The following is a 141,578-nucleotide window of genomic DNA, read 5'->3' as shown; positions in this document are numbered from 1 at the left end:
CTTTCAGGGAAGAATTTTCTTCTAATGTCCAACCTAAACCTCCCCTGGTGTAACTCGAGGCCATTTCCACTTGTCCTACTGTTTGTTACCAGGGAGAAGGGACCAACCCCCACCTGGCTCCAGCCTCCTTTCATGGAGTTGTAAAGAGCCAGAAGATCTCCCCTCAGCCTCCTTTTCTCCAGACTCAACAACTCCAGGTCCTTCACTGCCTCTCACAAGACTTGTGCTCTAGACCCTCCACCGGCTGTGTTGCCCTTCTCTGGACCTGTTCCAGCACCTCCATGATCTGTCCAAACTCCAGATGTCTCAAGGAGAGCTACAAAACTTGCAGAGCACTTGCAGAGCACGTGGTGCTCCTGAGGGTCAGGTGGCTGCTGCTTCTACCCACTCCAGGGCCAGTTTGCACCACTGGAAGCTCTTTATTCACTCTACCTCCAAATCTCTTTTCACCCGTGGAATTCACACCAACCTGCCAGGAATTTTTCATGAGCTAATCAGGTCTGGGAGCACTGGGAGAGCTGCTACTGAAATGCAAAGGGGATTTTTAACAAGTGTGATTATTTTTATGAAGCCTTGTTCCTCCCCCTGCCTCTCCCTCCACCCGCTGCCCCTGGCCAGAAGGTAACTCTGCACCTTCTGAGCACATTACAGAATGAGTGCTTCCACAAATCTCCCCTCCAACTTTCCTCCTGAACAGCTACTTGGAGTTCTGATCCATCTGGAGATAACAGGAGCAATTTATCTTTTGTGGCAGCTCACCTTCTTGCCCAGACATCCTCAGCTCTGAAGCAGGGTGGAGGCACTTGGAGGGCAAGCAGGAGCCCTTGCCCTCAATGCCTCTGTTTCTGGTTGGCAGCAGGATTATTTGACCCTGGTGATGCCCAGTGTCCCTTCCCTAGATGAGGTGGCCACTGAATGCACACAGCCAGCACATGAGCTGGCTTTGCAGCTCTTCCTTCCATCCTAGCATCCCCTTGGAAGGGTTTCACCCTTGATACAGGGTTGGATTTCTAGGCTAAGGGTGATGGAGGTCCCCTTTGGCCCACCAGCTTTCCCATGGTTGCATACCAACCATAGTCACCAGGGCAGCTGAGCAAGGTTCCTCCACCTCTCTAAGCCTGAGCAGCAAACCTTGTCCCTCTTAGAAGGAGCATTCCCCAGGGCCATCACTGGACTCAGAGCCCTGACTGGCATTTTGTTTTGCCAGCATGCTGGAAGCATCACACAGTGCCCCACACAGTGGAGTTAATGATGCTCCTCACCTAGTTAAAGAGGTCCCTGCCCATGGCAGGAGGGTAGGACTAGATGACCTCTAAAGGTCCCTTCCAACCCAACCCATTCTGTGATTCCCTGATTCTCTTCCAGCCCCCACGACTCCACGGCTGTGGCACATTTACTCACAAGCACTGTGCAGGACAAAGCTCCATGGTGTCTTCCCCCCATACCAAGCAGTCCTTGCACAGCAACCCCTTTCTTCTTCAGTTCAAAGTGCTCTGGCACTTCATCTGGAAAATCCTTTAAATCTACATTACCTCTGCCTTATTTAATCTTTTTGGGAGCGCTGACATCCAGCGCATGAAAAAGAGATTTGGGGCTGAAAGGAAAGCTGCCCCTGACCACTTCTTGGGGTGAAGCTACAAAGTGAACTGGAAACTGGAAGGTGAAAAGAATATGTTGCCTTTTAAGTGTCACATTTTCCTCTGAAAACAAAAATGCCTTTTAACTGAGCTGCTGCTGCAGAAGGAAGAGAAACAGCATCAAGCCAGAGCCTTAGGTTTTGCACTGTGCTTTGGAGGGTCCCAAATAGGTGCCCTTGCTTCTGCAGGAGCAGGGATCACCTATTTGCTACCCCTCAGACTGGGCAGGGTTGGTATCTCAGTGCTGAAACACTGAAATGCAAGTGCCCAACACTTTCATAGCACAAACTGCCTTCATCCTCAGCATCAGCAGAAACAGCCCTGGGCACACTGCAAACATCAGGAAACAAAGCAGAGAGGCATCTGCAGGCAGCACCAGTGTAGAATCATGGAGTGGTGGTGTTGGAAATGACCCCCAAGATCATTGAGCCCAGCCATTCTCTAACTCTATCAAGGCTGGTGCTAAACCATGGCCCTCAGCACCACATCTCTGCCTCTTTGAAACACCTCCAGGGATGGTGGCTCCAACAGCTCCCCAGGGAGGCTGTTCTAGTGCCTGACCACTCCAGGAAAGAAATTGCTCCTAATATATGATCTAAACCTCCTCTGGTCTGACCAGAGGCCATCTCCTTTCATCCTGTCACTTGTAACCAGGGAGAAGGGACCAACCCTCACCACCCTCCAACCTCTTTCAGGGAGCTCATGGCGGTGCTGGGCCAATGGTTGGACTCAGTGATCTGGGGGTCTTTTCCAACCAGAACAATTCTCTGATTCTGTGACTGCACACTAGAGTTTGCCACTGCCTCTCATCTCCAGCAGTGCCTTCCTCTCCCAGGACACCCCTAATATGCAACTCCTACTTGGAGCTGCCTGAGGCAGGGGTCGGGCTTGGCTCTGACGCTGAGCAGACAGGTGAGCACTGCTGGTCCCGACCACAGCTCCCTCCAGGGCAATGACTACCTGATTTATCTCCAGCCAAATCCTCCCTGCTGTAAATGGTAGAAGCTCTCTTGGCAGGGAGCCCCATCCCCTTATATAAGCTGAAATATTGCCCTCTGAGGTTTATCCATCACCACCAGACTGCTGAGCATTCTGTCTCCAGCCAGGGCCCCAGAAAAGGAGGGGGTGGTTGTGTCTGCCCCATTTTCCTCAGTGCAAGGTAAATATTATTGTGTCTTACAGGATCACACAGTCATAGAATGCATCAGGTTGGAAGGGACCCATGAAGGTCACCTGTCCTACCCCCATCTTCTCTGTAGGCTTGAGTGTCTTCTCTCCTGCACTGCCTGGACAGAGATGCCTCCCACCCTGCTATGCTAAGACAATGATTTAAACACGAGGAATTTAATCTGACCCTCTAAAGATCTTTCTGTGCAGATAAATGTTTGATCTTGGGCTCTGTCAGGAGACTGAAATTTATGTCCAAGTCCAGAAAAAGAAAAGATTTCTCATGAAAAATTGAGAGCAGCAAATCACTGCACATATGGGAAATGGGCTCCCCAGCTCAAAAGGGACAGGGAAATACTGGAGAGAGTCCAATGGAGGGCCATGAAGATGCTGAGGGGCCTGGAGCATCTCTGTGAGGAGGAAAGGCTGAGAGTCCTTGGGCTGTTGAGCCTGGAGAAGAGCAGCCTGAGAGGGGATCTGGTCAATCCTCTGCAAGAGCTAAAGGATGGGGGACAAGAGGATGGGGCCAGACTCTTCTCAGTGATGGTCAGTGATAGGAGAAGGGGCAATGGGTACAAAGTGGAACCTAGGAGGTTTCACCTGAACTTAAGGAGAAACTTTTCTTTGCTGATGGAGCCCTGGCCCAGGCTGTCCAGAGAGGCTGTGGAGTCTCCTTTTCTGGAGAGATTCCAAAGCCACCTGGGCATTGTGATCCTGGGCAAGCTGCTGTGGGTGTCTCTGTTTTAGGAGGGTGGTTGGATCAATCTTCAGAGGTGCCTTTCAACCCCTCACCGTGCTGGGGTTCTCAGATTCTGTGAGCCAGCCAGATTTAGGTCTACTTGTGTTAGTGGGGTTTGGACTAGATGATCTCTGCTCTGTGATTCCATAACCCCATTTGCCTTCCATCCTTCCTCCTGGTTGCCATGGCACAAATCACTGCTCCTTCCCAGTGCTTCCCCTATTTGACCTCTTGTTTCAGACCCACCTAGCTGGAGGGGAGATCCTCACCTGAACCCCCAAAAGAGCAGAAGTGGAGTTTGAAGCATGAGGTACTGGACTTAAGACCCCAGATTACAGTGTGGCAGCTCCTCCATCCCTTTGAGCACACTGTCATGTTTCTCCAGGGCTGGAGACCATTGTGGGAGAACAATGCAGGATTTTTACAGCAGAGGAGAGCACAGTTAATAAGTTCACTAACAGAGAAAAAACAGCCTTTTAATATCTCCTCTTTGTGACTCCAGAGTGAGCGCCAGCTGTTCCTGCTGGAGTGAAATTCCTTGCTGATTAGTCTTTTAAAGGGCTTCCCAGATAATTAAATAATGATTTCTCTCCCCATTCATCCCAAGTGACAGGAGAGCCTGGCAAACCCACTAAGCATGGAAGGGCAGCATGTTTTTTTTCCCAAGCCTTATAGCAGCTTAGCTCTTCTGTGGCTAATCCGGTGCTTAAAGCCAGCCGCAGATCTCAGCACCGAGGCACAGCCTGTCCCTCCTGCCTGCTGCTGCAGGGCTGATGTGGCTTTCCCTGCCCAAAATGCAGCAGCAAGGATGGCCTCACCTGGGCAAAGAAAGGGGTTGTTTGTTTTTTTCTTTCCAGTGAAAGCAGCTTTGTCCTGGAGTGTCCACGAAGGGTAACAAAGCTGGGGAAGGGTCTGGAGAACAGACCCTGGTGAGGCCACACCTTGAGTACCAGGTTCAGTTTTGGGGTCCTCACTCCAAGGACATTGAGGTGCTGGAGCAGGTCCAGAGAAGGGCAATGAAGCTGGGGAGAAGGGTCTGGCAAACAGGGCTGGTGAGGAGCAGCTGAGGGAACTGGGGTTGTTTAGTGTGGAGAAGAGGAGGCTGAGGGGAGACCTCATTGCTCTCCACAACTCCCTGAAAGGAGGTTGCAGCCAGGTGGGGTTTGGTCTCTTCTCCCAAGTAAGAAGTGATAGGGTGAGAGGAAATGGCCTCAAGTTGCACCAGGGGAGGTTTAGGTTGGACATTAGAAGAAACTTTTCAATGAAAGGGTTCTCAAAGACTGGAACAGGCTGCCCAGGGAGGTGGTGGAGTCACCATCCCTGGAGGTGTGTCAGAGAGGCAGAGATGTGGTGCTGAGGGCCATGGTTTAGCACCAGCCTTGGTAGAGATAGATCATGGTTGGTCTGGATGATCTTAGAGGGCTTTTCCAACCAGAACAGTTCTGTTACTCTATGATCCTATGAGGTCAGCAATGCTGAAGATGGATTAATTCTGCTCTGTCCTCTCTGGGCTGTGTTCAGGACCACTTGGGGATCTTTCAGGAATAATCTGGTCTTCAGCACACCTGATGTTTCCACTCTATTTCCATGTCACAGCACAACTCACACCTATTTGCTCAGGCAAGTATTTCAACCATGCATCTGTGTGGCCTCTCAATACAGCTCTGTTGGTCTGATGGAGCTGTTCTGGATTTCCACCAAAGCATAAAAGCTGAAGGAGATACCCAGGGGTTCACTGGGTGTTGTGGTACAGCTGAGCATCAGGGTATAGCTGATCAGTGCAGGATTCAGAAGCAGGCATGCATACACTTGAGTAACTTCCCCCTCACTTAGTTTCACCTGTTTGGTTTTTAGAGGATCATCATGGAATAGAATAGAATAGAATAGAATAGAATAGAATAGACCAGACCAGACCAGACCAGACCAGGTTGGAAAAGACCTTTGAGATCATCAAGTCCAACCTATCACCCAACACCATCTAATCAACTCAACCATGGCACCAAGCACCCCATCCAGTCTCTTCCTAAACACCTCCAGGGATGGGGACTCCACCACCTTCCTGGGCAGCACACTCCAAAGGCCAATCTCTCTTTCTGGGAAGAATTTCTTCCTAACCTCCAGCCTAAACCTCCCCTGGCACAGCTTGAGACTGTGTCCTCTTGTTCTGGTGCTGGTTGCCTGGGAGAAGAGACCAACCCCCTCCTGGCTACAACCACCCTTCAGGTAGTTGTAGAGAGCACTAAGGTCTCCCCTGAGCCTCCTCTTCTCCAGGCTGAGCAACCCCAGCTCCCTCAGCCTCTCCTCACAGGGCTGTGCTCCAAACCCCTCCCCAGTTTTGTTGGCCTTCTCTGGACACCTTCCAGCAAGTCAACATCTTTTGCTAAATTGAGGGGCCCAGAACTGGACACAGGACTCAAGGTGTGGCCTAACCAGTGCTGAGTACAGAGGCAGAATGTGTGCACATGTAACATTAAAAAGCTAGATCTTCCACAGAATCATAGAATCAACAAGGCTGGAAAAGATGTCAGAGATCATCAAGTCCAACCTGTCACCCAACACCTCATGCCTACTAAACCATGGCACCAAGTGCCACATCCAATCCCCTCTTGAACACCTCCAGGGATGGTGCCTCCACCACCTCCCTGGGCAGCACATTTCAACAGCTAACAACCCTCTCTGTGAAGAACTTTCTCCTCACCTCCAGCCTAAACTTAACTCAGGAATCATCAGGAATCAGGAAAATCTCAGGAAATCATCAGGACATTTGAGGACTCAATGACCCCTGGGAGAACACAGATCAGAGATTTGACCACCAACAGAAAAGAAGTTGCCAGAGAGAGGCTGGGCCAATCTCTACCAAAGAGCAAGGCTGGCTTGTGGCTTCAGTTAGGCTGAAGCATTTTTTTTCCAGTGAGCAGATGCTTTTCTTTAATTGAAAACCAACCAGAAATATCATCTGAGACAGATAAACATTGACCAACCACCTAAACATGGGAAAGCGAAGCCCATTCCTAATTGAGAATCTGTTCCCATGCTTAATTGAGAATCTGTTTAGGGCCAGGACAAGGGTAGGGTAGAGACAAGGGAGGGAACATTTCAGCTTTATCAGCAACATGCTGGAATGAGTCAAGCTACAGAAAAAAATAATGCATGAATTCTGATTATTATTTTTTTTTAACTAAGAGCCATCTGGCCATCTTGGCAAGATGAAAAGATGCACCATGAGCAAAAGAGTCTTTCTCAAGAAGCTGTTCCAATCTAAGTGCAACCCACGGGGAGCATTGAGGTGCTGGGAAATGTGATGGATGTGTGAGGTCCCTCCAGCACCAGCACCGATTAACCACGGGATCCATAGGTCAGCTGAGGCAGAAGGTGGTTCGCCGGCACTAGTGGAGGACAAAACCTTTGGTAGGAGCAGAAGTGCTTCTCCTCTCCTGGCACAGAATCATACAATTGTTTTAGTTGGAAAAGACCTCCAAGATCATCCAGTCCAACCATCAAGCCATGGCCATTAAACCATGGCCCATAGTGCCATGCTCACTCACTTCTGGAACACCTCCAGGGATGGTGACTCCACCACCTCCCTGGGCAGCCTGTTCCAACACCTGACCACTCTTCCAGGAAAGAAATTGTTGCTAATCTCCAACACAAACCTGGCTGGTGCTAAACCATGGCCCTCAGCACCACATCTCTGCCTCTCCTAAACACCTCCAGGGATGGTGACTCCATCAGAGAATCACAGACTCACCAAGGTTGGAAGAGACCTCAAAGATCATCAAGTCCAACCTGTCACCACAGACCTCAGGACTGAACCAAGAGGTGCCCCGTCACCACCCTGGGGAGCTTGTTCCAGCCTTTGAGAACCCTTTCATTGAAAAGTTTATTCTAATGTCCAACCTAAACCTCCCCTGGCACCACTTGAGGCCATTTCCTCTCATTCTTTCACCTGATACTCAGGAGAAGAGACCAACCCCCACCTGGCTCCAACCCCTCTTCAGGGAGTTGTAGGGAACAATGAGGTCTCCCCTCAGGCTTCTCTTTTCCAGATTAAATTCTTCCAATGCTGAAGGAAGCATCGCCCAACTATCATGCAGCCTGGAGGTGGAGTGAGTTTCCTGATGGTAGGAGATTTGGGATGAACTGTCCCCAAACCTGCAGCCAGGAAAGTGATGGACACTGCAAAATTTTCCATGGCAGGCTGGCTGGGGGAGGATTCTCCTGTGGAAAAGTTGCATTTAAATAGCAGTGAGCACTTAGCCTGACAAAAGGCAGGAAATTCAAAGCAAAGGGCAACACTCTGCCTTTAACTTCCATTTTTGTGCCTTTTATCCCTTTCCTTCCCACAGTGCAAATCAAGGACAGGGGGTCAAACTGATCCCCTTTGGAACTCCCTGCTCTTCACTGCTGTTCCACCAGAACCAGATGTGTTTGGTGGCCAAGACTAAGCAACTTTCCCTGGGACTAGGAAGATTAGGCACAATTTTCTGACTCAGTGCAGACGACTTCTATGGCCACCCTCGTCCTGGGGGCAGCAGTGCTGCTTAGCAGTGTGAGTGCCAGTCCCTTGCCCCTGTGGAAAAAGTGAGTGAGACAGAAGTTCTGGGAGACAGGATGAAAAGGGAGATGCTTTGCAAGCAGATAATGTCCCCTTTGATCTGAGAAGTGTGAGGGAAGGCAGAACCTTTTTCAGATAACCCATGGAAAGAGCAGTCCAGAGCATGAAAGCTGAGCTTCAGCAGAGACTGGAAGAAAGGGGGACCTCTTGCTAGAAGATAAATGCTTCAGAACCCCAGAGCTGAGCTTTCTGGCCAGCAGAAAGCTTCTCCACTGGCATTTTGTTATTTAACAGCATGGCTTTTTTACATCTGTTGAAACTCTCTTCAAACAATGCTACAAACAAACAAAAAACCCCACAGCAAAGCCAGGCTGATTTCAGGGAATGGCAGGGCTCTGCCTGGAGTCCCAAGGGTTGGGAAGAAGTTCAAACTTAAGGTCAAAATGCTACCACCTCTAATTCCTTTTTATTAGCTGTGTCTTTAGGGAGGGAAAAAAAAACCCCTTTTAAGTATTACTACATCATCTGCCCCGTGAAAGGTCTCTGTTGATCTGTCTCTGTGGTTTCTAAGGGAGCACAGAACTGGGGCATGACAAAAGACTCTCCTGCTCATCTCATCAGAGCAGTGGGGATGCTCTTGCCCTCAGCTTCTTGCCCTTGGCAGCACAGCCCTGACCCCAGCGAGCTAAAGGGAAGAGGCAATGTGAGCAATCCATGGTTTGCTAGCCACAGCTTGCTCCTGTGCAAAGGCAGCTGCAGATCACATTCCCTGATGGATCAGGAGGCAACTGAACCTTACTGGCAGGTTTGCTAGGTGCAGAACCAGCAGCAGATGCACTAACCAAAACCTGGGGTTTAAGGTTGGCTCTGTGGGCAGGCTTCAAAACCAGTTTGAGATGAGCCACTGCTGAAATCACAGATGCAGAGAATGGTTTGGGTTGGATAGGACCTTCAAGGTCATCCAGTTCCAGCCCCCTGCCATGGGCAGGGACACCTTCCACTAGCCCAGGCTGCTCAAGGCCTCATCCAGCCTGGCCTTGAACACCTCCAGGGAGGAGGCATCCACAGCCTCCCTGGGTAACCTGTTCCAGTGTCTCCCCACCCTCACTGGAAAGAATTTCTTCCTAATCTCCAGTCTAAATCTTCACTCTTCCAGCTTCAATCCACTCCCCCTCATCCTATCACTACAAGCCCTTGGGATCTGGGGTGGGTTGGGCTTTATTTTTGTCTTCTTTTTTTTTTTTAACCACAAGGGGAAAAAAAGATCATCAAATCTCTCTGCCACTCTTAATTAGCAAAGGGCAAAAGCAGTGCAAGAAATAATTAGCAGAGGCAAGTTTCTTTTAGAAAGAGACCCAGCCAGCCAGCCAGCCACCCTGGGTGATCCGAGCACATCTGATCCTTCAGGGGCATTCAAAGTCAGCTCCCAAAGCAAAGGAACTCCACATCCAAATGTTCCTGCCCTCCTTATATTGCACTATAAAACCGGGGGCGTGGAAAAGGCTAGAGATTTTACACTTGGTGTCAGTGGTTTATAGTCATTAGACTAATTATGTTGGTGTTTTTACCACCTTTATTCTACTAATTGGCCTAAAAGCCAAACAGGGACATCATTACTTTACACAAACAAGCAATTATTGGGCTATAAACACACCCCGGTTTGTGTTCCCTGGGTGCGGAGGGAGCTCCTAAAGCTCTCTCTGTGGTGTCTGCCACAATAAGAGGCATTGCAGATGCACTTGACTCTAGCTCTGCTTACAAAGGGGCCTCAAAGCTGCTGATCCCCGGGGGAAACAGGACGTTTTTTACCTCCCTGCGAAGAGATTAAGGGCAATGGCTCAGCTCCAGGTCCAGCCCATGCGTTGCTCTCGGTGCCAGGGGAGCCTGGCGTCATTTTGGGTGAAGATTCGTTGCAGATTTGCTTTCCTAGAAAGGGACAGCTCGGTGCAGGCAGCCAGAAGGATTTCTTTACGAGCCATCCATGAGAAATGGTTTCATTCCAAGAAACTGGGTCTCCTTGCAGGCTACTGGGTGAAACGTTAGCTACAGCTTTCCAAGGCTTGTCATTGCCTGGAGCCCCACAAAAATCATCTGCTTGGTCCCAAAGGGCAGCATCATTCCAGGTTGCACTCCCTGGCAGTTCCTCACCAGCTATTGGATCATAGAATGGCTTGAGTTAGAAGGGACCTTAAAGAGCATTGCACTCCCAGCTTGGTTGTCTCATATTTATTGTCATGTCTCACATTTAATGCAATGATTAATGAATTTAATCTGTTTCAGATTGTGCTGAAGCTTCCAAAAAACCAGTGACTGCACTTCATTCCTCTTTGCATTCCTGGGAAGGCCACATCTGCTGGCTACAGTGGTTTGCTCTAAGGCTTCATGCAATCACAAAATCATTAAGGTTGGAAAAGACCTCTCAGGTCATGGAATCCAGCCATCAACCCAACACCATCCTGCCCACTGAGCCATGTCCTGCAGTGCCATGTCCACACATTTTTGGGACACTTTCATGAATGATGACTCCACCACCTCCCTGGTCAGCTTGTTCCAATGCCTGACCACTCTTGCAGCAAAGAAATTGCTCTCAATATCCAACCTAAACCTCCCCTGGTCCAACTTGAGGCCATTTCCCGTTGTTGATACTAGGGAGAACCAGCCCCCACCACACTCATGTATGTGTTTGAGATGAGAGTTTCTGGAGAGCAAACATTTGTTTGGGGTTAAAAGATCTGGGTTGTGTGTCACCTGGCAGCAGGACTGCCAGGGCTCAGAGACCTGGGATCTTCATCACCCAGAGCAAAGCTTCTTGGTGCTGTAACTCCTCACAGAAACCCTATTACACCTAATTCAAGTGACCATGTGTGCAAGGGGTGCTTCAGAGATGGAAAAGCCCGGTGTGAAATCCACCTCAGTATTACCACACTGGCAATAGCAGTGGTGTTGTGATCTAATATTTTATTTTACCACCATGGACATAGCTACTCTTCAGATCAAGGAATCATAGAACCATAGAATTGTTTGGGTTGGAAAAGCCCTTTAAGAGCATCCAGTCCAGCCATTCCCTAACTCTACCAAGGCTGGTGCTAAACCATGATGCCCTCAGCACCACAGCTCTGCCTCTTTGAAACACCTCCAGGGATGGGGATTCAACCACCTCCCTGGGCAGCCTGTTCTAAACTTGAATTTCTCTTGGAGTAGTCCAAATGCTGCCCATTCATTGTCTTAAAGAGACCATGGTGCTTCTCTGTAAGCACTGGGTTACCAGGGCAGTTTGGAAGGGGGAGGTTTATCTCTGGCAGAGCAGGGAATGGCCTCACACCTCCTGAAAGTCCCTCCCCAGTCGTGTGATAGCTGCCGATTCTGAAATGAAATGGAAATGCAACATTTTTATGAACAACAAAACAAGAGATGTGCTTCCTGGGAGGGAGATCGGCTTTGTAACGGCAGCTGAAACAACCCTGGGTGATTACTTTGAGTCCTGACGCTGAACACCCACCACCACCACCTTGTTTTGCCTAAATAAAGTTCTCGGGGGCTGAGACCTTTCTACATTGCTGAAGGGCTTTGAAATCCTTCTGTCCTTACCACGTCACTGCCTTTTATTTTTTTCCTAAGTCCTTTCCCTGAAGACTTCATCGAGGACTCTCACTTCAAAACTGATGACACAAAATGCTCCATTGGAGTTAAATTAGACATGAAGTTGAAGTCAGATGCTTAGTGATTCCCAAGTGTTTTCTGCAGCACGACTCCAGCTGCTGCTGCCTTTACTGAGCTCAACAGATCTTTGGCTCTACACGTTCTTAAACACACCAGGTTTTGGTTGTGTTGTGCTCATGCTCCATAAATCTACTTAAACTGGGCTGTAATGGTTATTCTCGAGCTATCCCTCAAATGGTGTTGAGGAACTTCTGTAATATCCGACTGAGCTGGCTCCTCTCTTTAGGTAATAAGACACTGCAGCTTCGGGGAGAAACACAATCCGAGCAATTTCTTCTTGAAGCAGCCCCCCAGAAGCTCTGCATTTCCAGCTCTAAAGGGAATTTGCATCTGCTTCACCACCAAAGGCTGATAGGACCCAAGCCTGATAGGAGCCAATCACCCAGGGACTGTCACGTTATCTGAGCGCCTGCATATCAGCAGCAGGATAACATTGTGTGGCCGCCAGCTGCTGCAGAAAGGACATCTTTTCTGAGTTAACCTGGCCTCAGATTAATATAAACTATCCCTGATAACATCTGCCCAGGACCCTCTGAAAATATGCAGAGATTTCCACCCAGGCTGGCTTGCTTCTGCGGAATAAAACCCACACCCAAACACCTCTCCCCTCGGAAAAGCCACGCTGGCTTTTGCGATGCCCACCCCAGGAACCACTGCACAAACCTTTTGAGCCATGAAGGTAGAACAATGAAGACGTCAAGCAGCTTCTTGAGAGCGGAGCTGCTGTGTCTTGTCATGCTTGGACATGAACGGGGACAAAAATGTCTTTATTACCCCCGATGGTAACCTTGAAGTGCAGCGGCTGCCTGATCCTAGAACTTTCCCATTAGGAGAGGGCACCCGCAATCCTAACGAGGCACAATAAGCAGATTAGGAGACTCCTTTTGTTTTGCTAAACAGCAGCTATTGCTGCCGGGATTGTCACAAAGGTGTGCGGGGCCCTGGTGCGTGGGGGCCGCTGTGACTGATACGGAGATTTGTTGGGTCAGGGCTGGAGAGAAGAATCGAAGAAGACAACACCAACGGGCAGTAAGAACCATGGAGGGGGAGGAGGGTGGTGGAGCTGCCTAAATTAGACTCACCAGTATAGAAGCTCTGCCCATTGTATCAGGGCTATAAAGCTGTCAGAGAGGAGCCTGTTTGAATGTTCCCTCATTCCTGCCCCGGCTCTTCCTCTCCTCTCTAAGCCCCAGGCTCTTTTGTTTGCATGAGAAACCGCTGGCATCTTACATTTATCAGGACGTTTTAAAGCCTCTCCGCTATGAAAAATAACTTTGTCTCGAAAAAAAAAAATCCAGGGGATTTGGTTGCTGCCGTTGCTGTTGTTGTTGTTGTTGTTGGGTTCCATTTAATTGCATGCAAAGCAGTTAGTGAATGGGTGGGCTCCTCTGAGAAGTTATTTTTGCAGAGATTAGTGGTCACTTGAAATGCAAAGGAGAGGACAGCTTTTGACCAAGCTGCAATCTTTCAGCCTTGCATATTCATTTCGGTGCCTATAGGAGGAGACAGCTCCAGGGGAGAAAGAAAAAATAGCAGGGATGGATTGCTGCTTCTGTGAAAGGGCTGGATCTGGTGAGGAGATAAGAGGGCAAAGCAAGTGGGACCACCAGCTCTGAAATGGGCTTTTGAGCAATCACAGGATCCTAGAATGGTTTGGGTTGGAAGGGACCTTCAAGGTCAGCTAGTTCCAAACCCCACACCATGGGCAGGGACACCATCTACTAGCTCAAGTTGCTCAAGGCCCCATCCAGCCTGGCCTTGAACACCTCCAGGGAGAGGACATCCAGTCTCCCTGGGCAGCTTGCTGTTTCAATGTCTCCCCACCCTCACTGTAAAGAATTTCTTCCTAATCTCCAGTCTGAATCTCCCCTCTTCCGTCTTTGACCACCCCCCAACCCCTCCCCCTCATCCCATCCTATCACTCCAAGCCCTTGTACAAAGTCTCTCTCCAGCTCCCTTCAGGTACTGCAAGGCTGCTCTAAGGTCTTCCTGGAGCCTTTTCTCCATTATCCCTGTAGCCATTGCCGTGCTGGGTGGAGGTGGAGAAGGAATTAGGAGCAGTCAAGCCAACTTGCAGGGTGAGGTGCAGTGTGCAAAGCTGCATTCTGCACTTCTGTTGCTCTTGTGTTTTAATTAGGCTGCCCAACCTTTGTGGACTGGGGCTGTGAAGTTGTGAGTCAAATGAGGACCCTTCAGCATGGCTGTTGATGTGAAAGGAGAAAGACTGCACAGCCAGGCAGGAAGTTTCATCACAGCTCACTCAGATGTTAGTTGGCTGCTTGTCATCACTCTGATTGAGCTGGAGATATATGGAGTAGTCTCTCCTATCCTACTTTGGCCTCTCTATGTGAATCTGGCAACAGATAGAAAAATCTGAATCTTGGGCAAACCAGCAAAAGCAGCTGAGGGTTTGGAGCCCTGGGAAGCTCTGCTTTGTGTTCCTGATGTACTCCTGGTGCACCTTCAAGTCGACAAGGTTATCCTGGCCTCTGGCCCTACCTATCCGTGAGACATCTCTGCGGATCCTCTCACCAGCAACATACCTGAGTGTCTGGGCACAAGGCATGTGCATGGATTTTCTCAAGCTAGAAGACCCTCATGCCTTCACTGCTTTGATGGATCAGGAATTATCTACTGGGGACTTTCCCTGCCAGTCCATGGCCTGGAACACAGATGCAGTCTGGCATACTATTTTCCTGTGGATTCAGCATGAGTGATGCCACTTGTGCCACCCCAGTCTCGGGGCTGTACATCCCACACAAACCACCCCTGAGAGCCCACCCTGCACCCCTTGGGGACAGCCACAGCTCTTGGGAAGTAGCTGGGGATGTTGCAGCACCAGCATCTTCCAATATACAAAATGCAGCCTTAGGCTGCCCGGTCACACCCTGGATTTCTCCATGGAGCATCTCGGGGTGTGCTTAGATAAAAGATATTGTTGCTTCAGAGCCGATTCTTGGCAACGGGTGGGCCACTGGAGAAGGCGCTGTCAGAAAACAAATCTGATCCTCTACTGCTGGCCAAGGCAGAAAAGCATTGTCCAAAATAAAAGCATAAAACATGCTAACCAGCAAAGGGCAACCATCACACAATCACACAATCAGGGAGCCGTTCTGGTTGGGAAAAAACTGTCAAATCCTCCAGGCCAGCTGTTCTCTGGCTCTGCCCAGTCTGGGGCTAAACCATGGCCCTCAGCACCACAGCTCTGCCTCTTCGAAACACCTCCAGGGATGGGGATTCAACCACCTCCCCGGGCAGCCTGTTGCAGTCTTTGAGAGCCCTTTCAGAGAAGAAGATTCTTCTAATGTCCAACCTAAAGCTGCCCTGCAGCGTGAGGCCATTTGCTTTCCTCAGATTCAGCAGCAACAGGAGGAGCTGCACGTGTATGAAAGTCCTCAGACTGCAGCCCTTGGGAACCAGCCCCTTAGCACAGATGCTGGTTTATTTCTTGTTTCTTTTTATACTTTTCTTTTCTCTTTCTTTTCTTCTTTTTCTTTTGTCTTTTCTTTTCTTCTTCCTCTTCTTTTCTTTTTTCTTTTTCTTTTTCTTTTTCTTTTTCTTTTCTTTTCTCTTTCTTCATTTTCTTTTCTTATTCTTTTTTCTTTTTCTTTTTCCTCTTTTTCTTTTTCTCTTTCTTTTTCCTTTTCATTTCTTTCCATTGTCTCTTTTTCTTTCTCATTTTCACGTATTTTCCCTTTGCTTTTTCTTTCTCTTTTCCTTTTTCTTTCTCATTTTCATTTCCTTTTTATCTTTATTTTCCTTTTTCTTTCCCTTTTTCTTTCTTTTTAGTTCTCCTTTTCTTCCTCATTTTCATTTCCTCTTCCCCCCTTTATTTTCCTTTTTATTTTCCTTTTTCTTTCTCTTTTTATTTTTCTTTTTCATTTTAATTTCCTTTTTTTGACTTTTTCTTTTCCTTTTTCTTTCTTTTTCTTTCTTTCTCATGTTCATTTCCTTTTTAGCTTTACTTTCCTCTTTCTTTTCCTTTTTCTCTTTTTCTTTCTCACTTTCATTTCCTTTTTATCTTTATTTTCCTTTTTATTTTCCTTTTTCTCTTTTTCTTTATTTTTTCTATTTTTGTTTCTTTCACTTTTTCTTTTTTCTTCCTTTCTCTTTTTATTTCTTTTTCTTTTTCTTTCTCTTTTTCTTTTTTCTTTTTCTTTTTCTGTTTTCTTTTTCTTTTTCTTTTTCTTTTCTTTTCTTTTTTTTTGTATTTTTTCTTTTTCTTTGCATTTTTCCTTTTTGTTCTTCTTTTTTTCTTTTCTTTTCCTTTCCTTTTTTTCTTTTTCCCCAAGTTTTGTTCTATTTTTAGAAGCAATACTGGTTTGGGTGTTTTTTTTCCTGTTATTTTTCCTGTAAATAATAACAATTGGGTCCTTTGTGGCAGCGTTTCCACACTGGCAGTGGTGGGTAGTGCTTTCTTGGAGGTGGCAAGGAAGAGAAAAAAACCTAAAGAGAAGAGGGAGTGATTGGTTTCAATGGGTTATTGTTGGGTGAATGCAAATATCTGCAGCCACCAGAGCAAATAGGAGCAGGGATTAGGCGCAGGAAGCTGGCTGAGTGGCACAGGCCATCTGTCCTGGGCCTGAGAAAAGAGGAATCTCGTTTGCAGTGTATGTTAATTAGTTGGCTGATTGGCTCAGCTGTCACCTTTGCAGAGGGAAAACTGCACGGGAACAATTAAACTCATGTCCATGTATGTTTATCAAAGCACATGTTTTCAGACCGCCTCGAGTTTTAGGTGTCATTTTTGTCTTCTTAGGGGCTGGGAGGATTTTGGGCTATTGTGTCCACAAATGGAGGTGGGGGGGCGGGTGGAAAAAAGGAAGAAAGAAGCAAAACAAAAAAACAAAACAAAAAAAAAGGAGAGAGAGAGAGAAAGAAAGAAGAAGAAAGAAAATACCTTAATTAAACCATGATCTGGATTGTTTGCTGAAGCCTCTCTGGCCACATTCTTTAACGCACTCGAAATTGCCCATTTGCATCACTGGGTGTTAGCTGAATTTATTCCCATTCAAATGGATTCCCTTGATGTTGCTACAGAAGGTGGTAGGGTTGGAAATACATGTATGGCAAGTTTGGGCTCCTAGGGTGCCCCCATTCAAACCCAACGCCAAGATCCTACACTTAAAAGGGACCCCTTAGCTAAAGGAAAACACTCCCTGCTTTGGGGTGGGTGGGTTTGGGTTTTGTTTTCATTGCACTGACATCTCCAAGGCAGCATCCCCAGTAACTTTCCTTGGGAAGAAGTTGTCTGCTTGCAAGCTCTGGGCAGTTATTTCCCATGGTGTCATTTCAATTAATTTAGATTTATTTGTTTACTGTCTTCCAGTCCTTGTCAGTGCACAATGGGCCACGTCTCACCCCTCCATGGGCACGCAGGAGGGGTGCCTGCAGGGTTTGTGGGATGCTGCAGAGCTCTGTAGGAGCCTCCAACATCTGCCTGGCCACTCTCACACTTGAAGGGCTTGTGCAGACGGAGCAGGCAAGGGGAGAGGGCAGGTCGGGGGTGAGACATTCTCCTTAGTCGGGGACACCAGTGTTGACCTTCACACAGAGACATGAAAGAGCTGCAGAGGCTCCTGGTCCTGGCTGGAGGAGCAGCTGTGGAGCTGCTCTCCTGAGGCTTTGCAGCAAAGAAGATTTTTTTCCCCTGGCTGGTCTCAGAGGAGAAACCTGTCACTCACCCCAATTGGCTCAGGCAAGTCCCGGGGAGAGGAGTGCCTCAAAAGGCTCCCAGTGCCATCAGGCTGCCTTCGCAGCCCCAGCTCCCTGGAGAAAAACCAGTTCTGCCCTTCCCATGCTCTGGCAGAGTCTGGCCATGGCTCCCTCAGGCTACAAAACCAGCCAAGGGCCCTTTCTTCATGCCCTGGGGAGATGCTGTGCCCTGTGCCTGCCTGTGTCTGCCTGTAGGGACTCCCCAGAAGCCAACAAGTTGATTCACAAGGCATGGGGTGGAGGAACCAAAATGCCAGAAACTCTATTGCAAAGAAACCCCCAAACAAAACTGACTGAAAAATAAACCTAAACAAGAGCAAATGCATTCAAAGCTCCAATGGCCAGGAGCAGAGGGGGAGATGTTCATGCCCAACAAATTTCAGCTCCTAGTCATGAGACCTGTGGAAGGAACACACATCTCTGTCTAAAATGGATAACAACCCTCCCTCCCTCCCTTCCTCCTGTCCTTCCTTCCTTCCTTCCTTCCTTCCTTCCTTCCTTCCTTCCTTCCTTCCTTCCTTCCTTCCTTCCTTCCTTCCTTCCTTCCTTCCTTCCTTCCTTCCTTCCTTCCTTCCTTCCTTCCTTCCTTCCTTCCTTCCTTCCTTCCTTCCTTCTTTCTTTCCTTCCTTCCCCCTCCCTCCCTTCCTTCCCCCCCTTCTTTTCCTCTTTCTTTTCCTTCTTTCTTTCGCTGCCCTCCCTCCCCCCACCCTGTTTTTTACCTCTACTGAGCTGGTCAGAGAAGGGCAGCAAGCTCCAGTGTATCATGAAATGCAGGAGGTTCTGCTTGGCTCACAATGGAAAGCCAAGTTCTTTCTCTTCCCTCCTCCCTTTCTTTTCTTCCTTTCTTTCCCATTTATTTTTTGCCCACACTTCCTGCCACCTGGCACCTCCCTGCTGGGTGAAATCACTGCCAGAGGTGCTGCATCCCACTCAGAGAGACATCTCAGCACTGTCACCAGCACGGAGGGTGAACATGGGCTGTCCTGGCAGCATGGTCAGCCCCTGGCAGAGTGAATCCCACACAGCCCCCTCTGCAGCCATCATACTGTTCTACATGCTTCATGGGTCCTGGCCTGCCATGATATGTCCCAGCACCTTTCACTGCCGTCGCTCTCAGGGGTCGTGTGTGTAGATGTGTCTTCTGCCTTTTCAAGACAAAGCCCTCCATCATCTATATTTATAGAGGATCAGCAGATGGCCAGCAAGCTGTGAAAACAAACCCATAAAAATTGTATTTGCCAGGCTTATCATTCTGCAAGGGGACTTCAAGCATCGTTTGGTGCAATTCATTTCTGCAGTGGGCTCTGCGACTTTATCCCAGATTGTCACTACAGAGGGTGAAAGGAAGGGCATGGGGGCCATAACAGCAGCAGTCTAAGTGCTCCTGTGGTCAGCTCTCAGTCCCCATGGGAGGCATGGCATTGCTGTCCTCATGGAGCAGAGGAGGAAGAACTCCTACTCAAGGATCCCACAGCAAAGAGGGGAACAGAACATGGGCCAGAATTTAGGTTCCTCAAAAGAGGATCAGAGGGCTGGAGCAGCTCTGCTGTGAAGACAGGCTGAGAGAGTTGGGGTTGTTCAGCCTGGAGAAGAGAAGGCTCCAGGAGACCACAGAGCAGCCTTGCAGAATTTGAAGGGGGGCTACAGGAGAGCTGGAGAGGGACTTTGTACAAAGGCATGGACTTACAGGACAAGTGGTGATGGCTTCGGACTGGAAGAAGCTGGACTTAGATGAGACATGAGGAAGAATTTCTTCCCCAGGAGGGTGGTGAGGCACTGGAAGAAGTTGCCCAGAGAAGTTGTGGAGGCTCCAAGCCTGGCAGTGTTCAAGGCCAGATTGGATGGAGCCTTGAGCAAGCTGCTCTAGCAGGAGGTGTCCCTTCCCATGGGAGGGGACTGGAACTAGATGATCTTGAAGATCTGTTCCAACCCAAACCACTCCAGGATTCTATGATTTGAACACAGCAGGTGCAAAAATAGAACTTGTCCTCTCCAGGGGAGCCTTCAGGATGCATTAGATGCAATGTTTTGAAGATACACCTTTCCTTCTGATTTAAAGCAGTTTGCTGCAGCAAATTGCTGTGGAGTCAGAATTTTTGGAGTTAGAATTTTTACAGCCAGAGGGTCCAAGATGCTGTTTCAAGAAGGGATTTAACTCACAGCAGAGCATAGGATCAGGAACCTGTGACTGTTGGAAGTGGGAGAGCACCACTGTGCCAGGGGGATGCACCCATTGCTCCTGCTCTGCAATAACTCCCTTTCCACTGAGGAAGAAGAGTAAATGCGTGGCCAAACCCCTCTAGTTGTTGCAGGTCATTACTCTTAATTAGACTATTCCTTGAGTCAAGGCTACCACAAAATGATGCTGGTTTGTCACTGCCTTCCACTGACTTTCAAGCCCCATGTGGACGTGTTCCTGTGTGACCTGCCTTAGGTGATGCTGCTTTGGCAGCGGGGTTGGACTCAATGACCTCCAGAGGTCCCTTCCAACCCCCACCATGCTGGGGGATTCTGTGAGTCCCTTGAGGTTTCTACCAGCACAAACTGAGTGCTAAGTGGGTTGTTAAATCAACACCAGCCCCCTGAGCATCTTTCTGGTGTGGAAGCATTCTACATTGACCTTCTGTAGCTGTACAGGATTCCCCCTACCAAAGTGGAAACCATCTCCTCCTTCATTTTACCTGCAAGACCTCTAAGATGGGGGGCAGCCCCCACTTGCCAGACCATTCCCAGCAGTGACCCTCATATCCCCACTGCCACTTTTCCACACAGATCCTTGCTACTCCACTTCTTTTTCATCCTCAGCCCTCACATTACCACCAGTGACAGCTCTGCATCTCCCAGGTCGTTTGGCTCCCACAGGCATTGGCAACACTCCCTGCTTCACTGAAGAGCCTTCTTGCAACAGCCAGAGTTTTCCTCTGAATAAATAAATACAGCTCCTGCCCCCCAGCCCTTGGAGAAAACCCCTCCCCAAACCCGGGGAGAATCAAAGCTGAACTGCCCAAGAAAGCTTCATCCTTAAAAAAAGGAGCAGTGAAGTTATTTTGGAAGACAACTGCCAGAGGTACTGTGAGAACATTGATATCCAAAGCTGTCATAATATTTGACCCTCAGAAAATAGGCATGTCCATCCCTTGGGTAAACTGGGATAACATTAAGGGAGGCAGAGGGGAAGAAAACACTTGTTGACTTTCGGAAGAGGGCTGCAGGGCTGCAGCAGAGCTCCTTGGCCAAGCATGCAGCCAACACGGAGATCAAAAGCTGAGCTTCAAGTGCTTCCAGTCAGGAGCCTTTCATCTGCAGCTCTGCAAGCCTTTAGAGATGAAAGTCCTGGAGTTTCACTGGGAGTGACAGAAAACATTCCTTAGGACCTCGCTTGAAAGCATGGCTGTCTGCAGAAGGGATTTTACATCTGGGCTTTCTGCTCTTTTGCTTTTTCGTTCCCCATCTCTACAACTCAAATAATTTTATCCACATTGGGCCAAGTGAAAGAGTCACAGAAAACAAGAATCACAAGAATCATAGATTCATGGAATCCTAGGATCACAGAGTCATGGAATCATTTGGTTGGAAAAGACCTTGAAGATCATCCAGGCCAACCACGATCTATCCCTACCAAGGCTGGGGCTAAACCATGGCCCTCAGCACCACAGCTCTGCCTCTTTGAAACACCTCCAGGGATGGGGACTCCAACAGTCCAACTCTGCACACCCAGTTTACCTGAGCTTACAAGATGAACTCTAAAGGAGTGTATGGAAATAACCAGCAAAGAATCACAGAATAGAAACATTTCAGTTGGAAAAGACCTTGAAAGTCATCCAGTCCAATCATTCTCTACCTCTACCAAGCCTGGTGCTGAATCATAGCCCTCAGTTTCTTTGAAACACCTCAAGGGATGTGGATTCAACCACTTCTCTGGGCAGCCTGCTCCAGTCTTTGAGAACCCTTTCAGTGAAGAAGTTTCTCCTAATGTCCAACCTAAACCTGCCCTGGTGTGACTTGAGGACTTCCTGTCCTAAAGAGGTAGACCATCTGCAGACAAAGGAGATGGTGGTGGGATGCAAGGCAATCTCAGCTCCTTCAACCAGACATGTGCAGGTAGAGTGCTCCTATTTCCCTCAGAGAGATGGTCTTGGATTTAATCTTCTCCTTTCACTGCCGTTCTACGGAGACACGTGGCTGTCTCCGGGAAAACAGCTGGGGAAGGAGGTGACCAAACCACAGAAAGCATCAGGTATGCAACTATGCAGCCAATTCTGGCAAACCAGGGCTGTGTTCTCAGAACTCAGGATCACTCAGCATATGCTTCACAAACAGGGGAGGGGGGGAGGCTGGAAAAAAGGCAGGAGGGGGATAAATTCATGGGATAATTTATTCACGATGAATAATTCAACCCGCAGAAGTGACTACTCCAAAGATGGGGTCAAAAGTTGAGCACTTGAATAAATGAATTGCCCTTTCACAAATATATATTAAATAAAGAGAAAAAAAAAACCAAGGGGGGCAGGGGGAAGGGGCAGAAATCTCAATATTTATCATTTGCAGGCACACAAATACTCCCAGAACAACATTTTCTAATGAAGAGGGGAAAGGGTGTTAACAATAAATTCTATTGATAAGGGGAGTTAGAAAAGCAAATTATAACTGCCTGGGAGATGTTTATGTATGAAAAGTCACTTTTCAAACAAACTGTCAACAGTGGGCTGCATTTTAAGGCCATTAGGAAATAGGAACCCTGTGAAGAACTTGCCTACCCCAGCAACTACTGAACCTACTGCCAGTAAATAAGCCTTACCTTGGAGCACCAACCAAGCTGTTGCAAGCTCAGAGCCATATGGGGAAAGCAAAGAGGCTGGAGATCTACAGCCCAGCCCAGACATGCAGTCAGCCAAGGGGAAAAATGGAAACCTTGCCTGCTGTTGCAGCCCTAAAGGACTCAAATCCTCTCCATGGTGTTCCAACAGGCTGCCTAGGGAAGTGGTGGAGCCACCATCCCTGGAAGCGTTCAAGGAAAGTGTAGATATGGCACTTTGGGACACAGTTTAATGGGCATGGTGGGGTTGGGTTGGTGGGTGGACTTGATGATGTTAAAGTACTCTTGCAACCAAGAGGATTCTATGCTTCTCTGAGTGTGAAGCTTTGCTTGCTGTGATGAGTCGTGGGCCACGCAGCAACTTGCTGATCATTGTAGGATTCCCATCCCACTGCTTTGAAGTCCCAATCCTCTCACTGCAACACAAGTCCAGCCTCTCCATCCATCATAGAATCACAGAACTGTTGAGGTTGGAAGAGACCTTTGAGATCATCAAGTCCAACTGCTTGTCCAGAGCTCACAATCCCACCACTACTGCTCCACTAAACCCCATCCCTCAGCACCACATCCGTGCTTCTCTTAAACACCTCCATGGATGGTGACTCCACCACCTCCCTGGGCAGGCTGTTCCAAAGCCTGAAAACCCTTTCTGTGAAGAGATTGTCCTTAATATCCCACCTGAAGCTCCCCTGGTAGACAACCTGAGGCCTTTTCCTCTTGTCCTGTCACTTAACTTTGGCTTCACTGGGGCTTTTCCCCCCCAATTTTTATTTTATTTCTGAAGGGGGAAAAATAATAAAAAGAAAGAAAGGAAGCAAAAGCTGCTTTCAACTTGGCAAAGAGGAACACCAATCACACAAGCACGAGAGCTGACAGCCTCAATTTGTGGGCTACATTTCCACAGCTTCATCTCCACAAAGATTCTAGATGCAGGGGAGGCCAACCCTGCTCCTACCCTATAAAAGAGGTACAGGGGGGAGGAATGTGGTGGAGCAATTACAGCGCTGGTCTGCAGTCAGAGGGACTCCACTACCAGCCATTAAAAGGCAAATTAAACATAAGAAAAGTTTTCTTTGGGTTTTATAGCTAAAGCCACAAAGAGAAGAAACGCTGCTCAGCTGAGCTGCCCCCCCGCCCCCCCCAAACAAGCAGGCCTGCTTTAATGAGCCAAGGGAAAGGCTTGCTTTATGGCATATGAAATAGAATAGTCCCATGGGAAGGGAGCCCATTTCTCCACTGCTCTGGACCTCAGGCAGCCACGCCAAGTGCTGCAAAGTGGGTGTAAAATGCTACTGAAACTGAATTTCCTCCTTGTGTCCTCCCCTCAGTCTACAACTCTCTCCAGCTCCCTGAGAGGAGGCTGGAGTGAAGTGAGGGTTGGTGTCTTTTCCCTAGCAGCAAATGATGGAATGAGATGAAATGGTCCAAGTTGTACCAGGGTAGATTTAGGTTGGATATTAGAAGAATCTTCTTCCCTGAAAGGGTTCTCAAAGACTGCCCAGGGGCATGGTGGGGTCACCATCTCTGGAGGTGTCTGACAGAAGTGGATATGGCACTTTGGGACATGGTTTCATGGCAAAGGCTGACAGCTGGACTCAATGATCTTAGAAGACTTTTCCAAGCAAAACAGTTCTGAGATTCTGTGACTGCACACTACCCTTTCATTGAAGAAGTTTTTCCTAATGTCCAAGCTAAACCTCCCCTGGCACAATTTCAGGCCATTGCCTCTCATTCTAGCACCTGATCGTAGGCAGAAGAGACCAACCCCCATCTCACCCCAACCTCCTTTCAGGGAGTTGTAGAGGGCCAGAAGGTCTCTCCTCAGCCTCCTCTTCTCCAGAATAAACAACCCCAGTTCCCTCAGCTGCTCCTCACCAGCCCTGTTCTCCACACCCTTCACCAGCTTCGTTGTCCTTCTCTCCAGCACCTCAATGTCCTTTTTGGAGTGAAAAGGAACACAGTATTTGAAGTGAAGCCTCTGGACCTGCTCTAGCACATCAATGTCCTTCTTGGAGTGAGTGACCCAAAACTGAACCCAGTACTCAAGGTCTGACCAGCACTGACTCCAGGGGGACAGTACCTTCCCTGGTCCTGCTGGCCACACTTCTGATCCACAGCCAGGATGCTGGTAGCCTTCTTGGCCACCTGGGCACTCTGCTAGCTCCTATTCAGCTGTGTCAAACAACACCCCCAGGTAATTTTCTGCTGGGCAGTTGCCAGCCACTCTGCCACAAGCCAGGAGCCTTCATGGGGTTGTGGTGAGCCACCAGCAGGTCCATCTCAGAGCTACCCAGCTGCTGTTCCATCCTTACATAGAATAAACCAGGTTGGAAGAAACCTTCAAGATCATCGCGTCCAACCCATCAACCAATCCAACCCACCCAAACAACTGACCCATGGCACCAAGCACCCCAGCAAGTCTCCTCCTGAACACCTCCAGTGCTTTCATCCACACCACAGCAGCATCCAGAACTGGTTCTCACAGAGCCACAGGGCACTTCTTAATTGGGGTTTTATTGACTAAGAGCAAGCACTGCAGAAATCAAACATTCTGGAAGCTGCAAATTCAGGGTGATCTGAGCTAATAACTGCAGCCAGAGGGGAGGAAGGGGTGGGGGGTGGGGGCGAGGAGTAAAAAAAGGCAAGAAAGAGCAAAGAGTGGGAGGGCAATTCTGAGGAACATGTTGAAACACATTGTTTCAACATCATCTAAACAAAATGGGTTGGGTTTGGGGGTTTGGATTGTTTGATTTGGGTTTGTTTCTTTTCCCTTTAAAGACCAAAATGTTTCATTTCAACATTTTCACATTTGTGCCTCCAAACAGCCTCTTTTTTTTGAGGGGGGTGTGTGTGTTTGTAACAAACAAATGTACATGAAAAGAAAACAAAGTCAAATGAAAAGGTTAATAAATGAAAGAAACTGGTTTGGGTTTGGAGTGGGGGAAAAAAATAATCCCACAGGAATCCTTTCCTTTTTTTTTTTGTTTATCTTCCCTCCCCCTCCCCCCCCTCATTTTGCCAAGAAAATGCAAATACTTCGTTTTGGTTTGACCTGAAGCAATTTATTTACGGTTCTCAGAGCTGGAAAAGTCATTGTTTACCTAGATCGACTCATCAGCTCCCTGGCACCCTTTTGTGGGGGGAATTAGGAAGATCAAGGGGATTAAGAGAGACCACATCGGTTTGGCTTCCAGGAGGGTTGCTGTGGGATCCGGGCTTTTTTAATCCCAGGCAGGGTGCTGGGGTGCTGGGGTAGCCACCAGCACCCTCAGAACATCAATCAGAAGGGAGTGAGAACTTTTCTTAGACCAAAATGAAAGAGCTAATGACACCATAGAATCCTGGAATGGTTTGGGTTGGAAGAGATCATCTGCTTCCAACCTGTCTCCGTAAGACTTACCTTGCCTGGAAGATGAGGCTCGATCAGTGCTTTTGTCCTGAACAAAGCACAGCTCTGTCCCAAAAGCCACTTATAGCATCTGGGCTGATAGGATTTAGGGGATTGGGGAAGAAAATCCGGAGGGTTAGGTGTCGTGGTTTGGTTCTGTTTGGGACAAAAAGCAGCAACCACCACCTTTGTGCATACCCATGAGAGAGGTCAGGCAGCTACAGTGGGGGCTGGAACTGGATGATCTTTAAGGTCCCTTCCAGTCAAGCTATTCTGTGATTGATTCTATGATTCCATGATGCAAAGGCCCCAGCAATGGGACTGGCCCCAGGTTGTCCTCCTCACTGTGCCATGCCTGGGGCTGCCGCACACAAGCTGTTGGTGTCAGTTGCGTAATGCTGGGCCGCAAGACCTCCTCAGCTGCTACTCATTACACAGGCACAGCCCTTCTTGAATAGAAACCATGGTAGAAAATAGATCTGGGGATGTAAAAGCTGACATCTTGAATTCATAACTCCAGCGACAGCATTCTTGTTCAGAGTCTGAGGGTGGCCTGTTCTGAACTCGCCTTCTTTCATACCAGATGAGTCTAACCTCAGAGTCTGGATGACTCCACCAAGTATGATTACCCCAAAGCTAAGCACAGAACATGACTCAAGTCTAGCAGTGCTAGAGTCACTGCAAAGCACCCAAGCAAGGCACACCAAGTCTGCTCCTACCATCTCTCCAGACCCATTCATTCTGAGGATCTCCTCAGTCCTAGCAACAGCAGCAACAAAGGTGCTGCTCTGGGCTGCAGTCACAATCCTTTATAACTGGTGATTGCCTAAGTGGGAAAGTGTCTTGGGGTATCCCCCCCACCAGAAAGAGACAGAAGGTAAACCAAGAAACCACCCTCCTTCAACTACCCCAATACAGAACTAGTTTCACTTCTGAAAGCAGAAAGGAACTTGTCCCATGTGGATGTTCTCCTCTCTGTTAACATCAGGCTAAAGCAAGGCATGGTCTGAAGTGGTTTTCATCCAAAGGGCCAGCCTAAAGATGTAAGAGCTCTTGAAGCACCAGTATCTCTCAGTGAGGCTGTGACAAAACACCAGCTCCACCGCAGGAGACCTCACCTGGAGTTCTGTGTCCAGCTTTGGAGCTCCCAGTACAATAAGGACATGGGATTGTCAGAGCTAGAGAAGGCCACAAAGATGGTCACAGGGCTGGAGCAGCTCTGCTGTGAAGACAGGCTGAGAGAGCTCAGGTTGCTGGAAAAGAGAAGGCTCCAGGGACACCTTACAGCATCCTTTCAGAATTTGAAGGAGGCTACAAGAGAGCTGGGAAGGGACTTTGTGCAAAGGCATGGAGTGACAGGAACAGGGGTGATGGCTTCACACTGGAAGAAGCTGGATTTAAAGGAGACATTAGGAAGAAATTCTTCCTCATGAGGGGAGTGAGGCACTGGAAGAAGTTGTCCAGAGAAGCTGTGGAGGCTGCAAGCCTGGCAGTGTTCAAAGGCAGGTTGGTTTGGTCCTTGCTGTCATGTCAGGCAGCCATGGTGCTGAATCCAGGCTCTTCTTGGCTGCAGCTCCAGGGGGTTTCACCGGATAGCTGCCTTTGTTTCAATTAAGTACATCAGGATGTTTCCTAAACACCAGAAGGACAGAAGTTTAGACTTCTGCTGAAGCAACTTTTTTACTTAAAGCCAGCAATGTTTCACTCAAGGACATTCCAGAATGTATCCAAGGAATCTGAAAATCCCCTTCTCCAGATCCCAGGAGGTTCTGCAGCTCACCCCATGGGGACACCACTCCTGCTCCCTTTGGACCCCTATAAAGTGACTACTAGAAGATAAACTTGTAGTTACTCAAAACTGAGCAAGATAGGTTCCACCAAATGTTAGTAAGCCACAGCTGACATGCTCAGAGACACAGAGGCATAAACTGAGAGACCTGCACATCTTAGCCTGGAGAAGAGCAGTCTGGAGGGGGGTGTCTCATTGATGGTCATCAGCATCCAAAGGATGAGTGTCAGAAGGATGGAACTAGACTCTTCTCAGTGGTGTCCAGTGACAGCACAAGAGGCACAGGGCACAAACTGGAACACAGGAGGTTCCACACAAACACAAAGAAAAAAATCTTCACTTTGAGGGTGCCAGCACTGGAGAGGTTGTGAAGTCTTCTCTGGAGGCATTGCAATCCCAGCTGGACAAGATCCTGGGTGATTTACTCCAGGCGATCCTGAACTAGCAGGAGTGTTGAGCTAGATGATCTCCAGAGGCCCTTCCAACCTCTCCCATTCTGTGACCCTGTGAACTGAGCTTTGAGGTGCTTAATTCAGGTGCTTCCATGGGAAAGGGATTCACAGAATCATAGAATCCTGGAATGGGTTGGGTTGGATGGGACCTTGAAGATCATCTAGTTCCAACCTGCTGTCATGGGCAGGGACACCTTCCACCACCCCAGGTTGCTCAAGGCCTCATCCAACCTGGTCTTGAGCACCTTCAGGGAGGGGACATCCACAACCTCCCAGAGCAACCTGTTCCAGTGTCTCCCCACCCTCCCTGGAAAGAATGTCTTCCTAATCTCCAGTCTGCATCTTTCCCCTTGCAGCTTAAAGCCTTCAAAGCATCACCTTGGCTTTAGTCTTGCAGCATCTTTCCCCAATGTAAGGTCTATTTAAGGAAAGAGACACTTCTCTGTGTGCATGATGCTAGTAAAACATGACCTGTCAGAAGACTGTGGCACATCTACAGAGGTCACTGGCATTGAGGGCCTCATTAAATGCTCTTTATTTGTCTCAGCTCATGTCACAGTGGTGATTCACCCTGCTTCTCCATGCCAGCACAATGAATGAGCACCACTAATGTTTTACAGCAAGGTGCAGAGCTCCTAGTTAAATGCCTTCACACAGTCACTGACGTCACACGAGGATGTTTTCTTTCACCTCTCCTCCTTGGCACTGCCCAGGACTTCAGCAAGAGAAAAAGCAGATGGAGAGACAAGCCAGACCTGATGTGGCTCAGCAGCAGTGCCCTGCATCCCTGAGCTTTTACTGGCAGTGCAGTTTTCTAGATGAAAGCTGTCCTGACATAGAAGCAGAGTTGAAAATGTTGTCCAGATCAGGAAGTAGGGGGGGGGGGGAGGGAAGAAGATAAATAATTACATTTAAAAAAGGGAAAAAACTTAAAGCAAACTTAAGAAGCAGCCAGGTACCTGACCTGATGTGATACTAGAAAGCAAAGGAATCTAAGTGAGGCAATTTACATATCTTGGCAGCAAAGTGCAGCTCAGTAGGAATGTCTGGAAGGAAATCACATCCACAGTCAGCACAGCAGTGCTAACCAACAGCTGAGCCCCAGAAATCCACAGCTTCAAGTCCCACCACTCTGGCTCCAGCTCATTTATTATTCCATGTTAACAAATGGGTAGAAAACCAGAAAAACCTTCTGAAGGTCCAGTGAGCCAGCCAAACAGCCTTGGATGCAAACTCCTTGGGAAGAATAATGCAGCAGATTAAATGAATTTGCTGCAGACAGTGCAGAACCTGGTCCAAGGCTCCTCTGTGGTGGGGATAACCTGCTGACATACTTTGAACTGTTGGAGCAGGCCCAGAGAGGGTCACAAAGATGATCAGAGGGCTAGAGGGCTGGAGCACCTTCCCTATGGGGACAGCCTGAGGCAGTTGGAGCTGTTCAGCCAGGAGAAGAGAAGGCTCCAGGGAGACCTTAGAGCTGACTTGCAGTGTTTGAAGGAGGCCTACAAGAAAGATGGGGAGGAACTTTGTAAAAGGGCTTGTAGTGATGGGACAAGGGGTGATGGCTTTGAGCTTGAGAAGGGGAGACTTAGACTGGAGATTAGGAAGAAATTCTTGACAGTGAGACTGGGGAGAGACTGGAACAGGTTGCCCAGGGAGGTCAGGGATGCCTCCTCCATGGAGGTGTTGAAGGACAGGTGCGATGATGCCTTGAGCAACCTGCTCTAGTGCAAGGTTCCATGACAGGGGGTTGGAACTGGATGATCTTCAAGGTCCCTTCCAGCCCAAACCATTTTAGGATCCTATGATTCTGTGAAGCAGCTTTCAATGTTGTATCAGCAGCAGTTCAACCCAGCAGCACCCTGGAGTAACTACTCACTACGTACCCTCTTCTTTGGGTGGGTTTTGCCACTGTGTTGGACTCCCACCTGCTCCTAAAAATACAGCATTTGGATCCATCTGCTCTGTGATGGAAAAGGGGACTCCGGAAGTTCAGCAGGTCTGAGTCTCCAGCACCATCACCAAGGGAGAGGCACACAGCAGATACGTGCTAAAAATGAAAGCAGAGCATCTGCAGAGGCTGCTCTGCCACCAGACAGCTGGGAGAAAACACAGAAGGGGATGGCTACAAGCCACTCATCAAGGAAAGCTGGGAGGGGACATTCATGGGCTTTAAGAAACTCAGAGGAGGTGCAAAAAGCAGCTCAAGCTAGACAGGCATGACCAAGCAGTTGCTTTAAGTTCCTGCTGGGGAGGGAAAGATCCAAATTCAGATTCTTCAAACTCTTGTATGTGGGAGAGCAGAAGTGCTGAAGACAAAAGGAAATAATTCATTTTTCAGTTTGCTTCCTTCAGTGCCTTCAGAGCTGCAACTGACTTCAGCTTGGCTGGGCAAACACAAACCAACCCAAAACCCCAGCCTGCTTTCTGGAAATGCCACCACCAGCTGCTCAGTTACAACTAGTCTGATGCCTCAGCCAACTTTCTAAGAGTTTAAAACCTACTGGAGTACCCAAGGACATGTCTGCATGGATGCAGCCATGCTCCCAGCTGCTCCACCAACCTTCCTGGTCCTGCTCACCACAACCTTTAAGGTAGACACAGCAGCCCAGGGGCAGAATTGGGAGCAAAGGGCTTCCCCAGCTCCATGTGGCTTGAGCAAACTGCTTTCAAGGGCAAATGCCCTATCTTTTCTTTCACCTCTTTAATCTTATCAGGACTGCCTCAACCTGGTCTAACAGGCCATCCAAGGGACACCGATTGCCTCAGGGGTGGACATGCAACTGGAGAGAGGCTGCCAAGTATGCAGATGGTTGTTATCTGCAACAGCATTGCAGTGCAACAGGCTGAGCCAGGACTCTCCAGCCATCTCCTAAAGAAGAGCAGAGCATGGCCCAAGAGCGTGGTGCTTCCATCCTTCAGCAGTTTGAATCTGGCTTCCTCAGAGGCTGACTTTGATCTGAGCATCACCAAGACCTCGCCAGATTCAATTCCAGCAAGCAGATCCTCAGCTGTGGTAAATCAGCCCGGATCCCCGGGGGTGGATGGAGCTATGGCGCAACCCTCCTGCAGAGCATCCAGCCCTGTCCTTCATCCAGCTCCAGCCCCAGTGATAAATGCAGCTCGCTTCGAATGCCTTTGTCTGCCTTTGCTGGAAGAATGCTGATTGTGAAATGTGAATTTGCAATGCTAACAAAATCCTGAGGAAGGGCTGCACAGAAAAATAACTGCAAAGAAGGAGGACCAAACCTTCTCCTCGCTTAGAAGACTCACAGCATCCCAAGGAAGTCATAGCAGGGGGGTAGAGAATGACAGGTTTGGAGACTCCCCTCCATTGGCTCAGGGGAGACCCTATTGCTCTCTACAACTACCTGAAGGGAGGTTGTAGCCAGGAGGGGATTGGTCTTTTCTCCCAGGTGACCAGCACCAGAACAAGAGGACACAGTCTCAAGCTGTGCCAGGGGAGGTTTAGGCTGGCGGTGAGGAGAAAGTTCTTCACAGAGAGAGTTGTTAGCTGTTGGAATGTGCTGGCCAGGGAGGTGGTGGAGTCACCATCCCTGGAGGTGTTCAAGAGGGAGTTGGACGTGGCACTTGGAGCCATGGTCTAGTAGGCATGAAGTGTTGGGTGACAGGTTGGACTTGATGATCTCTGAGGTCTCTTCCAACCTTATTGATTCTATGATTCTATGATTGGAGCATCTCTTGTGAGGAAAGGCTGAGAGACCTGGGTCTCTTTGGACTGGAAAACAGCAGACTGAGATGGGATCTTCTCAGTGCTGACCAACAGCTGAAAGGTATGAGGATGCACTTCATGAGGATGTACTTCATATAATTACAGCAGCTGCCCACACAGGTTCAGTTCTCAGAGCAGGGTGGCCTCAGGCCAGCAGCCAGCTTCCAGATGCACCCACACACAGGGACAAACCCCCACAGGTGGAGATGACGCTCCAGGATTTCAGCATCCCTGGGTGAAACATGATTCTCTGTGGGTATAGCCTGTGTGTTCAGTTGCAGAGAGGCTTCTCTTCTGCTCTCAGCTGAGCAGTTCATTGTGATAAGCCCCACCACTTTTGTTTACATTGTCTTTGTTACCAATTCGACACGTTGCCCTGATACTTATTTTCCAAACCCCTCCGTGGAACACTTCACTGATACAATTCAAACTGATATTAACTTAGCGTTTCTTAAACCTGTCCAAGAGTGTCTTACCAAAGGAGCATTTTCTCAGAGCTGCAGGATGAAGAACTAAAGATATTTCATACACTGGAAGAGACTGAGAGAACTCAAATTCGGAGTTAGCATGAGGCCATTGCATAGAATCACTGAATGTTAGGGGTTGGAAGGGACCTCTGAAGATCAACCTCCCTGCCCAAGCAGGATCACCTAGAGCAGGTCACACAGAAATGCATCCAGATGGGCCCTGAAAGTCTCCAGAGAAGGAGACACCACAACCTCTCTGGGCAGCCTGCTCCAGGGCTCCTTCATCCTTACAGTAAGGAACACATTTGCTAACACCAAACCCACAGACGCTCTGTAACACCTAACCCACAGATGCTCTGTCTTCTCTCCAAACACAATATTCCTCCTGCAAAATGATCCATAGCCAACCATTTGTCTGACTTCAGACCTTCCAGTTATGCTCACCAGTTCCTGAAAAGTCAAAAAATGTTTTGCAAGTGGCTGAGTCAAGCCACAGGTGATTTATTGGCTGCAACCAAACTACCAAGTGAGGCATTTTGGAAGCTCAGTGGGTAACATGGCTTATGAGGAACAACTGAGGGAACTGAGGTTGTTTAGCCTTCAGTAAGAGGAGGCTGAAAGGAGATCATCCTCTACAGCTCCCTGAATGGAGATTGGAGCCAGTGGGGTTTGGTCTCACATGGAACAAGTGACAGGACAAGAGGAAACGTCCTCAAGTTGTGCCAGGGGAGGTTCAGGTCAGATATCAGAAAAACTTTATTCACAGGAAGGATTCTCAGGCACTGGAACAGGCTGCCCAAGTAGGTGGTGGAGGCAGTATACCTGAAGGTGTCTAAAAGATGTGTGGATGTGGTAGTGAGGGACATGGTTTAGCAACAGTGGCTTAGCAGCAGTGGGATTGTGAGCTCCATGACTTGATTATCTCCAAGGTCTCTTCCAGCCTCAACAGTTCTATGATTCTAGGATTCTGTTCTAATGCTGCATGAAATCCATACTGCCATGATGTGGTTTGAGGAGACCTTATTGCTGTGTACAACTACAACTAGCCTTGGGAATGTTCTGCCCAGGGAGGTGGTGGAGTAGCTGTCCCTGGAGGTGTTCTAGAGGGGACTGGACATGGCACTTGGAGCCATGGTCTAATAGGCATGAGGTGTTGGGTGACAGGTCGGACTTGATGATCTCTGAGGTCTTTTCCAACCTTGTTGATTCTACGATTCCATACCTGAAGGGAGTTTGTAGCCAGGTGAGGGTTGGTCTCTTCTCCCAGGCAACTAGCACCAGAACAAGAGGACACAGTCTCAAGCTGTGCCAGGGGAGGTTTAGGCTGGATGTTAGGAAGAAGTTCTTCATAGAAAGAGAGACTGGACATTACAATGTGCTGCCCAGGCAGGTGGTGGAGTCACCATCACTGGAGGTGTTTAAGAGGAGGGTGGATGAGGCACTTGGTGCCATGGTTTAGTTGATTAGATGATGTTGGGTGATAGGTTGGACTCGATGATCTCAAAGGTTCTCTTCCAATCTGGCTAATTCTATTCTATTCTATTCTATTCTATTCTATTCTATTCTATTCTATTCTATTCTATTCTATTCTATTCTATTCTATTCTATTCTATTCTACTCCATGCTATTCCATTTCTATTTCTATTCTAGATAGCAGCAATATTGAGGACTACCGACAGTCATCACTTGTGTCTGTGCCACAATTGCAGTTATGTGACACAGTCCTGTGTTTTCATTTTGGAATCACCTCACAGCATGCCACCAAAAATAATTTAAAAAAGAAGAGAAATGTATGAAATAGAAGTAGCATACCTGAGTCATTCAGCATGTCACTCCAGCAGCCCTTATCTTTCTTATCTTTAAAGAAAACTATAATTGGATAATCTTTACTTAATGTAAACTTCTGAAAGCTGGAAGCCATTTGAAGATTACACAGATTAAGTGGGGCTACCTGTGAGAACATGCTCCAGCATTTCAATGAATTCAGCTGGATAAAATCAAGTGTCTCCAGTATTTATGCAACTATTTTGGCAAAAGAAGTGACTGGGAATTTGTCACACAGCCTCCAAGAAAGGGAAAGAAATAAATAAAAGGAACGTTAAATTTCTGTAGCCTCCTTTTCTTTCTCCTCACCCTCGGAATAGAATAGAATAGAATAGAATAGAATAGAATAGAATAGAATAGAATAGAATAGAATAGAATAGAATAGAATAGAATAGAATAGAATAGAATTAACCAGGTTGGAAAAGACCTTTGAGATCATCGAGTCCAACCTATCACCCAACACCATCTAATCAATTAAACCATGGCACCAAGCACCCCACCCAGTCTCTTCCTAAACATGGTGACTCCACCACCTCCCTGGGCAGCACATTCCAATGGCCAATCTCTCTTTATATGAAGAACTTCTTCCTAACATCCAGCATAAACCTCCCCTGGTGCAGCTTGAGACTATGTCCTCTTGTTCTGGTGCTGGTTGCCTGGGAAAAGAGAGCAACCCCCACCTGGCTACAGCCTCCCTTCAGGTAGTTGTGGACAGCAATAAGGTCTCCTCTGAGCCTCCTCTTCTCCAGGCTAAGCAACCCCAGCTCCCTCAGCCTCTCCTCATAGGGCTTGTGTTCCCAAGCCCTCCCCAGCTTTGTTGCCCTTCTCTGGACACCTTCCAGCAACTCAACATCTTTCCTAAACTGAGGGACCCAGGCCAGTCAGAGCTGGGAGCACATAGTGGGTTTGACTTTCCCTTGGGTTGCAGGTTTCCCTTGGTTGCAGGCTCCCAGGGCTGTCACCTGCAGAAAGGAGCAGCTCTTCAGACTGAAACCCTTTGATCTGGGGCTATTTTTCACACCTACAGCTACTCCTTGCTGCCTAGCTGCTCAGCTGCCTGCGGAGCACCCGGCCTGACAGTGGATTATCCCCTTTCCACCCTGTAGTAAGATACAAACTACTACAAATATTTTCATATTTCTATGGTTTGAGGCATCAACAGCCACAGAGAAAAATATGCCCTTTTCAACCAAGTTCCTACTTGTGTTCTCAATTGAAAGAGGAGCTAATAGATTCCTGGCAACGGGCGAGCCCTTTGTCTCCCCACGGCGTACGATGAATACTACGCCTCAAGTCTGGAGAAGGACACAAATTTGCTGCCACAATCAAGTGAGCCAGAGTGGATACTGCAGCTGCCTCCTTCTTGTTGTTTCTGAAGCACCCAGCTTCTTACAGAGTGACAGGCACCATCAGAAGCAAGGGCTGGAGGCATCTAGCTCCCTCTCCATTGACCACCGGTACAGCCCAGGTCCATCAGGCTCCTCTCTCAGGTGATTCCCTAACTTCCCTGGAAGTTATATAAGCTTTTCAGCCTAAACAGACAGGGGTGATGAGAGACAGGCACCATCAGAAACAATTTAAGGTCAAAAGTTCCAATTTTGGAGGCATCTAACTCTCTCTTTGTTGACCACAGGCACAGCCCAGGTCCATCAGGTTCCTCCCTCAGGTGCTTCCCTAACTTCACTTGAAGATATGCAGGCCTACAACCTAAACAGACACGGGTGACAAAGCACTGCAGAGGCAGGAGATGCTGAGAGAGGGTGGGGAGTTTCTGGAATCACACAGTTAATGGCAAATCTGGGGGTAAACCTTGGGTCCTCTCCATAAATAAAAACCTTTGACCAGTGGGTGAATCTTTTACAAGGTGCTCCAAACCAGCAGTACCTGGCATCCAGAGTTTCCAAATGCTTATTAATGATTCATCTGATCTGTTGACCTAGAGCAAAATTAGCTGTGAAAAGAATGGCAAAGCCATGCAGGAACTGCAGAGCTGACCCTCAACAATGCATCCATCCCCCAGCACGTTTCTGGTCACGTTTTGGACGACTCAGGGATTCTTTTCAGAACAGATAAAGCTGACCTGGGTTAAAAGTATATCCAAAAAAACTCTGTGCTGAAATGCAACAGGGGGAGGGCAGACATCACCAAGTCCTGGGAAAATGCTTTGTGAGCAATTGCTTCACATAGAAGGATAATGAAGAAGGCAATTTCTGTCCCAGGAAGAGCTTCCAGCATTGAATTGACTTCTCTTCTAAGAAGCCTGTGGGAGAAGTCTCTAAGGAGAACTTAAAGCAGCCTTCCAGGATTTGAAGGGGGCTACAGGAAAGCTGGAGAGGGACTTTTGACAAAGGCATGGAGTGACAGGACTGAGAGGTGGTGGCTTCAAACCAGAAGAAGCTTGATTTAGGTGAGACATGAGGAAGAAATTCTTCCCCAGGAGGGTGGTGAGGCACTGGAACAGGTTGTTCAGAGAAGCTGTGGAGGCTCCAAGCCTGGCAGTGTTCAAAGGCAGGTTGAATGGGGCCTTGAGCAAGCTGGTCTGGTAGGAGGTGTCCCTGCATATGGCAGAACAGTTGAAACTAGATGACCTTGAAGGTCCCTTCCAACCAAAACCATTCAAGGTTTCTGTGTTGCCCAATTTAGGAAGAAAGCACTCTTGTTTATCCAAGATACTCCTTTGCCCATCACCACCAGTGCTGCCAGGACCACCTCCCACCCCTGCCCACCACAGCATCCCGGTTTGCCAGGCACCAGCAAGGCTGCTGGGACATTACAAACTGTGCTGTAACTGGAATGATCAATCTCCTTCCTGGGAAGGAGGCTGCTGGAGCATCACAATGTTCCTGGAATGTTTGGAAGTGCCTGTCAAAACATGACTCTGGTTTCATCGTTAGCTCCATTAACATTCAGACCTTTCCCTTGTTGATTAAAGGCTTTGGCTCCATGCAACGTCTCACAGTCAGCATCTACCTGCCTCCCATCCAGTTCCTTATGCAACTCTTGCTCTCCACACCACAAACCTTTTTTCTCTTAATGATGGGTGAGATGATTTGCACCACAATTACTACACTGAGAACTCTCAGGGCTGATGGAGGCCAGCCAAATCTCCCTGACCACGGGTTGCATTCTTTGTGATGTTTGATCTGGACATCCAGCAGGCTGCAAGAGGGGAATCACTTTCCTGCAAAAGCCCAAGATCCCTCAGGTGGTTATCACTTCAGCATGACAGTGCTGGTCCCACAAGCCAAGCTGCAGACCAGAAGTTGGCAGTTGGGAAGGCAAACCTTCTTGGGCTTTGGAGTGACCAATTGTATTGTGGGGATAGTAATACTTAACAATCCCCATAGTGAATGTCCTGTGTGGTGAATGTCCTCTATGGGAAAGCTTCTAGGTGGCAAATGTCCTACATGGTGAATGTCCTGCTTGGCAAATCATAGAATCATAGAATCAATAATGTTGGAAGAGACCTCAAAGATCATTGAGTCCAACCTGTCACCCAACACCTCATGCCTACTAGACCATGGCTCCAAGTGCCACGTCCAGTCCCCTCTTGAACACCTCCAGGGATGGTGATTCCACCACCTCCCTGGGCAGCACATTCCAATGGCTAACAACTCTCTCTGGGAAGAACTTTCTCCTCACCTCCAGCCTAAACTTCCCCTGGCACAGCTTGAGACTGTGTCGTCTTTGGACTCAATGATCTTTGAGGTCTCTTCCAACCTTAGTGATACTGTGATACTGTCTTGTTCTGGTGCTGGCTGCCTGGGAGAAGAGACCAATCCCCTCCTGGCTACAACCTCCCTTCAGGTAGTTATAGACAGTGATAAGGTCTCCCCTGAGCCTCCTCTTCTCCAGGCTAAGCAACCCCAGCTCCCTCAGCCTGTCCTCATAGGGCTTGTGCTCGAGGCCTCTCACCAGCCTCGTTGCCCTTCTTGTATGTCCTATGTGGTGGATGTCCTACTTGGCAGATGTCCTACTTGGCAAATGTCCTACATGAAGAATGTCCTATGTGGTGAACATCCTGCATGGAGAATGTCCTACACGGTGAATGTGCTACATGCTGGCAGCATGTGTAGGTCTGGCAGTCCGAAGTGACCTCTGTCTCCTCTCCAGGCGCCAGAGCATTGTCTTAGTTTACTCCAAGCCTGGGGAACCCCTGGACTGCACTGACGGTCAATGACACCTCCCAGAGCCAGCCATGACCCCTCTGGCTGTGCACACAGCTGCTGAGCTGAGCCAGCTTTATTTCAAGGTCTGATGTTAAACCCTTGCTTCTCACAGCCTCCTCAGAGTCCCTCCATTCCCCCCCCCCCCCCCGCTTTCTCCAGTCATTTGCTTTGCTCTCCAGGCTGCCAGATTATTTCACCTCTGCCAGCATCTCCCTGTACACAGCTCCAGCAGAAGACATTTAGTGTGTCCCTCCAGCTCACTTATTTCTCTTTATTTCACCTCAGAACAAACAAATCCTGCAGAGCCTTCTGTTCCTCATCTCAATGGGAAACATCCTTTGGGATGAGGTGTGTCACAACCAGCTCGAAGAGGCTGTAGGCACTGGGAGAGCCTTCACAGGGTCACTTAACCGCTTGTGGTGTTTGCTCTGACAAGCATCTGGAGCCTTCATCTTGGCAGGAGGGCTCTTGGGTCAAATTCAGTAAAGCTACCCAGAATTATCATCCTTTGGGCTGGCTAGCTCCAAAAAAATGTGTTAGCCACCCCAGTGTGCTTCATAGATATAAATGGATAGTGACATGGAAGGGCTCTGAGGAGACCTTAGAGCAGCCTTCCAGGACTCAAAGGGTGCTAAGGGAGAGCTGCAGAGGGACTTTTTACAAGGGCTTGTACTGATAGGATGAGAGGGAATGGATTGAAGCTGGAAGAGGGGAGCTTCGGACTGGAGATTAGGAAGAAATTCTTTACAGCAAGGGTGGGGAGACACTGGCACAGGTTGCCCAGGGAGGTGGTGGATGCCCCCTTCCTGGAGGTGTTTAAGGCCAGGTGGGATGAGGCATTGAGCAACATGATCTAGTGGGGGGTGTCATTGCCTATGGCAGGGGGATTAGAACTAGCTGATCTTCAAGGTCCTTTCCAACCCAAACCATTCTGTGATTCTATGATTTTGATGCTGCTTAAACCCCTGGATGCTAAGGGTGGGCAACTTGGGCTTCCACCTCACACACCCTGACTGATCTCTGAACCAATATTTCGGTTCACTCTCAGATGAGCTCATAGTGGTTGTTTGGGCTGCAGAAATGCTCAGGATTTGGCCCTGCTGCTGCAAGAAATCGTCTTCAAAATGATGACGCCAGCAATTCACATGGTGTTATAATTGTGCTGCCTGTGCTGCTGTTGTTTTTATTTTAATTGATTTTCTGGCACCTCCAGCGCAGCAGCTGTGGGAGCAAACACCAGGCAAGTCATCTTGGTGATGGTGACACAACCACATTTTATTCCTCCGCCTGCTTGCCCCCCTCATTGTTGTCGCCGGCACCGGTGGTGTCACAGGCGAGGGGCTCGGCTGACATGCAGGATTTCCTGCCCGCAGCCCTGTCTCAATGCTTCCCCACACAATGCCACACTATTGAGATGTCAGAGGCTCTGTGCCTGATGAAGGTGTCAAGGCAGATCCTGGTCACAGCCACAACAGCGTCGGCTCCGAGCCCTCTGCGCCAGCCAGGAGCGATCCCCACCATACACTCTCGCTGGGAGCTAACCCCCCGTGCTGGCTTCTTCCATGTTTCTCCTCATCTTACAGGGTCACAGAATTGTTTTGATTTGAAAAGACCTCTAAGATCATTGGGTCCAAATAGCAAGCACAACACCACCGTGGCCATTAAATGATGGCCCCAAGTGCTATGTCCACACCTTTCTTGAACACCTCCAGGGATGGTGACTCCACCACCTCCCTGGGCAGCCTGTTCCAATCCCTGACCACTCTTGCAGCAAAGAAATTTTTCTTAGTATCCAACCTAAACCTCATCTACAACTCCCCAGGAGGAAGCTGGAGCCAGGGTGGGGTTGGTGTCCTCTTCTTAGCAAGAAAGGATACGACCAGAGGAAAGGATAGGACCAGAGGAAAGGACAGGACCAGAGAAAGCTGCATGAAGTTGCGCCAGGGGAGGTTCAGGCTGGACAGGAGAAGAATCTTCTTCCCTGAAAAACTGCCCAGGGAGGTGGTTGAATCCCCACGCCTGGAGCTCTTGGAAAGAGACAAGAGATGTGGTGCTGAGGGACGTGGTTTAGCACCAGCCTTGGTAGAATTAGAGCATGGTTGGACTCGCTGATCTTGGAGGGCTCTTCCACGCCGTTCCACGCTTCTCTGATTCTCTCCGAGGGAACGGTGCCCGCCTCCCCGCGGGACACTCCGGCAGCGCCCAGCCACAGCCCCGCCTCTCCTCCCCCCAACCTCTCCTCCCCCCAACCTCCCAGCCGAGCCCCTTCAGTCCCAACTCCCACCCTTCCCCATCCCCCCAACCCCGGGGGCCGGGCGCGGAGCAGCCGCGGGGGCGGTGGCAGCAGAGGCAGCGGGGAGGGGACAGCGCGGCGGGGCGGGCTTAGCGCGGCCGCCCCGTTCTGCTCCCGGAGCCGTGCCGAGCAGACGCAGGACAAGCGGCGGACGCGGCGGCTGGAAGAACGAACGGCGGCGGCTCCGCGGGCGCTCTCGCTGCCTCCCTCCATGCGCGGTGCGCGCCCGGCCGCGGGGCTTGCGCAGGTACGGGCACCGCCGCCGTGCTGCCTACCCTCCGGCTGCTTTCTGACTCCCCGCAGCACTTTTCCACCCCCCTTTTTTGCTCCTTTCCTCCTCCTTTTCAGTATTGTTATTGCTTAATTTTTTTTCTTTTTCGGATTTTAGTATTTAATTTTTTAAAAACATTTTAGTGATTTAACTTCAGGCTTTATTTTTATTCCTATTTTAATTTTTTTTCCTTCTTTTTTATTTTCATTTTTAGTCTTATTTTTACTTTTTAAAAATTCTTTTTTTTTTTAACTCTTATTTTCATTCTTATTTTTGATCTTCTTGTTTTCATTCTTGTTTTTACTTTTACCCTTATTTTTATTACTATTTTTCCTTCCCCCTGCCCCATCTCGGCGCCCAGGGCTGAGAGGAGGGAGGATTCCCCCTCCACACGTTTCTCCCCCCACCCCCCCAGACTGAGCTCCTCTCTCCCTCTCCCGGCAGCAGCGCGGCGGAGCGGAGCCGGAGCGGTGAGCGGAGATCGGCGGCAGGATGCGGCCGAGGGATGTCTGAGGCGGGCGGTGCGGCGGCGGCAGCCGGGCTGCCCCGGTGCCGTACCGGAGGAATTATGCGGGCGGCCTGGGGCTCCGTTTGGTGGTGCCTATGGCTGGCGGCGGCCGTCGGCGGGCTGCCGGCGGGGCGACGGGGCGGCGGGACGGCGGAGAGGAGCGGCGGACAGCCGGCAGGTAAGGGCTGAGCGACCGCGCACATGGTGCTCCGCGGGTCGTGACGGCGGTTCGGTTAGAGAGGTTGGTGGGGAACGGTATGAACCCTCACGCCCAGACCCTCTCGGAGGGTTGAAAGGGGGAGGATGGAGGCTGCTGGAATCGTCCGCGGGGCGGGAGATACAAACGCGGCACCGGGAAGGTTGCTCCGGGACTGGGGGGATGCGGCGTCCCTGCGGCTGGGGCGAGGCGCTGAGGCACCCAGCAGGGGGAAAAAAAAAAGGAGTTTAAAAGTGATCCCTATCTCCCAGAAGGCAAAAAGGGTTTTTAAGGATCGCGGTCTCTCAGGAGGGAAAAAGAAGTTTTAAGGTGGTTTCGGTCTCGCGGGAGAGGAGTGAAAAAGGGGTTTGAAGGAGTTGCCGGTTTCCCAGGGGAGGAAAAAAAAAAGGGGGGGGGGGGGGGGGGGGTGTTAAGGTGATCTTGCCCTCCCAGGAGGGGAAAAAAAAAAAAAAAGAAGAAAAAAGAGTTTAAGGTGATCTAGGTTTCCCAAGAGGGAAGAAAAAAAAAGGGGGGTTTAAGGGGATCCCGGTTTCCCCGGAGGAAAAGAAGGTTTTAAGGAGATCCCAGTCTTACAGGAGACAAAAAGGGGTTTAAGGGCTCCCGGGCTCCTGTAGCTCTCTCCCCGCCGGGGCCGAACAGGCAGCTCCCGGGGTTGAGCCGTGGCTGCCTCTCGGTCTGCGACTGGGAGCAGGAACGGTGTCTCTCAACGCCTGCAGCCGCCTTTGGAGCTGCCTGGGGCAACAGCCGCATCTCCAGCGCAGGGCTGAGGGCTCCGCGTGTGTGTGTTGGGCTGGGAAAAGTCAGAAAGGTCGCTGACAGCCGCATTTTGGGAGCAGAGCTGGAGCTGCTACAGCTCGGGATAGGCACAGGCTGGATCGGGGCTCAGGAGCCGTGGCTGTGCAGGAGCATCAGAGTTTGGTCTAGTGACAGGGTGGGTTTGGGTTGGAAAAGACCTTTCAGATCAAGTCTAACGAGCCTGGTGCTGAGCATGTCCCTCAGCACCACACCTCTGCCTCTTTGAAACACCTCCAGGGATGGGGATTCAACCACCTCCCTGAGCAGCCTGTGCCAGTCTTTGAGGACCCTTTTATAGAATGATAAAAATATTTTGGTCGTTAGAGACCTCTAAGCTCATCAAGTCCAACCATCAACCTAAGACCACCGTGGCCATTAAACCAGGTCCCCAAGTGCCATGTCCACACCTTTCTTGATCACCTCCAGGGATGATGACTCCACCACCTCCCTGGGCAGCCTGTTCCAATCCCTGACCACTCTTGCAGCAATTTTTTTTTTCTTAATATCCATCCTAAACCTCCCCTGGTGCACTTTTGGGCCATTCCTCTCTGCTTCAGCCCATTGCTCCAGCCTGTCCAGATCCCTCTCCAGAGCCTTCCTACCCTCCAGCAGGTCAACGTTCTCACCCAATTTAGTCTCCTCTACAAACTTATAGACAGTGCCCTCAGCCCCCTCACCCAGATCACTGAGAAAGATATTAAAGACAACTGCCCCCAGTGCTGAGCCCTGGGGGACACCACCTCAGGGAGCAAGTTTTCTAATGTCCAGCCTAACCCTTCCCATGTGCAACTTTCGGGGTGAGGCAGCGAAGAGTGGCAGCACTCCTGTTAGAAGTGAGGGGGGGGGAAAAAGTTAATAGGTCAGACAAAAGCTGCTGGCTTTGGAGTTTTCTTGTTATTTTTTTATATCAAACCCAGTGGGTTTGGAACTTGCTGTCTGTCCCCCTGTCCCCCCTGACACGCCTCAGCTGCTACCTGAGTCCCTGTTTATTTTGCAAAGCTCTTTAATGGAAGGGACGACCCCTCCACCACCACCACCCCCCCCCCACACACGCAACTCTCAGTCTTTTAGGTTTGCCATGCACCCAGCAGAAAGTTTCCATTGTTCAGGAAAGGGTTTGAAGCCTGTTTGCCAAAAAAAAAGTGACAGGGGAATAAATGGGCTTGGTGGAGGCTGGGGGTAAGGAGGGGGGGCAGGGGGGGCATTACTTTCATACCCCTTTTGGTTAAAGCTATAAATCACTCCTGGGCTTGGGTTTGTTTTCAAGAAAGTCCTAATAAAACACCAGATTCTCAGTGTAGCTCGTTTGGCTCATTTTTCACAGCCAAAAGAATTGATTTATGGGGCCAACATCTCGGCGACTTGGTCGGAGCAGATGAGGTCGGTGTGCGGGAGGAAGCGAGCAGCCCGTGCTGGGCTCAGGGGTGGGAAGTGGCAGAAGCAAAGTGTCCCCAAATCTACCCAGTTGCAGCCTCAGCCTGGATTATGTTTTGGTGCTGTCACTCAGTCGGTGGTGGTGAGCAGCCTCGGTGGCTGCCCTCGGCAGTCCTCCGGGTTTCCACCCACCCCTTCAAGCCTGGAGCTTGGTGGTGTGGTCAAGTGGTGTTTTGGGTGCTCCAAGACACCTTTACAAGTGCAGGCTTAAGGATGCTGTTTGCACTGTAACAAGTGGCATCCTTAGAGGTCACACTGAGGGAAGTGGTGATGTCCCTGAGCTGAGCATGGGGTTGGGATTTCCAGGGGCTCCAGTGGAGATCCTCAAGACACAATTCTCCTGCTGCTCTGTCAGCTCCCTGCAAAGCAAATCTGTGAGCTGAGCGTTGGGCTGGAATTTCAAGGGGCTCTGGTGGAAATCATAGAATCAGACTCATAGAATCACCTGGTTGCAAAAGACCTTGAGATTGAGTCCAACCCAGTATGGATGAATAGGACAGAATTAACCATAACCTAAAATCTTCCTGTACACAACTGTTAGACCATGTCCCTGAGCTCCTCATCCAAGCTGCTTTTAAACACCTCCAGGTTTAAGTGTGCCTGTCCATCTCATGGGCATCCAGTTTGTCCAAGAGAATCCTCAGGACAGGCTCTTCTGCTGCTTGGTCAGCTTGCTCCAAAGCAAAGCTGTCACTGTCAAACCTCCTTGGTACTCCCTGGGAGCACAATTCAGCCCCAAGTGGAGAGCTGCTCGTAAACCCAGTGCCCAGGGATGTCTCCTGGGGTTGCCTCATCACGGGGAGCTGCTGGAGGCTCCTGTGGGCAGGGGGCTGTGAGGACAAGGAGCTTTGTGATGCCAGTGGCTCTTCCACCAGCAGCCACGTGTGTGGGGAAGAATGAAGCCAGTGCTGCTCGCCCAGCTCCACACCAAAGCCAGGAGCCCCACCAGCACAAGGACACCCATCCAACCTGGGAGAGGGGAGGGGGGAAAAAAGGTGGTGCAAAAGAAACAGTAAAGAATCTAAACCTTTGGAGACGAGTTAAACACATTTTTACTTTTTCAGTCTTTTTTGGAGTGGAAGGGTCAAAAGCAAATTCTTTCTCCTCATCAAATGGACCATGGGGTATTGGCTCATTACTGAGGGTTGTTGTTCGCTGGGCTTTGCGTTTACAGTCCAAGGTCTTATTTTCCATAAAGGGGCTTGGAAGGATTTTTCCCCAGTGATCTAATTCTCCACACGGGGCTGTGAAGGCTGTAACAGCTACTGCTTTGTGCCTGCGCTCAGCTACATAAAACACACATTGAGGGCAGGCGTGCTGGAGGTATGTGTGTGTTTGCTAATATCAATACTCGCTATTAGCAGAGGTTTGGGGGGGTGGGGGGAGATGCAGGTTTTAACATCTCCGCAGGGAGGTGTTGGGCTGTTGGCAGGAAGGAGGCAGATGGTGGGGCTGGTGCTGAATAGAAGCTAAAACTCAAAACACCAGGGGCCTCATCTGGGCTGAGTTTCGCTCCTCTCCCTTTCTCAGGGCCGCTGCAGGAAGAACAATGTCAAATTTCTTTCCTTCCTCCCCCTCTACCCTTCTTCTTTTTTTCACCCCCCCCCCTCCTTTTTATTTTTTTTTTATGAATGAATGAAAGTAGAGAGGCGAGGCAGGATTGAATGTGTTTGTCATTCAGGGGCTATGACAGAGATGATTAGGGAGGTCAGTGAACTCCTTTGCAGCCCTGAGCATGCGGTCACTCTATTCAGCAGGCACAGAATAGACAGCGATATAAAAAAGCCCGTCCAATTTGCATTAGTATGCAGATAAAGATATTACTTGGTACGATTGGTGAATGTCAAGTAACACTGCCTGTTTTCTTAGGGAGCAGACTGACTGAAACACCAGCATTTTGCTTTTCAAAACTCCTGATAACCAGCCTGACTCCTCCTGTGGCTGCTCTCCCTGTGTCTGGCCGCTGCCGGCATACGTGAGAAAGGGGAACTGCAGAGCTTCCTAGGGTTGCTGTTGGCACTGGTTGGCTGCTGAAGCTGTCTCTGGGTGTTGAAGGAGTTGTATAGAATCAGAGAACTGTTGAGGTTGACATGATCAAGTCCAACGGCTCACCTTGAGCTCACAATCTCACCACTTCTACTAAACCATGTCCCTCAGCACCGTAGCCACACATCTTTTAAATACCTCCAGGGATGGTGACTCCAACACCTCCCTGGGCAGCCTGTTCCAGTGCCTGAGAATCCTTTCTGCGAAGAAACTCTTCCAAATACCCAGCTTGAATCTTCCTTTGCACAACTTGAGGCCATTTCATCTTGTCCTATCAAGCTGGGTCAGATGGAACCTCCTGGGTTCCAGCTGGTGCCCCAAGACAGCTATTAAGGTTTGAGCCGGTTTGTGTGGGAAGGGGAGAGCTCCCCCAGTCTGTCAGGAGCAGGAAACCAAAGTTGCCTGGTATGACACTGCAGTCCAATTGTCACCCAGAGTTGTTGCACAAGTTTTCCAGCCAAAGGAATGGAAAAGGGGCCATTTCAGGAATTTTCTTAAGTTATATGAGAGGCCATATCCCAATTGCTGTGAGGGAACTGGTGATAAGCTGGCTGAGATGTTTTTCTTCATACCTGAAAGGAGGTTGGAGTGAGGTGGAGATTGATCTCTTCTCCTTAGTAGTGACAGAGTGAGAGGCAATGGCCTGAAATTGTGCCAGGGAGGTTTAGATTGGAGATTGGGAAAAACTTTGCTGCAAGAGAGGTCAGGGATTGGAACAGGCTGCCCAGGGAGGTGGTGGAGTCCCCATCCCTGGAGGTGTTTGAGAAACCTGTGGATGTGGCACCTGGGGACATGGTTTAATGGCCACGGTGGTGGTGGGCTAATGGTTGGACTTGGTGATCTTGGAGCTGTATTCCAGATGAAACAATTCTATGATTCTGTGTAGCTGGTGGCAGCTGGGCTCTGAGAATCTTTCAGCCTGCCCCAGTGAGGGGTCCAAGGTGCAGGGCAGGGCGGTCTGCGTCGCTCCGCTTTGTGTGTCTGAGCGTTTCAAGGTTCACCCTGAAATTCTATGATTCTATGATAAATTAGAAGGGTATTGAAGTGAGTGTCAAATGACACCAACCATCCCCGGAGCTGACCTCAGGGTTTACCCCTTCAAACCCTCTCAAAAGATTCTCTTAGATAGTGATGGTTGCTTCCTACTTTGTGCTTGAGACCAGAAATGCTTGAGATTCAGTTTGAAAGTTTTGAGCTTCGAAGCTGATCCATTTGTTCTCATTAGCAGCACGCAGCTAAAAAAAACCCCAACACCCCCCCCCCAAAAAAAAGCTAAATAAGACTTTAACATTGAGACTAGTGTCTTTTACTGAGCAATAAAAGAAGAGGACACATGTGTAGGATGATGAAATGTGGCTTCTTTTCCTTTTTTAAAATCTTAGTTACTTAGCTGGCAAATAGCAAACTCCAAAGTCTGTCGCAGCGCAGAGATGGACTCATTAATGAATTTGATGCTAGCTGTGTGGCTTCATGTCTTCTAGGCATATTGACAAGGGTCACTCCAATTAAATCTGAGGGGGTTTTGCAGGATTTTTTGTTGTTGTTGTTGTTGTTGTTCCTTCCCTTTTCCTTTAATTAAGACTTTATTAACAACCACTGAGTAGGGAACGTGATGAAAGTAAATCTCCAAACCGTGCGGCCAAGTGTTGATCTGCTAATTAAATCAGGCAGTTAAATTAAGCCACTCTGACCAGCATGGTAACGTTTATGACTGCTTCCAGCAAATCTTCAGAGCTGGTTGGGAAAAGTCTACCTGTCCCAGGACCTGCCTAAGCCTGGCTTTCCAAGTCACTTACTAAAGAAGCCTTGATTGTTGCACCCCTGCTGCATCAGGACCGTTTCCATCCAGTGGAGCCCAGGCTGCTGTCTGGACAAAGCTGAATTGTTTTCTTCAAAGATGGAAACTTTTCCCCATGAGAGGAGTCAGACATTGGAACATCTCTTGGACATCTCCCAAGGGAAGCAGTGGATTCCTCTGCATGGGACAGTTTGAAGACTCAGCTTGACAGGGTGCTGGGCCAGCTCATTTCAACTACTCCATCACCTAGAAGGGTTGGACCAGGTGATCCTTGAGATCCCTTCCAACCTGGCCCTCTGTGGTTCTGTGACATTTCACATGAAGCTGGAACAGGACTTTTTTCCCCCCTCTTCTTTATAAGGCTGGGAAACCGAATTTTTCCTCTTAAAATATGGTCAATAAAAGCAAACTTGGATATCCAACAAACTGCTTAGAAAGCTGCCTTCCCTGAAGACTTGGTGCAGGCATCTGCTGCATCACTTAGAGACCCTAAAAGATGGGGAATCAGCCCATTTTCTGAGTGCTTAATAAAATCTCCAGTGCATGAAAGTGGTTGACCAAGATGTGCTTGCTCTGTCAGCTGGCACACAGAGCTTTAGCTGAACCTCAGTTTCAGCTGAGGTTAGGGCATGCAGGGCTTTTTTTGGCTGGTCATTGAGGTGTGTGGGGTCCTAGGCAAGAGCCCTGAGGCTTCTGAATAGTTGGAGAGGTGCCTGTGTTCCTCTCACAGCTTAGGGATTTTTCCCCCCCCGCAGTTTTCAGTGGATGTGGAGTAAAGCTTCACAGGAGTGTCACAGATTGGGGAATTTCTACTAAAAATGAAGGTGAAATTCCCTCCCCAGCTGGGTGACTTTTACCCAAGCAAGGCTGTGCCCGGTGGAGACAATCAATCAAACCAACTGTATTCAAACAAGGAAATGGAATAAAATGAGACTCATCTCTTTCTCCTAGTGTGCTACATTGAATGCTTTGGGTTGGAAGGGACCTTTAAGATGATCTAGTATCAACCCCACTGCCCTGGGCAGGGACACCACCTACTAGCCCAGCTTGCTCAAGGCATGCCACCTGTCATTAAATACCTCCAGGGAGGGACCATTCATAACCTCCCCAGGCAACCTGTTCCAGTGTCTCACCACCCTCACTGTAATCCTTATAATTTCTGTGTCTTGGGAGTTTGCCTGGCTCTGCATACCCATTTTCTTTCTTTCTTTCTTTTTTTTTTGCCTCCTCCCTGACCCTTAAAAAAAAAACCCCAAAATACCCCCAAAAAACCCCAAACCAGCTCAAAATTGCCTGCTGACTCAGCCCCCTCCGAGCCATCCAACAGTGTGGTTTGATGGAGCTGTTTCAGTGGGTGCCATTTCATCTCTTTTCATCCTAGTTAGTTAATAAACTTTTTATTCTCCTCCACGTAGCAGGCTGGATGCCAGGGTGGATGATGGCTTGGTAAAGAGTTGCTTTACAGCTTCTGGGTTGTGTTGGCTTTTTTTTTTCTTCAGCAGATGGGCCTGTGGTTGAGCAAAGCCATCCATGGTATGAAAGCAGCCACTTCTGGCTGGGAGGAGTAAATCTGATAGCAGCACCTATGCAAACTTGGGCTTAAACCCATGTCTAAAGACACATACAGTGCTGAAAGTGCCTTAAAATACCTTGTTGTACCCTGACTTTTTTTTTTCCCCCCCTTGGCTTCCTGCATTTATCATTTTAATGTTTTGCCCCTTTTTTGGCCATTTTAGTGGTGACCTTGAGCAGTTTGACTCAATGATCTTAAAAGGTCTCTTTGAATGAAAGCACTTCTGTGATTTTTAAACACTCACAGCAACTGTTTTCAGCTGCTAGCCCCCTCTTTCCAGTAGTTATGACTGCAGCCTACTAAATCAAGCATTGGAACAGGCTGCCCAGGGAGGTGGTGGAGTCACCATCCCTGGAGGTGTTCAAAAAATCTGTGGACATAGCCCCTGGGGGCATGGTTTAGTGGCCATGGTGGTGTTAGAGTGCCAGTTCCACTTGCTCTTAGAGGTCTTTTCTAACCTTAATGATTCTATGATTCTGTCTGAAAACACCTACAATGCTGAAAAATGCCTTAAAATACCTTGTTGAGCCCTGACTTTACTTTCCCTGGCTTCCTACACTTGCCAATGTACTGGTTTGCCCCTTCCTGTGGCCATTTGGCTGGCGATCTTACTTACAGAAAAAAAGCAGCCTTTTCTGTGAAGTGGAGCTGGCTGCCCACTGCCCCCTTTCCACAGCTCCCAGCTTGGGTTGTCAAGTGCCCTGGGCATGATGTGAAGCCCTGGATATGTGAGGAAGAGCTTTATTCCTGCAGTGAAGGCAGGAATCCCTGGTGTGCTTACACCTACAGTGTCTTGCTCCTTGGCTTGCCTGACCAGGAAGTTTCTGTAATATCAAAAGCAAACAAAACCTGTGAGATATGAGCTGAGTAAAACCTTTGGTAAACTTAGTAGTTAAAATGTGAAAGGTAATCAGATGTAAACCTGCCCTATTACTCTGATAGACTATCTGGGGTGGGGGTGGGGGTTGCCTCCTTCAGGTCAGCAGGGACTAGCCAGGTTGTGAAATGAGTTGTGGGTTTCCTTTTTGCTCTGGCAGTCAGGTTACACGACAGAGCAAAGCTTTTTTCTCGGAAGAACAGCAGCCCAATCCAGTAAGAAAACATTTCTCCAGCAACTGCTTGGGTTTCAGATGGATTCATCTAAAAAAGGTGTGGTATTTCTGGTGGAGTGGGGGGTAGAGCTTGTGTGCTGGCCTGGCGCTCTCACATCCAGCGAGCAGGGGAGGAGAAAGAGTTGGTTAAACAAAACAAACAACAGCAAAAAAAAGGTTAGGTTAAAACTTGGAAGGAGGCTTCCTTATCTCAGGGAACTGTATGCAAAACAGTCCCCATGTGCTCACACGTTCAGCATCTGTGAGAGTCTGGGGCTGTGCCATCTCTGCCGGTTGCGAGGGGTTAAACGTCTTGAATGACTCAGAAGCCAGAGAGGCTTCCAAGCTTTCGGGTGAGGAAAGGACGCAGTCTAGAGCTGCGCTCTGCCAGCAAGCAAAGCTGGCACCCAGGGACTGCAACTGTGAGCAGGGCAGCTACCTGCAGATGTGCAGCTACCTGCAGATAGAATGGAATGGAATGGAATGGAATGGAATGGAATGGAATGGAATGGAATGGAATGGAATAGAATAGAATAGAATAGAATAGAATAGAATAGAATAGAATAGAATAGAATAGAATAGAATAGACCAGGTTGGAAGAGACCTTTGAGATCATCGAGTCCAACCTATCACCCAACACTATCTAATCAACCAAACCATGGCACCAAGCACCCCATCCAGTCTCTTCCTAAACACCTCCAATGATGGTGACTCCACCACCTCCCTGGGCAGCACATTCCAATGGCCAATCTCTCTTTCTATGAAGAACTTCTTCCTAGCATCCAGCCTAAACCTCCCCTGGCACAGCTTGAGACTCTGTGCTCTTGTTCTGGTGCTGGTTGCCTGGGAGAAGAGACCAACCCCCACCTGGCTACAACCTTCCTTCAGGTAGCTGAAGACAGCAATAAGGTCTCCCCTGAGTCTCCTCTTCTCTAGGCTAAGCAACCCCAGCTCCCTCAGCCTCTCCTCATAGGGATTGTGCTCCAAACCCCTCCCCAGCTGTGTTGCCCTGCAGATGTGCAGCTACCTGACTCTTGGTAGCCTGTTGTCTGGGTTGTTTTCTTCCCTCCCTTTTTTCGCCCAAGGAGCCAAGCCATCACTGCATCCCTTTGTTTGAGTATAAGGTTGTTAGGGAAAGGAAGCAACAGATGATCATGGAATTGGTTTGGTTGGAAAATACTTCAAAGATTGTCCAGCCCTTCAACCCAACACCACCCCTGCCATTAAACCATGTCCCAAAATGCCATGTCCACACATTTCTTGAACACCTCCAGGGATGGGGACTCTACCACCTCCCTTGGCAGCCTCTCCCAATCCCTGACCACTCTGTCAGGAGAGAAGTTTTTCCTAACCTCCAACCTAAACCTCCCCTGACACAATTTCAGGCCATTTCCTCTTATTCTATCACTTGGTACTAGGGAGAAGAGACCCACCTGGCTCCAAGCTCCTTTCAGAGAGGTGTAGAGATAAATAAAATCTCCTCTCAGCCTCCTTTCCTCCAGGTTGACAACCCCAGGTCCCAGGTCTGTTCTCCAGACCCTTCACCCATCATGGTGCACCATGAAATGGCAGAGACCTGCCAGTGTGACAGCCCTGGTCAGTTTACCTTGGTTTAAGGCTTTTGTCTTGGAGTGTTTTGTAGTTCTGCTTTTATTGCCCTGGACTACCTGGTGCTGCTGCTCAGAAGGAATCTCCTGGTGTGTTTCAGCTGATGGAGTTAAATCAGTAAGGTTTTGGAGACCAAACCTCTTCTAGGCTCTAAGGACTGGGCTAGTACCCAGAAGTAATGGAGTGGAAGCAGTTCACCTGGGGAGTCGGCAAAATAGCTGGGTAATGCTTAGGGGGCAAAGGGTGGTGGTTCTGTGGTGTGTAGGTGAGCTCTCACTGGTGCCAAGAGAGAGGAGCAATGCAAAGTAATAGGCAAGAAGCTGAGAACTTGACTCTGAGAGAAAGCTCCTAAGGATGAGAGCATCCAGAGGCCCTTGCCATAAAAAGCAGGTGGCCCCTGGCCTCGGTGGAGGCGGATGCAGACATGGTCCCCACAGCAGGACCCCAGTCCCAGGAGATAGAATAGAATAGAATAGAATTAACCAGGTTGGAAGAGACCTTCGAGATCATCGTGTCCAACCTATCATCCGACACCACCTAATCAACTAAATCATACAACCAAGCATCCTGTCAAGCCTCGCCCTGAACACCCCCAGCGTCGGCGACCCCACCACCTCCTCAGGCAGCCCATTCCATGGTCTCCATGCCTGGTCTCCTGTGATGCTAGTGGTGACTGAGGGACTTACTTTGGAGGCACTCATCATGGTGTGGGGCAGAGGAGGTTATGTGAAGCCCTGAAGCTCTTTCTGCTCTGTGCTCCATGGGGTATCCCTGGGCTGACAACTCCTCCTCCCTTATTCGCTCCCCCCGGAGAAGGCAAAATACTCGTCTGGGAAGGTTTTGATTTTGAGGACAAGGAAGCTGTGGGAGATGTTCCTGGGTGCAAAATGACAAGACCAGCCTTTATCAGCTTCACACTTTCCCTGTCAAAAAGCTGAAAAGCTCCTAAGGATTGGATTTTTAATTTTCCTTGGATGCTTGGCAGAGCTTGTAAAGATCCTTCGTGGCGAGTTTGGCTCCCGGGCTGGAGGCTTGTTGCTCTTTGTTTGGGGGGTTTTGCTGTCTCTGCTGCTTGTGGTCCTGTAAAAATAATAATGAGGTCCTGATCTTGTGCCTATTGAATCCCAAGCTAAAAAGCCCCCATTGATTTCCAAGGGAGCAGGCTGAAGCCCTTCACAGATCGTGGTGGGAGCAGCTATTTAGCATAAGCAGGGATTGTTTGGGAAGTTCTCTAATGACCCAAACATTTTAACAAGCAGAGGAAACTCCAGTGAGTAAAAGGGGCTCCCTGGTTTGGGGGGGGGATGGGGAGATGCCCAGTGCTGCTTCATGGGGGAGATCCCTGGAGCTGGCTCTCTGTGGCCTCCTGTTCTTTTCAACCTGCTCTAACACAGAGACCTTCACTTCCCATCTTGGTTTTTATACTCTGTGGTCTCCTGGTCCTCTCACCCTGCTGTAACATGGACCTTTTGCTTCCCATCTTGGGTTTTATACTCTCTGTAGTCTTCTGGTCCTCTCACCCTGCTGGAACATGGACCTTTTGTTTCCCATCTTGGGTTTTATACTCTCTGTAGTCTTCTGGTCCTCTCACCCTGCTGGAACATGGACCTTTTGCTTCCCATCTTGGGTTTTATACTCTCTGTAGTCTTCTGGTCCTCTCACCCTGCTGGAACATGGACCTTTTGCTTCCCATCTTGGGTTTATACTCTCTGTGGTCTCCTATTCCTCTCAGTCTGCTGTTACACAGACCTTCACCTTCATGGAATCCCAGCATTGTGGAGGTTGGACAGGACCTCTGGAGATCATCTGCTCCAATCCCCTTGCTAGAGTAGGTTCTCCTGGATCTGGATGAGATTGCACAGGAATGCATCCAGGCAGGATTTGAGTCTCCAGAGGAGGAGACTCCACAACCTCTCTTTGCTTCCCATCTTGGTTTTTGTATCTCCAGCTTTGATACAAGCAGGCAGCAGCATCACAGCCAGAAGTCACAGGCTTCCTGTGACTCTGGTGCGAGTCCTGTGTGGATCCTGTGGGAGAAATTCCCTCCCAGCAAAATATTGCAGTGGCCAGTTCAGAGACCCTAGGTCTGGAACTAACTGGTGGTTTGATTCGGGCTCAGAATTGTTTAACTTCTCATTATAGGGGGTCTACAGGCAGGCTGGGGCTCAGGCCACAGGGAGGCTGGGGCCACCAAGATCCAGGTTCACTTCTGTGGGGCCAAGATCCCACAGAAGAGCTTTCCCAGCACTGCATGGGCAGGCAGAGCAGGAGAGGAGTTTGCTTAGAGGACTGGGATGTTGTTTTTTTCCCCTCCATCTCTCTCTCTCTTTCATGTGCAAGACTCTAACAAATTCCCTCCCAGCCAAATATTTCAGCAGGCACAAAAAATTCCCTCCCAGCAAAGTATTTCAGTGGCCTGTCTTGAGACCCTAGGTCTTGAGCTAGCTTGTGATTTCATTTTGGTTTAAAATGCTTTAACTTCTCTAGGCAATTCCTCCTAGGCAAGTGCTGGCTGTGGGGTTTTCTTTATGGGTTTGGTTTTGTGTGTGTGTGTGTGTGTGTGTCTAGCTGGTGGCAGGATCTGTGCCAGATGACCATGCTGGTGGCCATGGCCAGATGACCATACTGATTGCCCAAGGTGTGCTTTGGGAGATGGGGGGTATCAGAGCTGCAAGTGAAGAGGAAGAAGCAGTTGCAATGGGAAGATTAGGGGGTTAGGTGCATGTGCAACCAGAGATAAATCCTCTGTGAGCCTGTCTTTAATTGCAAGAATGATTGGAATTAGGCATCGTAGCATCTCTCCCGATCTGTATCATCTGCATCTCTACAAGTAAAGCATTTCTGGGGTGGGAGAAGAGGAAACCCCCCTAGATTTTAATCTGCTTTTGGTAGCCAATGTGTCTGCTTTTTGAAAGGGCATATTTCTCCCTGTCTCAGAGTACCCAGCCTTGTTGACAGTAAACAACTGTCACTTGGCAGCTTATGAAAGCAGGAGAATGTTTAAGAAAACATGTCCAGTTTAAATAGTTATGTTAATAAGCTGGGGATTGATGGAGAAGCTGGGGAAGGGGAGGGGTGCTGCTAAAGGGAGGTGCATAAATTATGGGATTTGGTGCACTGAGAAGGGGAACTGGGAGGGAATGCAGCTGGAGAAGCAGCTAAAACAAATGCTGGAGTGGTTTGTAGAGCTGGTGTGTTATGCATGATTTCACAGCTTTCTGTGAAGGCATTGGGATTATTTGGACAGGCATTGGAACAGGCTGCCCATGGAGGTGATGGAGTCCCCATCCCTGGAGGTGTTCAAGAAACCTGTGGCCATGGCACTTCAGGACGTGGGTTAGTGGTGGTGGTGTGTTGATGGTTGGACTGAATGATCTCAGAGGGCTTCTCCATCCTTCATGAGTCTATGATTTTGTTGTTCTAGAGAAAGCTCAGAAAGCCTCCTCCTTGAATTGTGAGGTGGGTTGAGTCCCAAGGGTGGGGTAAGCCTGAGGACTGGGAGCACAGTATGGCCACTGACCAGCCCTAATGGTGCTTCATGCCCTGCAGGCAGCACTTAGCCTTTGCAGCCGCCCTGCTGCATCCTCAGCCTTCACAGGGGTGATGGGAAAAGGTGGCTGCAAGTTGGACTCAACGATCTTGGAGGCCTTCTCCAACCAAAACTATTCTATGATTCCAGGAAATTCAAGGAGTGCTGGGCGCAGTTCTGGGTGCCCCAGCACAAGAAGGACAGAATACTGCAGTGAGTCCAGCACAGGGCCATGAAGATGCTGAGGGGACTGGAACATCTCTCATATGGGGAAAGGCTGAGAGAGCTGGGGCTGTTTAGCCTGGAGAGGAGGAGGCTGAGGGGATGGTCTCATTAATGCTTGCAAATATCTAAGGGTGGCAGAGCCTTGGAGCAGGCTGGCCAGAGAGGTTGTGGAGTCTCCATCTCTGGAGACTTCAGGGCCCACCTGGATGTGTTCCTGTGTGATCCTGCTCTGGCAGGGGGGTGGACTTGATGATCTTCAGTGGTCCCTTCCATCCCCTACCTTTCTCTGATTCTATGATTCAAGGAAACTCTGCCTCCCAGTTTGAGAGCTGATTAACTACAGGGCAGGGGGGGTGGAAGAAGGAAAGTTTGAAGCAGCAGATGGTGGCCTCTCTGCATCCCTGCCCAAAGTTGCTACAAATCCATCATCCAGCTCCTTCTGAGTTAAAGACTCATGAGCCTAGTGAGTGATGAGCAAGAGCAAAGCATTTATTCCAGCTCGGGCCAAAGGCATCAGTGTTGAGAGCAGAATGAGGGAGGTCCTGGTGTCAGGCACTTCAAATCTCTAATTAGGCAGAAAAACGTGTTTCAGGCTGTCCAGGCTGCTGGGCTCTTGGCTCAGGGACAGGAGTGTATGGTGCTGTTGTGGCATGCCGGTGTTAGCCCGGGAGATTCTGGGTCAAGCCGCCTTCCCGCACGCCCAGCTCCGTCCCAGCTGGGATACAGTGTAAATGCAGTCAATACTCTCCAGAGCTGTAGTAAATGCAGTGTAGATACTATGTCACACATCCTCACCCTTCAGCCTGGCTTGTCTCAGAGGGGGCACTTTGACAGCAGAGCCTTTAGAAGGATACAGTTGTCTGATTGGAAAAGACCTAAAGGTAATTGAGTCCAACCATAACCTATCATTAACCTCAGTGCCTGACTTTCAGACAAGCTCAGCCCCTGGGTGGCTGCTGGCCTGAATTTGTATCATCCTCATTTTCCATCTGCCTAAGAGAAGTGGCTGTTTTCTTTCTCCCTTGGCTTGCCTGTCACCATGACCATCCCTACGGTCACTACCATGTCCACCTCCCTTGGATGCTTGTTCACAGACAGAAGGAGGTTTTAGAAGTGTTTGTGGTGGGGGAAGGAAAGGAAAAGCCGGGGAAATCAGATTTTAGGGGATGAGGCAGGTGTCCAAAAGTGCTGTGGAAGTTCCTCGGCTTGTAGGTAGGAGCAGCCACGTCCTGCTGCTGGTCACTGGAAGCAGCCCTCTGTAGAGGGTCTGCATTGCCTTCTGGCAGCATTAAAATACCTGTGTGGAGAGGTGTCCAACCTGCTTCTACCAGAGCCTAACAGAGTTGGTAGAAGATGATGGTTCTGGGAGCACTAAAACTGCTTGGAGGGAGTGGGAACCAAGACACGCATGACTTCCCTGAACTCTCCCTTAATTTGTGACATGCAGTCCCAAACCTGCTGTAATAGATATGGTTGAGGAGACCATTAAAAGGTCTGCTGTGGTGAACCTGATGCCCTGCTGTTGCTGCTGGAAATGATAACCCACCCCGTTTGGGTCGGGTGCTGTGATGCCCTCGGTGTGTGTGTGCATGGAAGCCACTAAGTCCTGCTCATTTAGGGCTTGTTTTCCAAGTCTGTTTCCTATCACTCTGTAGACCTAATCCAAATAAAGAATGGCCCAAGTTTCCTGTGAGGAGCACAGGACCCAGCGCTGAGCGTGGGAGCTGAACGCAGAAAGGTGGAAACACAAAGCTAGGGAGAAGCAGCAAGTCAAACAAGCTGAAAAAATATTGTGAGGTTGATTGAACCAGAGCAGTGAACTCAAAGCTGTCTAATCCCTTTAGCAGCCTCCTTGAAAGAGGAGAAATGGAAGAATTTTTGACATCTCCCTTTTCTTTTGCCATCTCTCCCAACTCTGGTCATGCTGGAGGATAAGAGGTGAGCTTAGCACGAGGGCAGGGTGTTACAGCTTTAGTTAGAGCTGCTTTCTGCAGAACAAGATCTCCATTTGTCATTCCCAACCTGAGATTAAAGCAGATCAGCCTTCCCAAAGGAGATTACTGTTCAACTTCTCTTGCTTGGGTACCTGGCACATAGATCTGGCTGGAGGCGCTGAAATTGCAGCCTCTCTTTTGAAAGATGTGGAGCCAGCTTGGGCTGTGCTTTGGAATCACTTAAGCACTCTCAGAATCTGGCTATGTGCATTTTGATGCCCAGATATGGATTTCTAGCCTTAGTCATGGAATTGGTTTGGCTGGAAAAGCCCTCTAAGACCATTGTCCAACCAGCAATCGAATATCACCGTGGCCATTAAGCTATGTCCCAAAGTGCCATGGCCACGCATTTCTTCAACACCTCTAGGGATGGTGCCTCCACCACCTCCCTGGGCAGCCTCTTCCCATCCCTGACCACTCTTGCAGCAAAGAAATTTTTCCTAATCTCCAATCTGAAGCTTTCCTGGCACTGACCTTTAAATTTCAAGGCTGCACCTCAAATACTGGGTTCCCTTTTGGGCTCCTCACTCCAAAAAGGACATTGAGGTGCTGGAGTGGGTACAGAGGAGGCCAATGAAGCTGGGGAAGGGTGTGGAGAAGCTGGGGTGGTGAGGAGCAGCTGAGGGAACTGGAGTTGTTTATTCTGGAGAAGAGGAGGCTGAGGAGAGACCTTCTGGCCTTCTACAACTCCCTGAAAGGAGGTTGAAGTGAGGTGAGGATTGGTCTCCTTCCCATAGTATCCAGGTGATAGAATGAGAGGAAATGGCCTGAAATTGTGTCAGAGGAGGTTTGGGTTGGAGATAAGGAAAAATTTCTTTGCTGCAAGAGTGGTCAGGGATTGGAACAGGCTGCCCAGGGAGGTGGTGGAGTCCCCATCCCTGGAGATGTTCAAGAAACCTGTGGCCGTGGCACTTTGGGACCTGGTTTAATGGCCATGGTGGTGGTGGTGGGTTGATGGTTGGCCTGGATGATCTTAGAGGTGTCTTCCAACCAAAACAATTCTGTGATTCACTGATTGGATTTCACATGCTTGACCTTTGTTTTCTCCCCTAAGCCTGCAGACAGAGTGGCCCCTCAATTACTGCTTGCTCTTAGTTTTTTGTTCCTTTTACCCATCTGAGAACAGCTGGCAGGGAAGAGCTGAGGTTCTGTCTCTTTATTACTGAGGGAAAAAAATGCCATTTTGTATAACTCCAGGGGAACTTTCAAACAGGGGATTATTTACTTGTTTGCCTTCACATGAACATGATCTCTCATCTCTCTAAACCCCACAATCAGATGGAAGAACACCCCCCCACACCCACCCACCCAAACTATCCTAAACCTTTGCCCTTTCTTAATCCATGTACAAGAGGTTTGGGTGGGGTGTTTTTTTTTCCCTCCTTTTTAGATGTGTTTTCCCCCCTTCCTAAAATAGAAGCAATTGATAGGCTCATAAACAAATACCAAACATTAAGTCCTAATCTCCATCTAGAGGAGCCCTGACCCCCTTTTTATGGGGCGAGAGGGTGGAGGGAGGAAGCAGGGCTGGGAGTTGGAGGTTTAATGCTTATTAAAGTTTTAGTGGGTGGGAAAATGCAATCAATAAATTTTGTTTAATGCCTGGAAACTGGTGTTGGTTTTCACTGGCTGCACTGGAGAGGAGTTTTCATTTGGAAACTAGGACACTCGTAGTTGGAATGACAATTAACGGGGAGTGAATATGGTCCCAGTTGGAAGCTGGGTTGTTGGTTTGGGGGGTTTTTGTTGAATAGAATGAAAGTTCTCCCCCTCCTTACCCTCCCCAACCTCCCCACCCTGGCTCCAGACTGGGGGAGCTTCCGTTTTTAATTAGCAAAGCAGGCAAAATTTAGCTCATTGTGTCTTTCTGCTCCTTTGGCCCAGTGGATGGCTTGGATTGCTCCAGCGAGCTGTCATGAGGCTGTGCTTTTCATTTGTTTGCTTCACTTTTTTTTTTGGTGGGGGGGAGGAAGGTGGGGGGTGGAATTCAGGATACTTAGGATTAAAGTCATTGTTCAGGGGTATTTGCAGCCAGCTGCCTGCATTAAGTGAAGATTAGAGGAGCGCACACCAAAAGTGCAAGGGAAATGCACAGGAGCTGGGATTTGGGAGCTGCATAGCTGTGAACCCAAGGGGAAAGGCTGAAGCTCCATGGCAAATTTTTTTCTGGTGCCATGTGATCTCAAAGCCCACAGGATGAGGGCTGATGCCTTCCTTTAGATGAGACCTTGGGAAGCAATTCTTCCCCACGAGGGTGGTGAGGCACTTTGGACTTCCTCAGGCCTGAGGAGCAGAGATGTAAAACCTCAGCTGTTTTGTGGTGGGATCTGGCTGTTGAGATGAAGCTGGGATGCCCCTGCTGTGCTATGCAAAAGCTGGGGCCAAGCTGGCCACTGTTCTTCAGAGGCAACAAGAAGATGACACATCAGCAGAGCCTTGTGTTTCACCTCAGATCAGCCCCATGGGTGTCCCATCACACTGCCTTGAGTAGGGAGCAGTCTGGGTTGACCACATTTGCCCATCACAATGAGGCGAGGTGGGCAAAGCAGCTGCAGGGCTGCACTCACCCATGTGCCAGCCTGGCAGTGGTGTCATCCCCAGCTGGAGTGTAGGCTGCTGAGATCTGATACAGCTTATTGCTGCCCTCCTCTTGAGTAAAGGTTTCTGTGTCTGAGAGAGCAGGAACCATTGGCACAGGCATCCTAGAGGTGCTTCAGCAGGAGCCAGGAGCTCTCAGAGGAGATGGAGCATCATAGAATCTCCTGGAGGTGGAGACACCATCCCTGGAGGTGTTCAAGAGGGGATTGGATGTGGCACTTGGTGCCATGATTTAGTAGTCATGAGGTCTTGGGTGACAAGTTGGACTTGATGATCTTTGAGGTCTCTTCCAAACTTGGTGATTCTGTGGTTGGAAATAGACCTTAAGATCATCAAGTGCAACCGTAACCTAGTAGCTCCTGATCCACAACTGTTAGACCATGTCCCTAAGCTCCTCATCTAAACATCTTCTGATGCTGTCAGGCCTCCATTCCACTGCTCCCTGTCTTTAGGGACCATTGATGAAGTAGAGGACCTTTCATATGAGTCTTGTGCTTCTACTGAAAAAACAACAGTGCAGAAGTGTGAGGTGGTCAGATATGGGTGGTGGTTGCTTCCCTCTTGGGTGTTTTGAGCTGGGGGGAGCCAGGGAAGGTATTATGATGGCATGATTTTAAGGACACACTCCCCATCATTGCCTGTTCTTTTCAGCCAGCAAAGCCCCAGCTGAATGCTGTCCTTGGGACAAGTTCTGGGCTCTCAGCAGCAACCAGAGCTTTGTGTCTCTTGGGGTTTACATTCCCAGGCTTTTTTAGGTGTAGCCAGGACACCCCTTGGATTTGTTCTCTTTTCCCCCCCCCCCCCCCCTTCTAGTCAGAGCTTTCCAAGTGCTACAGGGAAATCCTCCTGGCCAGAGTGTGTGGGGGGTTTTTTTTGTAGCTATTTGAGCTTTGTGACAATTTAGTTCTCCTAACTCTCAGCAGCTGAATTGGGTGATCTGAGAAAGAGAGTCCATTAAAAGGAGGATACTGTAGAGCCCTGATGAATCCTGTTTTCTACTTGGCCGGTGGAACAGAAAGCTAATTGCCAGTAGTAAATCCATTCAAAGGAGGGCTGGAGGGAGGGAGAAAAGCTAATATTCCTCCTTGAATGCCATTTAATCTCTGAAACCTTTCATGCAGATGTAAATTAGGATTTGCACAACAGAGTCAACAGTTGCTCCCTAGATAAGGCAGATTTGCAACATCTGCTTTTCCATTCCAGAGGCTCTTCCAAAGTCACACTGCTGGGGAGAGCCAAGCTAAACACTGGAGATTTCCCTCCCCCCTGCTTTTCCCTAATCTCTTGTTTATGAAGAAAGCTGCATCTGACAGAACTGAACCTTGTGATTGTTCTGATAATTCTCTAGGAAAAGTTTGCTCCCCCCAAACCACCCCCCACTGAGTGTATGAGCTTTAACAAAGCCAAGGGCTGGGTGCTGCACTTGGGCCACAGCCACCCCATGAATGCTTCAGGCTTGGGGCAGAGTGACTGGAAACTGCCCAGCAGAGAAGGATCTGGGGGGAGGGTGGGGGTTGACAGCCAGGTGAAGACGAGCCAGTGTATGTGCCCAGGGGGCCAAGGCCAACAGCATCCTGCCCTGGTGTGGCCAGGAGAGAAGGGATTGTCTCCCTGCACTGGGCACTGATGAGGCCACACCTTGAACAGTGGGTTCAGTTTTGTGCCCCTTGCTACCAAGAAGACACTGAGGTGCTGGAGTGGGTCCAGAGAAGGGCAATGATTCCATAACTGCATGTCCTCCTGCAGTTCTTGAGGGCTGCCTGCATCAAACCCAAAATAAAACATTTCCAGGCTCAGCCAGAAAGCAGAGTTGATGTGCAAGAGGAGCAGACATCTGATGGAAATAGTGACACAGTTCAGCTCTTGGAGCTGTGAACCACCCAGAAAGTGAGTTATTGCTGGGATGAGCCAAGCAGCTCTGGAGATGAAGTATCTTATCCTTATAAGTGAATGCATACAAGAGCATTTTGGCATTGCTGGGCCAGCTGCTCCTTGTTGTGGAAGGTGCTTCCCAGCTAGTTGCTGCTTTTTTCACTCCTCTGAACAGCTCAGAAATTGTCTCTCTCTCTGGAGTATTTGCTATGAGCAGCAGTGATAGTGCTGCAAATGTTGATCTCCATCAGAAGTGTCTGTCTCTTGGTGATTCTTGGCTCAACTAATGAATGGTTGAGTTTTTAGCCCTGCCTTGGGAGCTCACCACCTAGATTGCCTCCTCCTCTCTTCAGAGCCCATCAAAGCTGAGGCACATTGATCCCAGCTCTGCAGGTGATGGAGTGGGCTGCTATAACCCTATCAGGAGTCAAGTCCCCAGTAACTTAGACCTGTGTCTGCTGTGGATTTGAAGAGGTGCTGCTGATATCAGTTGGATCCTATCTGAGAGTTTCCTTTGGGAGCAGGGGTCCTTTGGAGCCTGACTGGGCAATAGAACCACCACCTCCCTGGGCAGCCTTTTCTAATGCTTGACCACTCTTTCAGGGATGAAGTTTTCCCTACTATCCAGTCTAGGTCCAGAGACTAAACTGAACTCTTCAGCACATGCTTATTTCTGCCAGATCACCTCCTCACACAGCACTGGTGACCCTGCATAGAAGTCTATGCTGTTTGTGGTGATCTAGCTGGTGGGGATGGTCATGTTGAAGCCATCCTTGTGGATCAGCCAGAGACTTGGCTTCAGTGTGTGCAGCCTTTTTCCTGCTTTACTGCCTGTGCCTGGGTCAGGCAAGGCTGAACTCTGGGCCCATGGAAGCCTCAGCAGAGCAACTGTAAGATACACTTCCTTTTGAAGTGCTCTTACTTACTCATTGCCATTTCTTTCCTCCCTTTGCAGAATACTTGAGGAGCGAGACCGCCTTTCTGGAAGAGTTGGTGTTTGGAAGTGGAGATACCATTGAACTTTCCTGCAACACCCAAGGCTCTTCTGTGTCTGTTTTCTGGTTTAAAGATGGTATTGGGATTGCACCTACCAACAGAACTCACATTGGACAAAAACTGTTGAGGATAATCAATGTGTCATACGATGACTCGGGGCTGTACAGCTGCAAGCCACGGCATTCCAGCGAGGTCCTGGGAAACTTCACAGTCAGAGTCACAGGTGGGTGACATCATGGGGCTGGGGTTCTTTGTTTTGCTTTTTTCACATGTTCAGCACAGCTGGTGCTCTGTGTTGGTCATCTCTGCTTGGTAGGGCTTCACCTGCCTGCTAACTCCTGGCAGTCGTTAGGCTAACAGAGGAAGAGCTCTTGTGTCTGTACACCAACTGGTAAAGCTTGATGCAAGTACTGAGAGAGACTCAGAAATGGTGTTAGTCAGATTCAGCCCCAGATATCCCTTTCCACTCAAATTACATGTGCCTTTGGTGTCTTTGCTGAGGGAGCAAGCTGTGGCTCAGGGAGGCTAAATGACTTTTGCCACTTTGTGATGAACCAGTGGCAAAACTGCAAGGAAAACCTAGAGGATCCTGAAAAGTGTTTCCTTCTTGTGACTGATGAATCTCTTCCCTTTGCTCTGCTTATCACAAGTTTGTTTCTTAGAATCCTAGAATGGTTTGGGTTGGAAGGGGCCTGAAAGATCATCCAGTTCCTCTGCCATGGGCAGGGACACCTCCCACTAGCCCAGATTACTCAAGGCTTCATCCAACCTGACCTTGAGCACCTCCAGGGAGGGCACATCCACAACCTCCCTGGGCAGCTTGTTCCAGTGTTCCACTACTCTCATGGTTAAAAAAAATGTGTTCCTTACATTTAATCTAAATCTACTCTTCAAGCATCCCCAAACAGCAGGTTCTTGCTTCCAGAACTTGAGTTCCCTCGAAAAAGTAAAGGGTTCTGCTTGAAAACCAAGCTCAGAGATGTTTGTGATTGTAAATCACATCCACCCTTTAAAGGGCTTTCTGGTGCCAGAAATGAGTTCCCTACCTGTTTTGGGATATCTTGGAAGTTCCCATTCAGAAGCACAGGACAGATTTGTTTTCTCCCACCTGCTGTTTTCTTGGGTCACTCTGTAAGTTCAAACAGAATAAGCCTTAAGCATGAGAGAGTGGCTGTGGTGGAGGGGGTTGGAAAGGCCCCAGACTATGTGCACAGGAGTCCAAATGCTTTGAGTCATAGACCATGAATCTGTAATAAGTAGGAGGAATAATTGTGTTAGGTAGGTGTGACTTTGTAAGAGCTTCTGCTTAAGTTACCAGAAATACTTTGCCCCAGGGCCCGTGGGACTTCTGGGAACAAGCCCCCATGTGCCTTACTCAGCGCTAAAGAAATGGAAGTGCTGCTGCTTGTTTAAAGCAAAAGAAGCAATAATTCTATAAACAGCTCCTGCTCCAAACCACCGCTTTTGCACCCATCCCAGAGCTGGGGGCAAGACCCTCACCAGCCAAGATACCACCCAGAGGAGCTCAGCCCCAGTGAGGAGCCCCAGCCAGCACCTGTGGGTGAGATTGGAGTGGTCAGCAATTTTGGCCCTAACAACCGGGGGGCCACCAGGCCCCCCGGCCTTTGTTGTCACCACCACCATCACCCAGTGTGCACCAGGGGCACTCACCAGCAATGAGAGGAGGATCCTCCAGCCCAGATGGGCTCAGCTTGGGGGTGCTGCCTTCCCTGGCGGGAATAAATAGGGGAGCGGGTGGGGAGGGGCAAGTGACCACACCTGGGGTGGGAGGAGACCACAATAGAGCCCAGGTGCTCTGGGATTTGAGGGGAAAATGGGGTGGAAAGGAGGCAGAGTGTGAGAGCAGTGTTCTTGAGAAAGGATGGAGATTGAGATAGTATTCACACATGAATTGTTGACTTCTAGTGATTGCTAGGTGCTTGACGTGGCCAGTTTCAGGATGCTCCACTCCTCTTGGGTATTGGACAATGTATTGGCAAACCCAAACATGATTTTGACAGGCCAATATGAAGCTCCATAAACAATAAAAAAGCCCCCACAGCTTCTGCTAAGGTAATTGTATAGCTATCATCTCAGTGAACTCTTGATCTCAAGCCAGAGGTTTTTCTTTTGGGGTTGTTTTCCTGCCCATCTGTGTGTGGGGGAGGGGGCTTGCTTCTGAGAGCAGGCTGTGTGAAGCCAGGACCCTCCTGGGCTGAAGAGGAGCCAATGGGTTTAGCTGGCAGAGCTGAACTCTCCTACAGCTAAACAGAACCAGTCCATGCCACAGTGAGCCCCGCGGTCTCTCCTGTGTGAGTATGGAGACCATGAGTGCAAGATGGACTTTTTATGCTCAGGCACAAGTGCAGGAGTTGCAAAGGAAAGTAGAGGAGAGAGAATTCTTCCAGCAGGAGAGCTGTACAAGTCCACCACGAGCAGTTCTCTGCTCCTAGTACATGGGTATCAGATCCAAACTTGAGTAGGGGAAGAACTCAAGAACTGACTGTATTGGAGGCTCTGGTGAGGCCACACCTTGAGTATTGTGTCCAGTTTTGGGCACCTCAATACAAGAGAGGTGCTGGAGCCAGTGCAGAGGAGCACAACGAAGCTGTGAAGGGCCTGGAGAATAAATCTTATGAAGACCAACCAAAGGAGCTGGGGATGGTTAGTGTGAAAAAGAGGCGGCTGAGGGGAGACCTCATGGCTCTCTACAGCTACCTGAAAGGACATTGTGGAGAGGCTGGTGCTGGTCTCATCTTACAGGTAATTAGAGATAGAACAAGAGGGAATGGCCTCAAGCCAGGTTTAAGATGGACAGTAGGAAACATTTTTCACAGCAAGAGTGGTCAGGCATTGGGATGTGCTGCCCAGGGAGGTGGTGGACTTACCCACCCTGGATGTGCTTAAAGATGGTTTGGATGTGGTGCTTGGGGATACGGTTTAGGGGTGAGCCTTGTAGAGCAGGGTTCTGGGTTGGACTTGGTGATGCTGGGGGTCTTTTCCAACCTGAATGCTTCTGTGGAATAGGATTTTGTGTGAGTGAGAGAATCAAGCCATCCTGAGAATAAAAGCTCGTTTCAGGGAGTTCACCAACATCTGCTTTTCATTCAGCAGTACTGGAGATTGCTGTGAATGCTTCAAGGTCAGAGCAATTAAATGGTTAAAGGAGTATTTGGCCCTTGAAAAACTTTCTTTAACTAGGTAGGATGATTGGAACTATCTAAGGTTGTTAGGAACCTTTCTCTCTCCCCCTCTTTATTTTTTTCCTTTATTTTTTTTCCTTCCCTTTTTTTTTTTTTTAAGTGACATTAAAATGCTTTTGAGTTCAAGGGGCAGCAGGGAAGCAGAAGAGGGCAGCTGGTGACACGCTCAAATGAAACAGCTGCCAGCCCCCAAAAGTTTGGAAAGTGAGAAATTGTTTTTAATGGTGGAAAGGGCTGATAATCCCCCACTTTTGAAAAGTTCAAGCCCCTGTGTTTTTCTTCTCCTGCACTAATAATAGCTAATAACAGCTTAGGAACCAGCGAGTAACCTGAACCTGCTCTCTGACAGCATTATGAGGCTTTGATTCTATTAGCCCAAAGTGCTGGTAATGGGGGAGGCTCCGTTTTAGCTGTCAGCAGCACTTGTTTTCCAGCTTTGAAGCCCTGCTTTAGGTGGCAAGAAGGGGTGCTCAGATAGCTCTTTGTGGTGAGTCCTGATCACTGGGCATGGCACTGCCAAGGTGAGCTTGTTGTCAGAGGTTGGGGGGTTGTGTTCCCACGTCTTAAAGGGAGCACCACGGTTAGAGTCAGAGAATCAGACAATGCATTGGCTTGCAAGGGACTTTTAAAGGTCATCTAGTCCAATCCCCCTGCAGTAAACAGGGACAGGAGGTTGAAGTGAGGCTGGTGTTGGTCTGTTCTCCCAAGAAACTACTGACAGGACAAGAGCAGATAGCCTCAAACTGCACCAGGGGAGGTTTAGGGCAGATATTAGGAAGAATTTCTTTGCTGCAAGAGTGGTCAGGGATTGGAAGAGGCTGCCCAGGGAGGTGGTGGAGTCACCATCCCTGGAGGTATTCAAGAAACCAGCAGATGTGGCATGGTCTAGTGGTCATGGAGGTGTTGGGCTTGACCTTAGAGGTCTTTTCCAACCTTAATGACTATGATTCCACGACTCATAAAACTGAAGCTGTGTCTCTTGCCTGAAATGCATGCACAAGGGCAAAGACCATTCCCTCAGACTTGTGGAGCTGGTTTGAATTGGTTTTAAAATGGATTCTGCCTTTCTGGTTGTGATCAGTTCGTTAGAAACCCAAAGTAAACTCTAATCAGATGTTAATATATGGGTAACCAAACCTGAGCATGCAGGGCTGAGAATGTGTTGGCTTCTCCATTGATGCTGGTGGGCATTTGGCTCAGGTTCTGCCTTTGCCAGGACTTGAGTGAACTTGCTGGTTCAGCCAAAACACCTAAACACCCCCCTCACTTGGAGCAAGCCCCATGGCATTTCCCTAGCTCTGCTGCCAGCAGGACCTCAGCTGTGGATTTGCAGTTAGATACATGGCTTGGAGTCTTACTTGAGACTGTGCCAAAGAGAAGGTGCAAAGCACAATATGCCACTGTGCTGGAAAGCAGGGAGAAGGTTCCTTTGTTCCTTATTCCTGCAGATGGTGGAAAGTCCTTCCAGGTTCTGCAGAGTTCTATTTGTTGTTCCTCTCCCTTTTCCTTCTCCTTGTCTTTCTTTGCCTTTGCCTTCTTCCCCCATGCTAAGAGAAACAGTGAAGCTGTTTGGGGGAGATACAGATGGAAAATTCACACCTGGAGCCTGTATTCAGTGACAGCCTGGAGGTGCCTCTGGAGGAGGAATGTAAAGGAGGGAATTGGTTCATGGAGCAGCCATGCTGATGGTCTGATTGCAAGGAGGAGTTTGAAAGCATTGGTCTGGGTGGTTGAGCAAGGAGTTCCTGGGGACAGATGGGGCTGGGGGATGTGGAGTTAAAAGGAAAACAGAGGGAAGTGAGTTAGAAAAGCTGAGCTGTCCTGGGGCTTGGTGAAGGAAAAAGTCTTCAGAGGGAATGCTAGAGGAGAAAAAATAATCAGAGGTGAGCTTGTTCTGCAAAGAGACCCTTCCCTTGGGGAATTCTGTTGTGTTTATGAGAAGAGCACTTCACACAGGGAGAATCGTTTGGCAGTGGGGCCCACGTTCTGGTGGCAGAGCACTGCCAAACTCATGACACCTCCCACTCAGTTCAGCAAGCTCCTGGGCCATTGTCCTTGACACAGCAGCATGGGAGGGTTGGGCTGATGGAGCTGCATGTCCTCCCTCACTGACACATCTTCATACCATGGCGCCCAACAGCCTTGTCCAGCCTGGTATCCTCATGTGCCATCCTCTTCCTTTCCTAATCTTTCTCCTCCTTCTCCTAGATTCGCCTTCATCAGGTGATGATGAAGATGATGATGATGAGTCAGAAGATACAGGTAATTTGCTTTTTGGGGATAGAGGGGGATTTGCTTTCAAAGAGATGTGGCTCCCAAGTGGAGCAGCTCATTGTCAGGATGAGGGGCAATGGTTTGAAACTGGAGCAGGGTAGGTTTAGGTTGGACATTAGGAGGAAATTCTTTACTATGAGAGTGGTGGAACACTGGAACAGGTTGCCCAGGGACGTGGTTATGGCCCCATTCTTGGAGGCATTCCAGGTCAGACTTGATTTTGCCCTGGGCAGCCTGATCTAGTTGGAGGTGTCTCTGCTGGCTGCAGGGGGGTTGGACGAGATGGCCTTGGAGGGTCCCTTCCAGCCTGATGCACTCTGTGAATCCAGATGCTCACCTGATCGGACAGCAGCTCTTTCTCTGTGTTGAAGTTGGTGACCTTAGGATGGTCCTGTGGTGATGCTGATCTAACTTAGAAATAGCTGCCAGAGTGGTCTTGCTCCTACAGGAGCAGGAGTGGAATTTTTCCTCTTGGAGACTTCATTCTGCAGATCTGGCTTGATGAGTTAGGGTTAGAAATTCTCTTGCACTTAACTCCAGCCAAACTCACCATACTGGGGGGTTTTATGACTGCACTGATGCCACACCAGCTTTCCACCACTGCAAACCTTGACCTGCTTTATTTCCAGCTGGTCTGATTCTGGTCCTTATCTCAGCTGGAGTCAGAGCATAACATTTTCATTCATTGATGGCCAAACTTACTGATGCCATAAGCAGCAGCAGCCAGTGGTGGTCTTAGGTTTATGGCTGGATTTGGTGACCCTAGAGGTCTTTTCCAACCCAAACAATTCTGTGAGTCTAACCTCTTTGGCTTTACTTTTTTCATTTGCTCATGTGGGGATGGGAGCTCCAGGACAGACCTTCTGGGTGCTTTTACTCTGAACCTCTTTCAATCCCAGTCCTTGTTTCCTTAGAATCATAGAATAAATAAGGTTGGAAAAGACCTCAGAGATCATCAAGTCCAACCTGTCACCCAACACCTCATGACTAAACCATGGCACCAAGTGCCACATCCAGTCCCCTCTTGAACACCTCCAGGAATGGTGACTCCACCACCTCCCTGGGCAGCACATTCCAATGGCTAACAACTCTCTCTGGGAAGAACTTTCTCCTCACCTCCAGCCTAAACTTCCCCTGGTGCAGCTTGAGACTCTGTCCTCTTGTTCCGGTGCTGGTTGCCTGGGAGAAGAGACCACCCCCCCTCCTGGCTACAACTTCCCTTCAGGTAGTTGTAGAGAGCAAGAAGGTCTTCCCTGAGCCTCCTCTTAAGTGCAGTAGTGCTGATCAAGATCATGATGTGCTTTGGAGGCAGCAGTGTTGGCTTTTATTGTCCTCTTTCTCTTTTTGCAAAGCAAGCTGCCTGTGCCTAGGTGCTTTTAATAAATAAACACCTTGCATTTGAGCTCCCAGTCAGTCAGCTCTGCACCTTGGCACCGGTTCAGCGTGGCTGGAAAATGCCTCCTGCCCATAGCATCGAACATGCAGGACTCTTTAAGCAAGGTCTGTAGTAAGTTCATGCAGCTGTGCTGTGCAGTGTGTGGACAGGAATGGTCAATCACAGTGCCAGGAGATCCAACAGCAGCAGTTAGTGGTTTTCTGATGGCTTCTAATTCCAGTACCTGAAGGGAGCCTAAAGGAAAACTGGGGAAGGACTTTTTACAAGGGCTTGCAGTGGTAGGATGAGGGGGGATGGATTGAAGCTTGAGGAGGACAGATTTAGACTGGAGATTAGGAAGAAATTCTTTCCCAGTGAGGGTGGTGAGACACTGGAACAGGTTGCCCAGGGAAGTTTTGGTTACCCCCTCCCTGAATGTGTTCAAGGCCAGGTTGGGTGAGACCTTGAGCAGCCTGGTCTAGGTGTCCCTTCCCATGGCAGAGTTTGGAACTGGATGATCTTGAAGGTCCTTTCCAAGCCAAGCCATTCTGTGGCTCTGTGAATTAAAGGCCAGATGCTGTGAAATGGCACGGACCTTTGCAGAGGTGCTGAGGGCTCCTGATGCTTGCTGAGGCCTGAGTAAGGTCTGGTTTGGCCAGGATTTGTTCCTGCTGCAGTGCAGTTTCTGATGAGCACTGTTAACATGATTCTGTATTTTGCTTTGTAGTGTGGTTTGTAGTAAACTCCATCTCTTAGCAACAGGTATCCCAAAACATCAGCTGGGTTGTGGGACAGGACACGTTTGCCTTCACTGAAAAGGCAAACAGAGGTTTCACTGAGTGTATTTATTTATAGCCTGCACTCTGAGTCTTCTTGACTTCAAGGCTGCCTCTTTTTTTAGCCCTGGAGGTAATGAGTGGCTTTGCTGAAAGGTCTCCTTAGAAAAAGCTTTAAAGCTTCTGCTTTAAAGTGGTTGATTAGCTTCACGTGGAACCTCATGGTGTGGTGTGACATGGGTGTGCCTTATGTTGCTTTGTTTGATGCCAAACCCTCCACTTCACCTTCTCTTCAGCTTGAGGAGCTGTGTTGTTCACTCCAGCACCACCACCACAGCTGGGACATTCCACCAGGGACAGGGGCTGCAGGACCATCCTGGGCAGGTGGACACACGGGTGTAGCCAGTCCTGTGGAGAGCCTGAAGAGCTTTGTCCTCCATCTCTTGTGGCAAAAAAGAATCACAGAATGGTATGGGTTGAAAGGGACCTCTGAAGATCATTGTCACCCTCTCTGGAGGGATTTAAAAGACTTGTGGATGTGGTGCTTAGGGACATGGTTTAGAGGCAGAGTTTTAGCAGCAGTGGTGGAATTGTGAGCCCGAGGGAGTAGTTGGATTTGATGATGTCAAAGGTCTCTTCCAGCCTCGACGGTTCCATGATACTATGATCTAGTCCAACCCCCTTGCTGGAGCAGGATCACCTAGAGTAAAACTTCCAGGCAGGTTTTGAATGCCTTGAGACTCCACAACCCCTTTGAGCAGCCTGGAGGTGTTCAAAAATGATGTGGATGTGGCACCTGGGGACATGGTGGTGCTGGGTTGGTGGTTGGACCTGATGATCTTAGAGGGCTTTTCCAACCTTAATGATTCAATGATTCTCTCCCAAGGGCAGCACAGAAGCAGGGCAGCAGAAAAGATGAAAGAGGAGCTAGAGGCCCTTCGGATCGTTGCCCTTGTCACAAACCATGATCCTCCTTTGCAGAAAGAGGCTTTCCAGTCCCTCTGCTCCCCACAGCTGGTTTTCTTGGCCCTGAAACAAACCCCAAGCTCCCTTTTCTTCACAGAGGGCTCTTCTGCCCCGGCTCTCCCCACCCCTGGAGATGTGTTTGTTTGGAGCCCCCGCCGGGCAGCCCCAGCCCCTTCAAAGAGCCCCTGTAATCTCCAATTAAAGCTGGCTCTGTGCTGGGAGGTGTCAGCTGGGGAAATGACACAATTAGGGTTGATTCTGTCTGCTGCAGAATTTGGGGGCAGCTCCTAATTGCCAAATGAGTGCTTGGCTGTATTAATTATTCCAAGTCTCACCCCCTCGTTCGGGTTTTAATTGGCCCTTCCAGTTGGATGGGTGGCCGGTGTCTTTGAGGAGCAAAATGAACTGCTGGGTTAAGTGTTTGCTGGTGGGAAAGAGTGGGTGATAGGTTTAGTGTTTGCTGATGGGAAAGGGTGGGTGATAATGGTCCTGGGTCCCTTGGTTTGTTGTTTGTGGGCTTTTTTTCCACACTTGCAAATGCAAAACCAGGGCTCAGAATTCATTTAGAGAGAGGAGCTCCAGAAATTGTTCCTCTTTTCTGCCTTCTTCCTATCTTGTTCCTGAAACTCTCTGGAGCTATGCTTGAGACAAAGTCAGCAAGGTATTCCCCCCAGCTCTTAAAAAGAGGGAATGGAAGGAACCTGGGGGGCACAGCAGCCCAAAAGCAGGGGGGAGGTTGTTCACTGCTGCTGAGAGTGGGAGCAGAGGCACCGTTTGCAGCGTGGAGACACTTTCTTCCAGTTCCAGTTTGATTGAATCTTGGCATGCTAATCCAGAGGTGCCTAGTACTGGTGAGCCCCAAATCTGCTGGGAGAGACCTACCCAAGATGAGGGAGGGCACTTGAGGATGAAGCTATTTCTAATTGAAGGTGGGAGGAGTGGATCCTACCTGCGTGCAGGAGGTAGGAATAGAGTTCAGTTTTGGGCCCCTCACGACAAGAAGGACATTGAAATGCTGGAGCTGGTCCAGAGAAGAGCAACAAAGCTGGTGAAGGGCCTTGAACACAAGTCTTATGAACTACCTGAGGGATCTGGGGTTGTTTGGTCTGGAGAATAGGAGACTGAGGGGAGACCTCATTGCTCTCTACAACTCCCTGAATGGAGTTTGGAGCCAGGTGGGAGTTGGACTCTTCTCACATGCAGCAAGAGACAGGATGAGAGGAAATGGCCTCAAGTTGTGCCAGGAGAGGTTTAGGTTGGGTATTAGGAAAAAATGCTTTGCAGAAAGGATTCTCAGGCATTGGAACAGGCTGCCCAGGGAGGTGGTGGTGTCACCATCCCTGGAGGTGTTTAAAAGATGCGTGGATGTGGCACTGAGGGACATGGTTTAGTGGCAGCGGCTTAGCAGCAGTGGTGGGATTGTGAGCTTAAGGTGAGTGGTTGGACTTGATCTCAAAGGTCTCTTCCAGTCTCAACAGTTCTGTGATTCTGTGAAACCTTTGCTCCATACCAAAAATATTCCCAGCAGGAAACTTTCCTGAGCCCCATCTTGCTCCTCTCTGATGCCTGAAGTCTTTAAGACCAGGTCGGATGAGGTCTTGAGCAACCTGGTCTAGTGGAAGCTGTCCCTGCCCATGGCAGAGGGGTTGGAGCTGGATGTTCTTTAGAACTAGGTGTTCTTTAAAGTCCCTTCCAACTACAGCTGTTCTGTGAATCTTTGAAGGCAATGAGATGAGATCTATTGTAGGGAGATCTGTTAATCAAACACAAACAGAGGTTATTCTGCCCTTCTTAGCAGCAGTGAAGGGGACTTCTCCATTCCTGTCTGCCCTTTCCCTGAACTCTCCCCTGCAGCCCTGTTAACCTCCTGGACAGTCCCTGGGAAATCAGAGTGCATTGCCAAAAGGAAATGTTCAACCAGGAAATATCCCCATGCTGCAGAAACCAAGGACCAGATGTCTCCCAACGTGATCTCTGCAGCTCCCTCCTCTAAGGCCTTCCCAAACTCACCCTCCTGCTGCTCCCTGCCCAGCCTTTGCTTGGCTTCTGCCTTCCCAAGACAGAGAATCACAGAATTGTTTTGGTTGGAAAAGATCTCTGAGGTCATGGAGTCCAACCATTGACACATGATAGCAGCACCTTCATTTACCATGAAGACCTCATTTACATTGAGGGCTTGCAGCCACTCTTAAAGCAGTTCCCTTTTTAGTGTAGATCTAGCAGTTTTCTGAGTTCAGGTGTTAGAAGGTAGATGGTTACCCTGGTTCTGCCCACATTTAGCCTCTTGAGCAAACTGGTCTAGCAGGAGGTGTCCCTGCCCGTGGCAGGGGGTTAGAACTGGGTGATCCTGAAGGTCCCTTCCAGTCCAAACCATTGATTTTCATGTAGTATTTGAGGCCTCTCCCTGGATGAGCCCTGAGTTTACAGCAGAGTTCTGTAGCCAGGATTTTGCAAGAGCAGGGGAGTTGCAGGGATTCCTCCTGCTGCTTTTGTTTGTGCCAGCCTTGCTCCTGGTGCCATCCTGGCAAGTAAAAGCCCTTCAGCAGTTTCGTTGTGTGAAAGGTGAGGTTCATGGGTGAGCACCAGATCCCTCTGAGAGGTGGAGCTAACTCTGATAGGCATCACAGCACCTTGTGCAAGGCAGCTTGAGGGCAGATGAAAGTCCTCTCGGTACTGGATTTCCCTCCCCGGGATGGCATCACTGAGGCAGCTACATCCAACCATCTGGCTGCAGAAGTGTAAAGGCAGCTGAGGGCCACAAAGATGCTGAGGGGCCTGGAGCATCTCTGTGAGGAGGAAAGGCTGAGAGCCCTGGGGCTGTTGAAGCTGGAGAAGAGCAGCCTGAGAGGGGATCTGATGAGTGCTCAGCAAAAGCTAAAGGATGGGGGGCAAGAGCATGGGGTCAAACTCTTCTCAGTGGTGCCCAGTGACAGGACGAGGGGCAATGGGCACAAAGTAGAGCAGGAGGTTTCACATCAACTTAAGGAAGAACTTGTAAAGCCTACCTGGCCATGAGGAACTGCATATCAGCAGCTACACCTCAGAGGCTCTTCATTTGCTGGGAATGGTCCCACTGGGCACACTGCTCTCTTGTCTCACAGTATCTCAGCATGCTGGGGGTTGGAAAGGACCTCTGGAGATCAGTCAGTCCAACACCCCTGCTACAGCAGGGGCACCCATAGCTGGTTGCCCAGGATCACAATGTCCAGGTGGGTTTGGAAGGAGACTCCACAACCTCTCTGGGCAGACTGCTCCAGGGCTCCAACACCCACACAGCAAAAAACCTGTTTCCTCATGTTGAGGTAGAACCTCCTGGGTTCCACTTTGTGTCCACTGCCCCTTGTCCTGTCATAGGACACCACTGAAAAGAATTTCATGTTCTCCAAGGCAGTTCTTGCAGGAGCAGCACCTTACGTTTGTCTTGACCAGAAGCCCACAGGTCTCTGTGATGGGTGGGTATGGGTACTCTGTGTCTGTGGCTGCTTCCTTCCCACCTGGAAGAGATGCTGGTTCCACTCCTTGGTCCTCTTGGCTATTTTGCAGCCCAAATGCTTTGTGCCTCAATGTTCCTTTGGAGCGTGGGGCTGGTGGGGCTGGATGCGATCCCCGGCATGGCAGGAGAAACGCTCCATGTGCAGCTCTGCAGTTTCCTTAAGCAGAAAATGAAAGCTGAGGAGCCTTTTTTTTTTTTTTTTCAACTTTCTCTTTCTTCCCAGCATAATGAGTTTGCTGCTGCTGCTGCTGCCTTAATTTGGAGTTAATCTGTAATGGTTGTCAGGCAGCCAAGAGGCTTCGCTGTCCTCCAGGCAGAGGAGAAAAAAAATATCTCATGCTAGCACTGGTGTTTTCAAACTGAGGCCTGTTCAAAGGCAACATGAATCTTTCAAACTAAAATCACTTGTACTTAAAGAACATAAACATGATAAACCAGTTTGGCACTGGGGTTTGGCTTTTTTTTTTTCCTGTTTCCTTTCCCTTAAGGAGGCCACACTATGTCTGTGCTCACCAAGAAGGAAACCTCCCAGTGCACTCCCAGCTCACACTTTTGCTTTGCTCCCTTGCTGGCCCATCAATATGGTTTTTTTTTGCAGTTCCAACATCTTTCTGCTGTTGATGCTTCTTGGCTGCTCTTGTTCCAAAGGTACATCTGTGTCTTCTCACAGGCTGAGGCCAGATTCTCAGCCAGATCTGGAAGAAATTCTTTACAGTGAAGAATTAGGAAGAAATTCTTTACTGTGAGGGTGGAGAGGCACTGGAGCAGGTTGCTCAGGGAGGTTGTGAATGAACCCTCTCTGGAGGTGTTCAGGGCCAGGCTGGATGAAACCCTGAGCAAGTCGGTCTAGTGGAAGGTATCCCTGCCCATGGCATGGGGGTTGAAACTACAATAGATTCATAGACCCTGTGGTTTGGGTCAGAAGGAGCCTTCAAGATCATCTAGTTCCATCCCCCTGCCATGGGCAGGGACAGCTCCCAGTAGCCCAGGTTGCTCAAAGCCTCATCCAGCCTGGCAAGAAGGTCTCCCCTGAGCCTCCTCTTCTCCAGGCTAAGCAACCCCAGCTCCCTCAGCCTCTCCTCACAGGGCTGTGCTCCAAACCCCTCCCCAGCTTTGTTGCCCTTCTCTGGACACATTCCAGCAACTCAACATCTTTCCTAAACTGAGGGCCCCAGAACTAGACACAGGACTCACAGTACTCCATGCCAGGAACGGGTCTGATCAGCTTGGCCTTTTCTTTCCCAGGTGTCCCCTTCTGGACCCGGCCAGATAAGATGGAGAAGAAGCTGCTGGCAGTTCCTGCTGCCAACACCGTGCGCTTCCGCTGCCCGGCAGGTGGGAACCCAACTCCTTCCATCTACTGGCTGAAAAACGGCAAGGAGTTCAAGGGGGAGCATAGGATTGGGGGCATCAAGGTAAGGCTTGGCTTTGGAGCTCTGTTTTTAGCAGGGGTTTGCTACTGACTGTACAGAGTTGTGTTTGGCGGTGACTGCCATGGGGACGTGTAACGGCGCAGTCCTGACTGCCTGGCAATCAGGCAGAGAATGGTGGGGGTTGGAAAGGAACTTCTGGAGGTCTGGTCCAACCCTGCTGCTAGCAAACGTTCTACTACATCAGATTGCACAGGGACACATCCAAGCAGGCTTTGAAACTCTCCAGAGAAGGAGACTCCACAACCTCTCTGGGCAGCCTGCTCCTGCAGCTTCAAAGTAAAGAAGCTTTTTCTTTACATTTAAGTGAAACCTCCTGGGTTCCACTTTGTGCCCATTGCCCCTTGTCTTAACTCTGACCACTAATGAAAAGAGCCTGGCTCCATCCTCTTGCCTCTCCCCCACCTTTCAGCTCTTGCTGAGCATTGATCAGATCCCCTCTCAGGCTGCTCTTCACAAGGCTAAACAGCCCCAGGGCTCTCAGCACTTTCCTCCTCACAGAGATGCTCCAGGCCCCTCAGCATGTTTGCAGCCTCCATTGGACTCTTTCCAGTAGTTCTGAGCTGGAGACCCCAGAATTGGACACAATACTCCAGCTGTGGCCTCACCAGGGCAGAGTAGAGGGGGGAGGAGAACCTCCTTCAACCTGCAGTGTGGGTGTTTCTTGCAGCCTTAGCAATTATCAACACCAAAAGTGTTTAAAATTGCTGCTGTCCCTTGGGATCGAGGGCCAGTGCCCTCTGGGTTTGCCTGCAGAGGTCTTCAGGTGAAAATGAGACTGCCTTTATGGTTGTGTTATGGATGGTGATGAGAAAGCAGGAGCAGAAAGTTGTGTCCTAATTTCTGGAGATCAGCCCAGTGTGTTGAGATGTGTTAGACTGAGCTGTAGCTGCTCCCAGCATTCAAGGAAAACTGACTCAGCATCCTTTGAAGGTGTGGGAAGGGCCTCACCAGAGAGCTGGGCCGTGGTGCTGGTGTCCATTAACATTCTTGTGGTATAAATCACTGACCCTTGGTCAAGTGTTGGATTCCCTTGTAGCCAGAGTCATAGCATCTGCTTCTTGGCTGCTTTCTTCTCCCTCCTTCCTTTCTGCCATGAGGTGTTCTGGAAAATGCTCTGGCTTGTGTTTATGGATGGAGCTGAGGGACCCAAAAGCCCTACTGCACTCGGATGATTTAATTAGCCAGAAGTTTCTGCGCTACTGTCTGTGACGAATTATGGCAGGGCTTCAGCAGGAAAATCAGCTCTTCTCTGATGTTGTTGGTTTTCTTCTTACTTTGTCCCCTTGAGGTCACAGCCAGGCTCTTTTGGGATTTTATTTGGGGAGAATAAAGCTGGCAGAGGCTGCTTATAACAGAATCAGTGTGGCAGGGGGGACTTCTGAGCAGTGATCTGTGCTCTGCTGGCCTTGGCATAGCCCTGGGCTGCTGCTCAGGAGAGAAGGTGATTTTGAGGAAGGCACCCTCATCAGTACTGAATAAGCTGTGTGCTGGTGCCTACCACATTGGGAGTGTTCTCAAAGGGCATGCAAAGCATGCTGTGCTCCAGAAACCAGAAAAGGATTCAAAAAAAGTCTGCCCTCCCTGCAGTTTCTGGGCTGTTTCTTTCCTGTTAGCTCAGACCTGGTCCTGAAAGAGCCTTTTGTGATTGCTTCAGTGAAGCCTTTGAAGCTCCCTCAGTCCTGTCCCTGCTCCAGCCTGGATGAGGCTGAGGAAATTCTCAGGTTTGGATCTTCTGAAAAGTTAGGGAAGTAGGCTGAGGGGAGAGCTCCTTGCTCTCTGCAGCTCCCTGAAAGGAGGTTGCAGTGCAGTGGGGGTTGGTCTCTTCTCCCTACTATCAGGTGATAGAAGGAGAGGACATTACCTGAAATTGCACCAGGGCAGGTTTAGGTTGGACATTAGAAGAAACTTCTTGACTGAAAGAGTTCTCAAAGGCTGAAACAGGTTGCTCAGGAAGGTGGTTGAATCCCCATCGCTGGAGGTGTTCAAGAAACATGTGGACGCAGCACCAGGGGACATGGTTTAATGGCCATGGTGGTGTTGTGTTGACAGTCGGACTTGATGGTCTTAGAGGTCTTTTCCAATCAAAACAATTCTATGAAAAGAGGAAATAAGGATGGAAAAGAAGTATGGAAGCAGCTCCTGTGGGCAAACAGCCTTTAGGCAGATAATGTTCACCCAGCATCTTTGACTGCAGATCATCACAAAGCGTTTCCAGGCTCACATACACTGTTGGGGTTGCTTTCCACAAAGCTGTGTGCCATCAGCTGCACTAAATTATGCTTGCAGAAGCCAATCTGAAGCTGAAAGCAATTCCCCAGCTCACTTCCCAGTGGTTTTAATCTCTCCTTGAGTTTAAACTGACACGTTTCATCCCCTGCAACACGGCAGCGAGTCTTTGGCACCACTCTGCTTTGTTTCTCCAGGGGTACCTTCCAGCAACAAGCCAATGCTCAAAAGAGCTATTGAAGGCAATGTCAGGCCAATTACAGCAAGATTGGGTTAAGCTCTCTATCTGTCTAGGTGTGGTTCTTTGTCCCTTCCTTGATATAAAGACATCTTTCCCTCTCTGCCCTTCTTCTTGCCTTGTTGCTTGCTTCTGCTGATGGGTCATGGCTGGAGGCAGGGAGTCTAATGGCAGTCTCCCGCAGTATGAATACACTCATAGCTATCAGCTGAGATTTGAACCAGAAAAGGAGCTTGAAAACCTGCTTGGTATCTCATGTATTTAAGATTTAAATTCCCTGTTACAACTTAACTTCATAACAGGATTAAGGCAGCTTGAAAAGAATGGGCTAGACCCAAGATCTGGCAGAGCCTGGCCGGCTTACTTCATCCCGAGATCTGGTCTTAACCCAAAAATCCTTGAGCTGGGAACGTTCTCATTTGTTTGCAGTGCATGGCAGAGTTTCAGTGTTGATTGTGAAAGGTCTGTGGCCAGCAGATGAAAAATGACCACTCTTCCACTTCTGCCTCTTGGAAGTGGTGTGGAGATTGCATGTGATTGCATGGTGTGAAGAGAAGGATGAGTGCAAGAGAGAAGGGTGCAGTTTTGTTACAGTTCATCCTTAACTAGCAAAGAAAAGAAATTCATATGACTTCTCATATGAAATTTCCCAAAGAGCATTAATGGTTAAATCCCTGTTGGAATCTCTAATAGTGTAAGCCTCTGTGTGTTAAATGACCCTAGAAGGGAAGATGGAGGGGGAGGGGAGGGAGAGGATTATCCCTTCCCCAGACCATTGCACTGACTTGCATACCAGTCTGGCAAGCAGGGACTGAGCTTCCAAGAGTGTCTGCAAATGTTTGTTTCACAAGGAGCCAAGAATGACAACACCAAATAAACCAGAGGGATTTCCAGTATCTCAGCCCCTTGATTAATGCCTGCACTAAGTCACTTCATGTTTCCAGTGCTTTATGGAGTGTGGTAGCTATCTTCACTCAGGAGCAGCCCTTCTTACTCTGCTTTAAATCTATATGTCAGTCTCAAGCTAAAAAATGAAAAGCCTAAACATAATCTGATTGCTTCTAGAAGAGTTTCCAAAGGAGTTCTGCCCCAGGGGTCTGTGCCCCCCAGGTTTTCCTCTCCGTTCCGAGTCCAAAGTCTCCATCACAAATCTGCCAGAGTTCTTTGGAAGTGCCATAAAAGTGTCTTTGAAAGTGCCTCCTGAGTAAAACACCTAATTTGGACCTGGTTTTGTAATGCAGCTCGAACCAGGGACTCATCTATGTGTCTGGAGCCCCATTTCCTTGTAGTAGATCCTAAGGGTTCCAGACACAAATGCTTTGCAATGCTGAAAAGTGGTTTAAAAGAAGTCTTCAGACAAACCTGTATGGAAATGAACCCCTGAGCAGCCACACATTTGCATTGAAACTTCCTTGAGAGTCTGGTATGTTCAGCTGTGGCCTCCAGGTCCAAGCTTTCTGTTCTCAGAGCTCCTCAGACCCTGCAATTGCTGCATGGCTTCAGGGATGCTCCAAGCAGGATGTTGCTCTACAAAAGGTGCAATGCTGCTTCTGCATGGAGGTCCACCTGGGTGGGGTGAAGGGGCTGTCATACCTGGCCTGACATCAGCAGCAACCAAAATTGCAGTTTTGACTTGCTTAGCCTCCTATGATCCAGCCCCTGGAATGTATTCAGTGGTCCCTGAAAAGTGGGGTGTTCAGCAGTGCCATTCTCAGGGCTGCAGAGACCTTCAGAGCTTGAAGATATTTTTCTTTTCTTACTCATCTTGCAGCTGATTTGTCTGCTTCTGTGACTTGAAGCCTTCTCTCTGCAAAATTCTGCCTTTAATTGCAACATGGCCCTTTTAAAAGGAAGCATGTGGATGCAGTTTTGTAGTCTAGCAAAAGAGGTTAACCGACTTTCACATCTGAGTTCCCCTGCTGCAGCAAGAAACCTCAGGAGCAGTTACACCCTGGACTCCTCCATCAGCTCTTGACATTCTGTAGTACAGTGTTATTGCCATCTCCTGCTTCTGTGTCCTTGGAGTCACCTTCAAAGTGTTTAACAAAGTTGAAATGTTCTGCTCTGGGCAGCAGAAGGCATCAAATTAATATGCAAAAAAAAATTGGAGAGCTGTCATACACCATGTGTCCTGAAGGCATCTTTGATACCATTTGCTTCCTCTGTTAGCTCAAGATTTGCTTTCCATGTCCATTATTCCCTTTGTGCTCATTAGAAGCAAACCAGAACACAGCAAGTTTCACTTGAATTTAAGGGAAAACTTTGCTGTGAGGCTGCTGGAGCCCAGGAGCAGGCTGCCCAGAGAGGTGGTGGAGTCTCCTTCTCTGGAGACTTTCAAAACCCAGCTGGATGTGTTCCTGTGTGACCTGATCTAAGAGAACCTGCCCCAGCAGTGGGGCTGGACTCAGTGATCCCCAGAGGTCCCTTCCAACCCCCACCGTTCTGTGATTCTGTGAAGCAAAGCTTGTAGCTGGGCTCAGAGGGCAGCAGGTCAGGGTGGAAACATGGGTTGTGCTTTCCCTTCTGCTGCTCTGGACATGAGCCACATCTAGAAAACCAACTACTATAAAATTTGGTTCCAAAAGAGAAGGGCTGATCCTAGGAACCAGCTTTGAGGCTGGGCATGTTTTCTCCTGTTTTTGACAGGGAATTATGGGGACTGACTCAGTGGTAGACACCCATTTCTGTTCAAACAGATGCCATGGCCTGTTGCCTCCATAGCACACATCTTCAAAATATGCTATAGCTGAGCTAAGAAGTAGAAGTTTATTGTTTGGAGAGGCTGAGGGAGCTGGGGTTGTTTAGCCTGGAGAAGAGGAGGCTCAGGGGAGACCTTATTGCTCTCTACAACTACCTGAAGGGAGGTTGTAGCCAGGTGGGGGTTGATCTCTTCTGCCAGGCAACCAACACCAGAACAAGAGGACACAGTCTCAAGCTGTGCCAGGGGAGGTTTAGGCTGGATGTTAGGAAGAAGTTCTTCATAGAGAGATTGGCCATTGGAATGTGCTGCCCAGGGAGGTGGTGGAGTCACCATCCCTGGAGGTGTTCAAAAAGAGATTGGACATGGCACTTGAAGCCGTGGTTTAGTAGTCATGAGGTGTTGGGTGACAGGTTGGACTTGATGATCTTTGAAGTCTTTTTCAACCCTATTGATTCTATGATTCTATAATCTTAGGGGTTAGAAGTAGCAGTTGGTGAAGGTTTACAGATGAGAGGACATTTTTCAGCTGACAGAGCCTCTGGACCAGAGTGGTGTGGCAGAGGGGACCAGCAGATCAGAGTTAGCTGCCACCTTCTGAAGCTGGTGTTCTAATGAGAGGTGGCACATTGAGCTGTCAGCTGGGTTCATTATTGCTGTCAATGTGGAAGCATCTACCAGCCCCTGTCAGACCCTCAGTGTATTGCTTTGTGCTGTGCTTCTCCTCCATTGTTCTGGAGTCCTTCTCACATTAAGCCTTCTAAATGACCCTTGAAATGACTGCATGTACTGTTCAGGCCTACTCTGGGGTCCAGTCGTGCTGGCCAAGTGTGTAGAAGCTCACTGATTGTTCAGTGATGTGAATGGGCTGGTGGTGATGGTATTTGATCACGAGCTTGATGGTTTGATTTCTTCTTCTAGTTGCGACACCAGCAGTGGAGCTTGGTAATGGAGAGTGTGGTGCCATCGGACCGAGGCAATTACACCTGTGTGGTAGAGAACAAGTATGGCAACATCAGACACACCTACCAGCTTGATGTCTTAGGTGAGATTTCACTGTTTTCCCTCAGCAGGTGATGGGTGGTGATGCCAAAGAGGCACGGGATGGGCTATGAAGAGCAGGAGCTTGGTTTCTTTCCCCGTGTGCTGGGTCATGGCTCTTCTAAAGCCAACAACAAGCTTGCTTTTGGTCAGCAATTCAGCCTCACATTGATTTGCAATAAATGTATTGGTTTGGGCCTGCAATGCCAGAGAAGGAATGGCAGAGCTGAGATGTCTCTTCCATTCCCAGATAGTTCTTGTCTGCTTTGAGAAGCACTGGGTAAGAGCAGTGGCCAGGACACCTGAGCGAGAGCAGTCCCAGTCTGCACCCTTTCTGCTGCAGCTGCAGGAGATGAAGGGCTGAGGGGAGAATCCTTGCTGGAGGGGGGACAGGTCAATTAGGATTTCCCTCTCTCTTGCTTTTCAGAAAGGTCACCCCACCGACCAATCCTGCAGGCAGGGCTTCCTGCCAACCAGACCGTGGTGGTAGGGAGCAATGTGGAGTTTCACTGCAAGGTCTACAGCGATGCCCAGCCTCACATCCAGTGGCTGAAACACGTGGAAGTCAACGGCAGCAAGTACGGACCCGATGGCACTCCCTATGTCACGGTGCTGAAGGTTGGTACTTGCTCCTTCTTCTCACCCTCAGGGCAATCCTCTCTGTGCCTTGGTCTTGGTGGGCAGCTCCACTGTGGGGATGCTCCTCAAGAGAAACCCAACCCGCTGCCCTACTCATGGCAGGGAAGATCAGGACTGAATGAAGGTGCTGCCAGTGGAGGTCATAAATGTCATCTGCATGCTTAGGAGTAAGCCCTAGGTTAGCAGTGCCCTGTGAGCCAGGAACTCCCAACAGAAGATGTTCAATGCCACATCTCTTACAAGACTAATAATGATTTAAACCAGATAAAGGTTGGACCAGGTGATTCTTGGGGTCCCTTCCAACCTGGCATTCTGTGATTTTTGGGGGGAACTCAAGGTCTTGTTTTGTGTCATTGCTATGCATCTGTAAGGAGAAAAAGAAACAGGCCACCATGAGGATAAGGCAAGGGCAGCAGTTGGGTTTGTTCTTTCCTTGAAGCACAGTGGAATACTCTGCTTTTTTGGACTGGGTGCAGCAAAATTGTCCCAAAGTTGGTGTTCCAGACTCTGCTGTTTGCCAGAGATAACACAACTACTGCAGTGGCAGCGATAAGCAAAGCCGTTGCAAGAGTTGAGGCACCTCTGAGAGCACAGCCACAAGGCAAGAGAAGCTGTCAGATTGCATCTGACCCCAAAACAATGGTCAGAATAACCTCTTGAATTCTATTATTTTTTTACTATAGATTTTTTTGCAGCTTCAATAGAGGTATTTTCAGGGCTTGTTAAAACAAAAGGCTCCCAACTCAACCACATTCATTCCTTTTTCCAAGTAAACACATTGCAACCTGCACCTACCAAATAATGCTGAGCTCCCAGCACCTGAGAACCAAGATGGTCTTCTTGTAGCTGTTAACATTTCTGAACGTTGCTGTTCTCCATGCTCAGAAAAGCCTGGGTTGATCTGATTTCCCCCCCTATATCAAGCTAAAAACCCACTTAGTAAGATTTTACTTTGCTAAAATGCCTCTTCAAAGAGAACTTCCAGCTTGAACAAAGCCAGTAGATGTGGTTCCCCCTCGACCTGTGTAGACAGGTTTACAGTGAGGGGGGTGAGACACTGGAACAGGTTGTGCAGGGAGGTTGTGGATGCCCCCTCCCTGGAGGTGTTCAAGGCCAGGTTGGATGAGGCCTTGAGCAAGGTGGTCCAATGGGAGGTGTCTCTGCCCATGGCAGGGGGGTTGGAACTAGATGATCTTGAACGTCCCTTCCAACCTAAACCATTCTATGAATCTATGAATATAAATACTGGAGAACAGAGAGTGAGAAACACATTGGGCTTTTAAAATTCCTGAGTGTTTTTGGGGTGTTTTTTTGGTGTGTTGTTTTTTTTTTTTACTAATTAAAGGCATCCTGTGTTTGGTGATTATTAAAATAAATAGGGCCAAGTGGGATTATTATTTTTTGGTCTTTTTTCTCTGGCTCTGCAATTAAAACTGAAAGCAGATTTTGGCCCTGCAGGTTGTCCTGTGCGTGGACAGTCCCCATGCACATCCTGCTGCACACACAGCCTCCTGCTCTTTGTACGAAGCCTTAAACAAAACCCAACAAAACCCCACTTACCAGACAGCATCTACAAAACTGTAAGCCAGCCAGATACATGATAATAAAAGCCAGAGACCCTGGAAATAATTAACACAGATTGAAATAACAGATTGGTTGGAAGAAATGGTTGGAGCCAGCTCCTCAGGATTGGCAACACGCGCTCCTGGCGACTTGATAAAACTCCCTGTTTTCTCCCAGCCTCTCCAAAACGTGTCTGAATTATGCATATTTGAATTCCCCATCCCCTCCCCTGGTTTCACAGCCCAGCACCAAGCTCTGAATAGCTAGCTGTGTCACATGCCATCCAGTAGAGTCTCCCAGCTCCGTGTGTGGTCCCTGTGGGATAAAGTGCTACCTTTTGGGAAGCTCGGGGAGCCGCTGCGAGCAGCGCCTTGTGTCCAAAGCACAAGCTCCCATTTTGCTGTGGCAAAGAACATATAAATAGTCCCTATAAATAGTGGTTTGAAAATGAAGTTGGAGCAGCACTGGGGTGGCTGGGTCATTAGAATTGCCAAATACCTTCTCTTCTGTGGACGGCAAAAAGCTCCGCATTCCTCGAAGGGGAGCGCAGGCAGGCGCTTGAAAGCCCAAGTTTTGTTTGGTGTGATTATTTTGGGGGGGGATGAATAGGAGCAGCACACGTCTATTTACTGCTGCTGCTTAAGCAGGAGTGCTTTTGAATCCTGGTAACACCAGCATCAGCGCTGGGGCACCCAGCCCTTTCCATTTGGGGATGCATCTTTTGTGCTCCGGGACCGGCTCTCCGTGGAGCTGTGTCAGGTCCAGCTTTGCAGGGATTGTTGGGGTTGGTTAGGGGGGGTAGGGGGTGGTGTATAATGTCATTTTTTTAATGGTTTTAAACTGAAAGAGGAGAGATTTAGACTAGATAGATGTGGTGGGTTGAAGTTTCCCCCAGCATTAACTTTTAGCCTGACTAACTCAGTTAGAAGCAAATGAAGCTGTATTTACAAGCAAAAACTACACTCTGCAATGCAACCAAGCTGGGGAGGGGTTTGGAGCACAAGCCCTGTGAGGAGAGGCTGAGGGAGCTGGGGTTGCTTAGCCTGGAGAAGAGGAGGCTCAAAGGAGACTGTATTGCTGTCTACAACAACCTGAAGGGTTGGGGGTGGGGGTTGGTCTCTTCTCCCGGGCAACCAGCACCAGAACAAGAGGACACAGTCTCAAGCTATGTCAGGGGAGGTTTAGGCTGGATGCTAGGAAGAAGTTCTTCACAGAAAGAGAGATTGGCCATTGGAATGTGATGCCCAGGGAGGTGGTGGAGTCACCACCACTGAAGATGTTTAGGAGGAGACTGGATGGGGTGCTTGGTGTCATGGTTTAGTTGATTAGATGGTGTTGGATGATAGGTTGGACGTGATGATCTCAAAGATCTTTTCCAACCTGGTTAATTCTATTCTATTCTATACAGGATTTACAATATTATACCAATATTTACAATTAGCAAACAACACAAAAGTCCTCCTGGTCAAAACAACAAGGGAAGCTGCTCCACTACCCCCACCCCCTCCTAAAACCTCCCAGACCCCCCTGTACCAAAAGAGAGAAGCTGGGAGAAAGCAGTGTTAGTCTTACCTCAAGGTCAGCCAGAAGTGTTATCTTCTCCCAGGCAAAGCAGAACAGCCAAGATCAGAGGAGGAGAGAAAAGGAATGGGAATGGAAGTGAAAAGTGAAGAAGTGTTATGATACAGCTTCTCTTATCCCAGCCATTTATCCAATGAATTTGGTTAGAATAATCTTTTGTTTTCCTTTTCACACCCAATAGTGATTTATTTCTATTTTTCTACTTTTCTGCTCGAAATCTGCAGCTAGATTTTAAAGGTATAGCCTAAAACTACCACAATAGAAGAAGGAAAATTTTCATAATAAGGGTGGTGAAGGTTGCCCAGAGGAGAATTCAAGATCAGGTTGGATGGGGCTCTGAGCAACCTCATGCAATTAAAGATGTCCCTGCTTATTGCAGGGGGATTGGGCTAGATGACCTTTAAAGGTCCCCTCTAACCCAAACCATTCTATGTTTCTATGGTTTATACATGTGCTTTAGTTTTTAAACATAGAGATCTGATAAAATGATCTCACTGTCTGGCCCTGGTGGGGTTGGGTTGATGGTTGGACTTGAGGATCTTAAAGGTCTTTTCCAGCCAACATGATTCTGTGAGCCTGTGATTCTTTGATTCTGTTGTTCTGTGATCTTGGTGCCAGTCAGTGGGCTTCATGGACTTGTTGCCCTCATGCCACAGGCTGCCCAGGGAAGTGGTGGAGTCACCATCCCTGAGGGTGTTCAAAAAGCACATAGACATGGCACTTCAGGACATGGTTTAAAGGCCATAGTGATGTTGGGTCAGTGTTTGGATATGAAGACCTTTAAAGGGTTTTTTCCAGCCTTAAGGATTCTCTGATTCTATGCTGTTGCTTTGAGCCAGCATCCTGGCCGTGCTGCTGGGGCTGCTCACAGCCCTTGCTGCCCACAGCTGCTTCAGCAAAGGCTATCTCCTGCCCAGTGCTCTGCTGCCTGCAGGGAGATAAGACTTTTTTATCAGTCCATCCTTCCCTCCTGCTTCCAGGAGATTCTGTGGAGTGTAGGACCTGCCATGGGGAGATTTATCTATGAGGAGTATTATCCCAGTCTCCATCATAGCAAGAGGGACAGAGAGGTGCCCAGCACATGGACCTCCCCCCTCCCATCTAAATGCGGGGGGCAAACCCCACCCCAGACCAGATGGATGAATTGAATGCTCTACTTTCAACCCATTTTTCCACCAGCCTAACAAAACCAAGCCATCACCTGCATCAGTTCCTGAAAGCCTGGGCTAATTTGTGATCAAAGGAGACCTCTTTTTTCTTTGCAGAAGAGCACTAAATGCATTCCAGTTGGGGGTTGGGGGGGGGCTGGCAACACTGTGCCCAAGCTTTGTCAAAGCCTAAATTGTGCTTTCTGCATTGAAACGTGCCCAGTTTCGTTATAAACAAGGCAGCAATAGCAGGCAGGCACGTTCCCTGCTAGCCAGAGCAGACAAACTTGCCAGGATGTAAGCTTTAGAGATGAGATCAGGTCAAAACCAGTGGTGTTTGTCATCAGCCATGGACACTGGGGCTCCTTTCTGATGCCCCCCCCTGGGTTCGGTTCCTGATAACCCATCACGTCTGTCAGCCCTGATGGTTTAATGGGCCGCAAGTCACGTTGGCAGGATCAGACCTTGAAATCAAAGGCATTCAGACTGAGCTGGGGGGGGGGAGGGGTAAGACCAAAAATGAGAAGAGCAATTTTATTTCCAGAACTGAAACTGTTGGTTTGGGTGTTTTGTTTTTTTTTTTACCTAGCCTTTCCCTAGGCTACTTCTGAGGCCACCCAAAAGAGTTGAGTGTTTTCAACCCAAATAAAACCAACTGTTTAGGGACCCAACTGATGGGTTGTTGTGGAATGGGAGATACAAAATCCCTTGCTTCAGAGTCTGAAGTTTGTTTGATTTGTGTGCACCACTTTATTTAGTAAAGAAGAGGCTCCTACAAGCAGTGGAAAAAATTACAGCTAATTTCTGAAAGGCAAAGTCAGCAGCGAGTCTCAAACCGCCACTGCTTGTATTTTGTTTCCAAATTCTATTTTGGAATCTGATAATTGAAACAGCATTTGCTGAGCAGAGCTGCAAACACAAATCCCTGCTCCAGCCCTTTCCCTGCTGCTCCTGTCTGCAGAGCGCTGAAGAAGCTGTAGAGCCTGCGCCTGCTGTCAGATGGAGAGATAGGATGGGCTTGTAGTGATAGGGTGAGGGGGAATGGCTTTGAGCTGGAAGAGGGGAGATTGGGACTGGAGATTAGGAAGAAATTCTTTCCAGTGGGGGTGCTGAGACACTGGAACAGGTTGCCCAGGGAGGTGGTGGATGCCTCCTCCCTGGGGGTGTTCAAGGCCAGGTTGGATGAGGCCTTGGAGGGGTTCAAGAAACATGTGGATGTGGCACTTGGGGACGTGGTTTAATGGCCGTGGTGGTCTTAAGGTTGAAGGTTGCGCTCCATAATCTGTAAGGTCTCTTCCAACCCAAACAATTCTATGATTCTGTGCCTCTGTGTAAGTAACATAAAAGGTTTTGAAGTGGGGCAGATGCCCACATCTGAGTGGGAAGATGAAGAAGATGGGTTTGTTTTTAAAGGACAAATGGTGTGTGTGTGTGAAGGGAAGGGTGTTCACCTGCCACTTGGTTTGGGGGCCGAATGCAACTTCTCTTCTCCAGCCGGCTCCTGGGTTAGGTCTCACCACAGGGTGAGCTGGGGGATGTTGCCACAGCCCAAAAGCCACAGAGCCCTGAGCGGCCAGTCCTAGGGGATGTAGGTGCACGGAGGTATTGCTTGGTTTACTGAAGTTCAGGTTTCTGTCTATTCCTGCAGTCTTGGATCAGTAAAAACGCTGAAGCCGATGCTAACCTAAATCTGTTCAATGTGACAGAACAAGATGAAGGAGAATATCTGTGTAGAGCCAACAATTTCGTAGGCATAGCCGAAAAACCATTTTGGCTCCACATTCGCAAACCAAAACCAGGTAAACCACAGACTCTGTCCCAAGGCCCTGGCAACTGCAAGAATGAGCTATATAATAACATTTTTAAGCAGCTTAGTGATTAAACATGACTCTTCATTTTGTATTCTACGCTGTCAACTGACATGGCTGAATGGCTTTATTCTATTTTCTTGCTGATTTCATTATTTTTGTAATGATTAATTTATAATACCTTTTTTTTTTTTTTAATTATTATTATTATTCCCTCCACAAGAATGTAAAATGCCTTTACAGCAATTGCCATGGAAAAATTCCCACAATAAAATGACTGGTCAACGTTTTGCTCCCAACTCTTCCTGCTTTCGTTCCTCTCCCCTTCCTTTACGATTGAGTGCTGAGAACGGACCTGCTGACCTTCAACCAAACTGGTTCAGCGTTTTTAACCATCCCCCCCCCCCAAAAAAAAAGTGATGTGATCAGTGCATAGATACCTGTTCTGTGGAGCAGGGATGGAGAAATAACTATCAGCATTGCAAAAGTGTCAAAGAGCAGCAGCAGTCTCCTGGGGTTTGACCCCAGCGTGGAGGATTTGGCTGCTCGATGCCACTGCAGGAAGGTTCCCTCTGGTTACCTTCTTGTTCCCAGCCTCTGTATCAATATGAGGTACACTGGAGGGGGGAAAAAAAAAAACACATTAAAAATCTCAGATTCTCTGTTTATTTGAAGAATTAACGAACCAAAATGTTTGTATCCATTCCTCTGATCAGCACTTGACTCCTTCCCCACTACATCCCCCCTCCTTTCTCCTCTCTCCCTGCCTTCCCTCTCCTTCCTCCTTTCCCCACCTTTCTTTCCCCCCAACCCCTTCTACTCACCCTACTAACCCCAAGTCAGTCATATTGTGGGGGCAATTTTTCAGCTGGATGCTTTGGCTTGCATGCTTCTCTAGTGGGACAGAGTAAGAACCTGGTGAAGGGACCCTATTTTTTTTTTTTTTTTGTTACCTCTTTTATTTTTGTGTGCTTTTGACTACAGGTTGCAGAGGGGAAATGCATAAATCAGTGTGGACGCTGGGCCATTGGAAACCAAACCAAACCAAACCACCTTTCTTGTGTTTTTAATCTGCTCTTTGAGGAAATTTGCCTGTGGTGTCTTCACCCTTGCTGGGAATGTGGCTTACTCTCTGTTTTTCCCCTCTTTCTGTATGTGTTTTTTTCTCCCCCTAGACGGCAGGTGTTAACACCACGGATAAGGAGCTAGAGATTCTGTACTTGCGCAATGTAACTTTTGAGGATGCTGGGGAATATACTTGTCTCGCAGGGAATTCTATTGGGTTCTCCCATCACTCTGCTTGGCTGACGGTGCTACCAGGTATTTCCTCCTCTGCTGGCCTCTTCCTTCCTGCCTTCCTGCCTGCCCTTCTCTCCTCCTCCAGGGTTTTTCTCCACGTTTTGCTTTAGAAATGCCAAGTTCCTGCAGACCACCCCTTGGTTTTGGAAGGGAGCCCGTTCTCCGAGGAGGCTTCTCCTCTGAAGTTTGCTGTGCTGCTGGGAAAGCCACCCAGCAGAAGACCTCTGGTGCATATTCACAGCTGAGACTTTTTGCACTGCAGCTCCAGGTTTAAATGCCCAGCACCTTTAAATGCCCAGTGTCTTTAAATGCCCAGCACCTTTAAATGCCCTGTGTCATTTGCAGCAAGCAGGTCTCAAGGGATGTTCTCCTCCCTCCTCCACTCTACCCACATCTCAAGTGTTGTGTCCAGGTCTGGGCTTCTCAGTGCAAGAAGGACAGGGACTTGCTGGAAAGGGTACAGCTAAGGGCTACAAGGAGGCTGAGGGGACTGGACTTTGTGATGAGGAAAGGCTGAGAGAATTGGGGCTTTTTAGTCTGGAGAATAGCAGGCTCAGGGGGGATCTCATCAATGCTGATCAATAATTAAAGGATGGGTGGCAGGAGGATGGCACCAGGCTTTGTTCAGTGGTGCCCAGTGACAGGGCAAGGGGTAGTGGGCACAAACTTGAACATAAGAGGTTCCATCTAAACATGAGGAGGAACTTCTTTAACTGAAGGGTGACAGAGCCCTGGAGCAGGCTGCCCAGAGAGCTTGTGGAGTCTCCATCTCTAGAGACATTCCAAACCCATCTGGATGCATTCCTGTGTGACCTTCTCCAAGTGAACCTGCCTTGGCAGGGGGGTTGGACTCGATGATCTACAGTGGTCCTTTCCAACCCCTAACATTCTGTGATCTAGATAACAAGGAGGTGTTCACAGCCTCTTTGTTGGGAGACTGAGTGACAAGATTAGGACTTTTTCTTCTTAAACAGCCAGAGGGAGAAGGCAAAAGCATCAGGGGCAGTGTTTTTAAAGTAGAGCAGGGTAGATTTAGATTGGACATTAGGAAAAAGTTCTTTACTATGAGGGTGATGAGGCACTGGCACAGGTTGCCCCCAAGAAGTTGTAGAAATCTCATCCCTGGAATTGTGTAAGACCAGGCTGGATGAGGCTGTGAGCAAGCTGGTCTAGTGGGAGGTGTCCCTGCCCATGGCAAGGATTGGAACTGAATGGTCATTAAGGTCCCTTCCAACTCAAGCCGTTCTAAGATTCTATGAAACCTCCCCACCAGATGCTCCAGGGCATCTAAATTGGCCATGGACTGTAGGTCATCTTATGGAGGAACTTTTCTGTTTAACCTCATATCTTAACCTAAAATTAGATGCAGAAGTGGTTGGTGTGAGCACACCCCTCCCTGCCTGGAGCATTATTTCCACTTCATGCATGAACAGGTCAAGATAGCCATCTCCCACAGAAGGTCGAGGAGAGTCATCTGTAGAGAGAGCCCAAGAGCTCTGGCTCCCAGGGGCATTGCATGCTGCCTGCTCCAGCTGGAATCCATGAAAGCTGCAGTGGGCTTGAAACCAGAGACCAGAGTGACCTCAATTTTGTGGTTATTTGACATTCAAAGCTCTCACTGACAATGGAGTCAGCTCAGAATATGCAACAGAGGGGTCTGCTTTCCAAAAGAGGACAATGAGGCTGTGCTGGCCCTTCACCTGCAGGATCTATCTCCAGCTGTGGGGCAAAGCACCAGCAATGTTCACATTAAACCTCCTGGGTGCTGTGCCTTGCAGAGGGTGCAGGAACACAGCTGGACTATGGTCAGTAGACCCTTACCAAAAGGGCACCCAAAAGCTTACCCACTCCACTTGGGATCACTCAGTCCCAGGCCCCATTTGGGTCCATCTCACAACACATCCATCTCAGGATGTGTTCAGGAACTGGAAACTTTGGCATTTCTAATCTTGACTTTCTCTGTGGGGGTGATATGGGTGTAATTGCTTCTACTGGGGCTCAAGAAGGTCTTCTCCATGCCTGACCCTGCTGCTGGTGGGATCTGCTGGTCTTGTCTCTGTTCATTTGCCAGCTCTGTAATAGCTGATCTGACCCTGTTCCTGCTTCTGCCATCCACTGGATGAGAAATGGTTGGCTTTGGTTAGAAGATGAGCATTTCTGTTGTTTTGAGAGTCTCCTGATGCTGTCTCACCTGAGTCTTGTTTTCACAATGTATGAACTCACCTCCTCTTACTCAAACAAGGGAAAAGCAGGAGAAAACCCACCAAAAAAAACCCTGAAGTGGAACTTTATCTTGAAGTCAGATGCAGTGAAGGACAACCATCTGTGCAGCAGCAGGTCCTCAAGCCCTCCCCACAGACAGGACACAGCACACCTGGGGAACCTCTGCTTGTAGAGCCCTGTCCACACCCCGGGAGGAGAGACATGGAGCAGAGGGCAGGATGGTGTGAGCCAAAGCAGCAGAGCTGTGCCACCAACCACAGTGCTTGGTCCTGGGAGATCTGGTAACCCCTCCTCACAGGAGGAGATTGGAAGCCTTCCAGTGTCACCCTTGCCCCATGTCCCTCTGGAAATAGTCACCAAAGACCCGATGTGGAGCCTGCTGCTGCCAGGGGAAAGCTGCTGCTGGCTGGAGGTGCTGCTTTGAGGCAGCAGTGGTGGACATGAGCCATCCACAAGTCACCACGCCAGCATGACTTCATTATAAAGTTGCCCACTGATGACTGTTCCTCTGATGCCAGCACACCTCTGGGGGACAGAAAACCAGTCCCACCATGGCTCCTTCCTCAGGTCTATGTGCCTGTCCTGAAAGGAACAAGGGGAGAAACACAGCTGGTTCCCAAAGCATCTTGCTAGCAGGTAGCCACTGCTGTTGGTCTCATGCCATCACCCTCTTGGCTCAGCCACCTCTCTGGGCCAGACCTTCCAGCCCCTTCCCAGCAAAACTAGGTTTTCATAAACCATAATTACACAAATTGTCCTCATGAGGCTTTTCCTCTGACTGATGTCTTACTCCTGGGTGCCCTTCAAGCCCCTTGGTCCCTCAAGGCAGGCACTGGTCTGGTGGAATTGTTTGCTGGAGAAGCCAAATCAGCCAAGTGCAGCAAACCCCAGTCCTGCAGCCTTTGCACATCTGAGACCTCCACCTACGTGGTGGGGATGTGCATGGAAAGCAAGATCTGGGTCAGAGGAACATCACAGACAGGTGAAGATTCCTTCAGCCTGGAGCAGTGGTTTTCAACCTGTGGGCTGAAGGCTGTTAGAAACCCCATGGTTCAACCAGGGGCAGTAAAGTTAGCCCACCAAAGGCAAGCCAAGTATTGGAGCTACAACCACAGGTGGAAAACCACTAGCCCGGGAGAGTCCCCTCACTGAAGGTGGTGTAGACGAGCAAGTCCTCCCCAAACTCTTTGTGCTGCCTTTGTGCAGCTGTGTGTGTGGGCAGCTGCCCACCCTGCCCTGACTGCTCCCTCCTGTCACCTTGCAGCAGAGGAGCTCCTGGAGATGGATGACTCGGGCTCAGTGTACGCTGGCGTCCTCAGCTATGGCACTGGCTTTGTTCTCTTCGTCCTGGTGGTGGCTGCTGTGTTTGTCTGCAGGATGAAAACACCAAACAAAAAAGCCATCAACACCCCCACTGTACAGAAAGTCTCCAAATTCCCTCTCAAGAGACAGGTAACAGAAAGTAGATACAAGATTCCTACTCCCCTCTATGGGCATCCCTTTGGTTGGTTGGGGTTTTTTTTTGCCCCTTCCTTGAAATTTTCTCTCCAGGTGAGAAGCTCTACCAGAAAAAGCATTGTCCAAGAGGGACAGAAGCTGGCTGCAGCCTGAGAGTTTAACCTCTTTTGTTCACTTCTATTCAAGTGAAGCAGTAGCTGGTGGCAGCTGTCTCTGGTTCATGAGCAGCTCCCAAGCAGCCACGTTTCTGTCACCCTTGTCCAAGAGGGGCTGGCAGTGCAGCTGTGGGTGCCACAGCGAGCACATCTTGCAGAGGGACAGATTAGTCCAGGCTCCCTGGTGGAGCAGGGATTTCTTTGGGAAGCAGGAGCACGTTTAGTTATGCTTGTTCCTGCTTTCACAGTGGTCACTGGTGAACCCCCCAACCAGCTCTCCTGGAGATGGGAGAGGGTCCTTTTTCTCCCATGCAGTTGGAGAAGTCTGCTGTGGGTAATTGCAGAGAACAAAAGGCACCGTGTAGAACCATGTAGTGACAGATTTCATGGCTTTGGTGCAAGCTGATGGGAAGCATTTGCAGTGCCAGGGCACAAGAAGTCACCCCATATCCTGCACGTTGTGTGGAGATGCACACAGAGTGAATGAACAGATTGCACCTCCTGCCAGCTGGAGGGCACTGCCTGACCTGGCCCACTTTTCCACCAGCTAAAAACCTGCTATGAGCCTAGATGAGTGCAGTTTTGCAAGGATGGAGGGAGAGGTGGAGGGTGAAGTGGGATTTAGACTAGGCATTGACAGTGAGGGTGGTGAGACACTGGAACAGGTTGCCCAGGGAGGTTGTGGATGCCCCCTCCCTGGAGGTGTTCAAGGCCAGGTTGGATGAGGCCTTAAGCAGCCTGGTCTAGTGAGAGATGTCCCTGCTCATGGCAAGGGGGTTGGAACTGGATGATCTTCAAGGTCCCTCCCAACCCAAACCATTCTGGGATTCTATGATTTCCCATGCAGAAATCGCCAGAAGGCTGTCAGCAGGCACAGAATAGCCCAAACAGTCCTTGCAGTGATCCACCTCGGGCACCACCTTCCTGAGGGATACAGTTGGCAATAACACTCCATTTGCTCTACCCAAGCAGGTGTCGCTGGAGTCCAACTCTTCCATGAATTCCAACACGCCCCTGGTGCGGATCACGAGGCTCTCCTCCAGCGATGGGCCCATGCTGGCCAACGTCTCCGAGCTGGAGCTACCCCCAGACCCCAAGTGGGAACTGGCACGCTCTCGGTCAGTCAGCCAACGGCTTGGGGTCCCCCTTGCCTGCTGGTGCTGTCGCTACCCTTGGTGCCCACTAACACACCTCCTTCTTCCCTCCCTCCAGCCTGACCCTGGGGAAGCCGCTCGGCGAGGGCTGTTTTGGCCAAGTGGTGATGGCAGAAGCCATTGGGATTGATAAGGACAAGCCAAACAAGGCCATCACGGTGGCTGTCAAGATGTTAAAAGGTATGAGCGGTCCAGGGAAGGCAGAACAAGGTACTGCTCTGGGGTGTCCTCCACTTCCCTCTCTTGAAAGTCTTTCAGACAAACAGAAAAGAAGCAAGCGAGAGCAGCCTTCCTGCCCCTTGGCCCACAGAGCCTGGGGCTGAGGGCTGGCTCCTTGGAGAGCACCTGAAAGTGCAGATCCCAGCAGGAAGAGGGCCTGGGAATTAACCAGGTTCCCTGCCAAGGAGTAATAACATCCCTGAGAAGAAGGGGAACCCCCTTCACTTTGAGCCAGCTCTGTGAATCAGCTCGCTCCTTACTCCTCCCAGATCTCCTTACTCCTCCCAAATCTCCTCACTCTCATATCTGCTCACTCCTGAAGAAACACAGTTCCCAGGCACCTTCTTGAGGAGTTTCTTCACTGAAGAAACTTGATCCTAAACTCCTGAGACAGGAGTTTGTTCATTAAAGCTCTCCCAGATCTCCATACTCCTCCCAAATCTCCTCACTCCCATATCTGCTCACTCCTGAAGAAACACAGTTCCCAGGCACCTTCTTGAGGAGTTTCTTCATTGAAGAAACTTGATCCCAAACTCCTGAGACAGGAGTTTGTTCATTAAAGGGAGGCCAGCAACGGGCACCTCCAGATGGGTCTTCACTTCCCATCCTTCCACAGACAGAAATCCCCCTGAGGAGCTCAGCTGGAGCAAGCAGGGCAGATGCTGCAGCCTTGAGCAGCCTGGGGTTAGGTTACCTGGGGGGGTGACACCTTTAAAAAGGAACACTGACATTTCTTATCAGCAAAGGATTCACTTCAGTTCCTTTTCCTTCAGTCCATTCTGAAGCTGGTTTTGGAAGCAGGACCATTTCCATCTCTCCAAACCAAAGCATTCATCTGGGGAGGTTTTCCCTCATTTTTTCTGTTTTTGGAGGAAAAGTAGTTCTGGTTTTGTAGAAAAATTGTAGCTTTCCATGCAAAACAAATAGATTCCTTCCTGTAGCCCCTCTCCAGCTCTGGCCTTAACCCCTTAAGTCTTTGACCCTGGGGACAAGGGAGGGAAACAGTCAGAAAACCAAAACGATCCCTGGTGTCAAAGCTGACTTTCTTTAATTCATACTTCAGGGTGAAACAGAAGATTAAAAGGTTTCTTGGTTTCCAATATGAATGTTTCTCTCCATTTATTTAATGTTTTATGTTTGGGGTTTTTTTTTTGTTCTTTGGTGGTAATAGGCTTGGGTTTGTTTTGATTCTTCTCCCCAAAGTAGAAGAAACCCAAATCCTTCCAGATTTTGAGCAGTTTCCCCATCAAAGCCCCACGTGGCTACACAGCCAAACACTTCATTTTCTTCCTGACACTGGGTTTTTGCTTTCCTTTCTTACTTTCTGCAGATGATGCCACAGACAAGGACCTTTCTGACCTGGTCTCTGAGATGGAAATGATGAAAATGATTGGGAAGCATAAAAACATCATCAACCTGCTCGGTGCCTGCACGCAGGACGGTAGGTAGCAAAGCAACCTGGTGCTCCCAGAGCTTTGGGAGGTGCAGGTTTGACTGGTCCTTCTGTGTGCTCGGCTCACTGGCTGCCCAGAAGGCCTCACAGGTGAGATTTGAGTGGGCAGCTGTTCCCCCACTGGATGCTGATGTTCTGTTCCTTGCAGGACCGCTCTACGTGTTGGTGGAATACGCATCCAAGGGCAACTTGCGGGAATACCTCAGGGCACGTCGCCCACCTGGCATGGACTACTCCTTTGACACCTGCAAGCTGCCCGAGGAGCAGCTGACGTTTAAAGACCTGGTTTCCTGTGCCTACCAGGTGGCCCGTGGCATGGAGTACCTGGCATCTCAGAAAGTGAGTTGAGAAGGCTCAACTGGTAGAATGATTAGTCCCCTGTGTGCCAAGGCGCTGAAGTGCTGGGTGTGTGCAGGGCAACTTCAAGCAAAGTGTTTCAGGCAGAAGCTTTCTGGAGAGCACAGTTTTCAGTGCAAAGTATCCTGGGTTCTTTGCAGGAGGCTTCAGCTACATGAAGAAGTTAAAGAATCATAAAATTGTTTTGGTTGGAGGAGACCTTTAAGATCATCAAGTCCAACCATCAACCCAACACCACCAGTACCAGTGTCTCCCCACCCTCACTGGAAAGAATGTCTTCCAATTCCAGTCTAAATCTCCTCTCCATTCCCTCTCATCCTATCACTGTAAGCCTTTTTACAAAGTCCAGCTCTCCTGTAGCCCACTTCAGGTACTGGAAGGCTGCTCAAAAGTCTCCCTGGAGTCTTCTCCAGGCTGAACAGCCCCAGCTCTCTCAGCCTGTCCCCATAGGGGACATGCTCCAGCCCTCTGATCATCTTCATTCTCCATCGCCTCTGATCATCATCTTCTGATCATCAGCCCACACTCCTCTTCATGGAGAAACAGGGCCGAGAGACAGCTTCACACCCAGCAGGCACTGACAGAAGAGGAGGGTTGGCTTTCTGATGTGCCATCCCTCTAGGGGAGAAAAGAACCTGTGGCTGTGTCAGGGATGGGGTGTTGCCTGCGTGATGGGGCAGTGACACAGAACGTGAGGAACTTTATGAGCTTGGGAGTCAGTGCAAGGGCAGCTCATAAACCAGCCAGTTCTGCTTGTCCTGGGCGTGAGCAGCTAACCAGCTCTTGTTTCTTGCCTTCCTCACCTTCCACAGTGCATCCACCGTGACTTGGCAGCCAGGAACGTGCTGGTCACTGAGGACAACGTGATGAAAATCGCCGATTTTGGCCTCGCCAGGGACGTTCACAACATCGACTACTACAAGAAAACCACCAATGTGAGTATGGAGCTGCCAAGGGCTGCAGGTCTCCTCCTGCCAGGGAGCTCTGTCATCCCTGCAGCAAGTGGCCCCTGTGCCACAGCTCCCTATCTAGAAGGGCTTAGGAGGAAGAAATCTGCTGGCCTCGCCTCATGAGGCACTGGAGATAGGCTGGTCCCAGAAGTCCACCCACTACCCCTTCTCTTCCTGAGGGATACTGTGGCTGCTCACAACTGGTTGTGAGATGTGCTCCAGTGTCTCACCACTCTTGCTGTAAAGAATTTCTTCTTGATCTCCAGTCTAAATCTCCTCTCTCCCAGCTTCAATCCATTCCCTCCCACCCTACCACAACAAATCTGTCCCTTCAAATCTAAACCAGGTTTGGACCTAGGAATCAAACTTCTTCTTCCAACCTAAGAGCTGGGAAGTGTTGTTTGCTGCATTTCTGAGCAGGGGATGCTGTTCCCATGCAGAGATTTAGATGCTCTGAGAGGTTAAAGCTGCCTTGGCAATGAAACAGAACCCTCTGCAGAGAAGCCTTCACTCCAGGACTGTCAGTGAAGATCCAGGGATCAAATCCTCTAATCTGTTTATGTGTGGCCACTGCTGCTTTGGGCAGTGACCGGGAAGGCAGATGTGGTTGGTAATGAAAACTGGATTAGAAAAGAAGATTCAGATGGTGCCGTGGTGGCTGGGGGAATATGCTGATGGGATGTTCCCATTGTCTTCCTAATTACAGGGTCGGCTGCCTGTGAAATGGATGGCTCCAGAAGCCTTGTTTGACCGGGTCTACACTCACCAGAGCGATGTGTAAGCAAATCCCAATACCCACTCTTTGAACAGCAATAAAACGAGAGTCAAATCCATGCCTGTTGTAGCACCCCAAAGACAAAACATCTGGAGCTCCTGGGGATGCAAAGGCGAAGGAATCGGTTCCAAGCTGCAGCTTAGCACATCTGGTTTTTGTTTTACTGTTATCTTCTTGCTTTCATCTGAGGATCATAGAATCCTAGAGTGGGCTGGGTTGGAAGGGACCTTCAAGATCATGTAGTTCACCAGTTCCAAGCTGCAGCCTTGCACACGTGGCTTTGTTTTGCCATTATCTCATTGCTTTCATCCAAACATCATAAAATCATAGAATCCTGGAATGGGTTGGGTTGGAAGGAACCTTCAAGATCATCTAGCTGCAACTCCCCTGCCAATGGGCAGGGACACCTCCTACTGACTAGGTTGCTCAGGGCCCCATCCGGCTTGGCTTTCAACACTTGCAGGGAGGGGGCATCCACAACTTCCCTGGATTTCTAGTGGGCTAGTGAAAAAATTTTGGAAGGTTATTTCTTGTCCAGGTGACAGAGGAGATGATTTCATCCTGCAGTGTCCCCTCCCCAGAAAAAAACCACCAAAAACCTCCATGCAAAAAAAACCCAATAAAAATAAATGACCCTCAGCTTCCTCCACACTCTGCCCCAGACAGCTGCACCTCAGCTGGGTAGGTGGAAGGAGCCTGGCATGTTCTCTGTGGTCCAGTCTCAAGCTGTGCCAGGGGAAGGGTAGACTCGAGGTGAGGAGAAAGTTCTTCCCAGAGAGAGTTGTTAGCCACTGGAATGTGCTGCCCTGGGAGGTGGTGGAGTCACCATCCCTGGAGGTGTTCAAGAGGGCATTGGACGTGGCACTTGGTGCCATGGTTTGGTAGTCATGAGGTGTTGGGTGACAGGTTGGACTTGAAGATCTTTGAGGTCTTTTCCAACCTTATTGATTCTATGATTCTATGTTAGTTGAGTTATCAGAGAATGTCCCACAAATATTTTCTCAGATTGATTTTGCCACTTCATTTATTTGCTTTGCTTTTTCTTAGTCCTGTCCATTCTGGTGCCTCTGTGTGGTAAGCAGAGAGCAGAGCAGAGTCAGGCTGCATCCCATCTCAGTAGCTCAGCATAAACCCTGCCTTTTATTTTCTTTGAGTTTTTGGGGGTTGATAATGGCATTTTGACAGCAGCTCAGCAGCCTGCTCCTCACAGCTTGCCAGTTGGGCAAAGGAATTTTGTCTCTTTCTGTATTTTTGGTGGCATGCTTTGGCGTTTACTGCTCTGAAATCATCATTTCCACGCTTAAGTATTGCTGCAGTGGGCATGAGAGAGAACCCGGAGCTAGAAGGGAGAGAGCTGGAAGAGGGGAGAGCAGGCATGCATGGAAGAGGAGCAGAGACAGATAATCCCTGTTTTCAAACAGTAAAAAAAAGAGGGCAAAAAGATATTTTTGAAGAAGAGGACTTTTAAGCAGAGCACAGCTGCGGGGCTGGAGCCTGTAACATTAGTGCTCCACTGCTGCTTTTTGTTGTTGTTGTTGTTGGGGTCCTTTTTTTCCCCCCTCCTCCCAGCTTGGCCAGTGAGATGAGTGTTGTAACAAGCAAGTTTTGGTATCAGCTTGCACAATTAGTGGCCTGTGGTTCCAAGCCTGCAATTCAGTGAAGCTGTGCATGAATAATTTGATTTGTTCCATTCAGTGGAGCTGGTGGATAGACCTAACAAAGAGCTGGGGGTGATAGATGGGCTGTCACCTATCTGATTAAATGCTCATTTCAATTTCAGACTTGGTGCCTGGGATTTCTTTGCTATTGAGTTGGATCAGCAGAGATCTCCAAGTAACTAGTAAAAATGGCCTAGGCAATTAGTCATGCTATTGATGACTTTGTTAGCTATGCATGGCTGCACAGAAAGAAAGCCAAGGCAGGGTCCAAGGGGATAGGGGGGATGGGGGGGGGGGCTTGGAAGGGGAAAAAAAAAGTACAAAACCCAAACCAAACCTCATTGAATTTTAAAGATCTTTTCTTTGGTTTCCAGCTGGTCTTTTGGAGTGCTACTCTGGGAGATCTTCACTTTGGGAGGGTCTCCATACCCGGGAATTCCTGTTGAGGAACTCTTCAAGCTCTTGAAGGAAGGCCATCGGATGGACAAACCTGCAAACTGCACCCATGATCTGTGAGTGTGTGGTGGGGGTCAGCTCCTCAGCCTGCTCCCCCTTTCCTCTGTGGCCAAATACCACCCCCAAGCCGTGGTTTGGGTTGTTGGGGCATGCCTGCTAGGAAGCCAACACCAGGTGGACTCACCCACCCCTGTTTTTTCACTGTGGGGGTGATGGAGCACCGGAACAGGCTGCCCAGGGGGGTTGTGGAGTCTCCTTCTCTGGAGACATTCAAAACCTACCTGGATGCATTCCTGTGTGATCTGGTGTAGGTGATCCTGCTCTGGCAGAGGGGTGTTGGACTGGATGAGCTTTCAGGGTCCCTTCCAGCCCCTGAAATTCTGTGATTCTGTGAACTCATTTCAACTCAGCCCATGACTGCTGAGCACCAGAAAGTGCCTGCTGTCATTTGGTGGCTGGTGGCTGGAGGTGTAGCTCCGGTGGGTCACCATTAGGACTGGTTCTCCTCCTGCTTTGAGAACACAGGCATGAATGAGATGACCAGTATGAGGAGCATGGGCTCCTCAAAACCCCCTACAAACCCCTCCTCCTCCTCCTCCTCCTCCACACAGCTGGCCACGCACCAGGGCCAGCCTGGCTCTTCTCCTGGGTGGTTTGGGGACGGGTGGGCAGTGCTGAGCCCCAGCCCCGTGTGACGGTGCCCCCTACCCCGTGTGACGGTGCCCCCTACCCCGTGTGACGGTGCCCCCAGCCCCGTGTGACGGTGCCCCCTACCCCGTGTGACGGTGCCCCCTACCCCGTGTGACGGTGCCCCCTCGTGCAGGTACATGATCATGCGGGAGTGCTGGCACGCCGTCCCCTCGCAGCGCCCCACCTTCAAGCAGCTGGTAGAAGACCTGGACAGGGTGCTCACCGTGACATCCACCGACGTGAGTGTGGGCTGGGATGGGTGCAGGGAGGAGGGGGTTGCTCGGTCCCTGATGGGTGGCTGTGGTGGGTTGAAATTTCCCTCCCCAACATTAACTTTGCCAGCCCAGCCCAGCTGGGAGCAAATGGAAGCTGTATTTACAGGCAAAACTACTCTCTACACTGGAATGCAGTGAATCTGTACAAAGTGTACAGGAGTTACAATAGTTACAGGTATTTGCAATTGATAAACAGCACAAGGATACCCTCCCCGATCCAAAGACCAGGGAAGCTACTAGCTTCTGCTTCCCTGCCTGCCTTTGCCCCACTGTACAAATGGGGGAAAAGACAGAAGCAGAGGGAGGTTAATGCAATGCAGCCAAGGTCAAGCAGAAGCAAGTTAGTATCTCTCCCCCAGTGAAGAAGCAAAAAGAAGGTAGAAGCCCCATCCCTGGAGGTTTTTAAGGCCAGGCTGGATGTGGCTCTGAGCAACCTCATTGAGTGTGAGGTGCCTCTGCCCATGGCAGGGGGGTTGGAACTAGATGATCCCTGAGGTCCCTTCCAGCCCTAACACTTCTATGATTCTAAGAGAAGAGCAAATTGTTTTCATAGAATCAATAAGGCTGGAAAAGACCTCAGAGATCGTCAAGTCCAACCTCTCACTCAACACCTCATGACTACTAAACCATGGCACCAAGTGCCACATCCAATCCATTTTTAAACACCTCCAGGGACGGTGACTCCACCTCCTCCCTGGGCAGCACATTCCAATGGCCAATCTCTCTTTCTGGGAAGAACTTTCTCCTCACCTCCAGCCTAAACCTCCCCTGGTGTAGCTTGAGACTGTGTCCTCTTGTTCTGGTGCTGGTTGCCTGGGAGAAGACACCAGGCCCAGCCTGGCCACAACCACCCTTCAGATAGCTGTATACAGCAATAAGGTCTCCTCTGAGCCTTCTCCAAGCTGAACAACCCCAGCTCCCTCACCCTCTCCTCATAGGTACAACCAATCTTGTGGTAGATATCTTTCCAATGGGATCATTTAGCATGATCTGTATTTTCCCTTTTCACACCCAGGAGTGAGCTATTTACATTTTACAACTTTTCTGCTCAAGATCTGGGGGAGGGGGAGGAAATGTCAAGGCACAGCCTCACACTACCACAGTGGCACCCAAACACTGATGTCTCTGTTGCCCTGGCAGGAGTACCTGGACCTCTCGGTGCCCTTCGAGCAGTACTCCCCAGCCGGCCAGGACACCCACAGCACCTGCTCCTCGGGGGACGACTCGGTCTTCGCGCACGACCTGCTGCCCGACGAGCCCTGCCTGCCCAAGCACCCGCCTTGCAACGGCGTCATCCGGACGTGAGGACCTCCCCTGGACGGACAGACGGACGGAGGGAGGGGCGGGCAGGCGGGCAGCCTGCCCACCGAGGCGCTGATGCGAGGCGCCCAGGGGCGAAGCCCTAGCGAAGGATCTTCGGGTTGAACTGCGCGGTGCGCCCAGGGATTTGTGCTGTTGTCGAGCTGTTCAGGGTTAGAAACACACAGCAGGAACAAGAAAACAAACAGACAAACAAGAACAATGAACTTTTGGGGGGTTGAGTTTTGCTATTTTTGCCCTTTTTTTTTTGGTCCCCCCCTCCCCTCTTGTTTTGGGTTTTCTTTTTCCTGTCGTTTTGCTGTATGAGGAGTCAAGAAGCACTGTTTTGGCCTGAAGGAACTAATCTCTTGCCAAGATGATTTATCATAGATGAGTCTAATTTTTTTTGGGGGGGGGATGTTTTTTGTTGCTGTTTTTATTTTTCAGGGTATTTTTTACTGGGGAAAGGGGAGGGGAAGATTCTTTATTATTATTATTATTATTATTATTTGGGGTTGGTTTTTTTTTTGTTTGTAACTAAGCAGAATGTTGAACCTGGAAAGGGGGTTTGACCCTTCCCAGCCCTCCGCTCTTTGCGTTTCGAGTGCCAGAGTCACCGTTCTGTGCCTGCAATAGGAAGAAGAAAGAAAAGAAAACAAACAGAAAAAAAAACCACACACACACACACAAAAAAAAAGAAGAAGAAGAAGAAGAAAAGTGTAAAGAATGTGGAAATTCTTTGCTTATGCAATCTGTACATGAACCTTTTTGGTGGAGCTGAAAAGCCACGTTGCCTGCAGGGATTCATATATTTATAAAGAAGAAAAACAAAAGAGAAATCTCTATATTTTTGTTGTCGTCGTTTTTATAGCTTCAGGATCCTGCTACCCAGCTGCAGAGAAGGAATCCTTTTGGGTTGTTTTTTTTTTGGGGGGGGGGAAGAAGAAGGAAAAGAAGAAGAGAAATAATTAAGTCAAAGGCAAATTGGCATGGAGAAAGGAAGAAGAAAAAGTAAATATATATATATATATATGACAAGAAGAGACAGTTCAGTCACCTGAGATCGCAGCGGTTTTGGCCAGGCTTGGTGGCCACCAGCCCCTCGCGCTGGGCTGGGTGCGATGGGGCTGTGCCAACGTGGGACCAGACCCTGGGGACCTGCATCCTGCCCTGGAGAGGAGAACATTACCCACCTGAGAGCAGCGGGGGACTTGGCTCCTGGTTGCCCACGCAAACCACATCCTGACTTTTGGGAAGAGTCATCTGGGGGTGGTAAAAAGAACCCTGAATCCTGCTTTTGGGGGTGGGGGGAGAAAAACACCTGAAAAATCTCACTTTGGGGGAAGAAAGGAACCTAAAATCTTACTTGGGGGGCGGAACCCCAAAATCTTACCTTTTAGGGATTAAAAAAACCCTGCATTTCACTTTTGGGGAGGAAAACCCCCAAAAATCATACATTTAGGGATTAAAACCCCCCAAAAGCTTACATTTAGGGATTAAAACCCCTCAAATGCTTACTTTTAGGGATGAAAACCCCCCAAAAGCTTACTTTTAGGGATGAAAAATCCCCAAAAGCTTTTAGGGATTAAAAACCCCCAAAGTCTTACTTTGGGGGATTAAAACCCCCCAAAGTCTTACTTTTAGGGATTAAAACCCCCCAAAAGCTTTTAGGGATTAAACCCCCAGAAAATCTTACTTTTGGGGATTAAAACCTCCCCAAAGTCTTACTTTTGGGGCTTAAACTCTCCAAAATCTCACTTTTGGGGACTAACACACACCCCCACTCCCCCCCCCGCCCCAAACTCACTTTTGGGGATTAAACACACCCCCCACCCCCACAAATCTCCCTTTTTGGGGAGGTCAGGGTGGGTTTAATTTGCCCAAAGGGTGAGCAGGCGAGGAGCCAGCCCCCTCCAGCCCACCCCTCAAGCCCAGAGGTTTGGCTCCCATCTGCGCGCGGGGTGACTCAGCGGGGAGACGTTACGGGTACCTGTAGGCAAGAGCCTTTAACTTATATCAAAAAGGTTTATTCCAGAGAGAATCTGTGTACATATCTATAAATATATCCTCTGTATATATATATATATATAAAATAAATCTATTAAAAACAGGAGGAAAAAGAGCAGGAAAAAAAAAAACAGACTGTATTATAGTAATGCAAACTAAAGCAGAGAGAGAGAAAGAGTCTCAACCATAGGAGCATCGCAGTCTAGGATATACTGATCTGGGCGACGGAGAAGAGTTGGTTTGGTTCCTTTTGCTTTTTTTTCTGTCTTTTATTATATATTTCTTTTTTTTTTTTTTTTTTTTGTTTGTTTTTGTTTTGACAGTTTTGTTTTAAAAATTGTACACCTCTTAACCTGTATATTTGTAAAGTTATTTATAGAGCCCTTTTTAACACATGGAGAGTAGAACTTTACTGTAAACTTTCAGATCTCACCCGGTTGGGGGTTTTGGGTTTGGGTTTTTTTTTAAGGGGTGGGGTTGGGTTGGGTTGATTTTGTTGTCGTTGGGGGGTTTGCGTTGTTTTGGGGTGGGGGGGGTGGGGTGGGGTGTTTGTTGGGTTGGGTTTTTTTTTAACTTATTAAAATGGAGGCAAAAAAAATATATATATATATTAATCAAGGGGTTTTGTTGTTGTTGTTGTTGCATCGATGGGAAATACTGAGAGAATGTATAGGTTGTACAGGGCTTTTAACAAATCACATCTAATGTTATAAATATATATATATATATATATATGTATTCATTAAAGAATATATTAGTTTATCCTGGATTGCAAGCAGCATAGGTAGGTTTATTTTTTGGGGGGGGTGGGGGGGGAGGATGGGAGGGGGTTGGAGCTTTTTTTTCTTTCACTACATCACCAGTGGTTAAACCAACCCAAAAAAAAACCCCAAAAGATTGATTTTCTTGGTTTTCCATACATTTTAGATCAACCAAGAATTCTTCCCCCCACAGTTTAACCTCTTCTTATTTTTCCATCTATTTTAGAGCAACCAGGGCCAAGAATTCTTCCCCCCACCCCCCCACCCCATTAACCTCTTCTTATTTTTCCATCTATTTTAGAACAACCAGGGCCAAGAATTCTTCCCCCCCACACCCCCCACTTTAACCTCTTCTTATTTTTCCATCTATTTTAGAGCAACCAGGGCCAAGAATTCTTTCCCCCCCCCCCCCCCCCCCCCCAGTTTAACCACTGTGCATTAAAGAAGGGGGGTGGGGGTGTTTATTTTTCGCTGGGGTGTTTATTTTTTGCTGTTTTCAAATGAAGGTCTTCTTTGTGGTCAGGTTAATAGCAAGGCTTGCAGCAAAGCCAAGGGTTGGCTTTGGATGAGGTGGGGGTGAGTTCAGTTTATTATTTTCCCTCACCTCCCCCCCCCCCCCCCCTTTTTTTTTTTCCTTTCATTCCTTTTTGCCATTCCTCTGGGATTTTTGGCCTTCAGCAACGTGAGCTGAACAGCAAAGGGGTAAGGGGGGTGGCAGTGTTTGTAGAGTGGGTGCAGTGACCACAGGTTTCTGTTGCAACTAAGGTTGGGACATGCTGCTGCTGCTGCTGCTGCTGGTGGATCTTCTGTGTTTGCGATGCTGCTTTGTTTTCCTCTGTGCCAGGTAGCTCTTGAAAAGCACAGGAGGGAAAGAGGGAATTTTAACAGGGATCAAGGGGGAGATGTGGACTGGGCTTGGATTTTGGGGGTGGGTTTTTTCCCCTTTTTCTTTTCCTCTTCCCCTCCTTTTTTTCCCCCCTTTTTATTCCCCCCCCCCTTTTTCCCCTTTTTCTTCCCCCCTTCCCCCTACCTTTTTTCCCTTTTTCTTTCCCTCTTTTTTCCTTTTTATTTTCCCCCCTCTTTCCCCTTCTTCTTTCCCCCTTTTTCCCTTTTTCCTCCCCCTTTTTCCCCTTTTTTTTGCCTTTTCCCCCTTTTTTCCATTTTTCTTTGCCCCTTTTTCCCCTATTTTTTCCTTTTATTTTTGCCTTTTTCCCCTTTTTTGTCCTTTCTTAAACTTCTTTCCTTATTTTTTCCTTTTTTCCCCTTTTTGCTTTTTTCCTTTTTCCCTTTTTTCCCTTTTTCCCTTTTTCATTTTTTCCTTTTTTTCCTTTTTCCCCCTTTCCTCCCCCTCCTTTTTTTTCCTTTTCTGTTTTTTGTTTCATTTGAGGTTTTTTTGTTCATTTTTTTGTTCATTTGGGGTTTTTTTGGGGGGTTACTTGGAGTTTTGTTTCACTGTTTGGGGGATTTTGCTGCTGTTTTTAGCCTTTCTCCTATTTTTTTTGGTGCTGTCCTTTGTTTGCTTTAGGGTTTGGATTTCCTCTTTTTTTTGCCCTTTTTTCCCTTTTTACCCACAACTTTTTTATACCTATTACCACAAAGAAGAAAGGCAAACTGCATCCTGAATATCTTCCTTCCCATTATATATATATATTTTTTGGGTGGTTGGTTGGTTGATTTGGGTTTTTTTTCCCCTCCTCTCTGGTGCATATTTTATAACCTTTCTAGAGGAACAGGATGACAGCATCTCATTCTCAGACTTTCTTCCTCACTCTTAGAGGCACCAAAATCCTTATCTTAACAAAGAAATAATTCATAGCTTTGAGATTACTCCAATGAAAAAGTCTTGAGGAGGTAGATTTCTATAGATGTTTAGTTGTTGCTGGAATTAGAAAGAGAGTAAGAATGAATTTGGGGGGTGGGGGGAGGGGGAAGGGTATTTTCTTACAAGGTGTCTGCTAATTGTGTCCATTCCAAGTACTCAAAGGTTTGCCTGTGCTGGGAAGAGGGAAAAATGAAATGTACAAAAAAAAACCCCACCCTGGGCATGATTTCAAATGTTCCTAGATATTATAAATATATATATATATATATATATATATATATAATTTATTGAGTTTTTACAAGATGTATCTGGTGTAGACTTGTTGACTTTTAACATTTCTTATTCAATGCTCATATAGTTTTATAGCCTGGACTGTTATCTTTAAAAGCTTAAAAAAGAACAAAAGGAAAGGGGGGGAGAAAAAAAATAAAAACACCCAACAAAAAAATATTTAAAATGCCAATTTTGGTACATTTTATACTGGTCCACCCCACAGGTTTGCAAAGTGTGATGTTTTTTTGGGGTGTGTGGGGGGGAAGGGGTTGTTTTGGTTGCTTAGTTTGAATCCTGTATGGCCTGCAGCTGTTGAAGGTGTGAGGTGAAGGCTAAAGAAATCTGTTCTGCTTTTACAGGAGGAAAAAGAATCAGAAACAAACAAACTGTTACTTTTTTTTTGGGGGGGGGAGGGAGGGGAGGTTCTGCCCACTTGTGAACATGGGGATCCTTTGCAAACCCAAGTCTTGGAGGAGGCTCTGGGGTGCGTGGTGCCAGGAGGGTTTACTCTTCTTTTACGGTCCTGCTTTGCCAGTCCTGGCCAGCACAGGTTTTATACATGTAATAAATTTATAACAACTTTGGTTTAAAGGCAGTATTGTCATTTCTTTGCTGGTGGGGGTATTTATATCCACACAGGCTCTTGTGGCCGTGCAGCTCTGGAGGTACTGAACCCCCCTGCTCTCACGCAGAATTAAGCACCAGAGCACAGGAGCAGGAATTAGAACCGTAGAATCTTAGGATGGTTTGGGTTGGAAAGGACCTTCAGTATCACCCAGTTCCAGCCCCCATCATGGGCATTTCCATTGGACCAGCTTGCTCAAGGCCTCATCCAACCTGGCCTCGAACGTCTGCAGGGAGGGGGCAGCCACAACCACCCTGGGCAACCTGTTCCAATGTCTCAACAGCCACACTGTAAAGAATTTCTTCCTAGTCTCTGCTCTAAATCCCTTCTTCTGGCTCAAAGCCATTCCCCCTTGTCCTAACACTCCAAGCCCTTGTAGCATGTCCCTCCCCAGCAATCCTGTAGCTCCCTTCAGGTACTGGAAGGCTGCTCTAAGGTCTCCCTGAAGCCACCTCTCCTCCAGGCTCAACAACCCCAATTGTCTCAGCCTGTCCCCACAAGTACTCCAGCCTTCAGAGCAACTTCATTGCTTCTGGACATGCTCCAGCAGTTTGATGTCCTTATGCTGATTAAACCTTGCTCATTGAACCTATGTTAGGGATTCCATCCAGACCACAGTGGCTCCCAGCCTGGTGGTGGTTGGTGCCCATGACATTGTCATGACTCCCTCTGGATGCTGGTGGAGTTGCAAAGTCTATCAAAGGAGCCCAACACTAGGAAGGGGAAGATAGAGGGCAGCCAGAGGACACCCCATGCCTGGTGGGAGGGGTGTGTGACCTCATTCTGCCTGGCTCTCAAGGAACATGGGGAGACCAAGTCTGGCTTTGTGGGGGTTGAACGAGGGAGCTGAGGGAGCTGGGGTGGTTCAGCCTCCATGGAAGGAGGTTGAGGGGAGCACTCATTGCTTCTACAGCTCCCTGAAAGAAGGTTGGAGTGAGGTAGGTCTCTTCACCCTAGTAACAAGTGCTAGGAGAAGAGGAAATGGCCTCAAGTTTCACCAGGGGAGGTTTAGGTTGGACATTAGAAGAAACTTCTTAACTGAAATGGTTCTCAAAGACTGGAACAGGCTGCCCAGGGAGATGAATGTCCCTCCCTGGAGGTGTTTCAAAGAGGCAGAGTTGTGGTGCTGAGGGCCATGGTTTAGCACCAGCCTTGGCAGAGTTAGAGGGTGGCTGCACTGGATGATCTGAAAGGTCTTTTCCAACCAAAGCAATTTTGCACTTCCATGATCCTATGGCAGGGTGCTGAGGATGTTGTGCACCATTTCCCATGAGGACTTGGGAAGCATGAGCAGGAGGGGTCCTTCTGCAGCATCTAGCACACTCATGCTTTATAGCTGCCCAAAATGAAGCTCTCCAAGCACAGAGAGATCAGAGATCACAGGAGTCAAATTCTCACAGAGGCAAGATGGTCCTGCAATGGCTGACCCATGCATGGAGCTGGTGTGATGTTTGCTTTCCCTCTTGGGTTTCATGATGTCATTCTTCCCCTGCTGACCTTCACCCGCAGCAGTGTTTGCCTGTGGCCTGGGGAGGAGGGGATGATGTTTGGCTGGGATTGGCCTGCCCTGCAGCCAGCTCTCAGCTGAGGATGAAGCTCTGGCTGCATCCCGCGATGCTCAGCGAACAATGCGCAAAACCATCTCGAGGAAGCTCCTGAGTTGGGTTGCACCCCTGAGCAAACATCCCACCGCTGATCCTCCTCGCCTTTGGTAGCCACAGCCTTCCACCCACCCCCTGTGCCCTTTCCAGATGAAAGAGTTATTTCTCAAAGCAGAACAAATGTCCTTTTTCCTCTGTGGGTGACTACACAAACAGGACCTCGCGCTGGCCCCCGCGACCTGTTCCCTGGCAACCTTCAAACAAATTATTGAAGCTGCTGATTTATTTTGCTTCATGTGTTCCCATTGGTCATGGCTGCGTGGTGAGACAGGGAGGATCTGGCTAAAGGAAGACAAGTCTGAAGCCCTGCAGGTGTCAGTAAGGGATGGCAGCTACAACTACACCAGCAAAGTTTCCTGGCAGCCAGTGCCACCTAAAACTCTTGAAGGAGATGGCTCCTGCTGCTGGAGCCCTCCAAGCCAATTCATCCCTCCCAGAGGCTACTGCAAAAAGGGAATAAGGAGAGGTGGGTCATGCTAACATGAAAAAGGAATATAAAAGGTGAGTGATGGATCTGCTCAACACCAGAGAGCTACCAGCAATGGGAGGACATGAGGGAATGGCCAGAGGAGACGTCAGGAATCATAGACACATAGAATTGTTTGGGCTGGAAATGACCTCTAAAATCATCAATCCAACCATCAACCCAACACCACCATGGCCACTAAACCCTGTCCAAAGTGCCATGGCCACACATTTTTTTGAACACCTCTAGGGACAGTGACTCCACCACCTCCTTGGGTAGCCTGTTCCATGAAGTGCTTCCCAGGGCTTCACAGCCCAGGCCCATGGGCTCACCAAGAGACGGGAAGGGGGTTGTCACTCCTGCCTGTTCCCTCTTCTTCCTCCAACTTCTCAGCCATGCTAGCTCTAAGCATGGTTTCACTTTCTCATGCCTCTGCCTTAGTTTCATCACCACCACGCTGTTTTTCACAAGCAGCATCTCGGGTGTAGGCACCGTGTCGAGCAGCAGCAGCATCGTGCCCTGCCCCAGCAAGATCATTATCTAACACCAGGAAAGAAATCAGAGTCCTAGTGCATGGTGATAGAATCAGCACTGAGCCCTGCAGGGACACCTGTGCCCACATGCACCCCTGAGTGCTTAGCCCTCCTGGCTGGTGCCCACCAAAGACCAGACCACAACCACTGCACCTGTCGCAGGCCCTTTCGGGGAGGGTCTGGCAACGTGCAGGAGCAGGGGACGGGGAAGGAAAGCAGAAGAAAGAGATCTTAGCAAACCTGCAAGTGGGATTGGCTCAGGAATGAATCCATAAAGCCCAAACTCTACATGCATCACCCACCAGCCGTGGCTTGCTCCAGGTTCCTCACCAGTGCAGGCAGAAGTGGCTTTGCCATCAAGGAAAAAGGATCCCAGATAGAAAGGGAGAGCAGGGAGAAGGGGGCAGGTCAGGAGCCTCTTGCAACCAAGGGCTGCATACAGATAGAATCATAGAATCAACAAGGTTGGAAAAGACCTCAAAGATCATCAAGTCCAACCTGTCACCCAACACCTCATGACTAAACCATGGCTTCAAGTGCCACATCCAGTCCCTTTATGAACACCTCCAGGGATGGTGACTCCACCACCTCCCTGGGCAGCACATTCCAATGGCTAACAACTCTCTCAGTGAAGAACTTTCTCCTCACCTCCAGCCTAAACTTCCCCTGGTGCAGCTTGAGACTGTGTCCTCTTGTTCTGGTGCTGGTTGCCTGGCAGAAGAGAGCAACCCCCTCCTGGCTACAACCTCCCTTCGGGTAGGCATTGAGCCGTGAAAGCAAGAAGTTTAGCAGCAGCAGCAGCCCTGGGTATCCCCGTGGCATTGGGGTGCACTGCCTATGGATCCAGCCAGAAAACCAGAACAAAGTAGAAAACCAAAGCCAAGCTAAACCCACCACTGGGCAGAACAAGATGACATCACAGATGACCAGCACTCAGCCCCAAAGCTGGTAACACCCCTGCCCAGCTGTTATGAGTGGCATTTAGCTACATGCCAGCACACTCACCTCTGGGGCTGCATCACCAGCCTCAGAAAGGCTGTGGAGTCCCCACCTCTGGAGTCATTCCAAACCCACCTTGGAGTGTTCCTGTGTCACCTTCTCTAGGTGACCCTGCCTTGGCAAGGGGGTTGGACTCAACCATCTCCAGAGGTCCCTTCCAACTCCTACCATTCTGTGATTCTGTAAGGAGCTTGAGCCAGCAGGAGCCTTTGGGAGCCAAAGCCCTGTCCTCCAGATCCCCACACTCCGCTTTCGCTCCGGGAGTGATTCTGATGACATCCTCAGGAATTAGGTTTGCAGAAGCCAGGCAGTCACTGGGTGTTCAGAAACCAGAAAGGTGAGCACTGTGCTCATCACAGCTTTACAAGGCTGTGTGGTGCAGAGAGAGTCATGACTTCTCCATCAGTCTTGGCCCTAAATACAGGATTGAAGACATTTTTACAAGGCAGGGAAAGGGCAAGAAGTTATTGGTGGTTCTGAGGTGACAGAACCCAAAATAATGTTGGTTGCGTGACTGAAAGGTTGTTAATTTTTCTGAAGGCACCACAATCCTCATGTAGGTGCTACCAGCTCCTTCTTGCCTGGTCCACACTGGTGCATCGTGGAGATGTTACGAGCTGGGAAGAACATAAGAGCCCAAAGAGAGTGGGCAGCTCTCCAAAAGTGTCTCCAGCATAAAACAGGCATGGAGCTGCTGGAGTGGGTCCAGAGGAGGCCACAAAGGTGATCAGGCTGGAGAACCTGCCCTGTGGGCACAGGCTGAGAGAGTTGGGGATCTTCAGCCTGGAGAAGAGAAGGTTCCAGGCAGACCTTAGAGCAGCCTTCTGGTACCTGAAGGGGGTTGCAAGAAAGCTGGTGAGGGACTTTTTACATGGGCTTGTAGTGACAGGACAAGGAGCAATGGCTTTGAGCTGGAAGAGGGCAGATTCAAACTGGAGATCAGGAAGAAATTCTTTCCAGTGAGGATGGCGAGACACTGGAACAGGTTGCCCAGGGAGGTGGTGTGGATGTCCCCACCCTGGAAGTGTTCACAGCCAGGTTGCATGAGAGCTTGAGCAGCCTGGTCCAGAGGAGGATGTCCCTGCCCATGGCAGAGGGTTGAAACTGGATGATCTTGAAGGTCCCTTCCAACCCAAAGCATTCTCTGAATGTTTGTCACAGAAGTCAATCTCAAGCAAGCATGCAACAGGCCATCATGTTAATTGCTGGGCAAAAGCTCCACCAAAGCCAGGGGAGGTTTGCTTGTGTGGGAGGGGCTGGAGAAGGAAGGAGTCTGTGCATGTGTGAGCAGGTAGAAGAGGGCAGAAAAGTAGCTGTTTATGCAACATTAACATTGAGACATGAAGCAGTCAAGCAGCGCAGTGTTAGGGCTGAATGCTCAGCTTTGATGTTACCTCCCAGTATCGAGTTGCACCAGGGCAGGTTTGGGTTGGATATTAGAAGAATCTTCTTCCCTGAAAGGGTTCTCAAAGACTGGAAGAGGCCTGCCCAGGGAGGTGGTTGAATCCCCATCCCTGGAGGTGTTTCAGGAGTCACAGGTGTGGTGCTGAGGGCCAAGGTTTAGCACCAGCCTTGGTAGAGGTAGAGCTAGAAAACGGTTGGACTTGATCTGAAAGGTCTTTTCCAATCAAAACAACTCCAGGATTCCATGAAGTGCCAGCAATGGTGAGTTTGCCCATCCTTAAGATGTACCACAGCTGGAGCTGTTGAGGGATGAGTCAACCTGTGGTGATGCTGCAAAGGGAAAACCCAAAAGCAGCACTTCCCTCTGGGACCTCACCATCCTTACGGCCCCGTGCTTTGCCCTTGATAGCTAGGTCTGCATGAGCTGTGCCTGGGTGCAGGGCTCATTCCACACCCTCAGCAGCAGAGCTATGCCTAAAATAAGACTGTCACTTGGCTGACAACAGAAGGGTTCAGTCTGGATCACAGAACAATTGAATGGTTTGGGCTGGAAGAGACCTTAGAGATCATCTAGTTCCAACTCTCCTACCATGGGCAGAGACTCCTCCCACTAGCCCAGGCTGCTCAAGGCTTCACCCAGCTTGGCTTTGAACACCTCCAGGTCATCCATGATCTCCCTGGGCAACCTGTTCCAGTGTCTCCCCACCCTCACTGGAAAGAATTTCTTCTTCATCTCCTATCTAAATCTCCTCTCTTCCAGCTTCAATCCATTCCCTCTTGTCCTGTCACTGCAAGCCCTTGCAAAAACTCCCTCTCCTGCTTTCTCTAGCCCCCTTCATGTACTAGATGCCAGCATTCAACTAGGTCACCAACTGTCTCTGATGATTTCATCTCCTGCCAGCTCTGCAGATGGGCACCATGGAGCTGAGTGCCTCTCCCTGCCTCTGCAACCCTGCAGAGGGACTATCACAGGACCAGCCTTTCCTGCTCACCATCTCCTAGGGGGTACTGCACTGCAGTACCTTGTTTTTGATTACTCTGTAATCAGCTGTTCTGTGGCTCTTGATCCAGGATGCACCTCAGAGGTGACACATCAAGCCAACTGCCCCTTTCTGCAAGCTCAGGAGCACCTGAAAATGAGGCTGCAGATAAAACCCACACCATCCCTCAGGATTCAGCTGTGCCAAGATAAGCACAGCCCTGTGGAGCTTCTGGTGGAGCTTTTTCCTCCCTTGGAGAAATGAGAAGCTGTGGCTGCAACGGGGCAGATCTCTCTGCCTTTTGAACTTTCCCTACAATTCCAATCCAATGCTGACCTGGCCTGTGTTTGTTTTTCTTTCCTGGATGTCTGAGTGTCTCCAAAAAGGGGTGGAAATCTCATTCCAAACAACTGCTAATTACAGGGACTGAAACCTAACACTTCACCCCAGCCTCAGAGGAGCCATTGGCTCACATGAAATATCAGATGGGGTGAAACATCTCAGCTCAGCCTGGCTGTACCTCTGGCAGGTTCCTCTGCAGAGTGCATGTATGAACAGGATGCAATCAGGACAGAGGAAACCAGATACCACCAAGCTCTCACTAACACTCAAGGAGTGTAACCTACACCTACATCTCACTTGAAGTTAAGGCACCAGTGAAGGAGATTTCAAGTGGAACAACTCATGTGCAGAGAGTGAGAAGAGCAGAACTCTTTGAGAACACTGGAGCACTGGAACAGACTTCCCAGAGAGGCTGTGAAGCCTCCTTCAGAGGACACAGTCTTAAGCTGTGCCAGGAGAGGTTTAGGCTGGATGTTAGGAAGAAGTTCTTCCCAGAGAGACTGGCCATTGGAATGTGCTGCCCAGGGAGGCAGCCAGGGAGGTGGTGGAGTCACCATCACTGGAGGTGTTTAAGAAGAGACTGGATGGGGTGCTTGGTGCCGTGGTTTAGTTGATTAGATGGTGTTGGGTGATAGGTTGGACTGGATCTCAAAGGTCTTTTCCAACCTGGTTAATTCCATTCCATTCTCCTTCTCTTGAGACTTTGGCCGCCTCCTCTGGAAGCATTGCAATAGGACGCCCAGGGAGGTGGTGAAGTTACCATTCCTGGAGGGGTTCAAGAAATGTGTGGCCATGGCACTTTGGGACATGCTTTAGTGGCCATGATGGTCTTAGGTTGATGGTTGGACTCAATGATCTTAGAGGTCTTTTCAAACCAAAACAATTCAAAGATTCTATGACTTTCAAAACCCACCTGGATGTGTTCCTGTGCAACCTGATCCAGGAGAACCTGCGTTAGCAGGGGAGTTGGACTAGATGATCTCCAGAGGTCTGTTCCAACCCCCACCATGCTGTGATCCAATGAAATAAATCATAAATCATCACCCTATTTTCATATCTTAAAGGTGCTGAAGCACAAAAGACCTTTGCAGATGCAGCAGAGAAAGAGCAATACAAGGTCAAGGAAGAGGGTGAGTTGGAGGCACATCTCCCAGCTCCACAGGGGTAAACAGGGTCCAGTGACAAGAGGAGACTGTCAGATCCCTGTGCCATCAAGGATGGTGCCAAAGCTGCCAAACTTGAGGGCTGAGTTTCTACAGCTCATCACCACAGCTCACAGACACTGGAGCTAAGGTGAGCGTGTCCAGGAGGGGCTGAGTGTGGTGCAAATTAGAGCAATAACTTAACTATCTGATGGGGCATGCAGCAGGAGCCCTAGGAGCCAGGGCATGGAGACCACACTGGCATTATGGAATGGAAGATTAGCTTCTAGGCTTCTCAACCTTACCTGGGTGAGGTGGCAGAGGTATTTCTCTCCTCTTGTTTTTTTTTAACCACTCCCTCAAAACCTGTAAGAATTACAAGCCCCAGAAAAAAAGGGTTTTAGTACTGCTAACTAAAGGTGGATTTAGCTGGCCCACGTTTGATACTTCTTGCCTTTTGTTTTCTTGCATTCTGGCATTTCTCTGCCTGCCATTGGAGCTCCCATGGCTCGGTGTTAGCTTCAGAAAGCCACCCGCTGCTGGTTCGGCTACCAACTGGACACAGCCTACCCCAACATCCCCACATCCAACCATCCCAATCGGCTGCCTCAGGCAGGACACCCCCCCTCCCCCCAGAAACAGCATTTCAAAGGTCTGGGCACATCCCAGAAGTTGGCAGTGGTGCTTTTGGTTGGGTTTTTTTCTGTCTCTCCCTGCAGTTCTACTTCATCTGTGACTCTCGGGCTGGAGTACAGCAAACGCATCCAGCTGCCCTGGAGCCAGGGCTTTACCTCTGCTGCTTGCCCATAAAGGCTGTTGTTCTGTGGGAACATCTGCTGCTTTGTGCTCCGCCCAAGCACCCCACACATTCCTCAGAAATGTCTCTTTCTGCGGCCCTGGCTGCTTTTTGCCAGCAGCAATGTGCATGCTTGACATGCTAAAAACCCTCTTTAACGGGAGGGCGAATGGGTGCCTCAGAAATGGTTCTGACTGCAGGATGAAGAGGAGCAAACCAGCCCCCCACCCCACCCCGCTGGAGGGAACCTTTTCTTGTTAATGGCTTGGTGTTTAATTCGGAGAGGACTTTCTGAGGGCCGTTTACAGCTTTTCTTCTCAGCTGCAAGATCTAAACACCCTTTAATATCCTAGAATGGGTTGGGTTGGGTAGGGAGGGACCTTCAAGATCTATTTGCGATGCCCCTGCCACGGGCAGGGACACATTCTGCTAGACCAATTTGTTCGAGGCTCTGTCCAACCTGGCCTTGAACACTTCAAGGCCACTTCACACTTGATCTTCAGCCATACAGACTCAGAGAATCATAGACTCACAGATCCATTTAGATTGGAAAAGCCCTTTAAGACCATCCAGTCCAACCATTCTCTAGTTCTACCAAGGCTGGTGCTAAACCATGGCCCTCAGCACCTCAGCTCTGCCTCTGAAACACCTCCAGGGATGGGGATTCAAGCACCTCCCTGGGCAGCCTGCTCCAGTCTTTGAGAACCCTTTCAGGGAATAGCTTTCTTCTAATGTCCAACATAAATCTCCCCTGGTGGAACTGGAGGCTGTTTCCTCTTGTCCTAAGACATGAAAGCATGTGAGTAACAGTGCAATATCTTATGGCTAGTTGTCCGGGATTTGTTGCTAGAAGCTCTCTCAGGTGACCCTGCACACTTCTTTGGAGCTCCATTTCGAGTTGGCAGTCTCTGTGTGCTTTTCTCATCAGCATGCAAGCAGCAGTCTCTGCCAGATCAGCAGTAGGCAGAAGGTCTTTCCTGAGCTTCTTGGGTTTGACTATTGTACTTAAGTGTCACAACTCTCAGATCTCGTGGCACTGTGCGGTGCACAAATGCATGGCACCCAAGCCCTGTCCTCCAAACAGCTGCTCTGGCAGGAGCTGAGGTGGAAAACCAGGCTGTAGACAGCACCAAAGAACATCAGGCAAAGAGCATGGGCCCAGAAAGCTCATCTCTGAGCTTCAGGCTCCTCTGCATACACCTCTGCAAACCATGTAGTTAGTCCTTTGCAGCTGCTCCAAGTGCTGAGCCAAAGGGGCCATTTGTAGGAGCCACCTTCAAGCCAGGTGGGTGTTCAAGAGTTGGATGCTGAGTGGCCAGGCAGGTTTGCTGGGCAGAGTTTCTTCAGACCCTGTTCAAGCTGCAGCAGCATGCTTCTGCCTTTCACTGCTGCAGCTTCATTTGAGCCACCTTGATTTAATCTCTGGTAATTGTGCAGTGCATCTGTAGTTAGGCTGGCCTCCAGTCTCCTACCAATTAGCACGTACATGCATAAGTGGTGTTGGTACCTCAGATCTTGCTGGACTGCTTCACTCACTGTTTCATCATCTTCAGCTCCCAAAATGCTCTGGGTGGCTGCCAGAAGCTGAGAAAGGATTTTTCTCCCTCAGATTCCAGACCATCTCATGAAAAGCTTTTGGGGCCACCAGGACTGCCCTGAAACAGCTCCAGATGGAGGAAATGAAACCACCCTCAGAGCCACGTGTCTTATCAGCCACACTCTTCTCCAGGGACCCTCAGAAGTGGTTCCCATAGGAAGTGATGTGCTGATTGTGGCTTGCAGGAGAAAGTTAAGTCTGAACAACTGTTACCAAGCTGTTTGAACCCAATTCCAGCTCTGTCTCTGCCACGTTTAATAACCTTCATCAATCACTTCATTCATCTGTGACACAAAAGGGTTTGGAGGTTTCAGTTGGAGATGAGGACAGATATCCCTCCTGAATGGTCAGGCATTGCAACAGGCTGCCCAGGGAGGTGGTGGAGTCACCATCCATGGAGGGGTTCAAGAAACCTGTGGACATGGCACTTCAGGACATGGTTTAAGGGCCATGGTAGCCTTAGGTTGATGGTTGGACTCAATGATCCGGGAGGTCTTTTCCAACCTGAATGATTCTGTGTCATGCAGGATGCTCTCTGGCTTCCCTGGTACCAGAGTGGTAATGCTGGAATTTCAATCATGAGCTGGAATGACCAGATGATAACTTCTGTCCAGGTACAGACTGAAGATGCATGTGGGGATGCTTGTGTCTGAAGAATCACAGCATTGCTTAGGCTGGAAAAGACCTTTGAGATCATCAAGTCCAGCCATGTTTGCCTTGGTTAGAGAAAGAGTTTGGCAAAACAGTTGTCAAATCTCACTCTCCCGACTCAAGCTGGAAGATTTATCAAGGCCCTTAGAGGTGTCTGCACTGCACTAGGTTAGGCCAGCAGAAGCAAGGCATGAGAGGCTGAGCACACACCTCATGACTAACTAGACCATGGCACCAAGTGCTACATCCAATCCCCTCTTGAACACCTCCAGGGATGAGGACTCCACCACCTCCCTGGGCAGCACATTCCAATGGCTAACAACTCTCTCTGGGAAGAACTTTCTCCTCACCTCCAGCCTAAACTTCCCCTGGCACAGCTTGAAACTGTGTCCTCTTGTTCTGATGCTGGGTGCCTGGGAGAAGAGACCAACCCCCCTCCTGGCTACAACCACCCTTCAGGTAGTTGTAGAGAGCAAGAAGGTCTCCCCTGAGCCTCCTCTTCTCCAGGTGAATCACTTGTGTACACTTTACTTGTCTGGAGCTGCAGATGAAGCCTATGGTGGAAAAGTTCACCTTAGCAAATGTATTCGTTAGCCTGATTAGATCAACACCACCACCACCACATTCAACCTTGCTGTGCTTTTGGCAGCAGCCAGGACAGCTGGGCAAAGCAAGGCTGAGCCTGGTGCTAGTTAAGGCATGCCAGATAATGAGCTTCCCAACACCAGGCACTCTCCCACAACAGACAAGCCATAGCAAAGCAGCCAGGTTTGGTGGCCACTGAAGAAATCAAAGCCTTTCTGAGGCTGCATACATGGGGGTGGGTCAGCACCCACCCATGCAGGAGCTTCTTGCAGCAAGGGCATCTGACATGAACCATGTCTACAGCACCGTGCCACTGGCAGCAACAGGAGGTCTGCATGCTCCCAGTACAGTTTGAAATATGGCATTGGGCATTGCTGGGAGCTTGAGCCTGTCTGGAGAGCTCTTGGAGGTTGGTTTCCAGCTAACTAGAAAGGGATTTCTGCTACAGAAGGCCTTTTTGACACCAGATCAGTCAGTGTCCATGCACTTCATAGAATCACTGAATGGTAGGGGTTGGAAGGGACCTCAGGACATCATCCAGTCCAAGCCCCTGCCAGAGCAGGGTCACCTCAGGCAGGTCACACAGGAACACATTCAGATGGGTCTTGAAAGTCTCCAGAGAAAGAGACTCCACAACCTCTCTGGGCAGCCTGCTCCAGGGCTCCAGCAGCTTTCACCACAGGCACACTCACAAGCACAGACCTCTTCTCTGTGGACTTCTCCAGACCTGGAGGCAGCCCAGTTTCACAGGATGTTAGGAAGGGACCTCCAATGATCATTGAGTCCAACCCCAGTTCCCATCAAACTGTTCTCCTTCCACTCTGCTCCTGCTTTCTCAAGGCTGCAATCATGGTGATTCCAGTTCCAAATGCTGTCTTACATTACTCATGTAAAAACTATCCTGACTTGCAGCCCTCCCCACCTCTGGAGGTGGCAGACACTCTGTGCAAGCAGGTCACTGATAAGGTGCAGATGCTCCAGCTCAACATCCAAGCCATAGGGGACACACAGAGAGGCTTAAAAGCTCACAGCAGAGCATTATTGCATGAAACTGTTCTTCAGCTGTGATCAGCACAGGCTGGCAACACAGCAGCAGCAGCACAGTGCTGGATGCTGGATCTTTGAGGTCTTTTCCAGCCATACTGATTCTATGATCTGGAGCTGGTGTCTGTGATCCTTAGCTGCTGAACAATTGGGCTTCACCCAATGAGCTGCAAAGCACCTGCAGAGCTGCAAAGCCAACTCTGCCAACACACAGGCCAACATCAGAGGTCTCTGAAAGCTGCTGGCACCATCTGAACTACATCTACACAAGCTCAGTTATCATGCCTCAGGATATGGGCACCACTGGCACATTCTCCAGCTGGAATCCAGTGCAAGGGAGGGCAGCTGGAATTGTCCTGCACTGCCTCTGTCCCACCAGAGGCTTCCTGAGTCCATGGGAACTCTTTGTTCAGCAGCTCAGCCAGTTTTTCTGGTTTGCTTTGCCTTGCCATGGTGGAACAGAGCAGCAGGTAGGGCTGCTGTCATGCCCTGGTCTCCAGGCATGCCTTCCAACCCCCACCATTCTGCAGTTCTACTCCAGGTGCCTGACTCCCACCCAGCTGCCTAGGAGAACTCTACCATGGGAGCAGACATGAAAGGCAACACGTCAGAAAGTTTTGCCCTGGCTTGAGCAAAAGCCAGGGAGCTGGTAGTGCAAAGAGCCTGGGCCAACAGACTTCATAGGAAGTCTGTATAGCAGAGGTTACCTTTCCCCTCATGGTCAGGAGAGGCTTCTAACCAGCATTTCAACCTTATCTGCCAGCCCAGGTGCTCCTCTGGGGCCCCTCAGCAGAAGGTCTGCACACTGCATAGCTGCATCTGGGTTACTGCTCTCTGCTGCCTTCATTGTAAAGAAGGCTGATTGAAACATGGGCTCCACTAGCTAGCACAAGGCTATTCAGGGTGAGAAGAATTTCACCAGATTGCAGATTGCACCAGGGCAGGCTGTTCATTAGGGAAAACTTATTCACTGAAAGGTTTCTCAAAGGCTGGAACAGGGAGGTGGCTGAATCCCCATCCCTGGAGGTGTTTCAAAGAGGCAGAGCTGTGGTGCTGAGGGCCATGGTTTAGCACCAGCCTTGGTAGAGTTAGAGAATGGTTGGACTGGATGATCTTAAAGGTCTTCTCCAACCAAACCCATTCTGTGATTATAAAGGACCAAAGATTCTAAATGAGCCTGTGGAAGAGTGGAGCTGGGGGTTCAGCCGAGCTCACTTTCAGGACCCCCACCCTAAATCCATGCTGTGCACTGGAGTGTTTGAGCACACTGCCTAAACACAGAATCACCAAGGTTGGAAGAGACCTCCAAAGATCATCGAGTCCAACCTGTCACCACAGACCTCATGACGAAACCATGGCACCCAGTGCCACATCCAATCCCCTCTTGAGCACCTCCAGGGATGGTGACTCCACCACCTCCCTGGGCAGCACATTCCAATGGCCAACAATTCTGTCAGTGAAGAACTTTCTCCTCACCTCCAGCCTAAACTTCCCCTGGTGCAGCTTGAGACTGTGTCCTCTTGTTCTGGTGCTGGTTGCACCTACACACAGGATGTGCTGCTGCAGACCAGGATCCCACCTGTGGGCCCAAAAGGAGAGAAAGTCCTCAACAAACCTCTGTGAACTCTCTCTGCCTAGAAAAATCAGCAAACCCTGCATTCCTTCCATCAAAGGACAAGACTTGGTAGGTTATCTGCATGGATACAGCCCCTGCAGGCAATCACTTCCCTTTGCTCTCCAAGATTAACTCTTGTTTACACCTGCAAGCCTTTTCCCCCATAACAAACGTTACTCAGAGGTCTGCACAGAGTTCCCAAGAAACCTGAGTTCCCAGGTTGCAATGCCAGAAGACAAAGCCAGTCTGACTCATGATCTGTGAAACCCTGGGGCATCACATCCAGCCCCCACCCCATCTCCTAGGCACACACTCTTGCTCTGTTCCCTGTCAGTCTCCCATGAGACAATTCAACACTCTTGACCAGCAGAAGACTGTTCTGCCTCTTCAAGAAAGGGCAGCTCAGTGCTGAGCTAGGAGTGAGCAGCTCAGGGATGGGGCTGGCAAGCCCCAGAGCTCAGGAGGGGCTGTGAGACTACATAGCCTGGGCTAGAGGTGGGAGGAAGAAGTGAGCTGGGGGTTTATCCCAGGTGAGCTCCTGGGTTGTGCTTGGATAGTCTTTTGGCTTCTCCTAGGAGGGAGCCCTAGGTTGTAGTAGGAGGGACTCTCCTTGCCCTTCAGCTGCTCTCCATATGAATGGATAAACCAGGTTTGCCATCTTGTGCCACTATGACTGTGCCAGGGGCAAGGGTTTTACCTCTCTAGCTGGGAACAGAACAGGAGGCAAGAAGCCCCACAAGCCCAGGAGGAGCCTGCAGCCTGAATCTGATACGCAAAGTGTCCTCAACATAGTCATGAGCTGCACCAAGACATCTCCCCCCAGCAGCAGAAGCAGCAGCCCCACAAGAGCAATGTCTTTCCAGCTCCAAGTTTCAAAACCATTTCTATTTGCTTTGCAATGACTTTGCCCCTGGCAGGGGCTGAGGCCCAGGAGTTAATGTGCAGCAGGTTTGTGGTAGATGAATGCTGCTGGAGCCATAAGTCAGGTTAATTGACAGAAGCTGTCTACAGCACCATGAAATACACACATCAGAGCTGCAAAACAGGAATCCCTCTGTGAAGGGCAAACAAACAGAGCCTTTTGCTTCCAAGCAGTGTGATTGCTTCTCTGCTTCACCTCAAAAACGACCAGTTATACCTACATCTGAAATGAGGTGAGACCAGGCAAAGACACTTCTGTGACCAACCAGCCAAATGCAGCAGCTGGAGGAGGAATGTCCCTGAGATGCAGCTGACCATTCTCAGCCACACTGTCACAGCATGGCAGGGGTTGGAAGGGAGCTCAGGAGATCATCGAGTCCAATCCCCCTGCCCAGGCAGCGTTACCAAGCAAAGGTCATGCACGAACACAACCAGGAGGATTTGGAATGTCTCCTGAGATGGAGACTCTACCACCTCTCTGGGCAGCCTGCTCCAGTGCTCTGTCACCCTTCAATTAGAGAAGCTCCTCCTCATGTTTAGATGAAACTCCTTATGTTCAAGTTTGTGCCCATTACCTCTTGTCCTGTCACTGGGCACCACTGAAAGAAGCCTGGTGCCATCCTCCTGGCACACATCCTTTTCACTACTGATCAGCACTGATGAGATCCCCCTCAGGCTGCTCATCTCCAGACTAAAAAGCCCCAATTCTCTCAGCCTTTCTTCATCACAGAGATATTGCAGTCCCCTCATCTGTGTAACCCTTTGCTGTACCCTCTCCAGCAAGTCCCTGCCCTTCTTGAGCATCACTCTTGAGCCTTCATTTGTCCCTTTCATTAGCAGAACCATTCTGCTGCTTCGCTCCTAGAGAAGAGCCAACAGTGAAGAGTAACTACTGAAAAAAGTCAGCAAAGATGCTTGAAACCTGCAAGCCCAGCCCAGCAATCACCACTCCCACAGCTCCTCCCTGACTTACACAAGCAGTTCCACGTGTGGATGAGGTTGGAGGATTTTTGGGATGAGACCTCAGGTAATCCTGACCTGACCTGACTCACGAAGGGGGAGGAAGAAGCTCAATCCATCTGGCTTGGGAGGCAGCTGCTCTTGCCAGAGATACCTGATGCCAGATCCTTTGAAAACAAGGAATTAATCATATTTCTGATTAAGTTTTGATACTCTTAGATGGGGAAGGAGAAATGAGTCAGAGCTGAAGACATCATCACGAAAGGGTGGAAGAGGAATGGTAGCTGTTGGGACAAAAGCATTCTCATTTGGAAGCTCAGCTGAGGAGTTGAGCTGCAGGAGGTTGGAGTTGGTGGCTAACAGCCTGGTGTGTGAAGCTCTCCCCTCCCAGCCCAGCCTGAGTGCTGAGTGAAAGCAAAAAGGACATTCTGGTCCTGCTCCTGCACCATCCAAATCAAACAGGCTCTGTCACCAGCCCCACGTTCACAGGTGGGGAGGGAGACAGCCCCATGCCCTGCCTCTCCCACCAGGCAGCAGAAAGAGCCTGTCTGAAGCACCTCAGCTGAAACGTTGGAAGGAGCAGGATCTGAGATCCCAGTGTGGGCAGGAGCTGCCTTTCAGCAGGTGCTAGCAGGGAAAAGAGAAAACTGCTCAGCTGAAAATATGTCATCTCTCATGTGGAAATGTGTCAGTGCGAGCGTGGCAGCACCTCCACACCAAGTCTGGACAAGCCCTGCAGGAGAGCAGCTGAAGGAGTGAGGAGAAGGGGCTGGAGCCTGCTCTGGGGGCAGCTGAGTGCTGCAGGACTTTGGGTGAGGGAGAGGAAGCAACTGTCCTCTGAGGGGAAGGTTTGAAAGCCAAGGGCTCAGAAAAGCACTCTGCAACTGCCAGCATTTCCCACCTGCTCCAAGCCAAGCCTGAGGATCCTGCTCGGGGCCACACGGAGCCTTTTCTGCACCAGGACTCCTGAGACCGCTGTTATTGTGGGAGCTAAACTGTGTTCAGCAGCAGCAGGACTGCTGCAGGAGCCAGGGCCGCATGGACTGAGCCAGAGAGGAAAGGGGCACCTCCCAGCAACTCAGGCTCTTCTCTTGTGCCAACCCCTGCTGCCTTGGCATCTGAGCTGGCATTCTGGATCCTGCACACACAGGAAAACACACACACTAGGAATCTTCATGGAAGATGGGGAGTGGGGGAATCACCATCCCTGGAGGGGTTTCAAAGAGGCAGAGAGGTGGTGCTGAGGGACATGGTTTAGCACCAGGCTTGTTAGAGAGTGGTTGGACTGGATCTTAAAGGTCTTTTCCAGCCAAAACAATTCTACAGTTCCATGAGAATATTAATCTTGATGGTCCTCTAACTATTACCATCAGCACTAATTACCATCACCACAGCTTTCACTCCACTCTGTTCCTCCAGGTCTGCACATTAGCTCATAGGTCCCCAAGTGAAAGCCTTGCAGCCCTCCCTGCCCTGCCAGGTCTCCTGAACCTCCCCTCACTGCTCTGTGCCATGGGTATCCGGATCCTGCTGTGCCAACCCCGTGCTGGGGCAGCTGTAATTGTGTTGCCACAATATTGGATTAACAACTCTGAAGGTCCATCACCTTTTTAATCTCCTCTTTGCTGAAATCAACTCCATTTTCATCATATTTCAGCGGGTGATCAAAGTTCTGCTGCAGTGCACGGCCAGAGCTGCCTCCTCCTTGGAGAAAACAAGAACAACCAATTTCCTGCCCAAATCCACTTGGGATACACAAGTCCCCTGAAGAGGAACTTCCACCATCAGGTAATGTCAGGGCCAACTGAACACAGCATGCTGGCATCATGCACAGCAGCCACTGGCACCTTCACTGAATACACATCCCGAGGGGGAGGTGGAAGCTCTCAACACCATAGTAGCCATGGAACCTGGCCAAGGAGCAGCAAGCTTGGATTCAGCTCCTTCCTTAGGCTGAGGGGACTTAAAAACATTGCTCCCATGAGCCTACCTGAACCATCATCCAGAGGAAAACCCTAAAGGAGAAACCTCCAGCACAGGTGTCGAGACCTCTCTGCAGTCAGTAAGTGCTAAGTGAAAGCCAAAAATGAGAGCAGAAAAGGAATAGCTTCCTTTAACTTCCTGGCTGCAGCCCCCAGCCCTTTAGAGAGGGGAGACCAGGACAACTTAAAAACCAGCCCTTTGGGAAACACAAGACAGCCTCAGCTGGGTATCAAGCAACAGGACAAGAGGAAATGGCCTCAAGTTGCACCAGGAGAGGTTTAGGTCAGGTATTTGGAAAATGGCTTTGCTGCAAGAGCGGTCAGGGGTTGGACCAGGCTGCCCAGGGGAGTCCCCAATCCTGGAGGTAGTCAGGCAATGTGTGGACATGGCACTTTGGGGCATGGTTTAGCTGGCACGGTGGTGTTGGGTTGGAGTCAATGATCTTAGAGATCTTTTCCAATCAAAGCAATTCAAAACAAGTCTGGAAGCAGCAACTTTCAACCTAAATGTCATAGAATTGCCTGGGTTGGAAGGGACCTTCAAGATCATCCAGCTCCAGCCTAAGTGCCGTGCTTGCTCAAGGCCTCATCCAAGCTGGCCTTGAACACCTCCAGGGTGGGAGCATCCACAGCCTCCCTGGGCAACCTGTTCCAGTGTCTCACCACCCTCACTGGAAAGAATTTCTTCCTGATCTCCATTTTAAACCTGCTCTCTTCAGCCTTCAATCCGTTGCCCCTCATCCTGTCACTACAAGCCCTTGTATAAGGTCCTTCTCCAGCTCTCCTGTAGCCTCCTTCAGGCACTGGAAGGCTGCTCCAAGGTCTGCCCAGAGCCTCCTCCTGAGCTGAGGATCCATGTAACAACAAATAAACACCTCTGTGCTGTTGCTGACAAACTGAGGGCATCATGGATCAGCAGGTTTACTGCAGTCTCCAAGCAAAAAGATCAAAAGGCAGATCAATGCCTCAGCTTTCAGTTGGTTTTCAATGGCACGCTAAGGGATTAAGAACTCAAAGGATTTCCCTTCAATCTTCCAGAGTTTGCAGAACATGGCAGAGTTTTAGGTCAAATTATAATAATTAACTTGAGACAGCCTGTTGACTGGAGAGGAGCTTTGCCAAAACCGATTTTGCACATCACTAAACCCTGACGTTTGAATCCAGAGGGGGAGCTTGCTCCAGCTCACCCACAAGTTTATACAGGTTGAGCCATTAAGGGGGAGCTTGGTCTTTGGTGAAAACAAGAGCTGAGGGTTGTAACTCTTCCCAGGTCAGATGGGAAGTAGTCCCAAGAGGATGATGCAGGAGGCAGCAGGAGGAATGTTCAAGCGTACCCAGGATCGTGCTGCCGAGGTGGCCTCTTAGAGCTCTGATAATTAATCAGTGACAGGATCGTTAATCAGCACTTCTGTGTTCTTAAGAGATCCTCAGGAAACTGCTAAAGGGAAATGCCAGGAATTATCTGTAGTAGGAAGCTCATCTTTGATAATGAGTAGACGGATGCTAGGTGAGGAAAGAAAACACAACCCAAGCCCAAAGAAGAACTGCTGGAGCATATCCAGAGCACAGCAATGAGGCTGGGGAAGGATCTGGAGAACAGGGCTGCTGAGGAGCAGCTGAGGGAATTGGGGTGGTTTAGTCTGGAGAAGAGGAAGCTGAGGGGAGACCTCATTGCTCTCTACAACTCCCTGAGAGGAGGCTGCAGTGAGGTGGGGGTTGGTTTCTTCTGCCTAGTATCAAGTGATATAAAAAGAGGAAATGGCCTGAAGCTGTGCCAGGGGAGGTTGAGGGTGGAGATTAGGACAAATCTCTTTCCTGCAAGCGTGGTCAGGATTGGAACAGGCTGCCCAGGGAGGTGGTGGAGTCCCCATCCCTGGAGGGGTTCAAGAAACCTGTGGACATGGCAGTGTGGGACATGCTTTAATGGCCATGGTGGTGCTGGGTTGATGACTGGCCATCCTTGCTGCAGGAGTCACCACACAGCCTGCATTAGAAAAAGGGCAAGGCTGCACTAAGAGCAGAAATTGGCAGTTCTAAGGCCACAAGCAGCTGGCTTTTAAACAGAGAAGATCCATTCCCTATTGCTCTGCATCCACGGGAGCAAGCAGAGGGGAGCTCAAACATCTGCTCTGGCCAGTTATAGTCACAGAAGCACAGAATCCTAGCATGGCTTGGGTTAGAAGGGACCTTAAAGATTGCCTAGTTCCAACCCCCTGCCACGGGCAGGGACATCCTCCACTAGACCAACTTTCTGAAGGGAAAAAAGGGGGGGAAAGGGTGAAAAAGGAAAAAAAAAAAGACGGGGAAAAAAAAAAGGGGGGGGGAGAGAGAAATAAAAAACATCTACAAAAGAAAAACAAAAAAAAAGAAAGAAGAAAGAAAAATCAAAGGCTCCAAAAGGAGGCATCGAGGCTGTGGCTGCCGGGCTGAGACAGCCCAACAATCACCGGGTCACATCACGTCGAGCTCGACAAAGGGCAGACAGCAGCAAGAAGATGATCTAAAGGGCTCGGTGGCTGCTGCCTGTCCCTAATGCGCTGTTGACTCTCACCAGCTCCTCGTCAGAGGGGGGCTGGGGCGTTTGACCCCCTGGCACACCCCGTTTCCAGGCGCGGGCAGGGAGCTGGGGACACATGCGGCAGCCGTAAATAGGCGGCTCCGGCCCCGCCTGCCCCGGCCCTGCCATGGGTGACTGCTCCCCCGAGTCAACCTATCAGCGATTTATTGCCTCTTCTCCATCAGCCGGCAAAGAAAGTGTCACACAGATGTTGGCTTTGTAACTCATTCAGTGTCACCGTGGGGTTCTCCGCCATTGTGTCCCCGCACAAAGGGCTGGCTTTCAGGGAAGGGCACGGTGGGGCTGCGAAGGTAGCCCAGGGGCTGGGGATGTGCTGATGGCTCTTTGTTGCGGCTCCTCGGCCCGGGGTAGCGCCTGCCCTTGCACTCCCCTGCGCTGGAGGCAAGGCCTGGAGAGGAGCTGGCAGGAAGGAAGGATTTTCTGCCTTTTGTGAGCTCTTTCTGTGCTATTTTTGTTCTCTGGGATGGCTTTTGTTGCCCAAGGTAATGATCCTTGGCCCTTATTCATATCTCTGCTTTTGTCCGGGGGCCTTTGTAGGCAAGGCACTGGGGGTGGAACCCCACCAGACACAGCACCAGGGACAGCCCCTGCTCCACATCCAGCTACAAATAACTGGCTGTGAGCTCTGCAGCATGAAACCATCCCTGTCAGAGCGTGGGCAGCAGGCTGAGCAAAAGATTTTGCCAAGGATACAGCAGATGCATCCTGGCTCCACCAAGCACCCCAAAAAACAGTCCCCCTAGTGACCACAGAAGTGACAGGGTGCTGAGCAGCATCCCAAAGCCTGCCTGGTCAGGACAAACACCTTCACAGGTTGTCCCACAGCCATTGTAGTCATAAAATAGAATCACAGAATCATAGAACTGTTGAGGTTGGAAGAGTCCTTTGAGATGATCTCATCCAACCACTCACCTTGAGCTCACAATCCCACTACTAGTGCTGAGCCACTACTGCTAAACCAGTGGCAGAAGTCTTCTGGACTTCTTTAAGTGTGTGCACACCCCTGTCCTTAGGGAAGGACAAGAAAAGGAGCTCCAGGAGTGATGTAAAGCAAAGCAAATCCCTTACCCTGAACCTCTGCCAAAACTCCTGGGATGATGCTCTCACCCTTTCTGCCCTGGTGCCTGCAAGGGGACAAGACAGCAGCTGACAGCAGCTCTTTAGACACAAGCATAAAAGAATAAAAGCAGCTTCAGTCCTTACAAGAAGAGGAGCTCCAAAGGCCGTGTCTTTCCTCCCCACAGGTGACACAGAATCACAGAATTTGTTGGGTTGGGAAAGACCTTTAAAGCTCATTAGTCCAAATCCTCTGCAGTAAGCAGAGACATCCCCAACTGGATCAGGTTGCTCAGAGATGCATCAAACCTGACCTGAATGTCTCCAGGGAGGAGACCTCCACCATCCCCCTGGGCAACCTGTTGATATCATCACCACACTCAAGCCAGAAGAGCAAAACACAGTGGGGACAGCCCAAGGTGACACCACCCCACGCTGAAGCCTCCTGTGATGCCCAGCGTGGGCTTTGCTCCTGGCTCCCTCCACAGAGCTCCTCGCTGGGCTCCAGATCTGCACAGAGCTCTGCAAGTTCTCACATGTGGACCTATTAAGCAGATTTGTTTGGTGTTTTTTTTTTCAGGTTCAAGGTCTTGGAGTGTAAGCTCCGCAGGGTAGGGAGGCTCTGCTCTTCAGACATCTAAAGCACCACACCCCAGAGCTGAGGAGGAGGGCTTTTTCTTTTTAATATACACATTATATCCCATCCAGCAGCTCAACAGCAACAGTGGTGCCAAACAAAGTCTTTCCACTCATGCAATATTTGTGGTCTAAAGCTTCACCACGTGTTTAACCACGGACTCCTTGGCTGGTACCAGCCAGCACCCGCGTTCCCAGGTGGTCCTGCAAGCCCAGTACCAGCCCAGCCTGCAGCTGCTTAGTTCCTAAGCTCAGGGCAGCTGTGGAGAAAGGCCAAATATAACAGAGACACACAGAGCCCTGCATGTGTGTGCATGGACATCTGTGCAGAGAGGCACAGAAACTGACACACAAGGGGTGCTTGAAACACAAAAGGAGGTCAATCTGTGCACAAAGTGTGCCTGGAAAACAGGGAAACATATAAACACACACAAGGGGTGTGTAAAGATAAATAAATAAGGCATTTTTAAACAATGAAAAACAAAGTACAAGCTCATCTAGAGTGTGTGTATGGAAAACGGGAAAAAGGGGGGGGAGGAGAAAGGAAGGAAAAAAGGGGGGGGAAAGGAGAAAGGAAGGAAAAAAGGGGGGGGGAAAGGAGAAAGGAAGGAAAAAAGGGGGGGGAAAGGAGGAAGGAAGGAAACAAGGGGGGGGAAAGGAGGAAGGAAGGAAAAAAGGGGGGGGAAAGGAGGAAGGAAGGAAACAAGGGGGGGGAAAGGAGGAAGGAAGGAAACAAGGGGGGGGAAAGGAGGAAGGAAGGAAACAAGGGGGGGGAAAGGAGGAAGGAAGGAAACAAGGGGGGGGAAAGGAGGAAGGAAGGAAAAAGGGGGGGGAAGGAGGAAGGAAGGAAACAAGGGGGGGGAAGGAGGAAGGAAGGAAACAAGGGGGGGGAAGGAGGAAGGAAGGAAACAAGGGGGGGGAAGGAGGAAGGAAGGAAACAAGGGGGGGAAGGAGGAAGGAAGGAAACAAGGGGGGGAAGGAGGAAGGAAGGAAACAAGGGGGGGAAGGAGGAAGGAAGGAAACAAGGGGGGGAAGGAGGAAGGAAGGAAACAAGGGGGGGAAGGAGGAAGGAAGGAAACAAGGGGGGGAAAGAGAAAGGAAGGAAACAAGGGGGGGAAAGAGAAAGGAAGGAAACAAGGGGGGGAAAGAGAAAGGAAGGAAACAAGGGGGGGGAAAGAGAAAGGAAGGAAACAAGGGGGGGGGAAGGAGGAAGGAAGGAAACAAGGGGGGGAAAGAGAAAGGAAGGAAACAAGGGGGGGAAAGAGAAAGGAAGGAAACAAGGGGGGGGAAAGAGAAAGGAAGGAAACAAGGGGGGGGAAAGAGAAAGGAAGGAAACAAGGGGGGGGAAAGAGAAAGGAAGGAAACAAGGGGGGGAAAGAGAAAGGAAGGAAACAAGGGGGGGAAAGAGAAAGGAAGGAAACAAGGGGGGGGAAAGAGAAAGGAAGGAAACAAGGGGGGGGAAAGAGAAAGGAAGGAAACAAGGGGGGGGAAAGAGAAAGGAAGGAAACAAGGGGGGGGAAAGAGAAAGGAAGGAAACAAGGGGGGGGAAGAGAAAGGAAGGAAACAAGGGGGGGGAAAGAGAAAGGAAGGAAACAAGGGGGGGGAAAGAGAAAGGAAGGAAACAAGGGGGGCGGAAATAAGGGGGGGAAGGAAAAAAGAAAAATAAAAAGAAAAGGAAAAATAAAAAGAAAAAAGTGGGGGGAGGGGGGAAGAGAAAAAAGGGAAAAGGGGTAAAAAGGAAAACTGAAAAGTTCAGAAAGTGTAAACATGTACAAAAAAGTAAAGATGTATAAAAGAATAGGTAAAAATGTAATACAAAAGGGCACAGTGTCTGAGGCCATGCAGTCTGGGTGTGTTTAGACTCGAGCTCCCTACTCCTAGCCAGGCAATAAAATCTTTTCAGTGCAAAGTGAGGGCAGTTTTGATCTCATGCTTAGGAAAATGTGGTCAGACCAAAGCAGCCCTTTGAATGCACCCCTGCTCAAAGGGCCTGACAGCACCAAAACTCCTGGGCCTGGTTCTGCATCTCTCTGCTGACAGGGAAGTCTCATTAGGATCAAGTATGGGACTTGCAGAAGAGTCAACAACATCTTCATGGCCAACCAAGTGGTCCTTAGCAGCCAGCCTGTGGTAAAGGAGGTCTGGAAAACTCACACCCATGCCAAATGGAAGCTTGAAAATCACTGAAAAGTCACACTCATAGAATGGTTTGGGTGGGAGATGGTCTCTAAGGTCATCCAGTCCAACCATCAACCCAACGCCACCATGGCCATTAAACCCCCAGGTGCCATGGCCACACATTTCATGAACCCCTCCAGGGATGGTGACTCCACCACCTCCCTGGGCAGCCTCTTCCAATCCCTGACCACTCTTGCAGCAAAGAAATTTTTCCTCATACCCAACCTAAATTGAGAATCCAAATGGAATCAAAACTGAACAGATCCCTACCTCCCTAGTGGGGTCCTTTTGACCTCCTGAGGCAGGTAATTTTCCCTTAGCCTGAGCTGAGGAGAAGCCTTCCCACCACATCAGCCCTTGCTTTTAGAGCTTTCTCCTGACACAGGTGCTGTCCACTACAGAGAGCTGCCTGGTGGTCCCACTGCCAAGATGACTAGCCTGGAAATAAATACCTCTCTCTAGAACAGAACCTGCTGTCTACAAGGCTTGCATTTGAGGAGGACCACCTCCACTTCACACACACCTGAAAGACCTCCGTGGGGGTTGCTAAAGCCAGCCAGAGAGGGTTTCTTGATGGAGACAGGCTTTGAGATCTCAGACCTTCAAACAGAAGCCACAAATTGTGTGGGCAGGTTTCCTGAGTCATTACACTCTGCTATTAGGGCCTTCAGCTGTGAAGAGGAGGGATCTGGATGGTTCCAGTGGCAAATTTAATTTGTTTTATACAAATAGGAACATCTTGGAAAGTGTTGGAGCCTGGGAGAGGCTTTGAGAGCTCTGTTTGGACATTTCTTTGGGGAAAGCAAGTTCAAGTCCCATCAAGCAGAGGTAAAAATCACTCCTGGGACTCTCCCATATCCCAGATGAATACTTTAATTACTGGCCTGTGCATGGGGAGGAGGCAGGGAAGCTCAGCATTCCTGCTTTCTCCAGTTCTTCATCTGACAGAAGTGATTAACCCCTCTTGGGCACCAGACCATGTCCAAGCTTTGAGCTTGCAGTCAGAACAGACACCTCAAGTCATAGAATCATAGAATCAATAAGGTTGGAAGAGACCTCAGAGATCATCAAGTCCAACCTGTCACCCAAGACCTCATGACTACTAAACCATGGCAACAAGTGCCACATCCAATCCCCTCTTGAACACCTCCAGGGATGGTGACTCCATGCAGAAGCAACATCCATAGGCAGAAGCAGACACTTCTCCAAAGTGGGGAGGGTGATATAGGTCCCATCAAGCGTCTCTTGTGGTCAGTGACCAGAGATGGGCATCCCCAGAAGGCCACTGAAGGTGCAAATGTCTCTCCAGAGAGGTCTTTCTCTTCTCACTGAAGGAAGAAGGATTCCTGGACACCAGAGTGCTAAGGCAAGGAACCTTCTCTGCTGCTGAAATAAGGTGAGATGAACCATAGACTAGTTGGGTTGGAAGGGACCTTAAAGACGAGCTCCAACCAACCAGACATGGGCAATCTGGGCACCAGGCAGTGTTTCCTCAGCCTTCCCCCTTCCTGAAGCTCAGGAATCCCATCTGTAGAGTGCCCAGTGCACCCTGTGGATGCTGTTGCCCTGCATAAAGGTTGTTCACACCATGACCCGTGTCTTTGGCCAGATGAGAGCACTAACCACACCACAAAGCTCCAGAAATCATCCAACATCAACAGGCTTCAGCTGCAGTGTTTAACCCTAGCCCAGGAACCTGGAGAGCAAGCATAGTAAATGTCTTCTGACCACTGAATCTTTCTTGCCATGCAATAAAAGAGCCCCCCAAAAACCCAAAAGCAAGCAGGAAGTGAGCACAACAATTCCTTACCCCTGAGGGGGTTCACTGGTTGCTTACAAGAGACAGACTGCAATGAAGGGGTGGTAGGAGCCATGTCAGCAAATGTGTCTTGGAAAAGGGGAGGAGTAGACTACAGAGAGCAACAGCAGTCCTGGGAGCAGATGATTCATAGAATCCTAGAATGCTTTGGGTTGGAAGGGACCTAATAAAGATTAGGCTCTTCTCAGCTGTGCCCTGTGATAGGACAAGAGGCAATGGATATCAACTACAGCACAGGAGGTTCCACCTCAACATGAGGAGGAACTTCTTTACTGTAAGGGTCACAGAGCCCTGGAGCAGGCTGCCCAGAGAGCTTGTGGAGACTTCTTCTCTGGAGACTTTCAAGAGCCATCTGGATGCATTCCTGCGTGACCTTCACTAGATTCTATGGTTATGTGATGCTGCTCTGGCAGGGGGATTTGACTGGGTGACCTCCAGAGGTCCCTTCCAACCCCTGTGAGCCTGTCACTGCAAAGCCTGCCTGGAGGTCAGGAGCTTGAAACTGTGTCCTACACCTTGGGACTCATGGCAGCTGACAGCAGTTACATATGGGCTCTCAAGGGAGGGAGGAGATGGGTTGGTGTCCAGGTTGCATCCAAACCACAACAGTTAGAGTAAATACTAACAGGGTGCTTTAAGGAGCCTCTGGGCACAGGTCTGTGAAGCCCTCTGCACCCCAGCCTGACCAGCATAGCTGGTGTGCCCCATAGAGCTACCCAAACCAAGCAATCCCAGGCTCTTCAGCCTGGCCAGCCAGAGACAAGGTGCTCTGCTCTGCAGTAGCTCCTTCAGACACACAGAGCTCATAGCTGGCACTAGGAATCTCTGCCAGTGACTACAAAGAGGGCAGGATTCAACTCATCGGTGGGAGCCCGGCCCCGTTCCCTGTCCTTAGGCAAGTGGAGGAGCCATGAGAACAGCTCAGAAACCTCAGCTGCTTCAAAGTGCATCTGCCTAGCTTGGGAATCAAGAAGTGCCCTGAAAATACACCTCCCCTCTGCACCTGCAAAGCCCTGGTGACCTGTTCCCATTGCCTGGAATGAGATGGACAGCTGTGTTCTACTGCATGGTCCTCACATGTCTGAGCCTCCACTGTTACACATCACATCCCAGCTCTTCCTGCTGCCCCAAAAGCTGTGCCAGCTCCAAGGCTTTGCCCAAGTCAAAGCCCCATAATCAGAGGAGTGGAGGCACAGTCCTGCCTAGGATGCAGGCTAACTCAGCATCCCCAGCAGCCACGGTGGAGAAACAGCACAGGAAGATTTCTGCAGCGTTAGGACAATCTCCTTACTGAATGCTTCACTGCACTAATTCAGCCTGCTCTGCTGCTTGCAGGTCGCCAGGATAAAGTCACTCACCCCCAAAGGGGCTCCTAATTCAGATGTTTTCCCACTGAGTGGTGTTCCTCCCCCCATCCTGTCCCATCTGAGCATGAGGTCAAGCAGTGTCCCCATCTCCCCAGGAAGTCCCTGGGCATATTTTGCAAATGAAGCCACATGATGCCTAAAAGGCCAAACAAAATGGGGTGAGGGGCTGCTCCCCAGCCCTGGGCACACAGGAGAGCCTGGCTGACTGCATGCCCTCCACATGCCAAGAGCAGGTTTTGGGAACAGCCCCGTGCTCACATCCCCTGGATGGTGCCAGGACATCAGCCTGGGTACACTGAGTTAATGCAGGTCAGATCTGTGCCAAGGCACTTGGTAACACCGAAGATGTGTAGAGAGTCACAGACCAGGACACGAGACCAATGCAGAGCTGCTAGCAGCCATGCAGCAGAGGAACCTGTCCACACTGACCTCGTGCTGCCAGCTCAGTGCAGGGCTTGCTACAGAGTGTAGAAAAGCAAAGGCACCAAATTTTCTGCATGCAGAAGACCCAAAAGGAAGTTCTGAGGCAGGCTTGAGACACTTTGTGACTCATTGGAGGAACTGGTTCAGGCTGCCACTGCATGAGGAAGCAGAGAGATGAGGGAAAGCTCCCTTTTGTCTCTGGGGCCTCCATCCCCCATCCACCCAGGGATTAAAACACCACCTTCCCTTCTCTCAGGGCTGCTGTCAGAGCTGTGCATCAAAGACCAGAGGGTGCCCAGCACTGTGGGGATGGGAACCAGACGAGCACCCAGCACGAGATGAAAACACAGGGAAAAGTGGTTGCAAATAGAAGCAATCTGAGAGGATTTTGTCATCTCCAACTTCAAAGATACAGGCTCTGTTATTTTGTCTGTTGAGGAAGTGGGGAAAACATCCTTCATGTCCAACCCACGTTCGTGCCAACAGCGAGCAAAATGTTGGCCTGTGGAATTCATTAGCATCGCTTTTAATTGAGGTTCTACACTTCACCCAGCCTGGCTCAGGGCATGTCTACACACATGGGAGCAGGTTCATGTGGACTCCTCTGTCTGCTTTCCAAGCCAGCTTGGCTTGAGGTGGTTTCAGCATCTCCCCTGTGCTCTCATGAGCTATCTGGGGAGGGGGTGTTACTTTAGCTCCCCTCAAGTACCTGTCAGAGTTAATTGAATCCTAGAACCATAGTGGGGGTAGGAAGGGACCTTCAAGATCATCCAGTCTGACCCTGCTGCTAACACAGGTTCTCCTGGATCACATGCAGGTGAGTTTTGACAGTCCCCAGAGAAAGAGACTCCATGACCTCTCTGAGTAGCCTGGTCCAGAGCTCCAGCACCCTCAAAGGGGAGAATTTTCTCCTTAAGTTCAAATGAAACCTCCTGGGTTCCAGTTTGTGCCCATTGCCCCTCTCATGGGGCACCACTGAAAAAGAGCCTGGATCCATCCTCATGACTTGCACCCTTTAGCTCTTGCTCAGTATTGAGAAGGTCTCCTCTCAGTCACATTGCATTTGCAAACTGTTAGTGTTTCTGCTGAGCAGTGGTGCTGTCTGCAGCACCTGGCTGTGTGCAGCGATCTGGGGCTCCATCAGGTTCGTCTAAGAAAGAGGACATCCACCAGTCCTTGCTTCAAGGAAATACTCAGCCAGAGTAAAAGCAGGAAGAGGGCAGGTTTACACTGGAGATTAGGAACAAACTCTTCCCAGTGAGGGTGGTGAGACACTGGAACAGACTGCCCAGGGAACTAATGGATGCCCCCACCCTGGATGTGCTTATTGGCCAGGCTGGATGAGGAGCAACCTGGGCTGGCTAGAGGTGTCCCTGCCCATGGCACTAGGATTGGAACCAAATGACCTTTACTAGGTCCCTTCCAACCCAAACCATTCTAGGATTCTATGATACACTTCCAAAATGGGCATATGGAAATGTGTAGCTCATAGAATCAATAAGGCTGGAAGAGACCTCAGAGATCATCAAGTCCAACCTGGCACCCAACACCTCATGACTACTAAACCATGGCACCAAGTGCCACATCCAATCCCCTCTTGAACACCTCCAGGGATGGTGACTCCACCACCTCCCTGGGCAGCACATTCCAATGGCTAACAACTCTCTCTGGGAAGAACTTTCTCCTCACCTCCAGCCTAAACTTCCCCTGGCACAGCTTGAGACTGTGTCCTCTTGTTCTGGTTATCACCAGAAGCTACCATTTCTTCCACTACCCTGGTCCAATTTTCTGCATCTCCTACAACCAGTAATGTTGGAAATGACCTTGAAGGTCACCAAGTCCAAACCATCAAACCCAGCACTTCCTCTGGTCAAAAACCAATCTGACACATTATTGCTTCCTGCCCAGGGCTCTGAAGCTTTCCTGTGGTGCTCTTCTGCAAAATGAGGAGGCACTGAGACCACCTCCCTGGGGCTTTTTAGGGGCACAAGGGACTGCAAAGCTCATGGGTCACCTCACAGCAGCTGCACTTCAGCCACAGATGATCCCTGTGCAAAGTGGGATTGCTCAGGACGTGTACCAACACACAGGCAGCAGGACTGTTTCTTCCTCATTACCCACCCAGGCGAGGGAAGGCAGGGTGTGTATATCAGAACATCTCTGAGGGCTGCAGGAGAGGTAATGCCCAGGATTAAGACTCCTCCAGACACGTTATTTCTTGCCATGCAGCGTGGAAATAGCAAAGTTCACACCCTGTTCTTTTGGGAGAGCAAGCCAGGTGCAGATGGTAGAACCTGTCTGGCTGACAAGGATCCTGTTTGGGCCTCACAGTCGCTACACTTTAGAGCCTGAATGCTTGGAGGGTTTTTTCCCCCCCCCATAATTTTTACTCATTCCAAATTATTTCAGTTGGAAAAGAGCTCTAAGATCAAGTGGTACAATTGACCTGACACCAGCATGCCCAGCAAACTGTGTCCTGAATTGCCATGTCCATACATCTTTTGAGCACCTCCAGGGATGGTGACTCCACCACCTCCCTGGGCAGCCAGTTCCAATGCCTGACCACTCTGCTGGTATGTCTAGAACATGCCCTCAAACAAGAGGAGCTGCAGGTATGCTGCACCACAGTGAGGATGATGGAGACACCCCTCTGGCTGAGTGGGCAGTCTTTGGGGACATGCCCCTCACAGCTCCTCATTCCCTGGATGCTCCATTTTTAGCTCTGCTCCTCCCAAGTCCCACCCAAAGCCTGAGGAGAGCTGAGCATCACACACAGCAATTCTGTGTCACGCTGTGCAACCTTCCTCAAAGAGTTTTATTGCCTCTTGGAAGGCTTTTCTTCCCCCATGAGGAGCAGGTTGGCTTCCTTATCATTCCCTCATGGCTCAGCTGACTGAGACCAGCCACACTTGCCTCAGCTGCCCAATGTTTCCCCTCTCCTAAGCAAACCCATCCTTATCAACCCCCAGGGCCCATAGGAACACAGTATGGTGGTGGGAAGAGTCCTCAGGAGGTCACCCAGAACAAGCACTCTGCTAAGAGAGGTTCTCCTAGATCAGCTTGCCCAGGATCACAATGTCCAGGTGGGTTTGGAATCTCTCCAGGGAAGGAGATTCCACAACCTTTCTGGGCAGCCTGCTCTGGGGCTCCAGCACCCTCACAGCTCAAACCTTGGCACAGCCAGGACCCATGGATGGAGATCAAAGGTGCACACTTCAGACACAAGGTGAAGCAGCCCTTTTGCACCATGCCATGGAGGAAGAACCATGGGCTGCAGGATGAGCAGCCACAACTTTGCTTTACACCCAAGCCCCCCATGACACTGAGACCTCCAAGGAGCACCAGCCTGAAGCGGGGCAGTCCGGAGGCTGCTCTAGTTCGTGCTCTGTGCTGAAGAACAAGTCAAGCCACATCCACTTGCTTCTGCCATCTCTTCCCCACACCTTTAGAGGGAGCCACTTGGCCACTCCAAGGACAGGGGAGGAGCCCATGGAGGTGGCAGCTCATTGCTGACCCTGCTTTGAGCCGCAGATCAGACTGGAAACCTTCAGAGCTGTCTGCCAGGCTAAACCATCTCACAACCCTCTCAGCTCCCCGCTGCCCTTCCAGCCCACACTGCGATCCTCCAGAGGAAAAGGCCACCCAGGTGAGGGTGGGGGGTACTGGCAGCCCTCTTCCCCACAGCCTGGGCACATCAGGCAGAACTTTCATCTCGGCCCCTGGTGTTTCAAAAGCCACATGAATTTGTATGGAGCACTAATGGCTTCGTTCCTGCTCACATAGGTAGAAACCTTGCCATGAGCCTGAGCTGGGATTACTTTTTTTCCCCTTTTCCCTCTGGTGGAGGCTGTTTTGCTTCTGGTTTTGACTTTATAACAACTTTAATTTCACAAGTTAATAAATCAGCTCTTCTCCCTTGCTCTGCCCCACACCTCCTGGCTGGGTGTGGCCCTAAGCAAATGAGGCCATTGAATGAAAATTAACTTCTTTCTCTTTCATTCTCTTTTTTTTCCACCCCCCCCTCCTTTCTTATTCCTCCCAGAACTGCCTGATGTCTCCTCACAACCTCAAATATTTCATGCAGGTTGTGCCATGTATTTCACAAGCTAAGCCAAGCAAAACAGCCCCTTCCATATACATGGGGGGGGAGGGGGGGAATGAATTAATAAAATCATGTTTTCCAGGGCTGAAAGCATTTCTGTCTTTGGCAGGATCTTTCCCCTCAAAGCACACTGAAGGAAAAGTATGGAAATGAAATATATATTAAAAAAACAAAGCAAAAAAAAAAAAAAGTAGAGAGTGGTTAAAATAATATTTTGGGTAGAGATGAGCCCAAACCAAACCTCAGATTAGAAAGCCAGATACCACCACCCCTTCACACCACCCCACCCCCCCCCCCCCCCCCCCCCCCTTAGACAGCACTCCCCAAATGAGGAGGATTGTTGTGATACCT

General features: G+C 49.4%; 1 protein-coding gene across 4 annotated transcripts; it reads left to right on the top strand.

Annotated features, from left to right (window-relative positions):
- The first annotated feature begins 40,603 nt into the window (after positions 1-40,603).
- Positions 40,604-103,940, top strand: FGFR3 (fibroblast growth factor receptor 3). Of its 4 annotated transcripts, none has more exons than XM_054172395.1 (18): positions 40,604-40,711; positions 41,180-41,421; positions 62,979-63,242; positions 68,431-68,484; positions 76,352-76,521; positions 82,623-82,746; positions 83,170-83,360; positions 90,657-90,801; positions 94,268-94,455; positions 95,589-95,734; positions 95,829-95,950; positions 97,320-97,430; positions 97,591-97,781; positions 98,612-98,734; positions 99,456-99,526; positions 101,557-101,694; positions 102,462-102,567; positions 103,744-103,940. In XM_054172395.1, the coding sequence occupies exons 2-18, from the start codon at positions 41,241-41,243 to the stop codon at positions 103,906-103,908; spliced, it is 2,490 nt and encodes an 829-aa protein (XP_054028370.1). In that variant the 5' UTR covers positions 40,604-40,711; positions 41,180-41,240; the 3' UTR covers positions 103,909-103,940. The 4 variants fall into 4 exon arrangements, with proteins under 4 accessions (XP_054028370.1, XP_054028368.1, XP_054028371.1 ...); XM_054172393.1 differs by having other exon boundaries at positions 95,586-95,734; XM_054172394.1 differs by having other exon boundaries at positions 40,605-40,711; positions 41,183-41,421; positions 95,586-95,734.
- The last annotated feature ends 37,638 nt before the right edge of the window (positions 103,941-141,578 follow it).

The sequence above is a fragment of the Dryobates pubescens genome, chromosome 23 (genome assembly GCF_014839835.1).
Source record: "Dryobates pubescens isolate bDryPub1 chromosome 23, bDryPub1.pri, whole genome shotgun sequence".
In the NCBI taxonomy this organism is placed as follows: domain Eukaryota; kingdom Metazoa; phylum Chordata; class Aves; order Piciformes; family Picidae; genus Dryobates; species Dryobates pubescens.
Note: the sequence above shows the minus strand (reverse complement) of the source record. Positions and strands in the feature narration are given on the sequence as shown.

What these genes read in the sequence shown, in the direction of transcription:
- FGFR3 (XM_054172393.1), top strand. Translation starts at nt 41,241, where the DNA reads ATGTCTGAGGCGGGCGGTGCGGCGGCGGCAGCCGGGCTGCCCCGGTGC. An exon ending in AATTCCCTCTCAAGAGACAG is followed by an intron (nt 94,456 to 95,585) that starts GTAACAGAAAGT and finishes GCTCTACCCAAG; the next exon opens with CAGGTGTCGCTGGAGTCCAA. An exon ending in TCACCGTGACATCCACCGAC is followed by an intron (nt 102,568 to 103,743) that starts GTGAGTGTGGGC and finishes TTGCCCTGGCAG; the next exon opens with GAGTACCTGGACCTCTCGGT.